This window comes from Athene noctua, chromosome 1 (genome assembly GCF_965140245.1).
Source record: "Athene noctua chromosome 1, bAthNoc1.hap1.1, whole genome shotgun sequence".
In the NCBI taxonomy this organism is placed as follows: Eukaryota; Metazoa; Chordata; class Aves; order Strigiformes; family Strigidae; genus Athene; species Athene noctua.
Genome location: NC_134037.1, coordinates 5,234,318 through 5,374,491, shown reverse-complemented (window position 1 = coordinate 5,374,491; position 140,174 = coordinate 5,234,318). Strand labels below are relative to the sequence as shown.

The following is a 140,174-nucleotide window of genomic DNA, read 5'->3' as shown; positions in this document are numbered from 1 at the left end:
AGGCAGGGTTGAACTGGTAGCCTGAAACTGGGGTCGGGTCCTCTCCTCTCCTCTCCTCTCCTCTCCTCTCCTCTCCTCTCCTCTCCTCTCCTCTCCTCTCCCTGCCGAGGGTGGTTTGTGGTGGGGATCAGGCAGATTTCCTCCTCGTGTTGGGGAACAGTGTGATGTGTCCCATGTGATGCTGAGATACCACAGCACATCACCCATCCCATATGCTCTCCTATGGTGGCCACCCATGGAGCACTAATGGCCTCAGATGCCACCCTGGTGTCCCAAGGGAAGAGCACGAGGCTGATTTCCAACCACAGAAGTTTAGTTGGGAAGGGGCTCCCTATTATGGCCTGGCTGCTTCACCTTGGTGGAGCCCATGGAGGGGTGAGGTGTGGAGGGCTGGTGCTAGGCAAGGCTCAGCCCCCTGGGACCCTCCTCCAGCTCTTGGACTTCTACATTGCCCTTTATCCACCACATGCCAAAGGGGTGTGGGGCAGGGACACTGCTGCTTTCTCTCCCTATGTCTCTCCCACCTTGTCCCTGCCTGTGATTTGTCTCTCTGCCTTCATCCTCACCAGCCAGGTCCTTCATGGTGAGGTCCCAGCTCCTCTGGCCAGACCTTCTCTCTCCCCTGGGGCACCGAGTTGCTCCTGCCAATGCAATATTTAGAAATATCTTGGTTAATGTCTGTTAACTCGCCCGCTTCCTCCATGCAGGATAGCTGTCTTTTCCAAACAGATGGCTAAATGTGAAATATAATCCTCTTTTTCCCATCTTCCCCATAGGACCCTTTTCCTCTTCCGTAAGACTATTTATTTCCCATATCCCCTTATAGTCATCTTAAGAGAAAGTCTTTCATCTTCCACCTTTCCCATCTTGTATCCTCAGAAGATGCTGTCCTGGCTCGGTCATCTGCCCAGCTCCTCAGAGGACATCTGGCTGATTCAGACCCTGTTCTGGAGGGGAGGTCTGGTCAACTCTCATTTGACCTCTATCGCGATACAACAAGGGCTGGAAACTGAAATCTGCGGGGATGTTCTGCTGCTCTCTTGCAGGCTCTGCAAAATATCTCAGCCTTCCAGTACTGAAGCGATCTGTGCTCTTTTCCTCTCCTCTAACACATATTCCCTGTGTCCAAAGAGACCGGTTCACAAACTATTTGAGTTGTGTAAATATCTAATAAAGCATGAGTAATATCACAACGCACTTAAAACAGTTCACTGGTGAGGATCCCTCCAGTTTACGAGCTGTAGGGCCTAGGTCCTGTGGATCTTATATCCAGCCACATCTCACCGACAGGCGTTTCCAAAACCTGAGAAGAGTTTTCTAGGTCATCTCCTACCCAAGCGTAAGTCAAGAGGAGGTTTGATTAACTCCACAGACAGGGAGCTCAGATTTGTTCAGCCCAGGAAGATGGCTTAAAGAATCTCATCAGGTATCTGTGCTGCTTTTGGTGCAGCAGCTTCTCCGGGCACAGCTGGTCCTGCAAGTGCACTGCAGCTGACATTTTATAGCTCATTGTCACCACCAAAGAAAAAAAACCAAACAACTTAATAATACTCAAGCTCTCCAAGCCCAAAGGTGCTATTCAAACCTTAATCACTCTTTCCATCTAGTGATTTGAAAGTGCTTTGTACTCGTGAACTGAGGCTTGCTCCACCCTTAGGAGTTAGCCAAGCAAATAGAAGGTACCTGCTGTTGTAATTAAGTCATGCTCTTCCACCTGGGATTAATTTTAACCCTTTTTAGTTCAGGAAAAAGAAATAATAATAGCAAAAAGCAGGTATTTGGGGGTACGCCAAAAAGTTGCAGTAGCTCTGTCACTGGGCTGGCTTTCAGGAATAGTAAGTGAGACTCCTCAGTGGTTGTGTAATCACTGCAATTAGGAAATCAAGTGCTTTACAGAGTATGCAAGAATTGCTACTCACATTGCACTGATGAAGAATCTGGGGCACAGAATGGGGAAGTGTCAGCAAGGTCCCTGTCTCCTGGTCACCCACAGCCAGGAAGAGGAGAAAAATCTTGGGAGTTGTGCTCTGACGTCCTAAATTGTTTATGCTCTTTGAAAATAAATGCAGGCATCGTTAACAAAATAGCATGCACAAACATTCTTAATTGTGACAAAAACTGGGGACAATCGATCCTTTGATGTAGAGCACGATTGCTGGCCACCACATCCCAGAAATCGGAATAGCCATGTCATGGCTATTGTGGGGCAGGCATGGAAAAATCACTTTTTCACAGAACTCAGGAAGATTCACTCCATGGGAAAGATGGATAATGTAAGAGTCACGGCTGTACTGAGCTGGAAATGCTTTCATCGTTTGAAGGGGGTTCAGAACCTGAGGCTCAGTGAAGCCCAACAAGACTTGGGGAGCTGGACAGTCCATGCTTTATTCATCCAACAGACAGGAACAACTGATTCGCGGAAAAAAAGACTCTACAACTCGAATAGAGTTACACAGCAGGGATGTTTACTCCGGCTGGGGTGCAGTGGGATTTCTCCACAAAGCTTGCAGACCCACCTCACATTTTTCAAAACTTACAGAGTGCGGATATCCATATTCCTTGGGTTACATAACACAAACATACATATGCATGAGTAGGGCGGGGTTAGTTCAAAAGGCTGATGTCAGCAGTTGATGTTCTCTTTGCACCTGCCCATTGCCTCCTGGTGGGCGTCTTCGGGGGTCTTTGGGAGGAAGGCTCGTAGTCTTTCTCACCCTGTTTTTTCCCCAGAGCACGCGCAGATTCTCTTGGCCAATTTCTTGAATGACAAAAGTGTTTTTCAGCCAGTTTACTCATTCTATCTTATCTAAGAGAACCAATAGAACTTCTACCATCCGTCTGTGACTATCTCTACTCACTAGCAAAATTCCAACTACTTAGAGCCATCCACCTGTTCCTCAAGGACAAAAGCATAATAATTTTGCTGAACATTGTAGTCCCTGGTAGATTTTCACAGTGAACTGCTTTGTTTTGATGATCACTGTAGTCCTTGGTAAAATTCCACAGAACAGTCTGAGCAAGCAGGATTCTGAGCGATATTTTAAAAACCACTATAAGTAAATAAATTGCTAAAGAGTTTTCTATAAGTAAATAAATCTTAAAACAAGTAATCGTTTCTCTGTGTCACAACGACGAGCATCAAAACCCCCTGCACTACTACATGCCGTGATTCGGACTGCCCCGTGGGTAGGAGAGGAGGTAGTGAAGGCAAAGGCAGGCTTGGTTTGCCTACAGATGATCTCACATGGACCCAGCTGGCCCTCACGTGTTGAGCCACCTGTGAGCACTTGTTTCAACCCGTGTTTTGCTACACACCCTAGCTGCAAATACTTTGCAACACCGTAGAGAAGGGTTTAAGCAATAGTCCCTCTCTGATGGACCCAGGTAGCCTGTCGCATCTTTTGCACGTCATTCCCCTGCTCCAGGTGATGCAGCAGAGCAGTTGTGAGGGGTGATTGTGGATGTTGTTAGAGGATGCAGAGATCAAATTTTTGTTGCAGTAAAAGGGTGATTCTTAGAACAACTAGTCCTGGCACCCACAAGAAGAGATGCCTTCCTGGATTTGGTGGTGAGCAGTGCAAAGGATCTAATTCAAAAGCTGTTTGTGAGAACTGCTCTGTAAAAGTGACCACAGTACAATCAGGCTTAACCACGTTGTCGGGACCAAACACATTCAATGTGATTATTTAATTTCCCAAAAGCAAAAATGAGGAAAGAAAAGCACCGAAAGGAGCAGTCCAGAGGAGCGAGAAGCCTGCAGGTGGCCTGAAAGCTGTTAAAAAGGCTGTGCTAGAAACCTCAGTAAAATATTTGCTTTGACTGGGAAAGAAAACAAAGAGGTCTAAGAAAAATCCCTGCGGGGCATGAAGGGCAAGTCAGGGAGGCTCTGGCAGGGGAGAGCTCAGTGGTGAGCAAACAGCTGACAGAGAAGGGTGGCAACTCCCATAAAACGTGACAGGTCAGATTCAAGTAGGAAAGAAGGCTGAAGAGGAAAGTGAAGATCCTTTTGCAATAAACACCTGAACTGATGGTAGAAATGTCCATAAATGCTTGGTAAGGAGGAAGCCACTGGGGGAGTCCTTGATGAGAAAGGAGTAGGAGGACACTTGGGGGTGGTACGCTGTAGTTCAGTACACTCTTCTGTCCATGGCAAGATAGTGAAGGCCATAATAAAAATAAAATTGCTGAACATGGGCTGTGAATTTCTGGATGTTGCTGGCACAGGAGGCTGTGGAAATGGGCAACACCAGCAGACCCAAAAAAGGTTAGACAAATTCAGGGACAGCAGGTCCTTAAGGACAAGAGGGAATGGCCTCGAGTTGCGCCAGGGAAGGTTTAGACTGTCTATTAGGAAGCATTTCTTTCCAGAAGGGGCTGTTGGGCGTTGGAATGGGCTGCCCAGGGCAGGGGGGAGTCCCCGGGATCCCTGGAGGGGTTGAAGAGTCGGGCTGAGCCAGCGCTGAGGGATCTGGGGGAGTTGGGAACGGTCAGGGTGAGGTTAATGGCTGGATTGGATGATCTTCAAGGTCTTTTCCAACCTAGATGATTAAAAAAAAGATTCAAAATTTTTTAAATGTGTATTGAAAGGATGGGCAAGGATGTCCTCTGCAACATTCCTGATTTTGCAGTTATGGATGCTGGAACAAAATGGGAGGACTGGTTCACAGATTGTGCCCAAGCTCACATGCTCTCCCTGAAGAGCAGGGAAGACATGGAAAGAGAAGTCAAAGAGAAGGCATGGAAAGGGGTGGCATAGAAGAAGCAAAAACATCATCCAGAGACAGGCAAGGGAGGACACTCAGTGTCTGGAGCAAGGCCTGTGGTGATATGCTGCTGGCTGTGTTGTTTAACTGCAAGCAATGAACCCATAAACCATTTTTCTGCTCGTTTGTGAGCTGTGAACAAAAATGTGCAGCCCTTGAAAGCAGCCTGTGGTCTGGCCTGCGTGGTGGCAGTGCCCATGTAAAGGTGACAGCAGGGACTTCAGATTCTGAGAGATTTCTCAGGAAGAAACCTCTGGAAAACACCCTGCTCACCCATCTCTCAGCTTTTCTGAGATGGCTGCCCATTGATGCAAGTCTTCATGGACTTTGACTTTTGTTGGGAAACTGAAATCTTTTCCACCCTCAATTCATTAACTATTTAATTTGGTTGCTCTCTGGAGCATCTCTTATTAGATGGCTTCGCTCTGCAGAGTTTTTAACCCAGTAAGTTCCTGTTTTGCCAGCTGTGACACCTGAGTGTTGACAGACTCATCACTCACAAGACCTAAGCTACTGCTTCATGCTCTTATAGGTGCAGAAATTCCAGTGAGCCCAGGGCATGCAATGAAGAAAGCTTTGACCACAACTAGGTTAGCCTCAAGGTCTATAAGAACCTCTGCATTTGAAGGGAAATCAGGAGTAAATATATTCAAGCTAAAAAGGCAAATATAACCAGAGCAATGTCTTCTGAAGTTTAAGACCATATTCTGCTCATCACTGTGCTGAGAGCTTTAAATCAGAAGAAACTGCTGAAATCGTTGCACCAACTTCTGGCATCGTGACGATCAGAATCCATCCATGGCTGAACAAAATGTACCAGTGCTGATCTTGTGGCCTTTCTCTTTTTGACAACCCACTGCCAAAAGTTCCCAGGGCCTAATCCTTCTGGGCACCAGAAACTTCAGGCAGAAGGAGGCTTGCCCCTCTTTTCTACCTGAGAATCACACTGGAAAATCGGCCACAGATTTTTTGAGGCAGAGATTGCTTTCTCCTCGACTCTGGCAATATCGCAGAGGTCCAGGAGGCTGTGCTGTAGGATGGACTTATCATCTCCTCTAACGAGGGACTGTGCAGCCTACATATCTGCCTCTGAACTGGTGGCCAAGCTCTGCCTATGGGCATTGCAGAACATGGAAGGTGCATTTGCACCACTGTGTCAGACACACACTTTGGGGTCCCACGAGACACCTAAAAACTGCCTTTTCTCTCTTTTGTCCTGCCGTGCTTCATCTGTGCAGGTGATAACCAGCGTTGTCTGACCCCTCAAATGAACTGAGGAAAGCTGGCATAGCCTTGCAGGTCCTTTCCAGGCGTACGGTGTTGGGGGCATCCAAGCACACGGCAGTCCTTATGCCTAGTCCTTGAAGTATGGAAGATAGCAACTCTTTCTCCAGTATCTCCTTGAGAAGGTAGGTCAACAGCAGCAGAAACTACACAACAATAGATGCAAACTCCTGCCCATGTCTGACAAGTTCACCCAGCATCAGTTTCTTGTTCAAGCTGACCAGGGCTCGTACTGAAGAAGAAGGTCCCTGGAAAACCAGCATGAGGGAAAACGAAAAAGGAGATTTAAAACACTATGTCACTGGCGGGGTTCGAGTAATAATTTCCATAAACAGATGTGGTTAAAATGTCTTACGTATGTTGAAGGTAATGAGTACTGAAAATGTTTTGGTGCAAAAGTTAAAAAAAACCCACACAAACAAACCATCTTTTTATTTTTTCATTTTTCATAACTGTTAGATTTCTGTTTTACTTTCTCATGTTTTTTCCTACCATTCCCTACTGCAGATCTTTTCCAAGTTCTTAATCAAAATAGAGAGAACTGTCCAAATTTTCCCTTCCAACAGCAGACATTATGTAATATCAATCACAGCTCATTAATTTTCTTTCTGAATTTCCAAAGAAGTACTGACATCCAATTTAATGCAGTCCTTTTTAACCTAATTCCAGGTGATGATTATTTTTCATTTCATGGTGAGGAGATATTTTTCACGTTTGTAAGGAATTGGTATGAAACCTCTGCAAAGAGACGGAGACAGTGCTCCTCCACTAGAGAGTTGTGGGCATTTAAGGAGAAATTCCTGCTGGGATTTATTTGGTAAATGAAATAACTAGCTAGTTCATTAATAACACTCAGGCACGCATGACTATCCTCCTCAAAACCTGAGGCACATTGCTGCAGAATGGCAATTAATACCTAGAGCTAGAAATCATTGTGTATCGCTGAAACGACTGTTTGATATTATATGAAAATCTACTTTTTTTTTTTTTCTCTTTTCTTTTCAAGTTACACAACCAAAGGCAAGGTTAAGCTCACACCTTTCCGTAATTTAGCCATAGGCTCTAAAATAACCCCTGTACATCTGTGCCAGTGAATCAAACAGGGCAGGATCTGGGCACTGGAGCACAAACCTTTCTATTGTGCAATTCTCAGAGCTGTACCTGGCACAATCTTGGCTCTTGAGCTCTCCCTGTAATTTCCAGATGCAGCCCAAAAGCTGGCAGAGACCAGGGACCGTTCCCAGCAGGCAATTTAGGTGAAGCCAATCCATACTAGAAGCTGAGTTTAATAGTATGGATGTAGTCAGACTGCTTTTTGGCCTGGAGATAAATCTGGTGCAGGTTAGCTCCCTAGCAGAGATACAACCATGAAGTAACAACTACATTTGTGCTCAAAGAGCAGTTAAGTTGAATAACAACTGGCACCGCTCGTGCTAACCACGAAGCCTACCTGAACTGTGCAGCTTCAGGTTTATGATTTTCTTCCATGACACAAGGACCAGAAGTTGTGAATGAGGGGCATGCCTTCAAAAAATACCTGCTTTGTGGACATCTGAGCAGACATCTGCTTGGTAAATCCCACCAGCATCATCAGTAACTTCATAGATGACACCAAGTTAAGCGGGAGTGTCGACCTGCATGAGGACAGGGAGGCTCTACAGAGGGACTTGGATAGATTGGATCGGTGGCCAATGTCAATGGGATGAGCTTCAACAAGGCCAAGAGCCAGGTCCTGCACTTGGGCCACAACAACCCCCTGTATGGCTGCAGGCTCGGGGAGGGGTGGCTGGAGCTGTCTGGAAGGATCTGGGGGTTCTCATTGACAAGCAGCTGAACAGGAGCCAGCAGTGTGCCCGGGTGGGCAAGAAAGCCAACGGCCTCCTGGCTTGGATCAGCACTAGTGTGAGCAGCAGGAGCAGGGAGGTGACAGTCCCCCTGTGCTCGGCACTGGTGAGGCCACACCTGGAGGTTGTGTCCAGGTTTGGGCACCTCAATCCCAGAGAGATCTGGAGGGGCTGGAGCGAGGGCAGAGGAGGGCAACGGGGCTGGGGAAGGGCTGGAGAATCAATCCTGTGAGGAGGCAGGGCAGGAGCTGGGAGTGTTCAGTGTGAGGAGGAGGAGGCTGAGGGGAGCCCTCATCCCTCTCTGCAGCTCCTGACAGGACATTGCAGAGAGGCTGGGGCTGGGCTCTGCTCCCAGGGGATCAGGGACAGGACAAGAGGGAACGGCTGGAAACTGCCACAGGGGAGGCTCAGGCTGGGCAGGAGGAGAAAATGTTTCCCAGCAAGAGTGGTCCGAGAGTGGAACAGGCTGCCCAGGGAGGGGGGAGTCCCCATCCCTGGGGGGGTTTCAGGGCCGTTGGGATGAGCTGTGGGGGGATGTGGGGTAGGGGAGAACTTTGTAGAGTCGGGCTGAGGGTTGGACTCGATGATCCCGAGGGGCTTTTCCAGCCTGAATGATTCTGGGATTCTGTGATTTGCCTGAGGGATCCCATCACACAGCATCAGCTTCCATGTGGGCTGTACAGAATGAGCAGCCAGGAGCACGGCAGCCTGTATAGATGTTTTTATCGTACCAGAGAGTAACTGCCACCAGGCATCAGCTGGCAAGCAGATGATATATGGCACAGAAACCTTGAGTGAGCTGCTATTGCCGAGCACATTGCACAAACGGAGGTGGCCCAAGGCGGTTTACATGCAGCTCAGCACATTTCCCGAGGTGATGCTGCAATATTTTGAAAGTGATACCTCAGTTCCTCATAGGAGGATTCGTTGGATGTCTCCGATGCCCTGCAAAGCTGTGAGGATTGTCTGATTGGCCACCAGAAAACTGTGAAGATCAAGCAACCTTCATCACCCTCCAGAAACAGCATAAAGCTGAACTCTGCTCCTTCATCTTAATGCATCTGGGTGGCTGACACTGACCCAAGGACTGTTCCAACCTAGAGCCTCTTACCTGGTAACAACCAAAATCTTCTCATTATTCAGCCTTTCTTAAAAACTTCTGTCCTTCTTAAATGGGCTGGAGACTCTATGTCTTTCATGTATAGCTGCATTTCACTGTTATAACCTTAACTGTGCAGTGACTCCAGTCTATCAAGAATCTGCTCCAGAGATTTCAATTATTGATAAGGGAAAAGAGTTATTTTTTGGCTGTAGGAAGAGGGCTGAGAGGAAATGCAAATAATCAGAAATTTAACCTGGAAATCATGTAATTCTTGTGGTGAACAAAAGGCAACAGCATCTGAACAAAGAACAGGAAGAAGCTGAATTTTAACTTAACTGTGAAGGACCTTTTTCTGCTTGCTTTTTTTTTTTTTTTTTTGATTAGAAAAGCTTCAGAACACACATCAGGTTGTTTTGTATAAATATAGCAAAATTGTCTTAATTTTCTTCCTGAATTAACAGCTTTAACTTTCATAAGGCAAATCAAATTCATTGCAATGTATTGCAAAATATCAAGCAATCTAGGAGAAATACCTGGTTAATTAATACGTTAATTAAAAGGAGATTTAAAATTGTATTTTTCCGCACGGAAGTTTCTTCCTGTTGCACATTCCTATGACTGCTCCAGAGAACCCTTAGGACAATAGATACTATTATAAAGGAAGTGTGTAATACCTCTTTTAGATAACTCTTGGTCTTGAAGAGCATTTCTGTATGTCACTTCTCAGCCCGCTATGATTGTGGATGGACAACCCTCTTACTAACACCTTGCTCTCCTTTCTCTGTAGTGACCGGAGTTCCCAGTCCACCCTCTGCCCTGAAAATCCTTTCCTTTCTCTTTGTCCTTCTCTTGGTGGTATTTCACGGAGCTGCAGGTAAGATGTAAATGAAGATGAGGATCTAAATAGAAGGAGATATTAGAAGGAGATATAGAAGGTCTTATAAAGGTCTTTTGTCCCCTTCGGGAAGTGGCCAAGCTGCCTCCTGCAAAGAATCTTCACACATTATCATCAAAACCCGTTGGCAGATTACAGATGATACATGAAATTCGTAGGCAAACACTCCGACCATCAGTTCAGTGCCTTTGCTACTCCTCTGAAAATCCAGTCTGAGTTGAAAGCATGAGGGGCAACCCCAGAATTACCATTCGGTGACAGCATTTTCCCTGTTAAAGCTTGCAGACTCTTAAATCGCTTTGTCTATGGGTCACCCTACAACAAACCACTCATTATCAAATATCCTTAAGCCACACAGGAAAAAAAAGGGATCTAGTCCCATGCTTTCCAAATATCGTTTGCCCCAGGACCTTGTACTTGGGGTGGGGAGGCAAAAGCATTGTGAATTAAGGTTGAAATGCTACCGGTAGCTTCTGCTCCGTGGAGAAACCTGTGCAACCATAAGAGATGGTGTCAGGCTATGCCTGTTGGGGGGATGTGAAGGAGTCTGGAAACCAAAACCCACCTTATTGTCCAGAAATAGAGACTGTGTTTAAATACCATCCCAGAAAACGGCACAATTGGCAGGGCACTGTGTGCACAAACAGGTGCCAGTGGAGGTTTGGGGTTGATCTCTGTGGGAACAGGATGGAAAGTGTCCTCTGCGTAAGGATGGGAAAAGACTGCGATGAATTGCAGAACACCAGGAATGTGGGAGAAGTATCATATATGCTTGTCTGATCTTATTCTTACCTGGGTCTCTGCTTATGGCAGTTCTCATAGGCAGGACACCGGGCAGAGTGTTCCTTTGGTCTGTTTTATGTCTTTATTCAACATACAGATACACACAGTGGACATTTAGGCTGCTTTCAGTAGTATCTTATTTTCTGAGTGTAATAGAACAAGAAATCTGTCTGGAAGAAAGTGTTTCTGAGAGCTGAGACTGCTCACAATCATCTCTGCAATGTCCCACGGACAGACAGTTTGGGATTTTGTTTGGGATTAGGGTTTTATTCAGCCTTCCCAGCCCTCCTGCATTTCTGCCTGGGATTTTCTGGCTGCTGCTGTGTGCGCATGCACCCCACCACTCACGCGCTGTGAATCTAACAAACCAGGGATGCGCTGGATCTCCTGTACATGTGTGATATTCATGGTCTGTTTGCTGGAACAAGCTCTCCGCTTCCTGAATATGACGGATTTAGCGCACTTGCATGGATGAGCTGTGAAACTGGAATTAGCTGGTACATGTGCCATCAATCAGGTGCATCCAGAACACATCAGCCTGCCAGGCTACATCTCTATTAATCAACCAAAGAGGGCCAGGTAACACACTGCCTAATTGATAGTCTGCTCCTTAGAGTAATTTTGACCCCTGACAACTAATATTCATGGTTAAAATCTGTTCTGGTAACAGCACAGGCTGGTGGCCGTTCCCAAAAGACAGGTTGAACATGGATATCCTATTTTAATGGGGAGGAAAGTTTAGCCATGTAGATAAGAGCAAAGCCACGCTGCTCAGCCTCAGACCCAGAGGGCAACGCCTGGCGTGCTGTGTTTGCTAGCATGGAAGTGGTGGTTCAGCATGTGTTGTTGAGTTTATCTTTGTATGGGGGCCATCTATATGAAGTGCTAGACACCAGGACCTGCTTTAAGACATGGGTGTAATTTATAGGGAGGGGAATAGGCCAGATCTATGGAACTCCAGATGCCCTAGAAGTGGCAGCCTCCCAGCTGAGGTGATGCATCGCTCCTTAATTGTGACCTACAAGCTGGTAGGTGTCCACTTACTGTTTTTTATCAGGTCTCTGGTGTCTGTCCCTGAAATCTGAGTTTCTAAGGGCGTCCAGGCCCTGGGGACACAGTTCTTCCATCTGAAGAAGGAATTAGAGCATTTCATGATTGTTCTGACCATAGACCTCCTCCCCAGAGGGTTGTATAAAGGCTGTCATGACTTTGGGCACTGGTGTGGCATGGTGTCAGCTCACAGGAATTTAGCAAAATGCAAAACCCTGCTTTTTTTTTTTTTTTTTTTTTTTTATGGTACAGGCTTTACAAAACCTCTAAGACCTTTTATGCGATGTGGATATCGTGGGACTTTCTGCTTCCCTGGGAGGTGCCCGCGTGGCAACACTTATCTGGGGTCATGTCGTTTGGGACATTCTTGCTGTAAATGGTAAGTTTAGGATTAACTGCGTCAAAGATGACTTTTCAAATTTTCAATTAGCGGCATTTTCCCCATCAACGTAAGCCTGAAAACCCTGAAATATTCTTTTCTTTGTATAGGCTGTAGTGTGGCTAATTGCAGAGGATCTCCAGGGATCTGGGGATGATTACTTTTTACATCATTGGATTCAGGGAACCATTGTACCAGTCATCGAGGATTTGTCATTCTTCTTTCAATAAAAGCAAGATCTGGGGAGGTTGTACGGCTTCTGTGTGTGGTGTTGTCATTCATTTCTCTAGAAATGGGATTTCCCTTTAGAAATTTGAACGAGAATTCCGAAATCAGGTTAAACCTACCAGGAAGACGTAGTTTACTGACGTATTTTTCCCCACTTGGGTTGCTGATCGAATAAGTGCTGGCATGTTTTCCACCCATGCCTGCTAGGCACCCTCTGCCATGACAAAAGCTGGGGTCAGTCACCATTTCTGTAGGGAGCACAAAAATCTTCTCCAGTCTGATGCTTCATAGCACCTTTGTTCTGAAAACGTGGAGTTCCTACCTCCTAGTCCAGAGCTTTCAGACCTGGGAACAGGATCCTGTTTCATTATAGGATCTAAAAAGGACACACTAAGCAGAACAAAAGGAGGCAGGTGGCCCCATTTTAAAATTTGAAGCCTGTTTTTACCTTTGGTTATTTTGCCTGATAAAAATTTGGAGTAAATCTGCAAAATTCATGTGAGCTGCAGCAACAAATCAGGAGATCAGAGTTAGACCTGTGACATTGCTTGAGACAATTAGACATGACATGCACAAAAGGCCAGTACCCCTGCTACTTCAATCACCCCTCTTGCAAGAGGCTTCTCCTGTCCTGCCCTGAACCCTAATATCTAGAAAACTCAGAAGGTGCAGGTTGCTCAGTGAGCTCCTGTCTCTCCAGCTGCTCCTGGTCAGGAGCATCCTTGTGCAGAAAAATCTCTCTTCGGACTAGCACTTGGTGCCTGCGGCTGATAAATTGTTTTCTGCCCTGAGACTAGCTGTCAGGGCAGAGCGCACACAGGTACAGCCAAACTCCATCTGCAAAGCAGGGCAACATCAGCCTGTTCCCAAATGACCTGTGCTCATGCTGTCTCCTGAGTCATGGAATCACAGAATCACAGACTGGTTTGGGTTGGAAGGGACCTTAAAGATCATCCAGTTCCAACCCCCTGCCCCGGGCAGGGCCACCTTCCACTAGCCCAGGTTGCCCAAAGCCCCGTCCAACCTGGCCTTGAACCCTTCCAGGGAGGGGGCAGCCACAGCTTCTCTGGGCAGCCTGTGCCAGGGCCTCACCCCCCTCACAGGGAACAATTTCTGCCTTAGATCTAATTTAAATCTCCCCTCTTTCAGTTTAAAGCTGGTACCACCCAACCTATCACTGCACTCCCTGGTAACAAGTCCCTCTCCATCTTTCCTGCAGCCCCTTTCAGCCCTGGGGGGCCGCTCTAAGGCCTCCCCGGAGCCTTCTCTTCTCCAGCTGAACCCCCCAACTCTCTCAGCCTGTCCTCACAGGGGGGGCTCCAGCCCCCTGAGCATCCTCGTGGCCTCCTCTGGCCCCACTCCAGCAGCTCCATGTCCCTCTGCTGTCGGTGCTCCCAGAGCTGGACCCAGCACTGCAGGGGGGTCTCACCAGAGCAGAGTAGGGGGGAAGAATCCCCCCCCTCACCCTGCTGCCCACCCTGCTCTGGGTGCAGCCCAGCACACGGGTGGCTCTCTGGGCTGTGAGTGCACATTGCTGGCTCACAGTCAGTTTTCCATCCACTGATACCCCCACGTCCTTCTCCTTGGGGCTGCTCTCAGGCCACGCATCCCCCAGCCTGTGTTTGTGCTTGGGATTGCCCCGACCCATGGGCAGGACCTTGCCCTTGGCCTTGTTGAACTTCACGGGGTTCACACAGTCCCACCTCTCCAGCCTGTCCAGGCCCCTCTGGGTAGCACATCCCTTCCCTCCAGCGTGTCCCTGCACCACACAGCTTGGGGTCACCCACAAACCTGCTGAGGGTGCCTCCATCCCACTGTCCATGTCGCTGACAAAGATGTTAAACAGCGCCGGTCCCAACACCCACCCCTGAGTCCTGCCCAGCTATTACCAGGGGCTGAGCCTAGGCCAGCGAGCACTGTAGCACTGGGGTTTAGCACAGGCCAAGGACCTTTCTGAAACATCAGTCTGGATGTAGCTACACTTTCCCACAAGCAGATGGAATTTAATAGCAAACATGGCCAGGCTGAGCTAGCTGCTCTTAGGACATATCTTTGGAGATAAGGAGAATACATGTATCTCTGATACATGTGGGAAATGACCTCAGGTCTCCCATGGCCTGTGTGAGGGGCAGCACTCATGGATGGTCAGCAAAAGTAAAACCAGTAATGGTTGTTTTTTCAAGGGAAAAAAACAACCCGAGTGCCTGCATGCAAAAGACTGACTCGAAACCCTGAGCTTGCCATTTGTTGCGGAGCATCTGGCCTCCTTTCAAAGCAGCTGTTTCTGCAAATGACTCTGCCACCATTGAAACCACAGCCTTGTGAAGGGCAGGAAACTGGGCCAACGGCCACCTCGCAGGGATTCCCCTGGATGGAGACCTGAGGAAGTTGCCAAGTGGAACCAAACTAGCAATTTACAGTTTATGTCCTAAGAAGTTTTGCACAATACAGGGTAGGTGAGTGTTTCTTTCACAAACTGGAATGGCACAAGACGTTTTGCTCAAGGGCCGAGGACTTTCAGAGAGGCTTCAGCCCTTGTAATTTTAGATTCATCTCTGGAGATGATCCAGTGTCTGTAGCCAGCATCACGCAGCATACTGTATCATCATGCTTTTAGCTCACTGACACAAATAGCTGCCCTTGCATTTATCGCTGGGGAATGGCTTCAAAAACCAGCTTAGAGTGAAACACAGGCTGAAACCTCACCCCCCTAGGATCCCCACTGCATGTCTCCTCCCTGCTTCTTACTCCAATTCCATTTCCCCAGCACTCTGTGCATGTTTGAATTCATCTCACAGCTCTTCCCAGGAGGTAGAGATGCTGCCAAGGATGGAATAGAAAATACAAGACAGATAGCACCAGAACTGTTGGGGTGGGACTGTCCAGGCCATAGCCAGGTGCAAGGGTGTGCAAGCAGCTAAAGCTTGTTTCAGATACACATCAAGCCCTCAGTGGAATAGAGGTGAACATCATAAAGATGATGCATGTGGATCAGGATGGGGAGTTGTGAGCTCAACCTGACTGCAGGGTGAGCACACACAGGTGTTCAGGGAGGGCTCGGGTGTGTACGGGGCAAGACCAGTCCCCATGAACAGCTTAGATGCAATTACCAAGGGGTAAAACTGAGATGCCTGGACTCAGGAACAAGCTGGTGTAGTGTTGATTTGCATGAGTCCAAAATATCATGGGAGGTGACCAACGTGCAGTGTCCTTCCTGTACACAGAAATAACATTTCCTTAGAATTGGGCTGGGGAATTAGCAGTTTTCTTGTTCCAAGAGGGACTGGCTAATAGATGGAAAGTCTGTATAGAGAAGCCACTGTGATCTGGGGCAGGTTAATCTGCAATCAACATTAGATAACAATGTTCTCTTTATAGACCATGGCACAGAAATAGGAATTTTTTAAGTGGGATTTTCCAGGTCTGTTTTGGACATCACCATGAGGATGATGTGACTTGTGCTCAGTCTGCTGTGGAAGGAGCAGGAGGTGAAGAGCTTAACCCAACTTAATCACGGCAAAAATCTGCATGTGGCCAGCTGAGTCCTTGCCCTGGTATGTACTGACAGGTGCTCTTGCTTCAGCTGTGTCACCTCAGTCCCCTTACACCCAGCAGCAGGTATGGGCTTTGCTAAGCAGGATGGTACCTTGGAAGAGCAATGGCCAGTGGCCTCCTCCTGGACTCTCCACAGCTCCCAACCTGTGTCACAGGTGAGTCCCTGCAAGAGAACATCCGTCTCCCAGCAAAGTCCTGGACCAACCTGCTGGGTCCATGGCTCCGCTGCTTCTTCCAAACATGCAGCTGCTATCTTCCACCTTTTCTGCAGTGGCTGGCTCACGCAGGCACCGGGCATCTTGACAAGGAGGAAGAAGGAAAGGACCAGCTGCCAACTCCCACTGCTGAAATCCCTAGCTGCTGGTAGCTGGGAGGATCATGAGTACTCTTCCAAACATTGGAAGAGGCAACCCAAAACTCAGGTGTGCAGCACAGTCCCCTCAGTACTGTCACTTGTCCTGGTGGCATGCTGATCTACAGCCAGAAAAAGAGGAAAGGCCTTGGCCCAATTTTTATTTTTTTTTTATGTCTGCTGAGCTGTCATGGCATCAGAGCTGCAGGAGGCGAGGCACTGGGAGCAGCTGCATCTTGTGGTCAGGCTTCGTTAAGGTGGCAGTTAACTACATCTCTGTGCTGCTACTCTTTGACACATGCACTACCTCAGTTTTGGAGTGGTGGAAGAAATAAGAAGGTGTCCTGAGTGCCCTGCTCCTGACCACCATGGCAGAGTAGCGTTGGCTGCCAAGTGCACCCTTGAGACAGACCTGCAAATATTTTGTATAATTTCCCTCACAGGGGAGAGAAATTGAGGCAGGAAAGAGCAATGAAATATGATGAGGCGTTGGTATAAAATGTATATTCGTGTAACCCCTCAGCTAATATACCTTGTGCGTGTGTTTTTAATATATATACACACAGACATATGCTTGATGAATCTGCAACAGGGCTGAATATATATGAAGATGACACCATCAATACATTGAGAAGCAATAAAGGGTTACGTGCAGCGAACTCTTAACACAACAAAGTCACAACTAAAGCTTGTCATTCATGGGATTGCCAGCTGGACGAAGATGTCATCCCATGTGGCGTCTTCCCAGTTATTTTCAAGTGAAGCACAGAGAGCACGCTTCACTTGGGGGGGGGAGGAATACAGAGCTCTTTTGTGTTGTGAAAGCGGATTGCTTGCCAAGGTCTAACGAACAGGGATGCAGTGTGTCCCAAGACGTGTCCAGCAAACCACGGCGCCGAACGGCCCTTACGCAAGGCGAGATGACACAAGACCCCGGGCTGGAGGCCTGGGAATCCTTCTCAGAGGTGCCAGGAGAGGAAAGCGATACCTTCTTTTCTCTGGTGGGGGGAGAAACAGGAAAATAAGCTTTTGGGCTGGACATTTTGAGGTGTCAGCCATCCCAAGGGACACGTGGAGAGACCAGCTGGCTGGGACCAAACTGCTGTTGCTGCCACCAGAGCCAAGAGGCTGAGGGAAGCTCCTACCCTCGGGTTGTCGAGCTCATCGTCCCACTGGTGACTGCTCACATCTCCTAGACGGGCTGTCCCCTCTCCTCAGCCCTGTCCTGGTGCTACATGGCAGCGACCCTCCTGTTCATCTCTACCTGCTTTCTCTTCTCCCTAGAGCTGTGACCCTGCCGGGGACTCCCAGCCATGCGGATCCTGCCTCTCCTCTGTGCTCTCCTCCTTCTGATGATCCAGGCAGCAGCAGGTAAGAAATGTGGGCTGGAATGTGGGGGATTCGTGCTTTGTCAATATTCTGTAGGGAGGATTTGCCAGGCGAGATGATGAGTCGTGTGACTTCTGTTTGCTTTGGCAGCCCCCCCTGGGGTCCCTCACAGCCCATATCTTTAGCAAAAGTCTTCTGCTGCAGGTTCTGCAGCTGAGACAAGAGCTGGGACCTTGTAACAAAGCTCTTGTGCTCCAGGGATGAGGATTTTCTACCTTCACTATACCTCCTGGCCCCTGTCTTTCTGTGTCAGCAGCGCTGGGCACAGCAGCCCTGCCGGAGAGGAGAAGGAGGGAGGAAGGCAGATCCTGCTTCCACCCTCATAGTCCTCCCTCGTGCCAGGAGGGAGCCAGCAGACCCGTTGGACAGCCTCTCCAGAGACCACTGAGGGATGGAAGTGAGCATCCCATCCAAGTGCCATAAATATCACCTTGATTTCTGCTGCAGATGCCTGCCTGAGCATTCTTGGCATGGGACAGGCAGGGGTGGGCTAATGCTGGCCACACAGGGACCAGGGGCCGTGCTCAGCATCTCAGCAGGGCCATGCCAAGGGTCTCCTCTTTCTGTGCTCTGCAGGGCTGTCCCTCGCTCGAGGATCACCCCAGGACTGTGAGCGCCGTGGGGGTTTCTGCTCTCACCGGTCGTGCCCTCCAGGGATCGGCCGCGTTGGCATTTGCTCTGAGCAAGACTTCTGCTGTCGGAGGTAGGTTCAGGGCTGCCCGAAGGGCTGAGGTTGCTGTCTGGTGGGGTTTAGAGGTGAGGCTGTTGGAGAAAGAGGGCGAAAATATGCAGCCCAAGGGCATGGGGACAGCCCAAGCCCTCAGTGCTGCCCTGGTTGGGACAGGCACTGCCAAACCTTTCCTCCTGCAGTCGCTGGTACCCCTGATGGGCTCCTGAGTCCCCAGCACCAATCTCCAAGCAGCCCTCTGAGACCAGCCAGTGCCCTCACAACGTGGTCAAGGCGATGCTGCGTGGAGGCACCAAGCACTGCTGGGAGCAGCAGCAACCCCGGACAACCGGACCGCGGTCCCGCGGGCATCTCTTACCCAGTGTCCCCAATACAAGGTGGTGGTTTGCATTCCTACTGCCAAGCAGGGTGTGTCTGTGTCCTCAGGGAGCGACCTGCGGGTGTGTGTCTCTTTTCTCTGTGTGCAGGGAAGGGCAGAGGCAGGGACCCACAAACACACACACACCCTTCATCCTCATCTACCCTGTCTCCAAGTTGGCCCCAAGTCACAGCAGCGTCCCCCTCAGTGTGAACCCCAGGGACCCCAGGACCAGACTTCTCTGTCAACAAGGGCATCCCTGTACCTCACATCCAGGGTCAGGGATTGGGGGTTGTTATGAACCCCTTAACTTCCATGGGTGCCTGCTGGTTGGCCACTGGGTCCCAAGCTGCGTCAGGAGTCGCCACGGGGATGTTTCACAGGACATGCTGCTCTGGTGGCCTTGGGTTCATCCCCAGGTGTGGGGCCTGGGTGCTTGGCACCAGGGGGTGTTTCGTCATCCAGGACTAGCTGGAGGAGGGGTGTGCGGGAAGTCATTCTGCCCCTGAAGAAAGAGGGATTGATGGCTATGCCAGGGGGCCACTCAGGAACTTCAAATTGAGTTGAGGGTCAGTGCTGGGGAAGGGGATAGGGTTCAAGACCTGGGGCTGGGTTGGTGAGGTCAGTTAGGAGTCCAGGGCCAGGCTGTGGGTCAGCGTCATGGGTAAGCCTTGGGGCAGATCGACAATGCTCAGCTCAAGGAGGGTCATGGGGGTGGTCCCTGCACTGCCGTGGGGCAGTCGCCATGGGGGCTGGTAGGGCAGGGGTCATCCCACTGCCCACAGCCAGGGAGCAGGGCAGGCCAGGGAGGCTGGGAGCAGTCTCAACCTGGGGCATTGGGCACCTCTATGGGGATGGGCCAAGGCCAGGCCAGGACGTCAGCTGTGGGCCAAAGTCCAGGTCTGGATCAACAGGGCCAAGCTTCAGCTCTGCTGGGGTTCAGCACAAGATCCCCAGCTCAAAGCAGCTCCCCTGAGCAGGGGTCAGCCCCAGCCATGGCCTCCCTGCGGTGTGGGCTGGAAGCTCTCTCCAAACCATAATCAGCAGCTCTTGGCTGTACTGGTCCTAGACTGGTCCTGAGCCTGGTACCAAACCTCCAGGAATGAGGATGCTCCCGGGACACTTACATCTGCAAAGACATCACCACGGACACCCAGTCCTGCTTCTGTGGATTGCTGCTGGGGGAAAATCCCCATTATATGTGTAGAAAAGTAGCCTTATGCCTGTCTCTGACAGATGGCACCAGACCTTTTGTCTCTGATGTATTCGACCTCGAGACCATTTGTTCTCTTCAGGATCCAACTCCCAGAGCGCCGGTCTCTCTGGGCAATGGACCAGCACCCTTGGTACTCTCTCCCATACCCAGTACTCTGGCTTGAAATTTGCTAGAGGGCTGCACAACCATGCAGACACACCTCAGACAGATTATTCGTACAAAAAAAATAAAGTTTACTAGAAATATAGGACAGATCATGGTGATCAGATGTAGGGTATGGCCAGAGAAGCGTATTAACCAGCAGCCTGCTTGCATGAGTTTAGGCCCTTTCATGTCTTGTTTATCTCTGTTTCTACTGAACCACATTTGTGGTTTTGTAACAGGAATGACAGTCTTAGGAGCAGTGAATTCAGACCGAATTAGGTGAGCTGTGGCTTCACCTGATCACTTTTCCTCTGTTCACTGCTTGTTTATGTGAGTAGCCATCAGAAAGGGAGCTTGACGATTCCTGCCATATCCAATGCAAATCACCTCGGCAGGCATGAAGCTGTTCTCATAATGTCAAAAGAGGACAAAATTAAAATATTTTGCATGATACTGCATGTCACACACTACCTGCTTACTAAGTAAATTGAAAGAAAAGGAAGAGACAAATATTTTACCCTTTTATGGCAGTGGTTGCTACTGGTGTCTACACCAACCAGTCTGCTTTGTCCATCCCAGGCAGTTCATGCCAAGCCACTGCAGCCCAGTTGCCCGCTGTGACACGGGGTGTCACAAGATGTATTGCATGAGGATAACAGTGAAGATTGCAAAACCCCCCAAGAGGTACCTCAGCCTCTCCCATTGCAGCAGGGAGGGATAAGGTGCAACCGCATCATCCCCACACAGATGGGTTGCTTTGTGATTAGCCAAGGGGAGCTGTGCAGCAGGAATAAGATCATGTCCCACCCACCAGCAATGGTATAAAACCAAGGTATTTTTGGCCAAAACAGTAGTCCCTGAACCCAAGGGCATCTGGACACAAGTGATTCCTGGCACGTTTATTACTGCCTGAACACCAAGACCTCCATCAGGTAGGTAATTTCCATGTATGTTTCTGGAAAACTGCGCATTCAGCTTCTCTGTTCGAGTAGCATCACTCTAGACCCAACTAAATGACAGACTGCTGGATAAAAATAGGCTGTCAGAGATGCATAGAAAAGAGAATAAAAACCTCCCTATGAGTCTAAGAGCCCAGACCATGAGGAGGATGGCACTAAGGCTTCCTGACTACAATGGGACTGGAAAGGTGCCTCGAGGCTGGAGGAGGGACACGAGATCTTCTGTTCTGGGGGAATGGGGACTGTCCTCAGCAAAGTAAGGAGAGATGTTTCCCACAGCAGCGTGGAGATTTCCCATCCTTTCAGGCTTTCAGTTAACTCCACAGGTTGATTTGTGTTTGTGTTTCTGGCCCCCAAGACACTTCCCTGTCCCCTTGCTCCTCCCTGGGTCGGCGCTGCACGGGGCAGGGGCAGTAAGTGTGGGGCCGGGGAGTGTCTTTCCTGGGAAGCCCTGGAATGTTCTTGAGTTGAGGATGGGCACTCCCAAGCCGAGCTGGGAGGGCTTTCCTGAGCCCAGGGAAGCAGAGGTGGTTGGGCAGGGTGTTTTGGGCAGCCAGCTTTGGAGTGTCTGAGGTGATGGAGGGCAGTGGCTAACCCTTCATATAGCGTGGCATCTCCAGGCACATGCATTTCCCTAAATTGCAGCACCTGGATCCCTTTTTTTCCTGCAGTCTGACTATTGGCATGGCACTGAGTGTTGGCACAAGCCTCTCCTGATGTACAGGCCTCCTCTGCTCTGGCCCTTGGTTAAGGAGAGGCAGAAATGAGAGAGGAAAGTCAAAAGCAGTAATTCTGATCTGCTTGAAATCAGATCATGCTTCATTCCCTGATTGGGAACAACCCTGGAGACAGACCATTGCAGGTGGCAGGAATTTAGCTCTTTCAGAGAACCCTGCAGATTTGGGTCACTGCAGCACTCAGGGAATCTATATGAATTTTGTTAATGAGGAAAGTGTTCGATACATGAAGAATGAGGGAGTAAAAATTCATTATCTCCGTAAGACCCAATGTCAATTTTATGTTTGCGAGTTCCAGATCTCAGTGTCCATTGTTTTGATTGAACTGGCAACAGTTGGCCCCGAGGTCTGCAGCTTGTGCTTTGGGGAAGGTCTGTGGAAGAGCTTTGAGAAAGTTAATGGAAAAGCATCAGGGCAGGTAATCAGTTTCCAAGAGAACGAGACATCATGAAACGGTTCCAAGATATGCAGGGTGGTACAGAGCTAACAGCTGTTCTTAAGAGAAAGGTAGAGGAGACGTCACTGGCTCTAGTTGCAGGTAGCCCCTTGCAGTTTGGTGTGCCACAGTGCCCAGGCTTGTGCCCCACCTGGGGTTCTCCATGTCCTCGTTGACTCGGTGTCCCCCTCTGCAGCCCCGTGAAGACCCGGGACAGGCATCAGCCATGAAGATCCTGTACCTGCTCTTGCCCTTCCTCCTGCTGTTGGTCCAGGGTGCTGCAGGTGAGAGGGAAAGAGGGGAGAGAGGGGAGGTGTGAGGCCCCATCAGGGGAGGCTTTCCATGTCCCCAAAATGACCACGTTATTGGAGTGATGTAAATATTAGAGGGGATTGATTAAAAGGCATTTTCTGAGTGCCCTTCAAGAAGACATGGACTCAGGGTGGAGAGAGCCCTTGAAAATCAAAGCCTGGCTTCTGTGAATCAGGAAGGGGTTTGGCATCAGGCTCCAACCCTCCATCCAGCTGTTCCTCTGGGTTCTCTGGATGATTTTTTTCCCTGTGCAGTAATGGGAGAGAGCCCCAGGGGTTTGTTGGCTCAATGGATTGCCTGGGGCATAAAACTGTCTCTTCTCATCTATGTGTCTCTGTTGAGTGTTCCAAAACCTCCTTACCCGAAGGCACGACCCCTGGCAGGGCTGGGCAAGGGCTTTCCATCAGAGGTCACACAAAGGCGCGGTACATCCATGGCAGGGATGAGGCATGCGAGGAGTGCCCCGCTTGCCAGCTCTGCTGGTCCAGGCAGCGGTGGATACACCAACATGGCTCATCCTTGACCTCAGGCTGGTCCTTCCCGCTGCCCTCCCTTGTGTGCAAACACTTTAGAGTGGAAGAGTCCTTCTAGGTGAGACATGTTGGTATTGATGATGTGGCTATGGTGAGGATGAAGCTGAGCACTTATATTGGCCTGAAATGCATGAGGATTGTCAGCCTTTTTGCAACCACACACTGCTCGCCCAGATTATCACTGTCATTGTTTTGTGTGTATCATTCCTCACACAAACAGGGAGTATGATTGGATGCAGACGAAATGGGGGATTCTGCAGTTCTCGGCACTGCCCTCTCCCTGCAAGACCTATTGGAAAATGTTCGACATTTAGTCAGTGCTGCAAAAGGTAAGGTCTAGATTCCTGGCTGAGGAAAGGGTTTCCTCCATTGTGCACAGAAATATCTGTTAAACATTCCTTTCTATCCAATGCCTGGTGAATACTCTCCTGCATTTATGCTTTGTGGGAGAGGCCCAAGAAGGAAGGTAAAATCCCGTGTGAGTCTGTACCTTCCCTGAGCGGGGCTGAAGGAGCCCGAGGTCAGCCAGCACCTCCCCACTCTCCTTCAGCCCCGTGAGGCTCATTCAGGCTTTGCCGAGGGCTCTCCCAAGCTGGCAGAGAGTGAAGCGTTCACTGTCCTTGGACAGCATCGAGGACATGATCCGGGATTTGCTGCACCTGCATAGACTTGGTGCCAGGGCAGGCAGCACTAAGATGACACGGGTCCAATCTGTCAGCAATAAGGACTGAACCTCACCTCCGCTGAGCCGGACTCTCCTGCAGCAGAGCGCTTGTCATCGCAGGGTGGAGAGGAGGGAGTGGGAGGGAGGGAAAAGTAAGTTCCAACTGGTGACCTGCTTGTCTGCTTTCTTCATACAGGTTCCGACATTGAGACCCTGAACTCTGCAAGCAGGATGCCCCCCTCGCTTCTGTCTCCTGGACCCATGTCCTGATGCCCTCTGCCCTCCCTGCCTCTGCCGTCCCCAGCAGGTGTGACAGCAGGAGTGGAAGTGCTGCTGCTGCTGGGTGCCGGGTGCTCGTGGGCTGGAGACATCCCGTGGTGGACCCGGTGTTGTTGAGGCAGAGGCTGCTTTTCCCGGCTTGAATAAAGACAAGCAGTTTGGCATTGCAGCGTGTGGGACGTGTGGCTGTTTCCTCGTTCTGGAGGGTGTGCTGTGCCTGCTGACTCTAGGAGTGGGGGTGGTTTGGTGTTAGGAGAAGCGCCTGGGGGATGCTGGGGGTCATCACTGGGTGTGTCCCCAGGGATGCTCCTGACTGGCAGCTGTGTGGGGACACCGAGCCTGTCAGTCCCCTGGGGGCCAGGGTGTTTGCTGTGGGGGTGATGGAGCTGCTCTGCTCACTCCAGGGGAGCAGGATCCGTGTCCTGGTTTTCATAGGCCCAGACTTCTTTCTATTTTCAGGACCCTGTTCCCATATCAGCCTGTTTCTGTGGTGGGCAGCTGTCCTTTGTCGTGATGAGCGCTCAGCCCAAGTGGTGATGAGATCAAGGGGAGCGTGATCCTGCTGCTGGGTGGGAAAGGCGTCTCCTTGGAAGCTGTGCTGAGATGTCTGTGCCCAAAGGTCTGGGACATAGCTCTGACTGGAAGGGTCAAGCTGCACATTTGTCTTTGCTCATCTGTGCACACACTGGACATTCTCTCTCCATTCTCTCTCCACCTCGTTATGGGCTGGGCAAGAACAGGAGCAGCCGGAGGACAGGAAGGGCCCCTGCCCCCTCTGCAGGTGGGGGCTGGGCTGCCAGCAGTGTTGGGGGAGGTGCTGGAGGATGCTGGGTGGCTGCAGCCCCAGCAACACCTCCCAGGCTGGACTGTGCAGTAATGTCAACCCAGGGGTGTCCCCATGTCCCTGGGCTGCCTATTCTCCCCTTTCTCCAAGAGCCAAGGGAAAGTTTCCAGTGGGAAGCAGGTGATGTTTATGGCACTTGGTGGGATGCTCACTCCCGTCCCGCAGCAGTTCGGGGAGCACAACTCTGGGAGCTCTTTGTGTGCGAGGCACAAAGCTGTCCCGTCTCGACTAGTGATGTCTCAGCTGAGTGTCCCAAACCCTCATTAACCCAGGGCATGAGCCCTGCCAGGGCTGGGCAAGGGTTTTCCATCAGAGGTCACACAAAGGTGGGGTGCAGCCAGGGCAGGGACGTGGGATGCGAGGAGTGCCCCGCTTGCAGCTCTGCTGGTCCAGGCAGCGGTGGGCTCGCAGCTGGGGAGCCAACATGGCTCGTCCTTGACCTCACGCTGGTCCTTCCCACTCTCTGCTCTTGTGTGCACCCACTTTAGAGTGAAAGTGTCCTTCTAGGTGAGACAGGTTGCTACTGAAGATGTGGCTATGGGGAAGATGAAGCTGAGCCTTTATAGTGGCCCAAAGAGCATGAGGATTGTCATTCTTTCTGCAAACATATGCCCTGCTAGACCAAATAATCACTTTCATTGATCTGTGTGTATCATTCTGCACGGAAACAGGAAGTAGTCCCACACAGCTGCCAGGTAAAAGCATCCCTTGGGACACACCCAGTGATGACCCCCAGCATCCCCAGGCAATTCTCCTAACACCAAACCCCCCCCGCTCCTAGAGTCAGCAGGCACAGCACACCCTCCAGAACGTGGAAACAGCCACACGTCCCACACGCTGCAATGCCAAACTGCTCGTCTTTATTCAAGCCGGGAAAAGCAGCCTCTGCCTCAACAACACCGGGTCCACCACGGGATGTCTCCAGCCCACGAGCACCCGGCACCCAGCAGCAGCAGCACTTCCACTCCTGCTGTCACACCTGCTGGGGACGGCAGAGGCAGGGAGGGCAGAGGGCATCAGGACATGGGTCCAGGAGACAGAAGCGAGGGGGACATCTGGCTTATAGTGTTCAGGGTCTCAACCCCACATACTGTATGAAGAAAGCAGACAAGCAGGTCACCAGTTGGAACTTACTTTTCCCTCCCTCCCACTCCCTCCTCTCCACCCTGTGATGACAAGTGCTCTGCTGCAGGAGAGTCCGGCTCAGCGGAGGTGAGGTTCAGTCCTTATTGCTGACAGATTGGACCCGTGTCATCTTAGTGCTGCCTGCCCTGGCACCAAGTCTATGCAGGTGCAGCAAATCCCGGATCATGTCCTCGATGCTGTCCAAGGACAGTGAACGCTTCACTCTCTGCCAGCTTGGGAGAGCCCTCGGCAAAGCCTGAATGAGCCTCACGGGGCTGAAGGAGAGTGGGGAGGTGCTGGCTGACCTCGGGCTCCTTCAGCCCCGCTCAGGGCAGGTACAAGCACCTTTCCTGTCCTCCCCTGGTCTCTGCCCTGCAGCATGTATAGCACCGAGCCATTAGCCAACATGGATGCTTAAACACAACAGCATCTCTTTCTGCAATAACAGTAGCATTTCTAATTCCAAAACTCACTTTTTGCAGCAAAAGAAAAACCTTGAACATTTCCCACTGATGACAAAGGGGAAAGAGCACTTCAGAAATCCACAGTAACCATTTTCTCGTTGACATTCTTCCTTATTTCCCGGAGCGAGGAAGGATCCTGCGCAGTGAAATAGGATAGTGAGGTCACAGAAGGTAAATATGGGATAAGTGCCAAAACTGAGAGTGGTTCCAGAGAGGCTGATGCTGCCCCTGGATCTCAGCCTCACACCTGCACCCAGCACCAAGTTTAACATCTTCACCTCTCCAGTAGGAGGTTAACTTTTCTGCAGCAGTTTGTGTGCCTGTGGCAATGTCAGAGGGAAGAGCAGTGTGAGGCCCAGGAATGGCTGTGTTGGCTCCTCACCTGCCCAGATGTTCGTCGGAGCCATTCCCTCCCAAACGTTGTCTATATCTGACACATCTGGTCACTTAGGATATGGAGGACCCCACCGATGGGGCCTCACACCTCACCCCATCTTCCCTCTTCCCCTCTCACCTGCAGCACCCTGGACCATCAGGAGGAAGAAGGGGAAGAGCAGGTACAGCATCCGCATGGCTGACGCCCGTCCCAGGTCTTCCCGGGGCTGCAGAGAGGACACATCACGACAACAAAGAAAGGACATGGACACGGCTGGGCACACATGGCGAGCCAACCAACAGAAGGTCAGTCTCCAACAAAAAGAGATAAGAACGGTTCTTAGCATTGCAACTTCACAGCTGTCCTGGGAGCATTCTGGGAAGCACCAGCCTGTTGTAGAATCTGAAGTTTACTTCATTGTCAACTTCACAGGACTTCCTGATGTTTTGCTCAAAACACAGACTAGACGAATCACGCTACTTGTTGGTGTTTTACTCAAAATAACATCCACTGAAACTCACATTGTAAGGAAGGAAAAATTATTTTTAGATGTTACAGTCCCTCAGCACTTTTGCAGGGCATGTGTTCCTGCCCTGAGCAGAATTTTCTGAGACAGGATCAAGGGGTGACACAAGAAACACTTCCCAGCACAGTCAGTAGACCGGGATTACCACTGGGGCATTTGCTCTCTCGCTTCTGCCTCCTCTTAACCAAATGCCAGAGCAGAGGAGGTTTCCACACATGAGGAGAAGGTTGTGCCAACACTCAGTGCCGTGCCCATTGGCAAACCAGGGTCAAGAATTCAGGGAAATGCATGTGCCTGGAGATGCCACGCTATATGAAGGGTTAGCCACTGCCCTCCATCACCTCAGACACTCCAAAGCTGGCTGCCCAAAACACCCTGCCCAACCACCTCTGCTTCCCTGGGCTCAGGAAAGCCCTCCCAGCTCGGCTTGGGAGTGCCCATCCTCAACTCAAGAACATTCCAGGGCTTCCCAGGAAAGACACTCCCCGGCCCCACACTTACTGCCCCTGCCCCGTGCAGCGCCGACCCAGGGAGGAGCAAGAGGGCAGGGAAGTGTCTTGGGGGCCAGAAACACAAACACAAATCAACCTGTGGAGTTAACTGAAAGCCTGAAAGGATGGGAAATCTCCACGCTGCTGTGGGAAACATCTCTCCTTACTTTGCTGAGGACAGTCCCCATTCCCCCAGAACAGAAGATCTCGTGTCCCTCCTCCAGCCTCGAGGCACCTTTCCAGTCCCATTGTAGTCAGGAAGCCTTAGTGCCATCCTCCTCATGGTCTGGGCTCTTAGACTCATAGGGAGGTTTTTATTCTCTTTCATAGGCATTTCTGATGGTTTAATTATATGCATGGATTCTTCCGGCAGTTTGTCATTTAGTCTAGTGCTTCTCAACCTGTGATTCATGGACCCCTGAATGGCCGCGATGTTGTCGCTGGGGGTCCACAAAGGCTTAAAGCTGGGGTGGGGAATGTCCAGCCCGGAAACATTTGGCCTGGCCTGTGGTGGGCCCTTTGCCTCCTTCTGCCACAGCCCCCTCCCCTCAATGCTCCTCTCATGTTCAAGCTCCCCACCACCCCCATATCTGCCCTGATGCACTATTATATTTGATGCTAGTATGGTTGTTGAGTCCCATATTCGCTCAGCATTTTTCCTATTAATGATATTTTCTTAACCCAATGGCCCTCTTGAAGACCACAAGTGGGTGGAGTCTGTTCCTCCCAGTGACAGCCCTGGACCCATCAACAAAAATATGTGGTGACTGAACACAGACAAACAAGCGGGGAGGTGGGACAAATTGTAAAAACTTTTCATCAAAGTCCTGTGCCTCCTTCTCCCACAGCCCCCTCAGTGTCCTCTGATACTATAGCGCCCCTCACCCCCATCACTGCCCTGATGCACTGTCATATTCGGTGCTAATATGGTCGGTGGGACCCACTTAAGCTTGGCATTTTTTCTCTTAAAGACATTTTCTTAACCCAAGGCCCTCTTTAAGGTCCTAATGGGGCTGGATTCTGCTCCTCCAAGTGACAGCCCTGGACCCATCAACAAAAATATATATGGTGACTCAACACAGACAAAAAAGGGGGGAGGTGGGAAGAACTGTAAACACTTTTGATCAAATTGTAATGTAAAAACTAAGTTCAGAATTAGCATGTTAGAATAGCACCAAATGGGCAATTTGATCAAGAAGACTGTTGATGCCATTATTTTAAATTCACATGGAATCATATCAAGAAAAATATTATGATAGGAGTGTGTGAATTAATAGATTAACATATTTCCCCTTCTCTCCAAATTTGAACATCCTTCATGAGAAAACGGAAATGAGTATTTGATGCAGTCTAGTGCTTTAAATCCTGAATTAAGTCTTGGCAGTCCACAGCCAGAAAAGGTCTTTAAAGGGGGTCCGTGGAGAAGGAAAGGTTCAGAGCCCCGGATTTCGATGGCTGCAGGAAGAAGGATTTGCACAGAGCGGCTGAATGGGTGGGCAGCCCCGAAGGGACTCGGCAGTCACCTACCTGGTGAAGGTCTGGGCTCAGAGTGCACCGAGGCAGCAAGAGGCTGCAACAATCCAACCCAACAGGAATCACTTGCAGGCACAGGCGTTAGGACCGGGGAGTGACACTTTGCCCCAGACACCCTGGTTTATGCCACTGCCCGTGGGTGGGACATGCTCATTCCCATGGCCACAGCTCCCCTGGGCCAATCAGAGAGTGCCCCATCTGCGTGGGGTGGTGGGGTTGCACCTCATCCCTCCCCGCCGCAGTGGCAGAGGCTGAGGGGCCTCCTGGGGGCTGTTGCAATCTTCACCGTTACCCTCATGCAACACGTGTTGTGACACCCCCTGCAGAGCGGGCACCCGGGTCGTGGTGTCTTGCTGAGAAATCTTTGGGATGGACAAAGTGTTTCGCTGGTGCAGACACCGGCACCAGCCCAGTCCCAGAAGGACGGAGTCCTTCTTCATCTCTTCTCATCTGACTGAACAATCAGTTAGCATGTGATGTGCAAGAACACACAGAAGACTGAAAACCCACCCACCTCTAGACACCAAAAGAACATCTTCTTTTGGTCCCAAAGGGCTGTGCACTGGACATGTCCAAGGTGATAAGCATGACACTCTCCCCCAAGTGACTATTCAGATCATATGGCAGTAACGCCAGGATGCACGTTAAGTTCTGTAAACCACCTGATCCAACGAATCTGCATCTCCTCCTACAGACATCCAAGGTGAAGAAAGAGAAGATGGATGTACCCACTGCTTGTGAATCCAATAGATTTGATACCGTGCATGAAATTGGGAGAAGAGTCAGTCCTTGCTGGGCAGGAGTTGTGCCTCATGCCCAAATTGGCAACTGCCTCTTCAGGAATTTGGGAGAGAAATCTGGTCCCCCAGTTCCAAGGGGTCCCCTGCTGGGGACTGTGGTACTGGAGCCTGGACTCTCGGACGCTTCTCCTGATGTCAAGTCACAGTGGTGAGATAACAATCGTGGAAAAGCTGGAAGACAGCTCCTGCATGCAGAGCAGAAGCAGAGCGCTCACCTGCCCAGTAGACTAATCTTGGGCTTTACTGGGAGAGCTTCTTGAAGAGAAACCAAAAAAGTTCCCTGTTGTGGTACAGCAACAGTTTGGTGCTGATTTGTGATGGGCAGCAATGCGTGTGTGTGTGTGTGTGTGTGTGTGTGTCCCAAGAGGTGCCCAGCAAACCCCAGCACCAAACGGCCCTTACTCAAGGCAAGATGACACAAGACCCTGGGGATCCTCCCCAGAGGTGTCAGAAGAGGAAAGCGATGCTGCTGTTCTCTGGTGGAAGCAGAAACAGGAAAGGGATCTTTTCAGCTGAACATTTTCTGACACCAGCACTAAGTGCAGCCTGTCCTCTCTGCTCTCTCCTCCTGATTCTCCAGGGAGCAGCAATTAAGATAGGAATGACTGAAGTGTATGGAACGATGGAGGATTTATCTGATACTACAGTGAAGCTGCCCAGTAAAGGATGAGATTTCCTATAGACAAAATAAAAGAAGACAGAAAGCCAAACCGTTTGGTACAGATAATATTTTCCCTCCAGTGAGACCATGGGGCACGTGTGATTATTCCTGGTTGCTGTGGCATCGTCCCTAGGGTCCCTCACAGCCCATGTCTTTAAGGAGAGGCTCCTGCTGCAGGCAGGTTCTGCAGCTGCGACAAGAGTTGGGACCTTGTAAGGGTCCATGATGGGATGTCTCCAGCCCATGAGCACCCGGCACCCAGCAGCAGCAGCACTTCCACTCCTGCTGGGGACGGCAGAGGCAGGGAGGGGAGAGGACATCAGGAGGTGGTTCCAGGATCAGAAGTGAGGTGTAAGTCCTGCTTACATAGATCAGGGTCTCAACCCCACATCCTGCACAAAGAAATCAGAAAAGCACGTCATTAGTTGTAACTTACTTGTCCCTTCCTCCCACTCTCTCCCTCCTCCTCTCCTATTGACACGCAGGTGCAGGGAGAGGAGTCTCAGCCCCGCAGGGGTAAATTCCCATCCTTTCAGTTGGCTTGCACCTGCGCTCTCCTTAGTGGTGGCAGCCTTGGCCCCAAGGCCCCTTAGAGACATCAGGAGGAGGATCCTGTGCGTCAGACCCCCCATGGCACAGCCTTCTCATTTGGACACGACAGCTGAGCTGTGTGTATGGACAGTGGGCCAGCCTCGGGCGGCTGAAGGAGAGTGGGGCACTGGCTGACCTTGGGCTCCTTCAGTCCCACAGCAGGCCGGTCCAAACCCACAGGGTCTTTTCCCTTCTTTCCCTGGCTTCTGCCTCTGAGCATGAAAGCACGAACCTGTGAGCCAGGAGCTGGCTTGAAAGGCAGTAGTAACTCTATCAGCAGGAGCAAACAGTCTCCAGGACTTACTTTCTGCAGCAGTGCCTGAATATTGAAAAAATTCCCCACAAATTTTTGTGGGAAACAGAAGCTCCCAGAAATGCAGAATCTCCCTTGTTGTCTGCATCAGTCTGTATTTCCTGTATCCATGGAACATCAGGCATAGAGAAACAGTTAAAATGATAATCGGGGAGAGCAGTGTATGTGGTTGCATAAAGCAAGACACATCCCTTGCATTTCAGGATAATATATGGGTTCAGCTTCATCCTCCCCATAGCCACATCTTCAGTAGCAACCTGTCTCACCTAGAAGGACACTTTCACTCTAAAGTGGGTGCACACAAGAGCAGAGAGTGGGAAGGACCAGCGTGAGGTCAAGGACGAGCCATGTTGGCTCCCCAGCTGCGAGCCCACCGCTGCCTGGACCAGCAGAGCTGCAAGCGGGGCACTCCTCGCATCCCACGTCCCTGCCCTGGCTGCACCCCACCTTTGTGTGACCTCTGATGGAAAACCCTTGCCCAGCCCTGGCAGGGCTCATGCCCTGGGTTAATGAGGGTTTGGGACCCTCAGCTGAGACATCACTAGTCGAGACGGGACAGCTTTGTGCCTCGCACACAAAGAGCTCCCAGAGTTGTGCTCCCCGAACTGCTGCGGGACGGGAGTGAGCATCCCACCAAGTGCCATAAACATCACCTGCTTCCCACTGGAAACTTTCCCTTGGCTCTTGGAGAAAGGGGAGAATAGGCAGCCCAGGGACATGGGGACACCCCTGGGTTGATATTTCCCCAGTCTTCTGGGACTGGGCTGGTGCTGGTGTCTGCACCAGCGAGACGCTTTGTCCATCCCAAAGATTTCTCAGCAAGACACCACGACCCGGGTGCCCGCTCTGCAGAGGCTGTCACAACACGTGTTGCATGAGGGTAACGGTGAAGATTGCAACAGCCCCCAGGAGGCCCCTCAGCCTCTGCCACTGCGGCGGGGAGGGATGAGGTGCAACCCCACCACCCCATGCAGATGGGGCACTCTCTGATTGGCCCAGGGGAGCTGTGGCCATGGGAATGAGCATGTCCCACCCACGGGCAGTGGCATAAACCAGGGTGTCTGGGGCAAAGTGTCACTCCCTGGTCCTAACGCCTGTGCCTGCAAGTGATTCCTGTTGGGTTGGATTGTTGCAGCCTCTTGCTGCCTCGGTGCACTCTGAGCCCAGACCTTCACCAGGTAGGTGACTGCCGAGTCCCTTCGGGGCTGCCCACCCATTCAGCCGCTCTGTGCAAATCCTTCTTCCTGCAGCCATCGAAATCCAGGGCTCTGAACCTTTCCTTCTCCACGGACCCCCTTTAAAGACCTTTTCTGGCTGTGGACTGCCAAGACTTAATTCAGGATTTAAAGCACTAGACTGCGTCAAATACTCATTTCCGTTTTCTCATGAAGGATGTTCAAATTTGGAGAGAAGGGGAAATATGTTAATCTATTAATTCACACACTCCTATCATAATATTTTTCTTGATATGATTCCATGTGAATTTAAAATAATGGCATCAACAGTCTTCTTGATCAAATTGCCCATTTGGTGCTATTCTAACATGCTAATTCTGAACTTAGTTTTTACATTACAATTTGATCAAAAGTGTTTACAGTTCTTCCCACCTCCCCCCTTTTTTGTCTGTGTTGAGCCACCATATATATATTTGTTGATGGTTCTAGGACTGCCACTTGAATGAGCAGACTACATGCCTTTTTGACCTTAAAGAGGGCCCTTGAGTTAAGAAAATGTCTTTAAGAGGAAAACCTCTGAGCTAAATTGGGTCCTACCAACCATAATAGCACGTAATATAATAGGGTAGCCTTGGGGTGGGGTGTGGGCTTGAGTATGAGAAGAGCATTAAGGGAAGGAGACAGTGGGAAAAGGATGCACAGTGCTTGCTGTGGGCCAGGCCAAGGTTTCAGGGCTGGATGTTCTGCACCCCTGCTATAAGCCTTTGTGGACCCCCTATGATGACACTGCAGCCCCCCAGGGGTCCATGAACCACAGGTTGAGAAGCACCAGTCTCAATGACAAACTGCTGGAAGTATCCATGCTTAGAATTAAACCATCAGAAATGCCTATGAAAGAGAATAAAAACCTCCCTATGAGTCTAAGAGCCCAGACCATGAGGAGGATGGCACTAAGGCTTCCTGACTACAATGGGACTGGAAAGGTGCCTCGAGGCTGGAGGAGGGACACGAGATCTTCTGTTCTGGGGGAATGGGGACTGTCCTCAGCAAAGTAAGGAGAGATGTTTCCCACAGCAGCGTGGAGATTTCCCATCCTTTCAGGCTTTCAGTTAACTCCACAGGTTGATTTGTGTTTGTGTTTCTGGCCCCCAAGACACTTCCCTGCCCTCTTGCTCCTCCCTGGGTCGGCGCTGCACGGGGCAGGGGCAGTAAGTGTGGGGCCGGGGAGTGTCTTTCCTGGGAAGCCCCGGAATGTTCTTGAGTTGAGGATGGGCACTCCCAAGCCGAGCTGGGAGGGCTTTCCTGAGCCCAGGGAAGCAGAGGTGGTTGGGCAGGGTGTTTTGGGCAGCCAGCTTTGGAGTGTCTGAGGTGATGGAGGGCAGTGGCTAACCCTTCATATAGCGTGGCATCTCCAGGCACATGCATTTCCCTGAATTCTTGACCCTGGTTTGCCAATGGGCATGGCACTGAGTGTTGGCACAACCTTCTCCTCATGTGTGGAAACCTCCTCTGCTCTGGCATTTGGTTAAGAGGAGGCAGAAGCGAGAGAGCAAATGCCCCAGTGGTAATCCCGGTCTACTGACTGTGCTGGGAAGTGTTTCTTGTGTCACCCCTTGATCCTGTCTCAGAAAATTCTGCTCAGGGCAGGAACACATGCCCTGCAAAAGTGCTGAGGGACTGTAACATCTAAAAATAATTTTTCCTTCCTTACAATGTGAGTTTCAGTGGATGTTATTTTGAGTAAAACACCAACAAGTAGCGTGATTCGTCTAGTCTGTGTTTTGAGCAAAACATCAGGAAGTCCTGTGAAGTTGACAATGAAGTAAACTTCAGATTCTACAACAGGCTGGTGCTTCCCAGAATGCTCCCAGGACAGCTGTGAAGTTGCAATGCTAAGAACCGTTCTTATCTCTTTTTGTTGGAGACTGACCTTCTGTTGGTTGGCTCGCCATGTGTGCCCAGCCGTGTCCATGTCCTTTCTTTGTTGTCGTGATGTGTCCTCTCTGCAGCCCCGGGAAGACCTGGGACAGGCGTCAGCCATGCGGATGCTGTACCTGCTCTTCCCCTTCTTCCTCCTGATGGTCCAGGGTGCTGCAGGTGAGAGGGGAAGAGGGAAGATGGGGTGAGGTGTGAGGCCCCATCGGTGGGGTCCTCCATATCCTAAGTGACCAGATGTGTCAGATACAGACAACGTTTGGGAGGGAATGGCTCCGACGAACATCTGGGCAGGTGAGGAGCCAACACAGCCATTCCTGGGCCTCACACTGCTCTTCCCTCTGACATTGCCACAGGCACACAAACTGCTGCAGAAAAGTTAACCTCCTACTGGAGAGGTGAAGATGTTAAACTTGGTGCTGGGTGCAGGTGTGAGGCTGAGATCCAGGGGCAGCATCAGCCTCTCTGGAACCACTCTCAGTTTTGGCACTTATCCCATATTTACCTTCTGTGACCTCTTTCACTGCACAGGATCCTTCCTCGCTCCGGGAAGTAAGAAACAATGTCAACGAGAAAATGGCTTCTGTGGATTTCTGAAGTGCTCTTTCCCCTTTGTCATCAGTGGGAAATGTTCAAGGTTTTTCTTTTGCTGCAAAAAGTGAGTTTTGGAATTAGAAATGCTACTGTTATTGCAGAAAGAGATGCTGTTGTGTTTAAGCATCCATGTTGGCTAATGGCTCGGCGCTATACATGCTGCAGGGCAGAGACCAGGGGAGGACAGGAAAGGTGCTTGTACCTGCCCTGAGTGGGGCTGAAGGAGCCCGAGGTCAGCCAGCACCTCCCCACTCTCCTTCAGCCCCGTGAGGCTCATTCAGGCTTTGCCGAGGGCTCTCCCAAGCTGGCAGAGAGTGAAGCGTTCACTGTCCTTGGACAGCATCGAGGCCATGATCCGGGATTTGCTGCACCTGCATAGACTTGGTGCCAGGGCAGGCAGCACTAAGATGACACGGGTCCAATCTGTCAGCAATAAGGACTGAACCTCACCTCCGCTGAGCCGGACTCTCCTGCAGCAGAGCGCTTGTCATCGCAGGGTGGAGAGGAGAGAGTGGGAGGGATGAAACATGAGTTACAACTGGTGACGTGCTTGTCTGCTTTCTTCATACAGGATATGGGGTTGAGACCCTGAACACTATAAGCCAGATGTCCCCCTCGCTTCTGTCTCCTGGACCCATGTCCTGATGCCCTCTGCCCTCCCTGCCTCTGCCGTCCCCAGCAGGTGTGACAGCAGGAGTGGAAGTGCTGCTGCTGCTGGGTGCCGGGTGCTCGTGGGCTGGAGACATCCCGTGGTGGACCCGGTGTTGTTGAGGCAGAGGCTGCTTTTCCCGGCTTGAATAAAGACGAGCAGTTTGGCATTGCAGCGTGTGGGACGTGTGGCTGTTTCCTCGTTCTGGAGGGTGTGCTGTGCCTGCTGACTCTAGGAGTGGGGGTGGTTTGGTGTTAGGAGAAGTGCCTGGGGATGCTGGGGGTCATCACTCTGTCTGTCCCTGGGGATGCTTTTTCCTTTTATCTGTGTGGGGACACCGAGCCTGTCAGTCCCCTGGGGACCAGGGTGTTTGCTGTGGGGGTGATGGAGCTGCTCTGAGGATTGCCCCTCCTGAGGAGCGGCACCCCTGTCCTGGTCCTGTTGGTCATGAGTGTCCTTTGTCCCTGGCTTCTGAGGCTTCATGGCCAAGGCTGTGCTGGTTGGTGTGTCCCTTTTGTGGCCATGGACAGGGCTGCCCACCTAACGCATCCCAGAGTCCTTAGAGGTCCCACCACACAGTGGGATGGGACCTCCATCTCCCTCATCTGAAGCAGGCCTGAGCTCAGCTCCCTCCCTGCTGTCCGACCACAGCACCCACCTCTCTACCTGTCCCACACTGTTCTTCCCTTCCACATGTCTCCTGGAGGAGCTTGATCTCAGAGAAATCCCCCAAGGAGATCTTTCCAGACCTTGGAGAAAAATAGGTCTACCAGGTTGGATGTCCACGTCCTCCTCAGGGTCATTCCTCCAACGGGTCCCATGGTCCACAACCTGGAAATGCCCAGAAATATTGCCCAGCAGGGAGAAAGGGCAGAAAGCAGGGTGTCTTCTCTGTGCCTGCCTCACACAAGCTGGGATTGCAACACAGTTCTCCATCAACACCCCGTGACCTCGACCTTTCTGGAAGCGCAGACCTCTGCCCTGTATAGTTAAATACACATGTGTGTCCATGTACACGTGACCATGTCAGCAGCTAGTGGCCCTGGCTGTTTTCTTGAATCCTTTCCATTCCAAAGGGTCAGATCACCCTCAGCAGTCCATCCCTGACTTTTCCACCTTCCGCTTTCCTGCTGGGTGTGCAGCTCTTCCCAGAGCCACAGGGCTGACACCTGCATTTTCTTCCAGAGCGTCTCTGCCCTGGTCCTGACGCTGAAGGTTCCTGCTGGACTCAGAGAAGCCTAGTCCTCTGTGACACAAATTCCTGTGGGAGGGTTGTAGGAGTGAGTGGGGATCCGTACCACCCCAAGCTAGGGGTCCACATCAACTAAGGTCTTTCCTCACATCCACCAGCAGCTCCCACCCCGCTGCCCAGGTCCTGCACCCAGAACAGCAGGTTCTCAGTGACTTTGCAGGATTGTTTCATTCATGTTCACTCACGTACCATTTAAATGAACGTTTAGCAGTCACCATGAACACCCTTTATCTGAGCAGCACAAAGCTGTTCCACTGTCCCATGAGCCCTTTGCCCAGAACATCTTGAATAAAACCCATGGGTTTTGTTGTGGAAAGTCATCCCATGAATTTAATATGGTAAATATAGAGCAGAAACAGCAAGAAAAGGAGAAAAAACAATGGATAGATTATATTTTCTGTTACCCATGATATGACATGACTTCCATGGAAGCAGAGAACTAGAGATGTGGATATACACGTGCATTTGAACATCAGCTCATAAATGCATGCAGGAATCAATTATTTCCAAAACATAGAATCACAGAATGGTTTGGGTTGGAAGGGACCTTAAAGATCATCCAGTTCCAACCCCCCTGCCATGGGCAGGGACACCTTCCGCTAGCCCAGGTTGCCCAAAGCCCCGTCCAACCTGGCCTTGAACCCTTCCAGGGAGGGGGCAGCCACAGCTTCTCTGGGCAGCCTGTGCCAGGGCCTCACCCCCCTCACAGGGAAGAATTTCTTCCTTATGTGATGAAGCTTCAAATAAAATACAGACTTTCTTATCATTTTGAAAGGGAAGAAGGTTTATAATACTCCCCATGTTCTTGCACACCCCATGCTAGATGATTATTTTGTCAGACTGGAGGAGACAAGGAGGGAAACACATCAAGACAGCAGCTCACACATCATCCACCAAGTTCCTGGAATGCGTAGAGGACTGATTCCCGAGACAAATGCTGGATGTGCCAACCAGGAATGAGGCACTGCTGGACTTGCTATTCACAAACCAAGAAAAGCTGCTTTGTAATATCTTGGTTAGTGATAGCCTTGGCTGCTATCTCGGTTAGAGATCACAGTATTGTGGGGTTTGGGATCTTGGTGAGCACACTGAAGGTTAGTACTAAGACCTAGGTTGTATATTTTAGAAGAGCAAACTTGAGCTTGCACAGAGCTCATTTGAAAGGTATTCGGTGGAAAGCTTCCATGGAGGATAAAGTAGTGAGTGCTAGGAATTTTTCAAGAATGCTCTCCTGGAAGCACAAAACCTGTTCATCCCCTTTAAAGGTAAGAGAAGTAAGTGGAGCAAGAGACCTGTTTGGCTTAACTATGAGCTTCTGAGTCTGCTCAAAACCAAAACCAGAAACAGAAAAACAGAGGAATAACTGTTGAGAATTATAAGGTCATTGCCAGGGCGTGCAGAGATGTAGTTAGAAAAACAAAAGCTCAGCTTGAATTGAAATTGGCCAGAGATGTCAAAAACGATGAGAAAGGGTTCTTCAGGTACGTAAACAGTATGCAGAAACAGAAGGAAAATATTGGCCCGCTGTGAAACAGGAGAGGTGAATTAGTCACCAACAACGCTGAAAAGGCAGAGTTTTTCACCTCTGTCTTTACCAGCACTGTTGGGCCTCAGGCCTTGGGAACAAAAATCCAGGTCAATGCAAACACAGACCCATCATCAGTGAAGGAAGAGTTGGTATGTGAACTATTACAGGAGCTTGGCCCCTACGAATCGATGGCCCCTGATGTTATCCACCTGAGGGTGTTAAGAGAGCTGCGTGATGTCATTGCAAGACCGCTTGCCATAATCTTTGAGAAGCTGTGGAGATTGGGGATGTCCCAGAAGAGTGGAAGAAGGCTAATGTCACCCCATCTACAGGAAGGGCTTGAAGGAGAATCCAGGAAATTGTAGGCCTATCAGTTTTACTCCAGTCCCTGAGAAAGTTATGGAACACATTCTCCTGGGGCTTATCACAAGTCAAATGAAGCACAGGATTGGGAAAAGCCAGCACGGATTCACCAAGGGCAAATTGTGCTGACAAACCTGATCGTCTTCTACGACAAAGTAACCTGCAAGTGGTGGACACTCTCTACCTGGATTTCTCCAAGGTTTTTGATATGGTTTCCCACAGCCTCCTCCTGGAAAACTGATGTGTAACGGTCTAGACAAGGGATCTGTGCGGTGGGTGGGGAATGGGCTGACAGACCAACCCAGAGTGATGGGAAACAGCTCCTTTTCAAATTGGCAACCTGTCACAAGTGGGGTCCCCAGGAATCAATGTTGGGCCCAACACAGTTTAATACCTTCATAAGTGATCTGGGGGATGGGATCAAGTGCACCCTGATGAGGTTTGCTGATGATACCAAACTGAGTGGGGAGTGGACACTCTGGGAGGGAGAGTCACCCTGCAGGGAGACCTGGATAGGCTGGAAGAGTGGGCTAACAAGGACCTTATGAAGTTCAACAAGGACGAGTGTCAGGTCTTGCACCTGGGAAAACATAATCCAGGGGTGCAGCACAGGCTGGGGTCTACCCGGCTGGGGAACAGCTCTGTGGAAAGGGACCTGGGGATCCTGGTGGACAAGCAGCTCAGTATGAGTGAACAGTTTGCTGCTACAGCAAAGAAAGATAACAGTTACATCAACAAGGGCATCACCAGCAGAGATAAAGAAGTCATTATCCCTCTTTACTCAGCGCTTGTCAGGCCACGCCTGGAATCCCGTGTCCAGTTTTGGTTCCTGCTGTACAAAAAAGATGTGGACAGTCTGGAGAGGGGCCAGAGAAGGGCCACAAAGATGATCAAAGGACTGGGAAGCCTGCCATGTGAGGAAAGGCTGAGAAGAGAGTTTGTTCAGCCTTGAGAAGCGAAGGCTTAGGGGAGATCTTATCACTGTGGTCCGGTATTTAAAGTGTGGCTACAAAGCAGATGGAGACTCCCATTCTACAAAGAGTCAAATAGAGAAGACGAGGGGTAATGGGTGCAAGTTATTCCTGGGGGGATTCTGACTGGACACAAGAAGAAAGTTTTTGACAGTGAGAACAATCAGCCACTGGAATAATCTCCCCAGGGAAGTGATGGATTCCCCAATATTGGACATTTTTAAGATTCAGCTGGACAGTGCCGGGCTGTCTTGTCTGGACCGTGCTTTTGCCGAGAAAGGTTGGACCAGATGATCCTTGAGGTCCCTTCCAACTTGGTATTCTGTGATTCTATGAAACCTTACCTACTTTTTTGAGACTGGATGCTGCTGTCTGTACCAGCCAAAGTCCAGGATGTTCCTGCCAAGCCACCGCAGCCTGTGCGGGTGCCCGCTCTGCAGGGGGTGTCACAACACGTGTTGCATGAGGGTAACGGTGAAGATTGCAACAGCCCCCAGGAGGCCCCTCAGCCTCTGCCACTGCGGCGGGGAGGGATGAGGTGCAACCCCACCACCCCACGCAGATGGGGCACTCTCTGATTGGCCCAGGGGAGCTGTGGCCATGGGAATGAGCATGTCCCACCCACGGGCAGTGGCATAAACCAGGGTGTTTTGGACAAAGTGGTATTCTCTGACCCCAAGGCCTTCTGGATGTAAGTGATTCCTTGCACACTTGTTGCCTCCTGAAGACCAAGACCTTCCCTCGTCAGGCAAGTACCTATGGGGTCTCTTTCAGGTTGGCCACCCAGTCAGTCTCTCTGTTGAAGTCCCATCACAGTGGAACTGTCTAAATAACAAACTGTCGGATATATCTGTTCATGTAATGACATCATCTGAGCTTTCTAGGGAAAAAAGTAAATTGAAAATATTAATTCCTTCCCGTTAGAGCCTGGAATCTGCTGAAGCTGGATCCAGGGTTTCCCTAGTGCTAGAGAGATTGGGAAGTTTCTGTGGCATTTGAAGAGAGACGCCATGATCTTGTATTCTGGGGAAATGGGAACTCTATGACTTAAAGAGAAGCCACTACATGCAGCAGTACAGAGAATTTCCATTCTTTCAGCCTTCAGTTAACTTGACTAGTTGTGTCTTCCTGATATCTTTGGCCACTGAGACACTTCTCCCCGCTTTCTCCTAACTGGGGAGTTGTTTCACAAAGTAATCACCTAACTGTAGCTTTACTGTTGTTCTTGCATTCAGCATTGGCACAAGCTTCTCCAAAGTGTGCAAACCTTCTCTACTTTGGCCTTTGGTAGGGAGATGCAGAAGCAAGAGAGCACGGGCACTAGGCATAACCCTTATCTGATGAGCATACTCGAAAATGTACCTAGTCTATTGCTTTGATTCTGTCTCCCTAGAAACGTATTTAGGTCTGTTTTAGAGACAAGTGTTCCATGTGTAAGGCCCAAGGTACTTCCAAACTGAAGTTTTCTGAGCGAATTCTGTAAATGGCATCAGCTGCTTTTTAACTTGAAGCAGCACAAATCACCAGACATAAGATCTACAGTCTGTGCTTGGGAGAAAGCATAAGGAAGATAACTGAAAAATATGTTCTTAGGTACTGCCTTGCCTGAAACTTCCTGAACTATTTGCAGGCTATTCATGAAGTTGCATAAGTAGCCCTGTTCTTGTGAACAGATGAAATGCTGGGGTTTAACCCCAACCCCAAGTTAAGGCTGACATCTGGGTGATTCCCACAGCCCTTCCCAAAGGGGGGTGAGTTTCCCTTTAGGCTCCCCCCCAGGGTGGGCCGGCCTGGCAGACAGAGCCATTGGGTCAGTGAGCCCCAGGGGTCCCGCAGTGAGTAACCCAAGGTCAGGTGTCCCACTGAGGGATAACAGCTGGGACCCCTGGCAGGAGGGGCAGTGTCTGTGTGTGAGGTGGGTGCCCTGTGCAGAGTTCCCTGTTGGGGAAGGACCTCCCGCCTCCCTGGGACTGGGCTCCACTCAGGTCTGGCTTTTGTAAACGTGGGCTGTGTAGAGATTCAGTGTGTGGCTTCCTTGGTCTCATGTGTTTGGCTTGTTGACCTGGTTGTCTCCCGTCCCTTCTATGGGAGACTGCATTTCACTGGTTATCCCACCCATTGCTGGTCGTGCGGTGTCGTTGTTGGGGTCAGTGGGATTGATGTTGATCATGTATAATCTGACTTGTTTGTACCCCCAGCGCTCGCCCATGTACTGACCCTTTTGTGTAAAATACAATTTGGTCATTGGTTCATCTTTATGCTGGCTGTGTCCTTTATGCTAGGCCTGATAATTATCAGAACAACAGACTACAATCAACACAATCTTCTTTTGTTCAGGATAACACATCTGCAGTTTCTACACCGCCTGACGTCCCCCATGTCCTCGTTGCCTTGGCATCTCCCCTCTGCTACCCTGTGAAGGCTTGGGCTGGGTGTCAGCCATGAAGATCTTGTACCTGCTCTTCCCCTTCTTCCTGCTGTTGGTGCAGGCTGCTGCAGGTGAGAGGGGAAGAGGGAATACAAATGAGGTATGAACCCCCATCAGTGGGGCCTTCCATGTCCCGGGAAGTGACCGTATTTGTTAGAGATACTCAAAAGAGGGAATGGCTTTGTGGCTTTGCTCCAGTGTGAAAAAACATGCAATGGGATATACCAAAGGATGCTCTCACAATGACCCTTCCCCTGAGAGTAGAGGGGCTGGTGTGGAGACACCCATCCAGGAATTGGCTCCTTCCGTGGGTTAGGGGGGGACTGAGCTCTGGTCTCCACCCTGGGTATTTAGCTCCTGCTCTGGGGGAATGTCTCTGGATGAATTCCCATTTCAGTTGCTGAAGTCTCAGCCTATGCAGCCTACCCTCCTCACCCCCCAAAAAATGCATGGGGAAGTCTTAGATACTTAGCATCTTTTGAGGAACCCTAGATATGTGTGATACTGGGATGTTAAAGCACTCTACCCCAGGCCAGATAAGTTAGTCAAGGCTTTATGGAAGAGCTGCTCCTGCAGGGACAGTGGCAGGACAGAAAATATCCTTTTGTACCACAAATAGCCAGCGATACCTGTGCCTCAGGGCTTTAGCTGATAGTTCTTCTAGGTAGTAAATTTGCTACTGAAGATGCAGTTATGGTCATTTTAATACTCGGCCCATGAAGGGGGTTGAAATCCTAGTGGAGTACCTGCCCTTATGGAATTACAGAATATTCTCCCAAATTATCTTTTCCTTACAATTGTTTCTCTGTACAGATGCATCTCTAACTCCAGGAAATGAAGATCAGTGTGAGCAAGAAGGGGGATTCTGTAGTTTCTTGACATGCTATCACCCTCATCACATCTTTGGGAGATGTTCAACATTTATAGTTTGCTGCAAAAGGTAAGTTCTAAAGTCAAACATTCCGGAATAGGCCTTCTGCTTTCTTGGCTGAAATTGATCTGTTGTTCTCTTTACATCGACACTGCTGGATAACACCCTCATGCATTTGTGTGCAGAGGTGAATGCTAGGGAAGAAGGGTTAGTGTACACTGGTAAGGCTGCTTGAACCTGCCCTGTGTGGGGCTGAAGAAGTCTGAATTCAGCCAGCACCTTCCAAGTTCCCCTCAGCCCCATGAGACCAGACTGGGGGCTTTCATGAAGACTTTCTCATGTTATTGGAATGTGAAGCTTGATCTTTGTGTAGTGTGGGGCACAGGACCACCTCCTTGAGGTTTCTGAAGACCATTGGGTTCAAGGTTGCAACCACTAAGGAAAGGACAGGTCTAAGTCATCGCTAATGACTGGAGTTTATCTGTCCAGTAATTCCCTACAGGACCTTATAACAGAAGAAGTGACAGAGAGACTGGAGGAAAGCAAAGAAGGAACATAAGAAATAAATATCAGTGACCACATATTGTGCTTTATTTATGCAGGAAATGGTGATGAATCCCTGGACTTTCTGAGTAGGATGTCCTCCTGGCTTCTGGCTCCTGGAACCAGCTCCTGCTGTCCTCTTCCCTCCCTGCCTCTCCTGCCCCCAGGTGGTGGGACAGTGGGAGTGGAAGTGCTGCTCCTGCTGGGTGCTCATGGGCTGGAGAAATCCCATCATGGTCCTGGTGTCATTTGGGTAGAGACTGCTTTTCCTAGCTTCAATAAAGACATGTAGTTTGACAGGATCACAGACTGGTTGAGTCTGGAAAGGACGTTCGAAGGACATTTGGTCCCACCACCCTGCTCAAGCAGGGCCACCCAGAGGTGGTTGCTGAGGACTGTGTCCACATTGCTTTTAAATATCTCCAAGAGTGGAGACTCCATAATTTCCCTGGGCAACCTGTGCAAGTGCTTTGTTGTCATTACAGTAAAAAAGTGTTTCTTGATGTTCAGAGGGACCCTACTGTGTCTCGTTGTGTGCCCGTGGCCTTTGGTCCTGGCACTGGACACCACTGAAAAGAGCCTGGCTCTGCCCTCTTTGCACCCTCCCTTCAGGTCACACATTAATAAGATCTCTGCAGAGCCTCCTCTTCTCCAGGCTGAGCAGTCCCAGCAATCTCAGCCTTTCATCATAGCAGAGATGCTCCAGTCCCTTCATCATGTTGGGGGCCCTTTGTTGAACTCTTTCCAGTATGTCCATGTCTCTCTTGGACTGGGGTGCCCAGATTTTGACACAGTACTGCAGGTGTGGCCTCATGAGCACTGAGTAGAGGGGAAGGATCACCTCCCTCATCCTGCTGGCTGGATGTCTGTGCTGGGCAGTGTGTCCCTTGGGTGGGCACTACCCATCCTGGAGGCCCCGGGCTGCTCCTCATCTTGGTCCAGCACACTGTAGCCCTCCTTGTTAGAGGCCCTGCTGGGAGCTGTGCTGCTCCACGCCCCATGCTACCATGCAGCAGGGAGGAACCTATCTAATACAGCCCAGGACACCTCCAGGATAGCCACCTTTGCCTCAAAGGCCCATTGCTGGCTTACCTTCAGACTGGTGTTCACCAGGACCCCCAGGTCCACTCCTGCAAAGCTGCTTTTCTCCTGGGTGACCTCCAGCATGTATTGGTGTGTGAGGTTGTTCCTCCCCAGGTGCAGAATGTTGGACTTCTCCATGTAGAACTTCAAGAAGTTCTTGTCCGCCTATTTTCCCAGGCTGTCAAGGTCCCTCTGGGTGGCAACACAACCCCCTGGTATATGAGCCACTCCTCCCAGTTTGGTCTCATCTGCAAGCTTGCTGAGGGTAACCTATATCTTAAAGTTTCCCAATTTCCAGGGAAGAAATAGGATACTTTCTCCTTTTTTTCCCATCTGGAGACCATACAGGACCAGCCCTGCTACTCTCTGCTATCAGGTACTGACCTCAGCCCTTCTACAAGCCAACACACAAAGCTTTGCTGCAGGTGAACATGTCTATGCGGGTCTGCATGCGACCAAAACACTTACCAGGGAGCAGCAAGGCCAGGCTGTTCCACCAGACAAGTCTGGCTTCACAGCAGTGAGGCAGCTCCAGGTTTAAACCAGGAAGGCAGGTCAGCAAGGTGGGCAGCCAGGATCACAGCTGGAAAATAGTTCAAGTAAGGACCAAGGAAAGCATATTGAGCTTAAAAGGAGCTCTGAAGTGATGTTTGGGAGAGTCGTGCTTATCACAGCTCTTTCTGATGCAGCACTGTTACTCTAGGCCATGTAGCAGCTCCATGTGCATCCTTGGCCTTGAAAACAGGCAGCTAAACCTTTGAAAGGTCTCCTGTATGTCTCCTGAGAGATGACACCTGGACTCGGGGGTCCCACAGTTTGGGGCTTTCCCTAGGAGGGATGTTCAGCTTTGTCCAGATAGGAAGCTTATCTCTGTGCTGTATTTCTTGATAATATGTACGAGTCTGCTTTTTGAGTAAGGCAGAAAATACAGATCTCTTCTGAGACTTCTGCTCCATAACTCCATCACTATGTAGTTTTGCTGCCACGCAATCTCTCTGAAGACTACATTGCAAACACTTTTTTAATGTGTTGTGTTTTGGATAAATAAAGAGTCAGCATAAAGCCATCTTCATAGCAAGTGAGAGCTGAAGGAAGTTGCCCAGTGAAACATGATGGAAGCAAATGCCAACACACAGAAGCCTAGCATCACTGCCAAGTGCTGCATACCCAGCTGGAAAGTTGGTGATGTCTGAGGGTGGCCTCCTCAGAAAGAGAAGTCTTCACCAGAATTACCAGAGTCACTTCTTATGAAGAGATGTGCATGGATACACACACATATTTACCCACAGGAGGATCAGAATCATGGAGGTATTCTGTAGGAAGGGTGAGGTCAGCCCGTTGACAGCAGCCAGTCTAGCTTCAGGTTGTCTCCAGATGGGTGGAGAGGAGGACACCCTGCTCACTCCCTGTAGGACTACCCATCAGATCCATGGGGCCCCTTCAAGATGTCACCTTGAGGGGAAGCTGGACAGCCACCCTGGGAGATCTGCTTCCCTCTAAGGGCTACAAAGGTCTCCTTGGGAGTTGCCCATGGGATCAGCCCAAGTGCTGATGAGGTCAAGGGACATCCCTCCCTGCTGCATGGTAGAACGGGGCATGGAGCAGCACAGCTCCCAGCAGGGCCTCTAGCAAGGAGAGTTGCAGTGTGCTGGACCAAGATGAGGAGCAGCCCGGGGCCTCCAGGATGGGTTAGTGCCCACCCATGGGGCACACTGCCCAGCACAGACCTCCATAAGCATTTGCTGCTGCTGGAGACTCTGGCTGCAGGGACAAGGACCAGAACGGGAGTGACGTGGCCATTCATAGCAAGCAATAGCCTATATAGTGAAGTCAGAATTTTTGTCAACATAAAGGTCAAGGCTTGAAAAGCATCAATTAAAAAATTCCAGCTTTTCAGCTGTAGACAAACCTCAAGAGTTGGTGGCCACTTACCCACTAACTCCTGCCGAGTTGAGGAATAACCATATTTCCTGTCCTTCACTTCCACGGCGTGTGCTTCATACCCAGACATAACTGGAAAAGGTTAATTGCCAAACGGTGCCACTTGAGGGATTATTAAACATTTGGACAAGTTCAGAGGGTAGGAGAGGGGCTGAGACAAGAAGAAATATTTCAGTACCAAATATTATGTGACCTGTGAAGTACATATGCCATATCTTCCACAATATATACTGCATGCAACACATATGGGGGGATTCAGTTCCTCTGACTTAATGGGGTGACTGCAGATGCAGTGGTGACTGGATGTCCACCGCAGTCAATAAAGTCAGGAGAAACAACAAACTGGTGAGGATGGCTTCAGTTGCTTAAACATCGGCAGTAGTGCCATTCCTAGCGTTGTGTGATATTCTGCCTGGTCTCCACATGCTGCTGCAAAAAATTCAAGACCTCTTGCAAGCCTTGTCTACTACAGGATTGTAAAAATTAAAATCTGTCATTTCAAATGTCATAAATGAGATCTTGTAAGGACTTTGTATAGTTTTATAGTACTTTATAGTATTTTATTTATAGTTATTTATTTATAGTATTTTATTTATAGTATTTTATAATACTATAATAATATAGTATTAACACCATTGAACACTATCGAGTGTAGGAAATCCTACAAGGAACAGCAGGTTAGATTTTCATCATGTATTTGGGCTAAAAGCGAATATAATATAATTATCCTTCATATCTGCTGTTAAGGAATAGTCAACAGTTGTGTTCTTCGTAAAGTAATCGCTTTGTACACTTGCATTTCTCAGCAAAACTTCTGTCATGATGACAATTAAAAACACCCTGATATTTCCTAGGCATACATTTTCACTGTTTTGTCTCTGTCCTGGTGTCTTTTTTCCCCTCTTAACACAGAGTGGTGGACTTGCATTCAACCGTAAAGCTCCTACGCATTCTTTTTGCTTTTCTCTTAGCAGTGTCAGATAGAAAACAAGACTAGAGTCTACATCAAAGAGAAAAAAAAAAAAGAAAGATAAATAAACACTCAGAGGCATTTTTCTAAAATCTGCCTTATCAGTTTTGAATAGCTTTTTGAGAGTGAAAATAATCTAGCTGCTGTAAATGCACTAAGAAGAGGGGTGAAGAGTGAGATTTTGCCTGAATGCATGGCCATGGTGCACGTTGGATGCCTCCTCTAGATACATTCCCTCTGAGGGACAGCAGTACCTTCCCAGCCCCCTTTAACCTGTGAGCAAGCTCTGACAACTGTCTCACCACATGACAAGGCCAGATTGTCAGCTAGCACCAGGCAGAGCGTCTACAGCTTGTCCAGGTGTGCATTCCTCCAAGCACCCATTTTCCAAAGACTTTGAGTTACGTTAACTATCGCCATGACTTGAGTATATGAAATTGTGCCACAGAGGATTAGAAGTTGTGTCAGACGTGTGAAGATAAGTTTCCTCCCTGCTAAGAAGTGCAAAGTATTTCTTTCTGTCACAGAACATATAAATGATGCAATTTTAGCAGGTAAATAAAATCCCCTCCTGAACAATATTTCAGGAACGTGAAGAACTGAGTGTGCCATATGGTGGAGGGAGTGGGAGAGGAGCTAATGAAGAGAGACCAGTATAAGCTGTTCTTCATTTGTTATCTTTTAGGCATCCTCTCAGAGGGACAGGTGGGGAAAAAAATCAAAACTTACATCCATTGCTGTGAGATTACAGGACAAAAAGCTTCTGGAGAGAAATGAACTGACATAAATTGTTGCACCATTTAAAAAAAAAAAAAAAAAAAAGAAAGAAAATAGGTCTACACCTTTCCCAGGATGCCCATGGGTATCATCTATAAGACAGAACATTGAGTCTAACATGCTGACATATTAATGGATGGTGGGTGTCTAGGGTTTTAGCTATTTCTGTTTCTCTTTCACCAATAAAAAGTTTCTACATAACAAGATAAAAATGATTTTGGCATCTGAACACATTCCTGCAAACGGAAGCTGCGTTCTTCCAGCCAGCCTATCTCTTGATACTGGAGGGTAAGGTCTTCAGTCGATGTCTGTCTAGCCCTGCATAGCTGTATGTCTCAGAAAAGCTCAAATTAAGGAGCAGTTGGCACTGTAAATTGTTGCTCTCTCGAGTACGTGTGTCAAAACCCAGGTAGGATCTTCACCCTCAGCCCATGAAAAAGATACCCCTGCTTAAGTGGCGTGAATGCTATGCAACAGGAGTTTATTCATAAGGAGGGAAAGCAATGCAGAATACGTTTGGATTTACTTTACATCATAAAGTTTTGCAATAAAAATGAAAGGGGTGTGAGGCTTTATAGCAGGATCCAGTGATTTTAGTGGTAAGGGGGATTCAAAGCAAATTCCTGGATTTAGAAGAAATATTCATCGCTCCTGAATGGACAATCCATGAAGTTTTTATACATCCCATGGCCTGCACAAAGTAAAAAAACAAACAAACAAAACATTCAGGTTCTCTTTCTGTTTGTATTCCCTCCCCATTTACTCTCAATTCATGCATATTTTCCTCCTGGGTATAAATACTTTCTAAAATATCTAATGTCATATGTAGTCATGCTGGGACAGCCCTGTGCACTCATACCTGTGAGTACAAGGAGCGTTTTCCTATTGCTTCAGGAAAAGCAGGGAATTAAATTGCTATTTCTTGATATTAGGGTGAATGCATTCACCCCTGAGTGAAAAGAGAAGGCTACCTTTCATGTGATAATTTTTTTTTTGCGACACTGTCGCACTTTTTGCACACATTTGATGGCACTCGGAGATCTGTGTTCACCCTGCAGCATAACTGAACTCCCCTCTGCTCCCCACGCAGCACAGCAGCCCAGTTCTGCAAATACCAAACCCTGATATTTTGCTCTGGCACAGGAGCTGTAAAAGGGTCAGACAGAGCTGGGCCAGCACAAGGCTGACATCTCCAACCGTACTTTATCCTTCTCGCTGGGACAGATCATGGTGCACATCTCAGCAACCTACTTCAACACTTGACTGTCCTCATGGCATAATATAGTTTTTTTCCTTATATCCAGGTTGAACATTCAATATAGCACCTTGGGGTTAAGGACATAAGCAAAATAGATTCGTCCGCTCATACTACAGATTAGCCTTGATGAATGCCGAACTCACCATTTGCAGCAGGAGCGGAACCCAAAGCAATTTCCAACCTTAATCTTACTGATGGGACAACTTCCAAAGTGACAAGTGCCTTTTCTACAAAATAACATGTCCCGCCGGGGTGAAGACAAACCTACAACAATAAGAAAACATTTCCTTCCTCTCATTCTGCAGGGCAACGCAACACAGGTTTCACCATTTGTTGAGCTGCCTTCACCACCAACTTGCCAGGAGGACTCTTGCCTAGATTGGCCGTGTTGAAAGGCCATGGAAGAGTTGAGATTAGAAAACAGGTCTACACCTTGCAGAGGTGGGATGCTTAGCTCGCAGTGAACCTAAATGCATGGCCTTAAAGTCTAGGTGGAGAATGATAGAGATCTCCTGACTCATCGTCCTTTACCTTATGGGAAAGGATCATGGGTCCAGAGGCTTAAATATCAGGTCCTACCCAAAAAGAGTTGACCAGGATTCATTTTCATCTGCATATGCACTGCTGAGTGTGCTGTTATCCAGAGATCATGGACACCACAGGTGCCATCTTCGCTGTCTAACACCAGAACGTTCAGCACAATCTTTTTAGGAAGATACCAAAAGTGTAAAATCACATTTCTTCCGAAGCCATCATTTCTCCACCTTTGAAAGAGTCTTCACAGGGAAGCACAGGAAATAAGCGATTTGATTACCTCCTGCTCTGTTTCTAGCAGTTTTAACAAGTAGTGGTTAAAATGTGTTGGGAAGTTTATTCCAGGTGCACAAAAATCCCCTTCTAGCATCTATTTTCCATCTTACCTGGAGAAACCTGGAGTGTCAAGAAGAGGAGAGAAAAGAGCAGGTAAAGGATCTTCATGACTGTGGATTTGCTGTGTCACTGTAGGGAAAAGGACCAAGAAAAATGTATGACAGGCAGTGCCTGGGACCTACAGTCTTCTGAACCGTATAAATACTGTGTTAAACAAACTGGCGTTTATATTGGCTTTTTCTTCAATCTTTCAAAAATAACCAGTAAGACCCACATGACATCATGACTGCTGTGTGAGCATTTCTAGGAAAAGTAAACATGTATGGGGCAACATGCTTTCAGGATATGTGATCATGAAGTTATGTTAATAGCTTGAATGCTCAGGTTTCTTCCACATTTTGCAAACGGTCCTTAGCCAAAATGCAATCCTGACTTGATTTTTACTTAATTTTTTTACCTAATAAACAATTTGAGGTGATTCTGCAGTCAAACTCAGAAACTTCAGGGGAAAAAAAAAAAAAAAAAAAGTTCATTTTGCAGTGTTAAAATTTATCAAGAAATAGCAGCAAAAATCAACTTGCTCAGAATCTTCAGTCTCAGTCTACAGGCAGCAATTCTGGAATAGACACTTAGAACCAAATCAATTCTCATTTGAGAAATTAAATTTGAAAAGCAAACATGTAACGCTGTAATTGAAAGTGTTTAGTCCTTAAACTAATATTGTCAGAATAGGATAAAATAGCCTAGAAGGGAGGCTTATTGATAAAGAACAGGTAGTTAATATCATATATCAGCATTAGAGAATCTTCTGATCTGTCACAGATTATGTTCTCTTAAGCAAGGAAGGGAAATGATGTGCTGAAATGTCGTATTTCTGCAGATGGAATGGTAGAGAGTAGCTCGAAACAGCTTTGAAATTAGTATTAGAAATTTACACACATTTCTCTATATTTGAAAATATCAGAAGAAACAAGTAGACAAAGTTAACAATTCCCAAAATGAAACAAAGTTCTTAACATAGAGACACAAATAAAAAATATATACTGGTTTCCATTGGAGACCACCAAATTCCCTGGACCGCAGAGCTCTCAGAAGCAACCTGACCCAGGCAGATTTTTTCCTACGAGTTAGTAAGCAGAGTATTTTGATCAAAGTATTCTAGGTATTAGCACATATTTGAACCGCTTATTCAACCTGTGAAATTTCTGGAAATATTACTTTAAAAAATAACCTTTCTCTTAGCGATCTACGAATTTAGGTTAATAATGCGAGAGGTGTTGTGGGGTTTTTGAGGAAAAGGCAACAGCAGATATTGAAAGAAAGACTGAAAAGAACTGAGAAGTTACCAGGTATTAGACGAGCCCAGAAGCCAAACAAGACCTGCCTTTGGTCCCTTCCCTCTGGAGGGTTTTGGCTGTGGGGCTGAGACCCTCATTTATAGGGTCTCAAGGGGTGTGACAACTGCTTTCTCTTCTCAGCAAACAAACATTCGGCCAATCAAAAAATTACCTCTTTTTTTTATTTTTTTTTTTTTTTTGTGACTTCTAATCCAACCAGAAGGGAGCTGCTTTTTATTTCCTAGTGAAAAAGCAGGGTTTCTCTCCAAACTTACTGAAACTTTTCTTCTGGCAAATCTCAGGTTTTTCATGCAATACCTGTTGTGACACTCCAGTTTGTGTAAGATACGTTAAGCCACCGTGGTATGTGTCAAACGTCTTGGGACATGCACTGAACTGTTCCTGCTTAGGAGCGACATAATCCATTGCAATACCAAGCATCTGTGCACCTCTCTGCACTCCCAGTTAGTTTATTTTCTCTTCTCTAAATATAGAATATGAGAACACAGAACGGACATGTGAAACTAAAATAAATGTCCATTGGTTTAGTGGCCAGTGGCCACTACAGATGCCTAAGGAAGGAACATAAACCATACAGAAACAGGGTGAGTGCATTGTGGTTATGTCTCTGTACGTCCTTCCAACTGGTGGAAAATACATCAGTTTAGGGAAATCCAGTGCCAGAAGCTGTCTCTGGACCCTCAGTCTCAGAGCTCCAGACTGAGCATTTGTCCATGACTCCAGCTTCTCCTTCTGACCTCCACACGACCTTCAGCTGGTAATTCCACAAACACATTCTGCCTTGGGTGAGCATTCTTTTGTTGCTTATCTGCTCTCAGTCTGCCAGCTGATCATCTGCTTTTTCCCTCATGGGAAGTAGCAAATACATATTCCATTTTCACCTCTCTACATTATTACTGATGCTGTGGTCATCTCCTACACTCTCCCTTCCCTGTCTATCTTCCCACAGTGAAAAGAGGGTTTCTGTCAATCACATCTGCCAGATAAGTCTTCAAATTGATCCGGCTACTTCAGTGGATCATTCCTGTTGTACATTTATCTTATTGTTTTAGTTCTATTACACTCTTTTGGGAATGGGCTGGCTAGAATGGCATGCAATGCCCAAAAAGCATTTGGATTTCTATAGTGCCTGATCATATTTATTCGTTTGTTTTCAGCTCCCTTTCCCCTCAGTTCCTAACATTTGCCTTGCCTTTCTGTCCACAGGTGAACACTAACATTTCTAAAGCACTATCCACGGTGAAGTCTACAGCGGCGTCACTACAGTTCTGAAGTGACCTCCTGATTGTCCCCTGTGACTTCATGTTAGTTCAGGTTGAAGAGGACTTTTCATGTGTGCAAACTAGATTCCTTAGGAGGAAAGTGAACCAGATATTTTGCTTTGAAGGTACTCCGAAGATACTCCGAAGGTACTCTGAAGGTACTCCAATGCCTAGTGGGGCATGAACCAATGTGTGGACTACACCACCTCAAGGTCCTGTAGAGTGTACATAGCATTTCTATTTTTTTGGAAACCTGGAGAATTTGGACTGGAGGATCAGCCATTTAAGGAAAAGCTGAAGGATCCATCTTTGTTCAGCTTGGAGAAGACATGGCTAAGGGTCATCTAAATGCTGTTCACCACTACCTAATGGTAGCTCTGGTGAAGATGGAGCCACACTCTTCTCAGAAATGTACAGTGGAAGGATGAGAGATAGCAGACACAAATTACAATGAGAGAAATTCCAGGTAGCTATAAGGAAAAAAAACCCTCTCACAGTGAGGGTCTTCAAACACTGGAATGGGGGCCCAGAGAGTTGATAGAATGTCTGTCCCCATATAGATATTCAACTCAACGGGAAAAAAGCTCTAAGCAACCTGGTCAATCTTTGAAACTCTCTGTCTGGAGGGCTGAATGGACCAGATGGTCTCCAAACACCCATTCCAACTTTCATTGTCTTATGATTTATTCAACAACAAAATCCAGGCCAAACTGAAATCAGAAATCAATATAATGAAGATTTGAGGAGCTTCAGCACAACCTATAAGGTCTAGTGATCTTTTCCTGTCTACTGGTCTTCCATTAGACCAAATCACTTGCTGACATACCCAATAACTATCCAAAGATAATCAATATTAAACACTTTTTCAGTTCATATTTTACTCTAGTCCTCACTTCAGTCAACAAAAATTGTTTGTACAATATTTTAATGACACCTGAAGCACATCATAATAGTTATATATAAATAAAATATATATATATATACAATAATTATGATACATTTGTTATTTTGGATGACTAGGGTTTCTAATTAACCAAGATCTCTGCAAATGACACTCTGTCTTACAGATCATTTCGTGTCAAAACTAACCTGAAATACTTTAATTGCTTATTGGTTCCTCAGTGTAGTTTCTAATGATGTGATTTGTTTCAATATTTTGATATTAATTTCTTAAGTATACAGAAGTGTACACATGTGCATACATGCACAGACATATAGATATATATGTCACCTAGATATATATGCATGTGAAAATATGCCAAATCACTTCTCTCAAATGCATACACTGATAATTGAGATAGCTTTTTATTTTCTACATATTTTTATAAGTGGACTGAAGTAGAAAAAACGATAATTGAACTTCTGCTGTGTCTATGAACTTCTGTCCGTAAAGCAGAAAATGTAGGGAATAAAATTGCAAAAGTTGCAGTTGCTTCACAACTTGCCAGGAGTTTGTGGTTAACTTACCTACCAACCGTTACTGTTACTCAACCTGATTCCTCATGTCTAAGGTCCTATGTGCAAGTAATGTCAACGACTTGGCTTTAGTGCTGAGCATTCTCGACTCTGTTAATTATAAATTCTACATGGTCACTCCCATCGTTGCCATCAAAATACCTCTGCCTGGACATGGGGAAGGGAGAAGCAGAGGAGGGATGGAGCACCTTTGGTTGTCCAAAGCTCACAGTGGTGAGGCAGCCTTATCAAGATTTTGGTTTGTGGCTCTTAGGGCGGATAACCTTTCCATCCCCACCTGCAGCTCCTGCTTTTCTGAGCAGGACACTGTCAGCCAGTTTCACACATCATGAAGGACATATCCATGTTTTACCCTTCACAATCTCAGTGTTTTTCTCCAATGCCTTTTGCTGGTAGACCTGACTTACACCAGGATCACAGTAGCACCAACTACACGCTCCTTCACCTAGGGTAACTGGGTAGGAAAGTGCATGGAATGTGGCTCAGCTAAGCTGGGCAGCACCTCACAATCATTTGCTTCTGACTTTAGTTAATTAATCCTTTCTATCCAAAACACCATCTACTTCCTCACTATTTTCAACTGTAACTGTGACAGACTACACTGTGACTGGCAGGCTGCAGCGTGTGTTCAAACCTCCTTGGCACGGGCCATGTAGCCTAAAGTTTCTAAAACCCAATGAATCTCTGTAAGCTGATTCATATTTCCTAGAGGCAAAGGGTGGGAGTGACCTCCCCAAACTTTAGATGTCCTAAAGGTAAAAATCAAAGTCCAAGCTATTTTCACTGCTCTTCCTTTATAGTTAATGGAGAGAAATTTTTCTAAATATTTTTGACTGAAGTACAAACATATACAATAAGGCTGTTAGAATAAATGTAAAATAACAATAAGGATGCAAGAAACCCGGAAAGGTTGCATTAGGAGATGTTGTTCTACAGCATCTCCTGCAAGCTGAAGAGTCGTAAGTATTCATTCTGCAGAACAGTATCAATGAGACCTGTGTCTCTAACAAAGCCAGCATTACCCCCTCTGAGACCTTTTTACATATGTGGTCACCTCTGCCCCACCCAGCAAGCCATTTTGAGTCAAAACCATCTCAGTTTGGTAATGTATTTGTCTGGGCACTGTTCTGTGCACATTCAGCAACTGCTTCTGAGAAGATAATGGCCAAATCACTGTGTTGCACATCCATAACTTTTTGGAAATGTGTTTGCTAGTCTCTGTCTCTTTCCTACTTTGTATTTTTTTTCTGGTTTGTGTCACTGTCAAGGGTCTGATGTTATCCAAAATGTTCCTGGTTTTCCCTTGCGTGAGGTCCTCTCAGAAACAAAATTTCTCTTGGACACTCTGAAGGGAGGATCTGAAGATAACTTGGCATTTTCTACACTGCTAGACCATAATGACATGGAAAAAGAGACAGAAAGCACAGTTTCCATCTCTGACATCTTAGTCAAAAATACCATAATACCATCAAAAATACCATAATACCATCAAAAATCAGCCTGGAAACTACTAGAATGTACACCTGCTGGACAGAGTCACCCTTGAAATCATCACATAGAGAAGGCAGGGTTCATCCCTGGCAAAGATACCATGGTCACTGGAGGAGTGTTCCAGGAATATGGCCATTGGGAAGTGGGGGATGAAATTACCCCCCTTTTCCCTGGGGGTGCAGTGGGGTGCAAGTGGAGTAATGTTTAGCTGCAAAAGCCACCAGCCCACCTGTGTGTTACTGCCCCTAGTGTGAGCAGTCCTACAAAATATCCCCTCCTTCCCTACAAAAATACCCAAGGTTCAGCCATATGAATGCCATCATAACTGACTTTATTAAAGCAGGGGGGAAAGAATTCATTTCTATGGTGTTGCCAGATTCATATTTATCTTTTTGCAGACACAGATGCTTGCTTCACGGCAAAGGAAGAGTTTGAGCGCTTTTTGTTCCAGCAAGAACCAGTGCCATCAGGAGAAATGGTATCAGGGTGATTCAGAGGCCGTTCGGTAGAAGCAGAAAGGATTTCCAAGGAGAATCCAGTGAGTCTTCATCTATACCACCCTCTGCAAGATGAAGAAGAGAGAGTCTCAGGTTACCCACCAGTAGGTTTTCTGCAGTGACATCCTCTTTATTTCATGGCATGAGAGCAGAGGCTGCCATGGGATGTGAACGCCCCACTGAGGACGCTCTATGCCAGCAGGTTTGGCATTGAAGAAGTGAAACAGGGTGATATCAGGAGCTATGCCTCTAAGATGTTGCTCTGAAGAAAAGATAAGGAAGATATCAGTCATTACCACAGTGATCCCCATAGTTCTACATACTTTTTGCAGCAAGAATATCCATTACGGCATGTTCCCACCCAGTAATACGGCCGACGACATATCCCTGGGAAGCAGCGTCCGTTTTGGGCTATACAAGGATCAAACGCCCCGGGAATGAAGGGCTGACCTGCACAGTGGAAAGACAATAGTCATTTACCGTGGAGGTGAGCAAAAGGGGATGTAGTCTCTTTCTCTCCTCTAATTCCTCCCTCCAGTCCCCTCACACCTTACCTGCAGCCCCTTGGAGCACCATGAAGAGGACAACCAGGAGCTGGTAAAGGATCCTCATGGTCACAGCTGGGATGTGAAGTCCTTACCAGTAATGAGCAGAGGGCCACAAGACTGAAAGACACTGAATAGAGGGTGCTCTCCTTACTGGGAGACTGCTTAAAACATGCCCTGAGCAAACACAACCAAAGTCTTATAAAACACAATGGACTTGAACAAAATAAAGTGAAAACTACATCCTTGGATATATTCAAAATTTCAACCTGACCTAATCAGCCATGCTTTGAGCATGGATTCAGACTAAAAACTCCTGGACTCCCTTCGAACTAAAATGATCCTGGGTTTCAATGGTGTTTTGGTGGCTGGATTTTTTTTTTTTTTTTTTTTAAGATTGGTCTTTTTGTATTGAAAAATTATATTCCAGATCTGTTCAACACCAGGCAAGTTACCCTGGTACCAGCACAGATCCATGAGTTATTCACCTTCAACCTACTGTCATTCAAAGTGTTCAGAGACAGAACCCACCATCATCCTTAGGGAAGTCTAAAAGAGACATCTGTATCTCTTGAACATCAATTAAGGTGAAAACTCACTCAAAATTCCGCTGGAATTCAGGCAGGATATGGAGCTAAAAATGCAATTCTGAACTGCTGTGCTGGCTAGATGCCTGTTTCTGTAGGAAGATAGACATTTCTTAACCAACAGGCCCTTTGTCTCTGATGCCTTGAGTGAAGGTTTCTGGGTCTCTGTTCACTCCTCTTGGAGGTCAGCAAACAAAATTTCCTCCTGCAAGCCCTGCAAGCAACCTACCCATGGTTCTGTAAAGCATGAACAGACTGGACGCATTCATTGGAGCAATGAGAAGGAAGGGTTTAATTAAAGCAGAATGCTTATTAGTCTTGAGATTAACGAAAGGAAAAGAAGTGTATAAAGATGAAGAGGTAAGGGTGCCTGTCCAGAACCAGGCAGAGAGTTACCAGTGGAAGAGGTGGAGGATCACTGCTGCTCTCTGTCTCTCCTCCAGTGGGTGCCCCAGACCCAAACCCTCTTTATATAAAGGTTTAGGGATGCTGGCAGTGCAGTCATGAGCCAATGAAAAAAGCCTTTTCCAGGCAAATTTGTCCTGTACTTGGGTTTCTTCCAATGAGAAAGGAGGGTCTGCTTTGAGTCTCTTTGCACTGCAAAGCCCCTGATCTTTGTGCAATCCATCTTAAAACATCTGAGTTTGTGTAAGATACGTTAGGCCACAGGGTTATGTAAAATACCTGGGAACATGCAATGACTGCTCCTTTTGGTCTTGCAGGCCCCTTATTCTGCCTTTGGTACACAGTTAATTTATCTAATTGGCAGCCGTAGCACAGTCATTGTTTCCCTTCATAATATTTTGTCCTTTACATCTAACCTTCTGGTTGTCTTTTCTCCACATCAGTAAAATAATAAGCACTGCTTAATTTTCATCTTATTAACTACAAAGTCAAGAGTTTAGTGCATAATGAAATATGAGGTATGAAATTACAACATGAATACAATCTTTCATATATCATTTTATAATAGATCACATTTTCATTTCTACTACTTCCTTTCTGGATGATTATTGGTGTTTCTTTTTTTTTTTATTTTTTATTTTTTTTTCCCCTGATGTTTCCGTGTCCTTTCTGATATTAACTTTTACTAAATCTTTCTCAGGTTGTCAAGACTCTGGCAGGATAACCAGCACACCTGCCAAACTCATAAATATTTCTCAAATTATCTATAAATGGTAAGCAGTTTATTAAGAAGAAATTTAATTTCTAATCTTTCCAGTTTTGAATGTCAGTCAGAAGTCATTCATACTATCTATATACATGTATATTTATATATGTGGATTATATATGGATCAGTATACACACAGGTATTCAAACACCAAATATTTCCTTCAAAGGTTGCCAAGATTTTACATTTTCTGAGCCATGAGCACATTTGCTGTTACTCAGCCCAAGTCCTTTCTGGGACACAGAAGCAGCAATTTCTATTTCTGAAGCACTTTTGCTCTAAGTCTCAACTGTATCATTAACTCCAGCCTCTTTACTGGAGATCCAGGACATCTTTATTGACAGTTTATTCCATATAATCCAGCAAATGTCACTGGCCAGGACTGGCAGGATGAGTAGCACAAGTGAGAAGCCTGGTTAGGAAGCACTGCTGAGGGTCTGTCTCCTCTTCCACGGCAGTGATGGATCTAGCTGGCCACATGTTTTTAAACCACTGACAGTCCACCAAGTCAACCATGGCATGAAGGAGGTATTCTCTGCATTTTTTTTTTCACAGGCAACACATAAAAAAAAAAAATTCTCTGTATCTCCAGCACTGATTTTATTGGAGCAGAGAGTCAAATGAGATTTTTGACATGGATAAATTGCAGATCTTGCTGTCGCCTGTGTCTACTGGGGAGCCAACCTTTCCTCCAGGTTTACCTTTAGTCTGGGAACTTTATGTGGTTTTCTGGTTATTATAAACCTCACACAGTCCCTTTCTGTGGCAGCAAGAAGTGTTCTTTCTTGCCACCTTTCCTTATCCCCATACTAACAAAATGTCTGGTCCCTGTTCCTTTGGGACCTTCTCAACCACGTTCCCCCATCACCTCTGGGTGTGTTCCCACCTATTCCACTCTCTGCTCCGGAAGTTTAACACACCCCTCCTGCAAAATGTCAACAAATAATTGTCCATGAGCCAACAACTTAAACTCAAGCCATGCCTTGCAGCGGCAGATTTGTTAACCCATGCCACAGGGAGTTCATTTCCACAGTTGGAGGACAGTGAGTGCCCGCAGCTGCTGTCAGCTCGGCCATCAGACACTTCTCTGCGCCATGTCCCACCAAGCAGGAGGTCTGGATCTGTGGTGCCCTTGTCCAGAGGTTGCAGCCTTGAAGCTGGGCTGTGCAATGTTTGTGTTCTAAAGGGGAGAGGTGGGAGGAAGATGTGGGTGCGCAGCTGTAACCAGAGGTTTGACCGGGGACGGATCATCAGCGGCTTCCTGACTGTGTGGTGCCTCATGTTTGCATAAATCTCCATTTGTCTTTTTATTTTTTCCCCCTCCCCGGGCATCTTTAGCTATGCAAAGAGAGGATTAACAGAGAGCTTAATTTATTATAGCTCTTAAACCCAGCTTGCTCAGTTCCTCAGCATCCCAGGCCCCATTGTGCAGCTGGGCTGGGCACTGGGTCACGAAAAGCTGAAACCTGGGTTGCAGTAGAAAGTTGCAGAGGGGTTTACGGAGAGACAGAAATAAAAGCTGTAGGAAAATAACACTGAATGGTTTCCTTCTTTCTTCTCTGTACCACAGTGCTTAGTTTTACACCACATATATAGCTATTCTTTTTTCGAATTACAAACCAGAGCCTTTGACAGATGCTCCCTGCTGAGTTTTGCAGCATGACCAGAAGGAGCAGCACTCCTCATCTCTCTCTGGGAGACTTTATTCTTTTTTATTCCATTTTTTTTCCCTATTGACAGTTGCGCTGCTGTGCCTGTCTACCCCGTTCCCCTTGGAAGAGCATATGGCTTCAAAAAAGCAACAGGGAAATTACACAGGGTGGAATGATAATATCTCTTGTGCTGGAGATGGGAGCTGAGTGGCACCAGGTTTCATGGACATTAATTGCACTGGTGATGTCAGGCTGAAGCAGCAGTGCCCAGGGACTGCCTGCTTATTGTTTCTTTATGTGAAAGAAGAAACTAGATTTGCCTTAAAAGATGCTGGGACTATTCTTGATTCAGGCAACCTGCAATACTGCAGCAGCCCAAAACTTGCGTGCGCCACTGCTTCTCTTAAATTGGGCCATATGTGTAAAAATGCTTTAAATTGTCTTGGATGAAAGCAAGAGGAGGAACCTAAAACTTGTCTTGGAGTCCTGAATTTTCCCTTTACAACAACGGTGTCTATGAGACAATGTCCTGTTGGGATAAAAATAAATGTGTAACAGAATGGGTGTCACTGGTGGTGTCACCGACTTCCCGTGGTGACTGCTGAGGTGCTTTAGACCTTCTGGATCATGTAACCAGGAGGAGCATAAACCTTGCTGCCCAGGAGGAATGCCGCACTTGGGTGAAGAAGAGGACTGGAACAGGCTGTTTCTTTCTGCATGACTCTGTGTGGATGATTTTAAGAAATCTCAGTGCTGGAAAATATCCTCCTCAAGACCAGCTATCAGCTTGAGTTCCCTGAACAGAAAGGAAGCTCAGAAATCCACCTTCAGGTTATATAAATATATGTTTTGGTCCTAGTTGGGTAAACTCTCCATGTGGCATAAAGCCTGGCTTTGCGATACAGTTGGTGAAGCGCAGACAACTATTACTGCTGCTCTGTCGACGTAAAGCTGAACTTCTGCTCTCTAGTTCCCCAAGCAGCACATTCACCTCGCACTGGAAGCAGCTGGCGAGCCCTCTGTTTGTGTCTCCTCTGAGCTCGGGGGTCTCTGTGGTGGGAGAGGTGGAGCCCTGCTCCGTGCTCGGAGGGACCAGGGGCAGCTCACTCTGCACAGCTGCACAAACAGCGGGCAGCAGTGGTGACTTCCAGGCAGGTTTTGGGCACGTCAGGTCTGGGCAGGTTTCCACAAGGCTGGCCAAGGCCACCAAATAACAGCAGGGCTGTTCCCCAATTGGATTTCATGCTTTTTTTTCTTTTTTTTTTTTTTTTTTTAAACTGTGGACATGCTGCGAGGACAAGCGTTGGGCAATCTTACCAAAGGTCTGTCATCCCTTCCTGTCACTTGCACAGAGGACACTGGAGGAAGAGGATGGCAAAGAGAAGGTGAAGGGTCCTATGGCTTCAAGTTGGCTGAGGACATCCCACCGTCAGAGGTAAGCTGCAGCAAGACATAGGTGATATATAGGCACAGAGGGTTTAATTTAGTTGCCTTTTCACCAGCATTTAGAGCAATTCGTGGTGCTCTGGACTGTCTCAGAGCTCCACCTGAGGCTGGTGGACAAGGTCAGGAGAGAAGAGACCAAGCCAGGGAGGCCGGGGGAGACACAAGGGCATCTCAGGTGGTACTTGTCTAAGTGTGTGCAAAAGAATTCTGGATATTCACAGAAGACAGGAGGCTGTGGCACGCTGAGTGATAAAAAGTCTGCTGGGATTTAGAAGATTGCTTCCACAAGCTCACATTAATAATATTATAAATATATATAGTTAGTTAGTGTGGATTTTCTAGGAGAACTGTAGAGAAATGTGAGGGTAAGAAATGCCATCGATCTAGAATAGGTGTAACTTTAAATAATTAGTGAAATTAATAGCCTGACTATTCCTGATTAAACCACAAATTAGAATATCTGGATTATTCTTTTCACATATTCTTAAGCTAAGATAAAATCTAAAGCAGTTTAGAAAATTCAGCTTTTATTTCTCTTAGAACACTTTTATATTATGAATATACAAGTACACAGGCATGCAAACGCATATATATGTGTGTTTGTGTGTGCCTGCACGTGTTCTCTGTCTAAAAGCAGAACGTGATATTTAGGGCTCCACACAGTATCCTTTGCAGTACTGCAGAGAAAGGAAACAACACACACCTGTCAAAATGCTTTCAGTATACAATATTAATTGATACGCAATATTCATTCTTTCATTACACACGTTTAATTGCCAAGAAACAGCTTAAGGAAATGTATCACTCTGGAGAGCTTGAGCAGCCAAAACAATATATAGAGCCAATAATAGTATACTGTAGTTAAAATAACAGATAGTTTTATTACCATCTTTAAGAAATTTAAAGTAAGTTTACCATCAAGTACAGCAACACATATAAAGAATTAGTTGAAGATCTTATCCCAGTCTTGATTCATATTTGAGCTTTGATCTGTTTTGCACCACTTCGGACAGGCACAAAGTGGGAAACAGGGAGAAAGAGTAATTTTATCCTATTTCAAGGTCCTTTTCAGGAGGTAACTGATTGTCAGACCCCAAACGCTCAGTTCAGAGCTCTGTGCCTCTAGGAACACTGTTATGGATTTAATATTCACAGTGTTTATTTCTGCCTCTTTACATTTCATCATTTGATTGCTTAAGTAATTATTTAAAAAACAAGAAAAAAAATCAACCCAAACAATAGAAACGAATGCTCCTCCCTACTGTAAAGCACATAGGCAAGTTCCATCAATTAAATTATACACGAATGGGATTTAAGATAGCTGTTCGTTTCTGGGTGGTTAAAGCACATGTTTGGATTTTTCTTATCATATCACTTGGGCCTAAGTAAACAGGATTTCAGGCTCCTGTGACACAGAGACTTATGATTTCTAAAAGGAAGCAAATGTGTCCCACCTCCCCAGGTGCTCGTTGTTGGCTGTCTCCAGCTGCTGAAGCCAAAAAAACCCCACACTCCTCCCTGGACCTGCTTCTGTCAGCTATTAGGTTCAATATGATTTTCAGAGCAGGGACTGGCTTCTGGACCATTGCAGGAGTCCACAGCAGATTGCCAAACATTGAGGGCGTTGAGGCTGGACTGTCAGAAAACATAATTCACTAACGTGTCGGTGCTGGGAATCAGAGGACATCGGTATAATTAAGAGGAAAATCCATAAGCCCCTGCTGTCAGAATAATTTCTGTACTTGTCTGAAGAGGGCTGCTGGAGTGATATTTCAGTATCAGCTCTTCATTGCCCTCTTCTGGGAGGCAGGTGACCTGGGTAGATGGATGCTGTTTGGATGGAGTACAAGGCTATTGGGTCGTTTTCTAGACTTAGTAGCCTGAGAGACAAAACACAACATCTTTTTCTGGGCTCCCCTGGATGTGTCCAGGGTCCAGGAGATACCAGTGCTGCCGTCAGCCTCTCTGGTGTAAATCCTCTGGGGGTACAAGCTTGATCAAAACATATTTTGTGGAGGTTGGTTCCTTTGGCCACCCAGCAAGCGGATGCGTGGAAGTGAGTCTCTCCCTCAAACTTTAATTATTCAAACAACAGTTATTTCCTCTGCAATGGGTAGAATCCAGATGTGGTACATACATGAAAATGAAAATATTCTTGGTACACAGATAAAAGTGCTCTTTGCTGTAAAAGGACTGCCCAAACCACTCTGCGCACTCAACTCCTCTTTGCTCTCAAGACGTTATCTACAGCCCCCAAGACCTATCAAGAGCTTTTTAATTTTTTTTTTAAAGTCTTGTGCAAAAACCGAGCTTCCCGAGTGCAGCTGTTTAGGTGCTGTGGTGGGTATCTCCAGGTTTCAGAGAGGACCTTTCTGCAGCCATCAGCAGGCACCGTGGCCATGGGACAGCCCTCTAGAATTAGGTCCCCGCTGGAGCCAAACCAGCCGTTTTCAGTGCATGTCCTAGGATGGTTTTTTCACAGCCCACGATGGATCAATGTGTTGTACACAAACCAGGGTGGTGTAAGGTGCTTTTTGGAAAAGGCAGCTCATTTGCCAGAGGAGGGGGAGGGAGTTTGTGAGCGGTCACAATTTCTCATCAGCTGCTGGGAAGTGACATTTCAGCTGCTGGGAATCGATGTGAGAAGTCCATGTCCTTGGCCAGCCGGTCTGTGGCAGCTCTGATCAACAGGAATATATAAAGATGGTTGTTTTGGGTAAAGACATCGCTCCGTGAAGCTCCCCACTGAGAGGAACCGGGTAGGACAGACTAGGCACTCTGCTGCCCCTCCTGAAGTCCTCTAGGGTAAGCTGAAGGTGTAGAGTTTCCACACCATTCTCAACTGATAAGGAGAAAAATACATAACTTTGTGATAATATTCTTTTCTTCTCTAAAACAGAAATCCATCGTTCCAGGAAATATAATTTTGCAGCTTAATTAAATTCTTGTAAACAACAGAAATGTACAATGCTTGGTATTTCAGTAATGCACTTGGCTGATTATTAGAGTCAATAATTGTGATTCTGAACGATTATAATGGTCTTATTTTCAAAAGTTGATTGGAATCTGCAGCGAGAAATGACGGTGGGGAGATACTTTGAGGCTTTCAGCTGGCACACATTACAGAGGTAGATGCGCCCTTGGATTTTTCTGTAAAGGAATTACTGCTGGCTTGTAAGCCACAAAAATGACTATTATTCAAATAATTGAACTTGCTGAGTGTTTATTATCCATTCAAATATAGGAGTCTCCGCTGGAGCTGGTGTAGACTATCTTTGCAGGTGGTGGAAGGACAATCACAATATTAATAGGCATAAATACATTTTCTTGATTTCATGCAATATTCTTCCAAATACGTCTTTCCTCTGAAAGCGGTATTTCAATGGATTTAATCTACAACATTTATTTCATTGCATAAATGACAATTTTTATTAACAAAATGCAGTTTATATGTCGCAGTGTTTGATCGGGTAACGGCAAATGCAGGACAACTGCATGATCTCTCTCTGTTGGGTTTGTTGTTTGTGGTTTGGGTTTTTTGTTTGTTTGTTTTTTGTTTGTTTGTTTGTTTTTTCCAGTAGCTGTTGTATTTGGTGGCACTGAATTCAGACATGAAGACCTTTTCCCTTTTCTTTGCTGTTCTTCTTTTGGTGCTCCAAGGCACTTTAGGTAAGAGCTACACAAAATCAAAGGAAATGCAGAGGGAAGATTGTGAGTATGAAGAACCTAAAATAGAAATGGAAAGAAAATGGGTTTTAGTCCCTCTCATCCCAGGCCAGCTGGTACTGCCAGCGCATCGGGCACACTTTAGCAGTGAACAGATTCCAGCTGTGTCCACTGGATGCACCGAACACTCCTGCTTCGGAAAATAAGGGAATTTAATGGTACAGGTTGGGGCAGCCTGCAGGCAGACTAGACTATTGCTGTCACACTATAACCTTACCTTGTTCTTAGGAAAATCAAGACTCTGGGTTGTTTTGGGGTTTTGTTTGTGCAGGTTTCATGCGTGCACCTAGTAACGATGTGCAATGCAAACAAGCCGGGGGTACCTGTTCCGCCAACCACTGTCCTCTACCCAACATGAGGCCCTTTGGACATTGCCAGCAAGGGGTCCCTTGCTGTCGGACTGTGGTGAGTTACAGATTTGATGAAGATCAGGTGTTGCTGGGGGGGAATGGGGTTTAGTGTTCACTTTCACACATCCAGTCTGCCCTTTAGATGCAAAACTCCTCTAGTGCAGGCTGGCAAGGGAGCAGGGACTCTGTGCACTCAGATATAGGATTTCCTCGCCAGCTCCCTCTGTACCATCAACGATGTAACTCGAGTGCCTCCTGGGAAAGATCACAGTCAAATCTCTTTGGCAGAGATAAATAACTAGCTCGAAATGAACTCTTTTTTAAATCCCATTCCCATTAGCTGGTTCAAACTGTTCATGATGAGTAACACTGGCTTCAGAGGACGCGTCTCTCAATGGGAGCTCTGTCTGGAGACTGGGGACGCTTAGTTCACAGGAAACATGTCCGTTCCACACTGCAAAGCCTGACAGGTCTCACAGTTAGAAGAACAACCTGAAAGTCATGTTGTTCTGCTAGATGTTTTCTCCAGTTCCATAATTCTTCCCTTTTAGTCAAAACCAAATCATTAAATCATTTTGTTTTCTTGAATTCCTCACAGGAATCCTTAGTTTCAGCCTGTGTCTTTACTCCAATATGAAACTGCAGAAACAAACAGCTATGAAAATTTACACTCTGCCTCCATTGATTCTAATATTTCATTTTCTGCTTCTTTTTGCTGTAAGATACTGTAGCTAGTTTTATTTCTGGGGGATCTTATTTAAACCTTGTTCAATATTAATAACAGAGATGTTAAAAACATAGCATGAGCATCAGAAATTCCTCTCCATACCAGAGATTTCAAGATGAATAGGAAGCTTCAGGTACAAAGACTGAGAAATTCATTATTAAGGAAAATAGAAAGGCAATTTGTGGTTAAAATTCAGCAGCAGCAGGACTATGAATATCCTACTAAGCACTGATGACTTATCCAGGAGTATCAGCTCTTGGTGCTGATTTAATCCTTTCTCTGCTTTTTATTCCAATCCTTTCCTGGTTATAAGTACAAAATATGAAAGTTTCTTTCCTTTTTTTGCAGTATGATTAGTGACTGTTGGCATCTCAGATGGGCTAAGCAGAGCTTCTGGAATTTAAGAGATGCATCATCCTATTGGAAAATCTGGAATTTTGAGTTGAATATATGCCTTTAACACACACAGGCACACACCAAAACATGAACAAGAATCGAAAGGGAAAAAAACCTCCTTCACAAACAAAAATAATGACCTGAAGAAACTCCAAAGCAATTCTTGAACCACCTAGAAAAGACCAATATTTCTAACTTTTCTAAAATGTTTTTTGTTAAAACTATACTGTGGCCACCGACAGCTATCTGAGAGAGATCATCAACATTCAGAAGTCTGTCCCCATGAGAGGATGCAGAGCTGTTCCTTTGGCCTTCAGAACAGATATTAATTAATTTCTTTTCCTTTTGAAGTTAGCAATAATGTGAATAACACTAAAAAACAATGTCTCCAAGAGACACTGACTGCTCAGATGATGTTAGTATTTCATAGTCTACGTATCTCAATAAATTTTAATAAACACAGACCTGTGTTTGATCCTTACACCTGTGAGGAATTGTCTTAGTGTGTGTTTTTCTGTAGGATCTAGCTCCCATCTCACTTGGTGTCAGCTTGAGATGTGCCTTGTGGTAAATTTATCCAAGAAGAAGAGAAGAAACCGAACTCACATATGGACACAAATATGGCCTGGTCCTGTTCAGTATTATGTTGTCCAGTAACAGTCAAGAATAACTTCTCCAAATCCATTGTGATTAGCCTAGTAGAAATCTGGCACAAATTGACCATGTTCAGGGCCCACGGCAGTCCTAAACCCATCCATAGCAGCTCGTGGCATGGAGAGCATGGATGTTCTTAGTCATCCCTTATCTCAAATCCTTTTGGCCTTTGCATTAGCACTCTGGGGTGTTAGGGGGAGGGCAAGGAGGCAGGGGAGTGCTACAGGCTTGGGGAGTTGTGGCTGGAGAGCTGCCAGTCAGAGAGGGACCTGGAGGGGGTGATTGACAGCTGGCTGGACAGGAGCCAGCAGTGTGCCCAGGGGGCCAAGGAGGCCAATGGCATCCTGGCTTGTGTCAGCACTGGCGTGGCCAGCAGGGACAGGGAAGGGATCTGAGCCCTGGGCTCGGCACTGGGGAGGCCGCCCCTCGATTCCTGGGTTCAGTTTTGGGCCCCTCACCCCAAAAAGGCCATTGAATGACTCGAGCGTGGCCAGAGAAGGGCAACGGAGCTGGGGCAGGGTCTGGAGCACAGGTCTGCTGGGGAGCGGCTGGGGGAACTGGGGGGGTTCAGTCTGGAGAAGAGGAGGCTGAGGGGAGACCTCCTGGCCCTCTGCAGCTCCCTGACAGGAGGGTGCAGAGAGGGGGGATGAGTCTCTTGAACCAAGTAGTAAACAACAGGACAAGAAGGAATGGCCTCAAATTGCACCAAGGAAGGTTTAGACTGGATATTAGGAAGCATTTCTTTGCAGAAGGGGCTGTTGGGTGTTGGAATGGGCTGCCCAAGGCAGGGGGGGAGTCCCCATCCCTGGAGGGGTTTAAGAGTAGAGGCGGCATGGCACTGAGAGATATGGTCTAGCTGGGAACTGTCAATGTTAGGTTAACGGTTGGACTGGATGATCTTCAAGGCCTTTTCCAACCGAGATGATCCTGTGAATTCTGTGAATGCAATTCAGGGATGCATCTATACGTGGCAACAGCAGCTGCTGAGACTCCAGGCTGATGGACATGCAAACAGACAGCTTAGTGTAGTAATAAACAGTCTGATTAGTTTAGAATCCAGAGAAGCAAAACTTCGTTATCATGATGCTAGTCTGGACTAAATAGAGGCAGCAGGAGCAGAATGACATGAATATGGTGAGGATGTTTCAAGACCTAAAGATGTTGGCCTTCTGCCACCCTGGGGTTTCTTTCTCTGCGTTGCCATTCCCAGCCCTCCAGGTTGGGATAGCAAAAGCAGCCCTGTAGAGGAGCGGAGGACTGAGCCTGTCTCCTGAACCCCAGCCTGGTGCCCTGGACTGGGATGGCAGAGGGAATGGCCTCTACTGCTTTTTGATTTATCATCATTTATGTTGCCACACAAATCGCCGCAACACAGACACTCTGCAGGACAATTTAACATGACTCAATGACACGTGCACTTAAATTAACTTAATTTAGTTAAATAAACTTCATTTACAGGTTGATTTTTTATAGAAAATAAGAACAGCAATAACCATCCTGACATTCATGAGCAAATATCAGCAATGTGGTTTCACAGTGACTTGCTTTTATTAGAAGCTGCAAATCTCTTTATCAGGGTACAAGAACTCCTCCTCAGATCTTCTTGTGCTTCTAAGGGTCTTCACCCCCATGGGAAAGGCTTCCCAGGCTTTCACTGGGGCTGGGATCCATTGTTGTCAAAGGATGAGAAATGTCTCAGGTGCCCAGAGTTCTTGTCTGCGTGGTCAGGGAGGTGTCAGTTTTAGGAACTGGGTGTCCTGCAAAGAAAATTCAGGTGCTTAGCTAGTCCATCAAACAAGTAAATTATACCTTGCCATCTCAGACTTCTGTAGATATAAGGTAACACATGGGGTTAGAGATTAGCAGAGATCCTTGTGATCTGGGCTGCTGACCTGTGGTTTTGGCCATAAGACGACCCAGATAAAATGGAGGATGTGGATGTCTCCACTCAGTACACACCACAGCTATTTGGCTGCAGCTGCTGATGACCCAGAATACTGCCAGGGTATCTTCTGAGAATAAAACTAGTTTAGGAATAAAGAGCTACACTGGACAAAGTGGTTGCTCTCTCTTTCGTCCATGCCCTCCATGCCCTTTTTCTATGAAAAAGAGTGACAAGGCTTCTCCTTTTTTTTTTTTTTTGCATCTTTCTGCATGGTGTTTCACAGAAACCCAATTAGATTAAATAAAAATGCAAATTTAAAAAAAAAAAACAAACAAAACAACCCAACATGTATGGTATGAAATGTCACCAACTGCAGAACTGGACCATGGCATCTTACAGCATCACTCTGCATGGGATATCTCCTACAAATGCAGATGCTTTTTTGCTGATGCTGATGAAAACATGTTGGAGTGTTCCTACCTAGAGGGTAGAAAATGCCCTGTGGCACTTTGATCTAATATCTGGCACTTGGCGCTAGATTAAGTAACTGAGATGGAAAACTGCACCCTGCTATGAATCCTGACTTATTTAATGGTTGTTCTGTGCTGATAAATTGGGGGTTTTTGGTAGTGTGAAACTCCATGCTGCTGCCTGTGTGGATCGACGGAGGGTCCTCAGAGCTGTCTCAAGTCATTTGCGTCCACTCTGCTTAGCAGAGGCAGAGTTTGAGCATGAGCTAGTTCTGCCCTGGTAGCAGACTCACGCTGGGAGAAGTTATTAGTGCTATATGATAATTCATTAACGATATTAGATGTGCAAACTCCAGGTTCCTCTCTGCTCATCATCAACTTCTCCCTGTGGTTTTTCAGAGAAAGCAGACTGGTGGTTTTGACACCACAAGGCTCTGCCTTTTTTGTTACCAGCCACAAACCCCAGCAATTAGAGGGGTTTTTTGGAGGATGTAGACAGCTGGAGAAGGTGGCCTGTTGTATGCCAAAAGGGGAAAAGCCCAGTAAGTCTATTTCCTCTTGGTGAAGTGGCGTTTCTCTGGAGGAATTCATCTTACCATTTGCAGCATTTCAGCTTCCCACCACGGCAGGTCCCAATGTCAACCAGAGGAGCCGAGCATGGAACAAATGAGCAGGACCCCCGGTTTTGACGGCATGCTAAGGTGTCAGCAGCTTCCTGGCTGTAAGCTGCGAAAAAACCCAAGGGAAAATTCGTGTTTATTTGTCAAGGCAGAGCACTGGAGAGTTGTGGCATTAGATTTATCTGGCATGGTTTTTGGTTTCCTGCCACCTGATTGGTGACTGGGGTAACCTGATCACATCTTCTTAAGGCCTTTACATCCCTATGAAATACAAACTAACCAGAAGAGCAAGCTGTAATGCTAGCATCTCTCCATTACAGCCTGGAGAAACAGTCTACCTGATTCATAGTGACCCGAAGATAACAGTCTGCTTCCCTAGCATCTCTCCTGGAGACATGTGCTTGTCATTCCAGTGACACACAGAAATACTGTGTTATATGAAAAAGCCATAGGAAACACAGAAAAAATGCATTTTTAATATTAATCTCACATTACTCTCAGAAAAAAAAAAAAAAGTGATGATATTCAAATAAAAATGTTCTGATTTTCTTCAAATTTTCCATTCAAGTTTCAGCAAATGTAAAGCGTATTTACGACTCATAATCTTTATCTCGTACTTTAAATAGCTTCTTCACAGGAAGCACTGAGCGTTGTGAGTGTGAGCAGTGTGCTCACGGGAAACCTGCGCACTGTGTTACCGTGTAAAATACGGTATGGCTAATATAGATGGCATAAAACTTCAGAAAAGATAAACCTTCATCACAGCCAAACCAATGGGACTAGCATTTTCCCAATTAAAATGTTTTGTACACTTAAATATACACCATAAAATAAAGTCAGTGACTGCTGTCACTAGTACTGTATATTGTTTAGCTAGATGCTATGATGATTTTAGCGTGCCAGTATGCTCAGAACTGAAGGGCCAAATGTTCGGGTGGTGGCAAAGACTGCAGCTCCCTCATCATCATCACGGGATCCGCCTGGGCTTATCCCAGGTAAAAGTCTGGCCCCAAGTTCAGGTTCAGAGTATTTCCAAGCTAAACATTATTTATTTCCACTGAGATGCTCAGCTTCCGATTCAAATTGTGTTATTTTTGTATGATTTAAGTGGATCTCTTATATCACCTGTACATCTGTGCACTTAAAAGGCAGAAGAGCCCTCATCAGCTGCCCCAACTTCTTGCTAAGCACAAACGCAATCATCTCACCCAGTACTTTCTGTGCCTGTCTCAATCCACACCTGTCATCAAACTGGACTCTCTCCTTAACTTGAAAGGTGTGCAAGCTTTATTCTATATTAGATCTACCACATTTCAACAAATTTCTCCTAGTGGTTCTCAAGTCTTTTCCCTTAATCACATATTATTCCAGGATTGTACGTTGCTAATTTCACTCAGCTGATTTTAAAGACATCATTAGACCTTTTTTTCCCTTGTCTCCTAAATTAAAAAGCCCTGTAATATTATGGGTCTTCTCTGTATGTAAGTCTTTATGGAAAGATATAAGGTAACTTGTCTTTTCACAGAGACTCACAGTTTGTTTTGAAATAGAGAATACTTTTCACGACTCATAAAATAGGAAATGTCCAAGAAAACAATCCAGAAGCCTGTAGTACAGGCTTTATCTAAAGCTCCTCACAAGTCCCTGATTTTGACTAAGAGGTTCTACATTTCTTCTTTGAGTAGACGTTTGCTGGTTTAGCAAAATAGGTACAAATTTGAGTCTACTGCAAAGCAAAGCAAGGATGGAGACAGCTTAAACTTCTCTGAAGTCCCCCAAACACCCTGGAATGATGCATGTGCTCTAAACTCACTTAATGCACATGGACAATAGACACTTCAGGCAAAAAACCCAGTCACAACTCCTTTTTTTTTTTTTCCAAAAACATAGGTGTTTTCCTCTAGAATACCCAGTCAGGAGGTGTAGGTGCAAACGTGACAAGAGAAAGCTCTCCCATTGCAGAGTTGCATCTTAATTATGAGCCTAAGAATTACCTCAGGAATACACAGGAGCATTTTTTTTCCCATCACGTCACCATGTGACTGGAACACAAGATGCTAGAAAGAGAAGCATCAGGAAGCCTATCAAGGACCTCAACTCAATAGCTTTAAGATTAAGACTATGACTAAGGAAGGGGGCTTCTAATATGGAAGTCATGGAGTCCAAGAGCACAGAGGGAATCTGAACCTCAGCACCGGTCTCTAACAGACTTCTCTGCACATGCACCCTTCACCTCCTCTGTTTTCAATCTTACCTGGAGCAGCCTGGAAGAGGAAGAAGAGAACAGCAACGAGAAAGAAAAGGATTCTCATGACTGCCAGCTGGTAGTAAGATAGCCTTTGCAGGTGTGAAGATACTTGAAGACAGACAGAAGCTGATGATCAAGGCAGAAGATGGTTCGTCCCTCTGCTTATAAAGGCTCTGGGAGAGAGAGAACCAGGGGGGCGGAGAAGTGGTGAGTTCATTGCCCTGTTACTATAGAGAGTGGTGATGTGTGAGGATGTTGCAACGTAACCCATTTGAAGATGCCTGACCTGAGCGGTGACCAAATCACACTGTGCTTGCATGCCCTGTGCCAGCTGGTGGGCTGCACCCGGGGAGGACACAGGATTGGAGGAGGAGGGAGGTGGGTTCCTGTGATCTGCAGTACTGTAAATGATGAGGATCTGCTGATGCTTCATGGCTCTTGGCCATGGTCTTGTGACAGTCTATCCTCCCCCCAGGCATGGTGAGCATAGCAAAAGCCTGCAAGGTTGCACGAAACAAGGAGGCAACAGACCCTCCTCCTTGAATGCAGCAAAGGATCAGAGTTTCAGACCTTGCTTGGATCAGAGTTGCAGGGCTGCAACTGAAGAAGGCAGGGCAGGAGTGAAAGGGTTGCAGATATTACCCCTCCTGGCTATGAAATCAGCGGATATTATAATAGCTCCAGTCTCCCAATTGTTCTCCACGGTTACTCTCTGCATCTTATATTTGTGACTTTAGGCATGGATTTGTTCCAAACCTTGAAGAAGCAGCCATTAGACAGCAAGGAGTGAAAGGGACACCACTGTGCGTGGTGCCACGCTGTCACAGGACTTAGCATCCCAGTTCCTTTTCAGCAGTCACCTAAGCTCTGTCCTGAAAACAGTGAGGTCATGTTACTTGCTGCTGTTACAGGCACTGCACTCCCATACCCTACTCTGCTGTTTTGAACCTTCTTCCAAAGTCTAGCCTTTGTGGAGAGTCTAAACCTACTCATTCTTTGCCCAAAATGATGTGGGTTTAACATTTTCCCTTGCAGCTAGTCACCTTCCTGATGAAAAGACTCACATCTCTCTCTCTGATTTTATACATTCCACATAACAAGCCTACTTTCATGTGGTGTTTCCACACCTCTTATCTCCAGGTAACCTTTCTCTGTATGTGAAAAAAAAAAACAAAACTGATTTTTTTTTTTTTAATGCATGTGTAGGACTTGCCATATATAAGATGGACCAGAGGAAGTGTCACCAGAGCTTTGTACAGCAGTTAGTACTTGTGCTTGTCTCCAAGAAGTGCCACTCCTGAGACATATGTGTCTTGGCAAACACAAGTGCAGGTGATTTTTTTTTTTCAGAGAATCAGTATAAGCCAAGAATCATTAATGAAATCAAGTCATGAGAGTGCTTAATTTTTTACTGCTTCAGTGAGAGCAGCAAACTGAAGCGATGGAGAGTAACAGCAGGAGGTGAGCTATGTCTGCACACAGAGGGCAGAGAGGTCTGTGGTAAACTGGCTGCTACAAATTGGGTCTAGGGCATGAAACGGGTGCCTCAGTTTGGGAAAAAAAAAACCCGCAACATATTAGCTTGCTATGTCAGGACTGGGATTTTAGAAACAAGCAAAAATCTTCTTTACAGTGGAGGGCAGATGAGGAGGTTGAGGAGGAGCAAGAGGATGCAGGTGGCAAAGTGGGCAAATTCCCCTCCATGGTTCATGAACATTTGTCCCTGCTCAACAGGTTGTGGAGGACAGATAGAAGTGGCAGCATTGCCGTGGCCCCTGAGGTCCAAGGGCAGGAGGGGAAGCCTCATGTCTGTCTGTCTCACGTGATGGGCACAACCCCCAGAAGATGCCTGGGGGTGTCATGCCCACAGCTCCCTCTCTTTGCACCTCCCAGGCTGCCAGTGGTGGGTTGCTGTGATGAAGTTCTTAGGGAAGGTGATGTAAAAATGGAGCTTCAGTCCTTTTCCAGGGAGCCACGAGAACTGGGGTGAGCAGTGGTGGTCTAAGGAAAAGCCATGCGTTTTTGCACACGTTGTTGAGACACAGGTTCTTAAATGGCCTCTTGCCTTGATAGTTGGTGTCTTCACCAACCTCATCTGTGGGGATGAGGGTACAGGAGGTGAAATCATTTGCACCTCGTTGTGTTGTGTACTGTGTTGCCACCTTCTTTTGCTTCAGGCAAAGGATGAGGAAGGAATCCTCCTTCATCTGTCCTCTATTTTCCCCCTGAACATGGGAAATGAAGTTTTGAGGAGCCAATCTTTTATATTAAAACACTCTGTGTCCGTGTGTGCGCGCTGAAATTTTATTTGAAGCAAACCATAGGGAATATTGACCAGCTGTCTGATTTCTGATCTGTGAGCTAGAACATAGATGCAACCCCACAACCTAAACCTCTCCGTGCACCCGCTCAATGTTTCAGACAGGCACCTCATCCACACGCACCCTCAGTTTCTTTTCTGAAAACAGAGCATGGCCAAAAAGAGGGAAAGAAAGGGACAGGCCATGATCTTAAAACATGGCGAGCCATAAGAAAACCATCAAGAGGGAGATGATTGAAAAAATAACAGGAGTTAATGGAGAAGGAAAATGTGCTTGTCTGCTCCTTGCATAATTCTCCTCCTGCCTGTCCCAGGTGGCGCGAGGGGCAGGGATGTTTGTTTTGGGGAGCGAGGCTGCTGAGCAAACCCTGCTGGGGTCAGCCCCCACTGTCACACGTTGTTCAATGCTCTTTGGAACCAAACAACGTCGGGGAGAGAGAAGGAACGAGGGAATGGCTCCATCCTCCTCACCTCCCTCCCCCAGCTCCAGCTGGAGAGTGGAAGCAATACTTGTGCCAGGTTCAGGCTCCCTCCATGGAAAGGTAAATGCACCTGGAGCAAAATCTGCCCCCTTGAAGACTGACACTGGGGAAAGGGAGCCCGAGCAAGGTGTCCCGCTTCTTCCTTCTCCTTGAGCACCAGGAGAAGATGCTGGCAAACAGTCACCAGCATGCAGAGAAAGCAGAAGGTCTGTTACAGATGGGAAGCTGCTGATCCCAAGGTGTCTGTTAGAGTTAATATTTGACCTGGTCTCAAAGGACTGAGTGGGGGATTTTGTATGGGACCTGTCCCTGTGAAGAAACGCAATTCACCATCCAGAAAGAGTAAATTCACCTCTCTGGCTCACTGTTCTTCAGGGGGGTTGTTAGTTTGTTGTTTGCCTTTTCAGCTTGAGAAATTGCCACTTGTGCTCTGTTTTCTGGGCTGCAGGGCAAGGAGTGCAAATGTCTTTGGACCTGAAGAAGAGTCCCTGCTTTGAATTACAACTGACAGACAACCAATCTGCCAGGACAGAAGGGGAGAATGAATTTAGTGGAAATCTCCTATGGTCTAGGAGTTAAAAAACAGGTGGCAGCAAGCAGTGTTGTTAAGTTCCCCGGTCCCAAAGTTAAGTACAAGAAAAAAAATGATGGTGGGAGGCACAGATGTTTGCAGACGCGGTGAAGATGGCTGTGGGTGGCAGGTACACAAAGTTCGTTACCCTTGAGGGAGCACTGGATAGAGACTGCTCATGCATGAAACTAGATTTCAGTGCAGGATCTCTAGTCCTAGTGACTGAAGTGTTTGTCCAAGACCAGCCATGGGACTGTCTCCAATCTGGCTCCCTGCTGTGAAAGAAGAGCTGTGAGGGCAAGAAGTCACTGATGAGTAAATTTTTTGAAAGCACCTATGTCAATCATTTTGAAAACTGTTTCATTCATCAGATGATCAAGGAGAAGATTTTCTGAGGTCCTGCATTAGCTTTGGGATGTGTGCATCAAGCAAGAGAGCTCTTTTCTATGATCTGGCTTCTACCACAGCTTGAACTGCGCTAGCAGGGAGTTTAGGTGCAGCTTCCTTCCTGCCAGCTCTCCAAGGGAAAAAACAAAGGTTTCCTAGTAGGGAAGTTCTCAACAGACGTGGGATGAGGAATTTCCTGGGAAGAATTCTTTGTTGTCAATGCATGAGAGAGAAAAGCCAGCACACTGGTGTGGGAGAAGCAGATCACTGCCGAGCAAGCGACACAGGAGAGCTGTGAGCTGTCTGACATGAGGGCAAACCCAGGCTCCATTCAGGGGACAAGGGGAGTGCAGAGGTGAGACGGAGACTCGGGGAGCTCCATAGAAATTGGGCAAAAATGGCCCAATGAGCCTGAAGTTACCCACATATGGCAGTGAGGGTGGCTGCTGGGGTGAAACAAAAGACCTTGATGGATGTGAGGTCCAGCATCTAGAGACAGACCACTCTGTTTGGAGTAACAACACTGGAGATGTGTTTTGTTGGGACAAGAAGGTAATCTGAGGCACAGTCTGTCCTGAATTTATCTGGATCTAATGCCAGAGATTTTCTTGCAGGAGAAACTCGAGGGATGGAGAACAGATCATCGATGTCTGTAGTAGTGAGCCGAACAGGACCAGTTTATGGGCAGTGAGACATGTTTGCTAAATGATTAGCCTGATGTCTACATTTTATCAGGATCTTCATTGTAGCTTAGGAGTGGGTCAGTCAGTCAGCTCCTGAACAAATCTTGGGCATGGTTCAGGGGTTAGCACAGACCAGGGACAGCTCTTGGTACACATCTCGAACGCAACAATCTTATTTTGGGGGCAAGGACATGTGGTGAGTAGTCTTCCACCTCACCAGAAAACTGCCCCTGGACATTTTAGTTGCTAATATAAATATAAGATTACTCCAGTCAGGCAGATTAGTCAAGGTAGCCTCAAACATGAGTTACTGCTATACCCTCAGGGCTTTTCTGTCTAAGCCAAGAAGCCACAGAAGTACATGGAATATGCAGCTCTTCACTGTCATTTAACAGTCCTGTTGTAGATGTTGATTCGGAAGAAAGGGATCTAGCCTCATTTGACAGACCCAAAGCTGAAGAAGTCAAGAGATCTTTTGTTTGTTTGTTTGTTTTGGTTTTTTTTTTGTTTTGTTTTTTTTTTTTTTCTTGCACAAATACAGCTTATAGAAACCTTGTGCAGGATATTTGCTAAATAACAGAGAAAAATGGGACACCTCCTCTTCAGACTAACAAGCCCTGTCAAGGTTTTAATGGGGAAGTTAAAACAGCAAAAAGGAACTAAATGCTTCAGAACCTCTGTGTTAATTTGACCTTTTTGAATCCTGCATTTCCTTTGTGGCTTTGATTGGGGTTCTTTTTAGACTCTTTCGATACCAAAAAACAAACAAACAAATAAAAAAACCCCTACAGTTGTGGGTTGTGGGGAAGGAGTATCTCTTTCTTTGGTTGATACAGCTCCAAATTCAGAGACATGAGGATCAATTAAATTGCTTAAAAATAGGTTCCAGTGCCGTGGGGGAACTCCTAAGGGTTTTTTAATGCACTTGGATGAAATCATCCCTGTGTTGCCTTACATCTTTTCAAGATAGATGTATGAAACAGACTCCAGAAAATGGACTTCTTGCCTCCATGACTAATTGTGATGAGAGAAAAGAAATTGATAGTACATCTGTAACTATTGGAGGAAACAATGACAAACACCTTGGGTTCGCATTTTTAGCACTATAGGGCTCATGGCTCTATCTGTACTACTGAATAATACAGGACATTTAATTGACTTTTCTGACTGCTGTTGAACACAGGTCTGATGTTTTCAGAACAAGTGTATATATCACCCCAAATCTTGTTTCTGAGTAGAGATAGTTCAGATCCCATCCCTGTGTTTATGAAGTCAGGTGTATATATATATATATATATATATATATTTATGTAAAGTTTGCAATACTGAAGGTGTTTATCGATTGACATTTTGTCATCCAATCACTATCAAGAGTTGCTTGTACAGTTCTTCACTCTCAATTTTCAGTCTTGTTATCCTGAATACTTTAATATCGTCCTCCAAACGTGTCGCTGTTTTAGCTATCCCCTTTTCCAAATCACATGGGAATATGAGTCTGCACAGACTTGTTTAAAAAAATTGCACGGCTCATGAGCCTTGAGTCAAAACCACTGAGAAAATTACTGTTAGTAACAATAAAAGATCACAGTTATTTGTTTAAGAAGACATTTATTTTTGTGTGTGAATAAAATAATAATATATATATTGCTTCACATCCTCCAAAAGCCGCATGAACCTGAACTGATTGAACATCCAAACATCCCGGTGAGGTAGGCTGGAATAGGTGGCCAAGGTGTCAAAGTGGCTTGTGTATTAAAAGCAAAAAAGGGAGTGACTTCAGCAAGGAAAAACCTGGATTTCCAGAAGCAGCGTGCTAACAGGATGTACCCTCTGGAAGCTTCTTTTAATGCTCATTTGCAGGAGGGTTTAGACAGAGGAGGAATCCATCAAAATCACCTCCTCAAGGCAGTGGAAATGTTGCTGGTACGAGGGCACTGACCCAGGAAAGCCTTCTCTTCTTACTCTGCCAAAATCCTGTAAGGATGCAAAGGGTCTTGTTATTTTGCTGAAGTGTAATCTAAACTCAGTCTCTAAAAGCTTTAATACCTGCTAATTACCTCTCAGAATAAAGGTACAGGATGGGTTCAGCCTTCAGGTTTAGATATGTACATTTAGATGCCTTCACGGAAGGGTGCCCATGTGTGCTGGGTGTCTAGGTCTGCAGACACCCAGTTCACAAGAACAATGATCACTGGCAAACTAGTTACATTATTACTAGCAATAAGATTTAGATTCAGCTCACCCCAGAATAAAGATTGGGGATTTGAATTAGTTACTGAATCACACAGGTCCATTGCCATTTGAAGAGCTGTGGGGTATCTGTTTGGCCTCCAGTCATCTTTTCTGAAAAATAATGTTTTCCCACAGGTCATGAGCTACCTCAGCCTAACATGTATATGTGGTTTAAATACTCCGAGGCACTTCAGATGCCACGAAACATCTCCATGTGGTTTACTGAATCAAACTCATTGTGTCCAGTTTTAAAGATTTGTTTTCAAGCAACTGAGCTGGGAAAAAATTATATTGTACTTCAGAATACCCTGTTGGTTTCAACTTCTACAGATGTATTGACCAACCCAGATGAAAATTTAACCCCTCAATAGGAAGAGTTTTAATCCTGAAGATGAGCATCTATCATTATCACATATGGGTATGTTCTTTTGAGAAGTATTTCTGTAGAAAAATTACACCAGGAACCAAACTCAAGAACAAAGAATTCTTGTTCTTTTCCCAGACCAATTCTTCTTTGATCAAGCCTAACATGTTCTTACAGAAATCTGAGTTTTGAGATCTGCCTTCCGCTCCTCGCAGTCTATTTGCTACCAGTAGAAACTGCTTCCTAAAGAGAATGATTGTTCACAGAGACTGAGGGATCACATAACTCCTTCGTAAAATCATCTAGTAACAGGTTGCTTCTGTACCATTAGCTTTCTTGAATTCCTAAGTGGGTGCTTCCTGAGCAACTTAATCTCCTGACAACAAACACGTCCTATTATTGATATGACTTGGGTTTCCTGAAACCACTGTCTGAGTGAGGACCCTCATGTGCTAAACAAATGCTGTGAAACCTCTTCCCTAGAGCCATCTCATCACATTTCTTCAGTTTCTGGGAACTTTTAAACCCTGGTAATGCTATAAATAACAGAATAAGTAGTTCTTCGAAATTCAGAAAATACAGATCTGAGCTCTTCCTTTATTTTGAACGAGGCTCTGTCCAGCCGCATCACTGGCTGAGGATCTGCTTGAACATCTCTTGCTGGGATGAGTTATGTCATCACGTCTATCCTTTTTGTCAAAAGATACGGAAATGCTCCTAATTTGTCACTGAATTCAGTGTACGTGATAGTCACTGCAGCTAGCAATGATCACCACGTGGCCATCAGTGGAACAAAACTATTGTAATAATTAAATGCCTGAGGAATTCGTTTTATCCTAAGCTAAAGTGTATTCCCCAAATGCATGTTCAAAACCTTAAGGAAAGAAAAAAACCTTGTCATTGGGGAACCACAGACATTATTAGAAATTGTTCTCCAAAGTCAAAAGCGAAACGCACACTCAGTTGTCTTCAGTCATTAACAAATTCACACTTCACCTTTCTAAGATCTGCACAGTGGTGGGAAGAGAGAGATGGGAAGAGAATGAGAGGAAGAGTTCTGTGAACATCTTTTGCCTTTTAAAATTCCAATTTCTAGGTTATTTTGGAAATAAAAAGAACAGAGGGAGGATACATTGTTTCACCTGAAGGGTGAAAATACTGTGAAATAATTTATTGGAAAAACTTCTATTTTTTTCCCCCATCAAAGTTTTAAATAAAGTGAAAAATGCCAAATTCTGGGAAATTTTGACCTTCCTGAACTTTCGCTCTCATACACAACTTTCATTAAAATGAATTGTCCCCTTAAACACACACTACAAAGTATAAATGTTCATCCTCCATCTGGACTTTCTCACAAATGGCTGCCGTGCCAGCCCCATGGAGTTGTGCATATTATCCAAAGAAACAGTTGATAAAATGGCAGGACAAAAACGCCCCCCTGATGCCCTCCAGTCCTGCAGCACTTACTTGGAACAGCATTTCAGCAGCCCGTTGTGGCATGACCCTGACGCAGTGAAGGTGGGTGGGCATGCCCCAACACGGCAGAAATTTCTCTGGCTCCTGCACTCCATAGTGTCAGGAAAAGTAGGATCTGCAGAACCTGTGGGAAGGGGAAGACATAAAAAATCTCAGTTTTTAGTCTAAAATTACAAAGGATAAATATGCAATAAATCATGTGTTGCTTTTTAAGGAAGAGAGTCATCCTGAGCACAGATGTTCTCGGTTCCATCCACTGCATAACACCATCCCAACAGCATCGGATTTTTTCCTGACAGTTGATAGTTTCTTTTTTTCCTCCTGTGCACACACTTCTGCTTACAAGCCCTTTCGTTCTTTGTAGGATTTATTTTGCTTCTCACCTGGAGCAGCCTGGAAGAGGAGGAAGACAACAGCGAAGAGCAGGTAGAGGATCCTCATGGCTGCCAGTCGTTTGTGGACTCTGTGCTCCTGCAAAGTGCCTGAAAGACCAACGGAGGATGAAATTTGTTTGAGGAAGAGTCTAGGAAAGGCGTCTGGTATTTATAGGGCCTGTGGGATTGTGCAAGTTTGACAGCTGAGTGCTTTGTCAATAAGTAACTGCAACCAATCTTCTGGAAAGCAGACTGGTCATCCCCCTTATCGCAGGCTGCAATGAAATGTGCAGTGAACATGTTGCAATCCCCAAGGGTGAAATTTCCACTGACCTTGTCAAGTTATATAATGTGACCGTCAGCCAAGCCCCGCCGAGCTTGCATGGCTTCTGCCAGGCCTGATTCCAACACAGTCAGGGGGATGCGTCAGGCAGAGTGCTGGGGAGTCAGCCACAGTTGGACTCTGGTCCTGACAAGTCACATAACGTTTCGACTTTGTCTCCCCATCCCTGTCATCAGGCAGATGATGTCAAAGGCAGAGAAAAGCATTGGGAAAGATTTGAGATGATGCAACTTTGCTTTGTCACTTGTTTAACAGATTCCAGGACATCCTCACCCACCCCAGATGCAAAGCTCTCTCCCTTCTTTAATTCTCATTTATATGCCACCTTGAGTGTTTTGCATTTTTACTAACTTTTGATGTCCCCTTTTGTTTACCCTCATATTGTCCCAAAAGTTTGGGAGTATAGGCAGGTTCCATGACAACCTCAGCAAACATATCGTCTTGAAGTGCAACATCTTCTGGGGCTTCAGAGCGTCATCCCTGTGGCTGTAAATTTTCTGAGAAGCGTTGGTTAGAGGATCAAAGCCCTGAAGGTCCTGCTTCATGAAACCCTGGGCTTGTAGATCTCAAACGACTGCAACAGCTTTTCACCCACGGGAATCCTCTCTTTGCCCAAATACCGTCACACACAATAAGCAGGTTAATCTCTATCAAAGCCCAGGCTTTTCTGCAGTTCCTAGCTCTGGCATTCTGGTCCAGCAGTTTGCTTCCTTATTACCTCGTTTATTATATTTAACTCAGGGTTAATGGTATTTTTGTTCTAAGAATTATTTGTAGAATGAAAACATTGCCAGTGTTTATGTTTAATCTACATAATAACAGTCAAGCTTAAACAGCCGAGAAAGTAGCAACAAGGTGAGTTACTTGTTTCTGCAGCGAATAACAGTAAGATAAACAGTGATTTGCCTCTTCCACCCATAAAATCTAGTTAATCAGGAAATGTCAAGCTCTCCAGAATGTCCTTTTTTGTACCCTTGCCTTGTACATTATCTCTTCTTTTGCCAGCAACTCTCCAGCTTTCCCCATTTCTAATGGAGAGGAGAGCTGATTTGCCACTCCTCTCTTTTCTCTTTCAGAAAGGTGTCATTGGGACACCCCAACAGAGACAGATGCCTGACCTGCAACACGAACATGAAGAAACCAGGAAAGAAAACCCTTTTGCTTTTATGAAGACCTATTGAAATGTGATTTCCGCCACCCGTCTTTCACATAGACAGGACAATGGTGGTGTGATGTCTTGTAAATAGAAGTGTGCTTTTTTTAGCACTCATTGCTCCCTCAAAAAGTTATGTTAGGGAGGAGTCATGTTTCCTCAAATAAAATCAGAATGTAATCTGATCAGAATGTGATTTTAGTCTGGAGAAGAGGAGGCTGAGGGGAGACCTCATGGCCCTCCGCAGCTCCCTGAAAGGAGGATGCAGAGAGGGGGGATGAGTCTCTTGAACCTATTAGTAAGCGACAGGACAAGAGGGAATGGCCTCAAGTTGCACCAGGAAAGGTTTAGACTGGCTATTAGGAAGCATTTCTTTGCAGAAGGGGTTGTTGGGCATTGGAATGGGCTGCCCAGGGAGGTGGTGGAGTCCCCATCCCTGGAGGGGTTTAAGAGGCGGGTCGATTCAGGGATCTGGTGGAGTTGGGAACTGTCAGTGTGAGGTTAACGGTTGGACTGGAGGAGCTTCAAGGTCCTTTCCAGCCGAGATAATTCTGTGATTCCGTGGCACTGTTGAAGGTAGAGACGACTTTTGCTATCTCATGCAATATTTGAACAAGCTCTGCTTCCTTTCAGCGTTGTACTGTTTCCCACCTGTGGAAGAGAATAAATCTATTGTCAAAGTGTTTAAATTTCAGTGATGCGAGTTGCCATAGCATTCATAGATTTTGATGAATAACCTTATTTGCTGCAGAAGTAAACCAGCCTTCTAGGAAAGTGAACAACATTTTAAGCACTGCTAGCACAGGCAGCCTGAAAAGGTAATCCAGAGCAATAGGAAAATTCCATGACTTTGGCTTCTAGTGAAAAACAAAGACAGGTTTGAGCTGGTTGTTTAAAACCAGGCCAAACTTGTACAAAACACCTGAGGAACAGAGCAATTTGTGCAGCACAGCTTTGACCTGGGGTTGGAACATGACAGCGCGTACATGGAGCTGTGTCCCGTGGTAGTCAGAGCAGGAAGGAGTCCTGGAGAACTCTGTTCAATGTCATCTTCCAGACAAGAGCTGGGAACTCAAGGAGTTGTAGGTACCTACCCCAGAGAAATTTGGCTTTCTAAGCAAATAGGTGTGGGGGGACTTCACTTAAAGCCTTAGGTAAGAATACCACAGTGCAAATAAGACATAAAAGATTCCATGAGAATATTGGTAGCATATGAGAGAAAGTGAGGTAGCATATGAGAGTGGCAAATGTGACACTCAAAAGACATTTCATTTTGCCTTTGAGATGAGGAAAAGATGGGCAACTTATAATAGTAGAAGCTCCCTTACTTGTGCTCCTACAGCTGAGTGCAAAAGAAGAACTTGGTACATCAGCAGATCTCTGGATGATCATCAAGGACACAGCATCTCAGAACGGTGCTCCCTTTATTTCTCCCCATTTACTAATAGGCAGTTTTGTAAAGCTGTAAGGTATGAATAGATATTTATGTTTTTGTTGTTCGCAATCAAGTTTTTCTGAATTTTGCCCTAGCAGCACAGCATTCCAAAATGTTGAGTGGGGCCAGCCCTTGTAAGCATCTCCTCATCCTGCTAAAGGATCACACATCAACCGAGTAAATTTCTCCATCTTCTGCAAGGCGAGTGTTTTTTTTCTCTTCTTCCCTTCTTGACTGACAAACTGTCTCCCATAATAATTCATAATGAGCACCATATCTGGTGTTGATTGCTTTTTGCCTCAACATTTTCTCAAAGACATTCTCTTACGCACAGCTTAACGGTTAATGAATGATAAAATGTCTTTTTAGAATCCATTACACTTTCGATAATGGTTATTTATAATGGTGTGCATGTATTTGGACACTGGTAGGACTTGATTTTGCCATTTTAACTACAAGTATGCCTTTAAAACCACCTAGGCACATGGTTATTTATGTTTATGTCCCACTAAAACCAAGTTCACGTTAGCACGTAATTCAGTATTCTCCTGGGTTTCCTAATTATGTCATAAATCCTTACAATATATGCAGAGTAATTTATATTTTCAGTGCTTCATGTACCATTAATCACTAATAAGTTTATAAATCATAGTAATATGTTCTTCAATTGTGCCCTTTGTCTGATGCTTCCAAGTTTTAGCACACCAGATAAAAGAACATAGACTGAAATCTTACATTCATTTCATCAACGTCATCGTGTACACACAGGTCAATTTTAACAAAAACATTTGGGTTTTCCTACTTTTTTAGCTGGCTGGTCTGCTTTTACAGTTTGCTATGTGAGAAATTGGTGTCAATGAAATTTAAAGCTCTTTCCTTTGCGGTGTAAGTAACGGTGTGGCTCTCTCCCACAGCTGACTGCAGATACCGGTGGTAAGAGATATGCACTCTGCACCTCTGCCCGGATAGCTACAGGTGAAACTCTCATCCATTGCATCTTACATCTGAGCGGAAGAGTGGCTCAGACCAATCAGTCTGCAAATCCGTGTGTAAAATCTTGACCACTGCCATGTCCATTTATTCACTTGCCACCCCGCCAGGTATCCTTTGGCATCGTCTTGCTAAGGGCACAATGAGAATGGGAACATGAGGGATGACGTTGCTTCATCCACGGAGCCATATTAGTGGAAATCCTCTGATAGAAACACTTTGCTCTTCTACAAAATACTTCCTCATGTGACTTGTCAGTAGAACGTTTTATGCCATTTCCCATGGGCTAAATGGGTGCAGAGGGCTTAATGCAGAAAACATCAGGCACGTTTCACCTCCGTTCTTCCACCAGCCCTCACCGTGCTTGTGATAGCTAGAATGGTCCTTTATTAGAAAAACACCTTAAATCTGTTAGAGTTAAAGAAACCTGATGGGTAAGAAACTTGCCAGCATCACTGAAAAGGCACAAATCTGAGGTGGGCAGAAGAGGAGGCTGCAGTGCCTCTGTGCACGTAAGGTTCAGGGGTGCTGCCGTGCTCTGATCTCAATTTCTTGTATCCTCGTGTCGCAATCCCTGCGGTGAGTCAACGTTAGACAGTTACGTCAGAACGCTGAAAATCGGCACAGAGAACGCAATGTCCTCTAAAGCCCGTGTAAAAGGAAGATTCCTCAGTAGAGATGAGAGTGAGAAGGAATAATAATTAGTGTTTGAGAGGAAGGCTGGGAGGCAGGGTCTCCTGTATAGTATGGAGAAAAGACTAACACTTCTCTGGTCCTGCATGATGAGTTTCCTGATCTGTCACACAGCGCTAACACTGCTGGAGCGATGCTTTTCCTGGAAGGGGCTGAGGCTTCTGTGTGGTATCATATGAAACAGCACAGAAACCTTCACTTTTAAGAATTATTGTGCAGTTGATGACAAACTAAAACACCAGAAGTGTTTTCACTAGGCAGTGAGCAGTGTCTAAACGCTTCCCTCTGTGCAGCGCCGAAATGTCTACTCCTGTGGTGTAACGGGTAGATTTCTGCTGACTATGGTAACATCATCATCAAAAATAAAATCACTAGAGCTCACTTGGCTCTCGTTAGGTAGGAAGCTGCTAATGCTGCAACCACAAGAATTGGAGTCGTACAATACATATATGACAGGTCAGCATGGCATTGACCTTCACCTGCGTATGCGTGCTTGTTTTCATGTGTAATAGACAAGCCCATTGTGTCTGCTACATCCAAAACCTCATTACAACCAGTCGAGCTGTAGCTAATACAGTTAGTAGAGTCTGAGCAGTAATTCAGCTGACCTCTCCATGCCTGTACAAACAGATTAAAAAGTGCCAGGACACAATCACTGAAACTTGATCATCCATAACATTAAATTATTAGAACAGCCCTGGCAGTTTTGACCTCTGTTATCTTTCTGCCAAAAATTCCTGGGCTGTTTCAACAATTAGTCCTGGGTAGGAAGTAATCCAGTAGGCAGCCTGATGTGTAACCTTGTTTTGGAGGCTGAGAGGGTTGCACAATATGGGTATGGTCACACCATGCCATAGGATCTCAGGACCTAGGGAGAGGCACTTTTACTAGTACAGAAGTATAGCTTTCCAGTCTGTATTTGCAACTAAGCCTATTATAGATATTAATATTTGTCTGATTTTGCACCAATTACCAATGAGCCTTTAACAAGGTGCTCCAGCAACTGCCCCTCTTCCCCCTACCCACAGCTCAGCTGTTTTGAATGCCTCTTTGTCTTGCTGCTAGCAGTTTTTCCTGTGTTAAAAATGATTTGGACTTAAGACAACAATCTTCTATATGGATCAGTGTCCTGATTAAAATTTGGAGTTGCACGGGGTTTCCTCACAGTGCCTCTCTCTGCTTGGATGTCACTGTCCCCAAAGGAAATCACAGTGATCTGGTGCTTGTGAGTCACATCTAAATCCCACATTGGAAGTCAACCATTGCAGATCTCTACTTGGACAGATGACACACAGTCAGGGACAATGATAAAAGAAAATATATATGAAAAAAATATCACCAAAGTAACAAAGAAAATATATCCATGGAGTTATAAAAGAAGGACTTGAAATATAATCCTTTAAAGAAGACAAGTCACCTGGAGGACTCCCTTGTAATAAATACCTAGTTACTGCATATTGCTTAGTTACTTCATTTCTAGCCCTCTGGAAAGCAGCTCACATCTTCTGAAGTCAGTATCACTAGCAAAAACCTGGTTGTGTAAACCATGACGTGATGAAGTACATAATCAGTTTCCAATGAACTAACCAGTGCATAGCGTAATGCACGCAGGGACCAGAGATGTGTGGTATTTGCTTTCTACCACACGGTGGGTTACATCTGCTGGGGATGGGAAGAGAAGGGGCAGTGCCTGGCTGGGGAGTAAGAGCTCTTTCCTTGCGCCTTCATCACAAAAATATTTGCTTCCCAATTTTTAGTTTAAGACAACATTCAATTAATTTTCTTGCTGGAACAGCACCCCTTGTGGGTGGAAAATGCCTCAATGTATGACCATACTATTTCTTAGGGGTCAAAGACAGGACTCTAAGCATCTCTTTGACATCTCCTGCCTCTGTCCCTTAAATAGCTCTTTGAGATAAGCATCCATCAGGTGAGACTCTGGGAGCACCATAAAAACCTGCTTTCTGCCTCTCTCCTTATTTCATCTCCCCACCCGTGGATGGTGTTTTCCCACCACTCTGGTCCCCGTGCTGGGGGATGAGGCTTCATCCAGCCTTACCTGGGAGCAGGACTCATACTGCAGCACCTTCAGAGGCCAGCCTGAAAGAGTCCCTCAAAAGGAAAGGGAAGCCACTGAGTTGTTAATTTTTGAACTCCCTTGTTCACAGACACACTGCCAGGGCATAAGCCAATCTTATTTTCCTCTGCTGAAGTTGGCAAAACGCTCAAGGCCGTTTGCAGGGACCCAACCCCACAACAGCTAAGAGGGTCACTTCCAGCTTCCTGCGTAAAGGTCTCCACAGAGCCACCCCCGGGTAATAGCTCCCGCTCCCCGGTGCATGACTTTGCTGGGAAACCATGCCTCTAACGGCAGCACCTCAACCCCTCTCCCGAGGATGGGATTCCTCCTGGGTAATGAGCCAGGCACTGCCAGGAAAATGACCTTTGGAAAGGCCAAGACTTGCTAGCAGCACGAAGAGTTGCATTTTTCAGGAGTCCTCCGTACACTTCACATGCCCACGTCTTTGCTGAGGGTGTAAAACACAGTTTCACCCACCCTTCACCCCCATCTCCAGCCCTTCAGAGGGGCAGCATGTATGGCTTTGTGGGTGTTGGTGCAAAGAACATATCTAAAGTTTTGGCCTTGGTAAGGAATTATACAAATAAAGTAAAAATCCTGGCTCCTTACCAGCGCAAAATTGTGCCAGCTCTTCCCATTCAAGGCCCACGGATCAATGCTCTTTAGGTAGGACCTGCAAGGCAGAGTCCTCTGGGCTGCCTAGTCATATCAGCTGAAGATGATTGTGGTACATGTTTAGCCTTAAAATCTGGGTTTTCTCTTCTGTCTATCTCCTTCCATTGGGTTGGGGAAGAAGGCTAGATGATGAAATTTTTGTATGCCAGAACTTATTCTGATGTTCCTTCCTGTGTGCTGATGGAGTCTGGTGATGGGTGGCAGTGGAGCCAGTCCAACAGTGGGTGGAAGGAGGTTGTCATAGGAAGGACAGGAGGGAGAATTGTGTCAACCGTGAAACTAAACATGATGGGGACCGTTCTTAAGGCAGCTAGGACGGCTGACCACATCCATACTGTTAAAAACTTTCACCCTCCAGAACAAGGTGGCTGAATTAAAACTGTACTGGGAATGGTCCCTGGCCCATACCAACCCCCAGCTGTGCCCAGGGATAGTTTGGGTCAGTGCTAGTTGGCCTGGGCCCAAACAGCACCCAGGTTAGCTAATATTATAGAGCCATGGTCCTATGCCTCTGTCCCTACACTGGTTTGCTTGTCAACATGGACATGATACTGCCCCAGGGAATTTTGCTATGGATGTTCTCACAGGAGAGGGTAGACAGAGCCTTTCCCTCTCTCCTTCCCCTCCACTCACTCCTCCTGCCCCAAAACACTCATCAGGTGTGCTGGTGTACTATTTGAACCAAAGCCGCTGCAATCACACCACAAATAAGTGAAATCTCTGGCTTTTCCCTTAAAAACTAATTGGTCCTTCTGATTACAACCGTTCTTTATTTGATCAGCCATTTCTCCAGTGTAAAGGACATAGGTCTTGTGTCGAGATTTAGTTGTAAGAACAGTTTTCAGTGCAGAAATGTTTTAAAATCTCAGAAGCATAAAGGAAGGAAGGAAGGGAGGGAGGGAGGGAGGGAGGAAGGAAGGAAGGAAGGAAGGAAGGAAGGAAGGAAGGAAGGAAGGAAGGAAGGAAGGAAGGAAGGAAGGAAGGAAGGAAGCAGTGGGATCAAATCCCATTTGGCAGAGAGCTCCTGTTCTTACATAACTGTCAAAATCCCAGGGAAAAGATCATATAAATTTGGTTGATTTTCCATGCACGAAAGACTAAGAAGCAGTTGTTCATCTTCTACTGGCACAAACCTTGTGAAAAAGGTGTGCTGAGAGAGCACCGTGGCCATGAGATCAGGCACCCATGAAAAGCGTACTGATAATATCAAGGAGAGAAGGTCTGACAAGTCTCGCAGCTCTTTCAGATGGGGAATTAATGTTACCCAGATACGCTGCATCTGCACGGTTTTTCCTCTGCCTTTCTTCAGCTGTATAAAAATAGGGACTTATTCTGCTGGGGAAATGGATAAACTGTGGATTTTGCCTTTTTTCCTGATGTAAACAGGTAAATAAATGTACTGTAGGCTGGAACAGTGAGATTTTTATAGAGAGCTCTCCATGCCTTGTTAATCATCATCTCCTTTGTACTGGAATTCGGTAGTCTCTGGTACCCCATCCAATACCTGGACAAGCCCTTCCCTGGTGGGAAGTCACCAACTGGAAAGGGAAATAGAGGCACAGAGAGAAGCAAGGAGGAGGAGAGAGCAGCCAGGAATCGCTGAGTCTTGTTAGAGTACTGCATGTGATCCAGTGGCAGCTGAGCTTGCCTTGCTGAGTAATTGTGCAACTAATTGATGCTCACAGCAAATCTCAATTATTTGTGACAGTGATAGAAGGGGTATCTGAACTACTCTGGCACCATCACCTGTGTGACCTTTTCTCTCCTGATTAATGAGAAGAATTGCTCACAATCCTCTCTCTGGAATTTTGTATATTTGAAAATGATCAATCAAATTCCCAAGGAAAACCCTGGAGAGGTGGTAAACACACAAACCCATCCCATTTCTGGAAGTAAGTGTCAGTGGGAAGCTCAGCGAGTGTATCAAGGAAAATATGAGGCTCTGCCTGTCTTTTTCTTAATTTTTTCTGTGGATGTCTGGACTGCTGTAAGAGAAAGGACCCTGAAGTAGATGTGGAATGGCTCTGCACAACCTTTCCAAACTTTCATATGCGCTGACTTGCCTAAGATCTCACAGAAGGTTGGTCAGAGCAGATCCTTTCAGGGACGGCATGGTGAGACATGTGTGGATCCTCCAAAGGCACAGGTTTGACTCCTTGCTTCAACAACTTGTTCCCAAGAAACTCTTTCGATCCCCATGTTGGTAAAACCAGGAGAAGGTTTTGTCTTCCCTGCTTCCCAGGGGTACTGTAAGAATTAATGTACAAATGGTGACAATGCTCTGTTGCCCCAGGGGATGCCAGTACATCTGAGATGCTATAAGGAAGAGCACTCTTTGGTATTATCCCTCTAACAGCCTTGGGAGAAGGGAAATGATGTGCTGAGCAGGGCCATAATGCTCCAGCTCCATCTTGACACTTTTTTCTTGGGAGAAATCCACATCATGACTTCTACACTGCAAACATAAGACATAAGAAGTGTCTAGCACAATTCTGGGGCTTTGAAAACTTAATGGATTGTGATAGAGCAGGCAATACTATTGGAACAATTATGTGAAAACTGATGGACTCTTACTTGTATACCTCTCACTTAGGTATTTATCCATTTTAAAAATTTACTCTTTATTTCGTCTCACTATCAGCATTGGTGTCTGCTCACAAGGGTGGTCATTGTGCTTTGTCTAGGTCTCCCTGGACTTTGTTCTGATATCCATCCAGTTCCTAAAGAGACAACTTGACATTCACTCAGGAGTATATCCTGGGTCCGCACCTGGGAAAACAAGGGGAAATAAAGAAAAAAGAGGTTAAAAAAATCATTATGAATGCAGGTCTTGAACCCGGTGCCACAAAGAGATTTGAAGATTTGGTTGAAACAGTGGAATGAAAAAAAAATTAGACAGTTTTGGTTCGAAAAACCTTGTCTAAGAGAAAGGTGCAACCACGAGTGTATGTGTGTGTGTATGTGTGTGTGTTCTCAAGTTTGGGGATTGCAACAGAGGTAGATATAAAACACTGATTTGAGTCCTTTTTATTGTTTCGCCCTGAAATAATTTCAAAGAAATACTTCTTGTAGATGTCTTAGTTAATGATCCATCTCGTATCACATCTGGTTTATGGTCTGATTTTAAAGATATCAGTGTACTATCTGAAAGCCCTTCTGCCTCCTGATACCAGCCGTATGCTATCACCAAAATATATATTGGGAAAGAAATAATCCCCAACAACTCTCTTCTGGGGCAATCTTGACCTCATGTTATAACACAAGAAGAGAGCAATGCCCTGTTGGACCATCTATATCTAGATCTTTTCGACCTTGCTGGTACTGTCTGCCTTCACAGCCTCCCATGGCAGCAAGGTCAACATGTTGCTGTCTGCAGGTGTCTTTCCTGGGCTGTAACTCCAGTTCAGTGTGACAGTTTGGGTTATTTTCCCCTAGATGTAGTACACTGAAGTGCTTCTATCATTTATTTCCCCCCTCATTCCATTTTATGAAGTTCCTTGCATCTGGCACGGCTTTTAAATATCTGAAATAAAAATTGCAGACCTGGAGATTTCACTCTTTGCTTCTTTTTTTCCATATTGTTGCTGAAGGTATTTGTATTAATCCATCCACACATTGAAGATTGGGGCACCCCTTGTATGACCCGGCAGTCACAACCCTGTGACCTCCATCCTGCTCTGCAGTAAGGCATGGGCGAGCCATAGACGCAAATAGGGATAGGGATGAGAGCCTCCAGGGACAGGCCTGACCAGCAAAAATAAAAGACACAAAGCTTGGGATTTAGATCTTAATAGAGACCATCACTTCTCCAACAGCTGCTCTGTCAGTGATTCAGATACTGAGGAAAAAAGAGGCTAAAGACCTTGTTATTGGCACCGATGCCTAGGAGTTAGCCTCCCTCCATAAACAGGAGGATCTTTAGCCTTAAAAAAGGTCCAGCAAAACAAAAATGACCTGACCTTGGTCACTAACAGGGAGATGTGATTTTGTCCTCAGCTTAGACACTGAGTCTTGAATCAAGAGTGTGAAGGGAAATTAAAATGAAACTTCGGCTTCCAGTGCAGTTGTGGGATCGTGCTAGAAGTGAGCATAGCCCAATGACACAAGAGTGGCACAAATGCTTATACAGCCAAAAAAAATTCTCACTGCCTGACAATATATTTAAAGTATCTGTAATTATTTACACCAGACACAGAAAATCCAGAGCTGGACCCAAGCTAGTGCCATGAGGAGGGTTCCCAACTCAAGAAAATTGAGCTTGTGCTCACAGGCTTCACGTCCTCTTCTAGTCAAGCTCATTGTATGTCAATATTTAGAGTAAACTGTTTTGTGTAATGGGCCTCAATAGGACTGATCACAATTTTCTGAGAAGTGGATTTTCATTGGAAAATAAAGATATATCTGAAACAACATTTGTTACAAGGACTTACGATTTTATGGATTATTTTTAAGCTTTTCTCCTCACACTTCCCTATCTGATATGGCCTCAGAAATGTCCTTGTTTATGCAAGGTGGAGTGTTTCAACTAGAAAAGTTCAAAGACCCTCAAAATTATTCAATAATTTGGTTATTATTAACCTGTGACAACTTTCTTTGCGTGGGAGACATCAAGTTCTACTGCATGATAAATTGTCCCTTTGACTAAACCTCATCGCCAGCCAGATTTTGCCTATATTGTGACTCGAGTCACTCCTGCTTTAAAAAAAAAAAAAAAATCTTTAAAAAGTCTTAAAAGTCCAGCCTGCTGAAGAGTGACAATAATTGTAAATCTCAGCATTTTTTATGAAGTTTGAAAACCGTTCACATCACTTACAGGGAAAATACTACTTCTAACAAGAAGTATACCAGAATAATACTCCCTACCATTCTTTCAGGAGTAGAAAGAATTTTTGCTGTTTCTACAGCAAAAGAATCTAACAGTCTGTACTGTATTGTTTTTGTTTTTCATCTGTGGAAGATCTGTAAAAGGAAATACCTGAGTTTCTTTCCATTCAGAGAAGTCAAAGGGACAGAAAATCACATTACAGAGACAGGGCGGTGCTATAAATGGTGCCCCTGGTTCAGCAGCTGAGTGAATGCACTCAGCACATACAGGATTTGGCACGTACGGATGCCACCTGCAAGGTTTCCCCCATGTCACAGCTATGTGCATTTGGTCCACAGCCAGGAGGCCTCTCCCCTGCCTTTTGGGTGATCCCCTTGTTCATTTTTTGGAAGAGCCAAGGACTCTAAACTGCAGTGAGGTGGCGACATCTGGAGGAGAGGCACCCATGAAATCCCCCCCTCAACACCCCATCGGTTTATTCATTTATTATCAGTTTATTCATTCACTTATTCATTTACTTATTCATCAGATAAATGAGAACAGGAGTCATGGAAGGACCTGCACTTAGTTTTTTGGTACAGAGTTAGGAACAGTGCTAGCACCCTAAAGGACCTTGCACTCCTTGGTTCATCAGATTCTTCTGCCTTCTGTCTGTGGCTCTGATTCCCAGGCAATGTCAGGCTTAGGGCATCCCCAGGGCTCTTTAGGGCTGCGATGACCAGCTGTGGGATGGTCTGAGCCCAGGAGCTGTCTATTTTCCCCTCTGTCCCCATCCCCTGAGACACTTGTGGATGCTGCCATGCAAGCTGTGGGCAGAAAGGGGATCTTCCAGAGCTGGGTGGTCAGACCAAACAGCCTGTGTCAGGTAGATTAAGTTCCTAGCACTTTCAGGCCAGCAACATTGCAGAAGATCACGTGCAATCCCATCACCCACGAATCCATGGAAATTACCTTTTTGAGACATTTAATATACCAGATACCCTTAGGTGATCTTCCTCACTGTCTAAATATCTACCTGAGCCTCTGAAGATGCTAGCCCAGCACTGTGTTCAGATATCACCTCTCAGCTGATGTCCAAAGCATCAGGAACACCTGAGTTCATTGCAGGTGTGAGCTCAAGGCTGCCTTGTTAGGTGAGTCTCTCGCACTTGTGTTCTCACAGACTTTTTTGGTCAGCGCCCTCCTCTGTGTGCAAGAGGCAGAACCATGGGGCTTTGCTTCCTGCTAAATGCCTGATCCTGGCACAGGAGTAGCAGCCTGGACCTGCTGTGGGACAGTGCACCCCTGGTGTGGATATAACTGGAGAAATTACTTTTTTTCACCCCCCTCCTTTTTCCTTGCCTTGCTTCATTGTCTCTTTTCATTATGCGCTCTATTTATGTCTTTTAAAATTCACCTTCAAAAATCCCTTAGAAGAGTTCAACTACTTTTAATCAACTATAACTCATATAAGGTCATTCCCATAACTTCGAATATCCTTTTTTTCCAGCCCTCCATCCCCTCTGCCCCCCTGACCAACAAATGGATGGGGAAAGGAAGAGAGTAAGTAGAGAGTTAAAGATCCTGATGACTAGTCCTGACAGCTTGGTTTTGTTTCCCTACAGCCAGGTGTTTCAACAGAATCAATAAAAAACATTAAAATAATGAAGCAAGTCCAGTGAGACCCACCAAGGCCGTGGGGGATTTGGGTACTTGAGATGCAAGGAGAGGTGGAAGAATTGGGTTTATTCAACCTGAGGAAGAATATGCAAAGACGTCTTACCCCAGCCTTCAACCACCTGTCAGCAGGATATAGATTAGATGGACCTAGACTTTTCTCAGAGTGCACAGTGATAAGATGGGAGGTAAAACCCACAAATACCAACAAGAGAACGTGTTGCCATAGGGTGCCAGGCTTGTAGAAGTCCTCATCTAGAGTCAGATGCACTTGCCCTTCTGGAGGAGGATTAGGACCAGGACAAGTGGTACCCAGACATAAAACCACAGCTGGGATGTCCACTAATCCTGTCTCCTATGTAAACCTAGGATGAGGAAAGGCTAAAGCTGTCCAGATACTTCCCAACACTGGCCCATCAAGGAGAGACCACTCTGCCCTGGCACATTTACTGCCCTTCGCCAGGGCTGTGGGGTAGGGAGTGGGAGGGCAAAAACAATCGCCCAGGAGATGCTCACCTCACAGAGGTGGGACATCCTGACCCCGGTGTGATTTGAACACACAGCCTTCTGATCTGGAGTCAGACGCGCTACCATTGCGCCACGAGGTCGGGGCTAGGAGATATTCCAACCATGTGTCATCCTGGACTTTATGGCCATGGGCCATTCTTTGAGAGAAGGGGGCTTTTGGTCAACCTGATAGAGTGGGACTATCTTTGCCAGTAGCCTTGCTAAGCCTGCAAAGTGGGCTCTAAATGAGGTTACTTCAGAGGAGGAAGGCCAAAACACAACCATTATCCAGAACAGCCCTGCAGGGCCTCTCCCAGGAGTAACAGGCTCCTGAGCGTGGTGTCTCCAGAGGAGCAGGAGGGATGGTGGCCCACCACCTCCCTGGGGAGAGAGAACCCATTCACCTGGCAGATGCACAAGCACCCACCTCAAGCCCTGTGGCAGGAGGGACCCTCATGCCTTTTGCACAGCATGGCTGGGGTCACCTTCCCCACAGCAGGAGGATGGAGTGTGCTTTGAGCTCAGCTGTCACCATGTCGTGGTTTGAACTCAGCTATCAGCCAAACACCACGCGGGTGCTCGCTCACCCTCCCCTCACCCAGGGGATGGAGGAGAGAATTGGAGAGAGAATTGGAGGGTTAAAGGGACACTCATAGGTTGAGATAAAAATAGTTTTGTAATAAAATAAAACAATAATAGAAAGTACAAACGGATAATGTACAATGTGATTGCTCACCACACCCTGACTGATACCCAGCCTATTCCCAGGTAGATCTTGCAGTCGCAGTCCTGGAAGCAAGAAAGAACCCACCTCCTTTCCAACTGCCCCTCCCTTATGTACTGAGCATGATGTTACATGATATGGAATATTCCATCGGCTAATTTTGAACTGGTTCTCTGTTTATGCCCCCTCGCAGCTTCTTGTACACCTACAAATGGACAGGACATGGGGAGACCTTGATCTCTTAGCAACAACCATAAACATCAGTGTACTATCAGCATCCTTCTCATACCAGATCCCATACTGAACCCAAAACATAGCACCATTCTAGCTACTAAGAAAAATTAACTCTATGCCAGACGAAACCAGGACACTCCACATAACCTAGACCGAATGTTGTTCACTCTACACCTCTGACCCGACCCTCCCGGGGCTTTCACCCTCCAGATGGGTCACTGCGCTGTGGGCACAACTTGGCTGGTGTCTCCTCAAGGGGTGGCCCTGTCTTCTCTGCATCCCGTAGCCCTTCCCTTGGGGTGGCTCAGATGCCCTGGGGTGCTCCCCACAGGGAGGACATCCCCACCGGCCACCTGCATCCTTCCACCCTGACCTCGTGGCGCAAGGGCAGCGCGTCTGACTCCAGATCAGAAGGTTGTGTGTTCAAATCACACCGGGGTCAGCCTTGGGGCAACCCCTGGCCACCCTCTGTATTGTCTCTGGTTTTCTGGGGGCTGCCTCTGAAAGGCATTGGCCAACTAGGGTGGGGTACCTCAGGAAGAGCTGAGGGGGGAAATGTGATGTCCAGAGCTTTCCTTTCAGGCAGGCTGTGCTTGTTGAAGGTTATGGAGGATAATATGGGGGTGTGTTGTGGTTGTTTTCTACAGGTGGCCTCCTGGGGGACGGTCGGACTTGCCTGCAGGCAATAGTTGCCTGGGAGGGTAACATGGGGTGGTACACTCAGTCGGTCCAGGGGGTTTCTGGACGGGGCCAAGGACAATCCTTTGGTGAAGGATTTTGGAAATACAGACAAGTTTTTGATTAACAACAGGAGAAGCTTTTTAAAAAATACTAAGAAGGAATATCTGGGGAGCTCTAATCTGGTCACTCTCGCCTCAGAGCTCAGATGAAGGCTGTGGAATAAACACTCCTGAAAGCCATGCCCAAATGAAGGAAGGGTGGTGACGACTGGAAACGGTGACCATGGATTTATGCAGGGCAGAACACTCTTGGCCAGCGTGATAGGTTTCTTTGAAGAGATGACTTCCTCAGGGGTCAAAAAGACACCAAGGAACATCATTTATCTTGATTGTGATTCGACCTCTGATGGGGTCTCCCAGACTGGGCACAGGACACAGACAGAGCGCCTGAGCTGAATCCCAGGGCAGAGTGAAGTGTCTGGACCGGGGGCTGAGGGGTTGTGGCCAACGGCCGGCAGTCCAGCCGGCGTCCCGCACCCCCTGGTGTGGCGCTGGGTGTTGCCTGGTGTCTCTGTGACGGGCGCAGAGGATGTTCTGCAGGACAAGGGACACGGTCAGCCTTCCGGGGCTACGGGGCCGTGAGGGGCTGGGGCCAGTGGCGCAATGGACAACGCGCCTGACTACGGATCAGGAGATTGCAGGTTCGACTCCTGCCTGGCTCGACGCTTTTAGCCTGGAGGCTGCTTCTCCTGCCCTCTGCAAGGGCCTTCCTTCTCCTGCCCCTCATCTGTCCTCAGGGCCTTCTGCAGGGCAAAAGTGCTGGGCTGTGTCCTCTTGCCCTTCGGTAAGAAATAAAGAGTTCCTGCAGATATTATGGTGGAGCTGGTGCAGGTCGGGAAACCGTTTCTTCAGACCTTATGGTGGAGCTGGGCAGGCCAAAGGGGGCAGAGCTGGGGGCCACACCACAGCAAATCCCACAGCAAAATGAAGATGCCTTCTGGGCTGCCACCCTGTAGGCTGGAGAAACCAGCACTCAGTCTCTTTTAGCACATCATGTTCTCTGGTCCCCAACAACTTTTCAGGCTCACATGGGTCTTGCTGCTGTTTGTCAGTGCCTTACATCGATGAGCCCCATGGAAAGCACGGACAGGCCGCCTGCCTGCAGGACTGTCCCAAGCCCAGCCTCAGTGTGATTCAGACACCCAGCTTTGTGATCCAGATGCAGACCTTGTGCCACAGGGTCAGGGTGGAGGGACATTACACCCAGGCAACTCAGACCCCTCACTTCTATGACGTTACAACCTTATTTTAGAAATTAGGATTGCTCAGGTGAATACATGGTATATCAGACAGGCATTCACAAAAGTATGTCTGACAGCAGGCTTTAAAAAGCATTAACTAAGGGAAAAGCTGAAAGAGGTGTCAAAAAGTATAGAAAAGGACAATTCTATACTTGCTCCATGTTGTCAGTGTCTTGTTTGTACTGAGGAGCTCAGTCTTGGACACAGCGCCCCAGTGATGGTCTCAGAACTGCTGGATGATGGCCAGTAATCCCTCCTCTTGAGCTGGTGGCTATGTCCTTACTAGGACAACCCAGCATGCAGTTGGTAGGGTGTTGTTTGCTGTTGCTGAACTTCCTTCACCCTGTCCAGGTGACTCTGAATGACAGCCATCCCTGCCAGCATCAGCTGCTCTCCCCCCGCACTGGCATCATCCATGAACTCACATGGGATTCATCCAGTCCCATTACTGAGCATGACAACGAAGATATTCAACAGTATCGGTGTCAGCACTGTCCCCTGAGGAACACTAGGAGTAATTAACCACCATTTGCACATCTAGCTCCTGACCACAACCCTTGAAGCCCAATTCCCAGATCCTTTTCCACCCATCCCTCACCCACAGTTACAAGTGAGGGTTCAGGTAGCTTTCCACCCATGGTGCTCAGGAGAACAGACTGCAGATCTGCACAGGGCTTATGAAGAAAACGCACACTGAGAGACCTCAGGAGCAGTCTTGCTGCCCAGCAATCTACAAAGTCAGCAGCCCAGGCCAAAAAGGACTTGAGCGGTGGTGGCTCTCGAAGCAGCCTTGATGCACTGTGTTGCAAAATGATGTTCCTGTTATGCCGATGCCAGAGAGACGGACAAAAAGCTTAGACAGGGAAGGACCTAGCTGTCCCTTGTCACCTCCACAACAGCCAGGCAGTTTCAGGGTAAGCCAGGCAGGAGTTGAACCTGCAGTCTCCTGATCCATAGTCAGGCACGTTGTCCATTGCGCCACTGGCCCCAGCCTCTAGTCCCACCTGGTGCCCCCACCGTGCTTTCTGTACCACCCACATCTGTTGGTGGTCAAAGAGAGGTGGCAAGACCTCACCCAGCTTCCTCCTGCCCCATCCATGACAGCCTTTCCCTACTTACCTATTGGGGAGAGGTCAGTATTGGTCCCACTGGTCCCACCTCCCAGAAGAAGTGGTGCCCGTGTTGTGTCCCCCCTCAAGGAGACCAGGCAGCAAGGGCTGATGGTGGCCTCCAGCCCCTCAGCTGCTCTGGTGGGTTGGAGGACACATCTTGCCTGCCCCATGGGATGTGGAGATACAGTTCCCAGCCAATGCAGGGCTTGAAGCAGCCCAGGGCTCTCTGGAGCCGTGGTGAACAGTCATGGGTGGACCTCAGCCCAAGGCCAACTGTATTGTCCTCCACTGACTGATGGCAGAGGGCAGAGCAGGTGAATTGTGGGTAGTGAGATCTTTTCTTGATGGCCGTTTGGTCTGGGCTAGCCTGTGCATGGTTATCTTTGACTTTCCTCGTCCAAGCTGCATGCAGGATGAAGGTACCGCAAAGGTGGTGACAAGTCCATGAGCCTGCCAACATGGGATGGAGCAACAAAAGAACAAACAAGCAGGAATTTCCCATGGAATAACAGAGTGATTCAGGTTGGAAACGAGATGTGAAGGGCTCTAGTCCAAATTTCTTATCAATTTATGGCATTCAGATCAGTGCCTTGCCTGCTTGAACTCTGAGTAACGCCAAAACGGAGAGTCTACAGCCTCTCTGGGCCCCTCTCTCAGTAATTTACCACCCTCACAGTGATTTTTTTTTTTTTTTTTTCCAGTACATTCAGTCAGATCTTCTCCTGATGTGAGGGAAGATTTTACCGTTCAGGAAACCCAGCAAGAAGGGAGAAACTCTAGGCAAAGGCAGGCCACCATGGAGAAAGGGGTCTCCCCTGTCCCCATCAGTACTACGGCCAGGATGTGGGCAGGAAAATGTCGAGCCAGGCAGGAGTCGAACCTGCAGTCTCCTGATCCGTAGTCAGGCGCGTTGATCCATTGCGCCACTGGCCCCATCTCTCCTGGAGCTCTGGGGGCTTCCCATCGCTGGGTGGGATTCGTGAGGGGAGCGGAGGAGGCTGCCAGAGGTCCTAGTTAAGTAGAGGAAAAAATTAGATTTTATGAGATCCCTGGAAGCCAAGTAATCAGAGCACAAAAGTCTTTGACATTAGGTCATTTTGTTGGTCGAGCTTTGAATGTCTCCAAGGATGGGAAGTCCAAAACCTCTCTGGGACCAATGTGTGACCTCTGATGTGTGAAATTTTTTTCCTATCATCTTAATAGAGTTTTTCCTTGCTGTAATCTGTTGTTGAGCTCTATCCTTTATGTCCACAAGAAAAGCCTGGCTCCACTTTCTCTGTAGCACACATAGCATAAAACAATATTATAATACTTCCTTGACCTCTTCTTCTCCATATTATAGAAACCTAGTTCTCTAGGCCACTCCTCATTGGCCACTCCATCACTTGCTCCTCTGGATGACCATCTCTGAGACTTAACACAGCCTGTAATTGTCTTTCTCGTCCAGGAGATTCCAGAACTAGATACACACTCCAGATGTGGTCCCACAAGTGTCAAACGGGGTGGTAACGACTCCCCCAATCTGATGGCTAGAATTAGTTGCTGACACAAGAAAACCAGACCTCAGATGGAGCTGAGATTGGTAGGGATGTGAAAGGTCAACAAAATGGCTTTTAGAATCACATTGGCCGAAAAAGAAAATTAAAAGTAAGTGTGGGAACACTTCTGAGTGGGGGAAATAGCAACGGACATGAAGCAGGCTGAGGTACTCACAATGCCTTCTCTGCCTCTGCCCTTATTGATGAGCTCTGCTCTCAGCTTTACATCCTTCTGCCTTCTGACAGAGCCAATGGCAGCGGATTATTCATGGCAGAGGATGATCAAGCCAGGAATCACTTGAGCAAAATGGACACATGAAGGACACAAAAGTAGTTGCAGACTGCCAGCATAGATTTACTTACCTGACCTACCCAACTGCCTGACTTGCTGGAACCTGGGAAAGAAACATTTGTTTATCTTGACTTTTAAACAGGCTCTCTGAGTCTTCTTGTGTCCAGAATGAAAAGATATGGACTGAATGAGCGGCTAAGAAGTTGGGTGAAATCCCAGCTGGACCACCAGGCCCAGTTTTGGAATCAGCTTTTGGAAATGTAGCAGCTGTCCTGTTACTAATGGAGTTTGCAGGTGTTGATACTGGTACTGATACTCATAAATGTCTTCATTAACAACCCGCATGATGGGGTGAGGTGCACACTCGGCAAGTTTCTGGACAACATCAAATTAGGAGCAGAGGCTGATATGCTGGAGGGAAGGTTTGCTTTCAGAAGGGTCTTGTGAGGCAGAAGAAATGGGCTGAGTGTAACCTCATGAACCTTAGAGAGGACAAAAGGAAAGTCCTGCCACGTGTGGAGGAAATGGGGAACCTTTACCCTGGTGTGATTCAACCATACAACCCCTTGATCTGGAGTCAGACATGCTGCCCTTGCGCTACCAGGTCGATACGGAGGGATGCAGGCCCTGGGCATGGACCCAGCCTGGGGGGCGGGGATGCGCTCCCATGGGGACCACTCCAGAGCTGACCACTCCACCTCCCAGGAGACGCAGGGCTGACCCAGGCCCTGATAAGCTGGGCACTGCAGCTGAGCCTCCTGCAAGGCACATGAGATGTGTCCCCCTCCTCTGTTATTAACCCTGGCAGCCACTGGGCACCTTTTGCACCAACTGAAAACTTACCTGCTGAGCCCCCATTCCCATGCCTTGGTTGCAGCTCCCTACCTTTTGCACTGTCCCTCTCTATCCTTCTCTCCTGCCCATCTTCATCGATGACAGAAAATTCAGGAAAATACTTTTTCCTCATATTTGACAGAACCTCCCGTTTCAATTTATACTTTTCGTCTGTCATCCTTTCGGTCATGAAAAGCTGTGACGAACCTGGCTGGATGACCTCATAGGTACTGGAAGTTGGTTATCAGGTTCTCATTGAAACCTCCTCTTCCCCAGGCCAAATAAACCCAGTTCCCATGGCTTCTCCTCATGCGGTGAGTATGAGGAGAAGCCATAGGACCAACATCAGATCATTTTGGTGGCCCTCCACTGGGCTTATTCCAGTTTACCAATGTCCTTATGCTGCGGGCCCCAAAGCTCTGTGCAGTATTCCCGGTGTGGAACATGAGGAAATATTGGGAATAAAGGGATGTCAGTACTGAATAAAGAGTGAAGAAAGGTGCCCAGCTCCACCATAAGATCTGTAGGAACTCTTTATTTCTTACTGAAGGGCAAGAGGACACAGCCCAGCTCTTTTGCCCTGCAGAAGGCCCTGAGGACGGATGAGGGGCAGGAGAAGGAAGGCCCTCGCAGAGGGCAGGAGAAGCAGCCTCCAGGCTAAAAGCGTCGAGCCAGGCAGGAGTCGAACCTGCAATCTCCTGATCCGTAGTCAGGCGCGTTGTCCATTGCGCCACTGGCCCCAGCCCCTCACGGCCCCGTAGCCCCGGAAGGCTGACCGTGTCCCTTGTCCTGCAGAACATCCTCTGCGCCCGTCACAGAGACACCAGGCAACACCCAGCGCCACACCAGGGGGTGCGGGACGCCGGCTGGACTGCCGGCCGTTGGCCACAACCCCTCAGCCCCCGGTCCAGACACTTCACTCTGCCCTGGGATTCAGCTCAGGCGCTCTGTCTGTGTCCTGTGCCCAGTCTGGGAGACCCCGTCAGAGGTCGAATCACAATCAAGATAAATGATGTTCCTTGGTGTCTTTTTGACCCCTGAGGAAGTCATCTCTTCAAAGAAACCTATCACGCTGGCCAAGAGTGTTCTGCCCTGCATAAATCCATGGTCACCGTTTCCAGCCGTCACCACCCTTCCTTCATTTGGGCATGGCTTTCAGGAGTGTTTATTCCACAGCCTTCATCTGAGCTCTGAGGCGAGAGTGACCAGATTAGAGCTCCCCAGATATTCCTTCTTAGTATTTTTTAAAAAGCTTCTCCTGTTGTTAATCAAAAACTTGTCTGTATTTCCAAAATCCTTCACCAAAGGATTGTCCTTGGCCCCGTCCAGAAACCCCCTGGACCGACTGAGTGTACCACCCCATGTTACCCTCCCAGGCAACTATTGCCTGCAGGCAAGTCCGACCGTCCCCCAGGAGGCCACCTGTAGAAAACAACCACAACACACCCCCATATTGGCCTCCATAACCTTCAACAAGCACAGCCTGCCTGAAAGGAAAGCTCTGGACATCACATTTCCCCCCTCAGCTCTTCCTGAGGTACCCCACCCTAGTTGGCCAATGCCTTTCAGAGGCAGCCCCCAGAAAACCAGAGACAATACAGAGGGTGGCCAGGGGTTGCCCCAAGGCTGACCCCGGTGTGATTTGAACACACAACCTTCTGATCTGGAGTCAGACGCGCTGCCCTTGCGCCACGAGGTCAGGGTGGAAGGATGCAGGTGGCCGGTGGGGATGTCCTCCCTGTGGGGAGCACCCCAGGGGTGGCCAGGAGCCCCCCAGCTGCAGTATAGAGGGGAAGGGTGGCCAAGGCCTGGCTGCAGAGAGGAGTCCAGGCTGGAGGGTGAACATGCAGGGTGGGATGGGGTGGTCTGTGAGGTCAGTGTGGGCAGAAGCCCGGCTCAGGGATGCTGTGAGGGAGGATGATGGCCCAGGGCAGAGCACAGAGAAGGGACCACGTCCCCTCCTGCAGCACAGCCTGAGGTGGGCTTTGAGTTCAGACACAGAAATGGTGGTGGACAGTGTTAAAAGCAGACAGCCCATGGGCTCAGCCTGGTCAGAGATGGCCACTAGAGCTCCTGACGTAGGTAACCAAACACAGTTTTGCCTGGGAATGGCAGCTGGACCTTCTGCAGGGAAGACAAGACATCTCATGAGTACAGGCAAGGTCCACCAACAGTGCAGGCAGGATTCACTGCCAGCTCTGGCTGCCCAGTCCTTTCCCCGCAGTTGGTTAGTACAAGGTTGTTATGGAAAAAAGGTCTCAGAGAGGAGATGAAATTTTCTTTCTTCTTCAACTCCATGCCACCCCAGCGTGCTGGAGGATGTCTGCTGGGTACAGGGGCAGGGACACGGTGGGGGCACCCTATGGGCAGGGGCTGGTGCCCGTGGGGCAATGGACAATGCACCCGGAGTCCGCAGGGCTCAGTTCTGCCTGACCTGACCTAATCCTGCCCACAGCCTGGTCATGGTGGAGGCGATGGGAATCGGGCTGCTCTGGTGTCCTTCTGGGAAGTGGTGCGCAACCAGCTTTGGGTATTGCCCTGGCTCTGGCTTATCCCCTTGTTTTGTCATGTATTCTGCCAGCAATAAGACATTTTTCTATCAGAAATCCATCAGGCATTTTTGTCACAAACAGGTGTTTTAACACCTTGTTCACAAATGTCCCATTTCATCTGGACCTCCTGCAGGGCTGGATAGAGGCAGGGTGGCTGTGCCTCCACCTGTCCTATTCCCTTTCTCTTTCAGAGCATGATTTTTACCGTTCAATCCATCCTTGCTTTGTTCCACCTCCATTTCATCCTACATTTCTCCTCACTCTTCTACCTTCTGCCTAGTGTCGCAATTTCTGACATCTTTGCACTTTGTTCTTGCTTGCCCTAGAGCTCATGTTAAAAATCTTAGAGCTCTGACACCATTACTAATATGTCTTTTTCCTCTCAGAGAAAACAAACTAAATATAATACGTTTGTGATGTATAACAGAACTTATTGCTGTTATTAAGAATTATGCTTTTTAGAAAATCCTTGAGAAATGAGGATTTAAAAAAAAAAAATTATTAATAAATAGAAATAAAAACTACAGCATCCAAATGAAGAATGGTATAAATGATAGTTTAACAAATGGTTTTTTTTTTTTTCAGTAGATATAGTTATCTAGCTACACTTAAGGCAGTTTGCTTGAATTGCATAGCCAATGAGCTACTTGTCCAATGTACACAAATACGTGAGACACACAATATTCATTTGGAGAGAAAGACGGTTGCTGAACTTTATTAGATTTCTATTTGTGGATATTTGTTTGGGAGTAAGTAACAACAGTCTTACCTGGGCTAGTGGTAGGGTATTTTTCTACATGGAAACATTCTACACTTGTGAAAAAAAGAAATCTCAGACTTTCTGAAATCCTGCCTTTTCAAGCTTTTGAAGATTAGTTTTATTTTTAAAAGAAATAACTGGCATTACGTGGTTGCTGCTGACTACAACGTCACACTGATTAGCAAGGCATGAAGCACTAGGAGAAAGTCTCCAGGGCTGGGATGTTGCTTTAAACACCTGAATGTGTCTACAAAGATGATGCCTACTTGTGCCCTCTAGGCAGCAGAGCTCCCATTATTAGTATAGTTACAAAATTTTATAAAGTTATATAAAATTATATGACATTAGAAAAAGTTTAACTTTATAAACATACAGTTATCCCGAATGAGGGCAACTCACTCCAATCCCTGAAATTTGGTGTCTGAAACCAGTTCCTGCTCTCCAGAGATACTACTAATAGTCACAGATTTACTCTGTGAATTATCGATGCTGAAGATGGAGCAAAGAGGCAGGCACCTACCTTTCCCTCTGAGCAAATGCCCCACAAGACGGGCCTTGCTGTCCCTTCCTCCTCCATCATGTCTTCCCACAAGAGGGAGCCATGAACCAGCTCATGAGCTCCACAAGCCTCAGAGACAGGATGGAGTTGCTTTTTGCTCAGTGAAAGACCCTCCATCCCTGGTCCAGGCTGGAAATTCAGCTTGTTTCCTTCATGAAGTACAGCTCTTTCTCCATATCTCTTCTTTTTTTCTTTTTTTTTTTTTTTTTTTTTTTTTCTGTCTATTCAGCCCCACTGGTCTCTGTTAGACTTTCCACCTATCAGCCCACAGTTTTCTAGAAATGCAGCCTCAGATGTGGTCATGGGGAGCTTCACCTGCTCCCTGCTCACTACCTCACAGTGGCACCTCTCCTCATCTATCCCACCCTGGTACTTGCTTAGTTTCCAACTGCATGACATAATGGGAGAGATTTCAGCTGCCTAAAATCGAGCATCTACTGTTGTATTATGGGATATGCTGCCTGGTCTATATTTGCTTCTCCAGAAGCATCTGAGTATCTCATAGACCTCCACCATGTGCAGATATCTTAGATGATCCAGGACATCTATGGTGATACCATGTTCAGGCAAGTGAATCCTCCCTGAGGGTGGGAGTCAGCTCAAGGATTTGTACAATTAAAGTAGGTGTCTCCACTTATATTTGTGTGTTAGAGAACTGATACACTACTGGGGCCATAAAATATCTTGAAGAGATGCATGAGGTATTTCCGGACAGTGGGCTTTTCTGTGTTCGTTTTTATTTTTAAGCTGAATATATTGATGTCTGTATGATATCAGTTTGACAGAATACTGAAATTTTCAAATTTATCAGCATAACTCCCCATTTTCCCCCCAGTGCCTTTCCAACTCCTTACAATGTTATAAATAAGGTCTGGTTTTCAGCTAGTTTGAGGAGCACTGCACCCCAACTGCAATCAAATTCTGCTGATTTACACTGCCATAACACAAGTCTGTGTAAGTTCTTGGGGGAAGCAGAGGTTTCCCAACATTTTAGCACCCCAGGTTACTCAGAGCTATTCCAGGTCCATTGGCTGAAGGTTTCAAAATTAAAGAGAAGTCCTCTCTTCTCATGCATCCTCCCTTCCTTAACCTATCAAAGGGATGCGAGTCCCACAGAAAAAAAAAAAAAAAAAAAAAAAAAAAAAAAAAAAAAAAAAAGATCCATAGTTTTCTGAATCTAGTGAAAGGAGAGAATACACATTTCACACGCTGGTAGAAGCTTCTCCATCACTGCTGTGTGCCCTTAGATCTACATCTTCCTCAGCATATCCCTCCTCCAGGGCATGGAGCTACGATGATTTCACATGGCAGACAGTTTTCAGGTGCCATCATGGTGATTTCAAGGTAAGAAGTGCCTAGTGGCACAACCTTGTGGCTGCCAGGCCCATGACTAAGGACCTTGCTGCAACACTGGAAGGATCTTCTACAGCCAGAGCCTCTGCAACTTTAGAAGTCAATCTATTGGGTCACCCAGTTCTCATCCCATGTTGATGACTGCTGTGTGCTTCCACACCAGTTGCAGCAGGGATGCAGTTATCCTATGGAAATACATGTAAATACCCACTCAACACTTCCCATGCATCCATGTCACCACAAGAGGTAATCTTTCTGGTGGGACTGATAGCCATGAAATATATTTTTCAGGCTATGACTTTTGTTACATTAGCAAATGTCACTGAATGAGGTGGGTAGAGACACTACTATACAGGCAGCCTATATTGGCATGGAAGGCTGGATTAGCAAGATCCACTCCACAGCAGAAAGATCACTAAAGGGTTTATCTCTGTTGACCAGAAGAAACAGCCATATTCCAAAGGGTGTCTAGCCCAGCTGCCTCAGACACGTATCTCAGACAGGGCTGAAAGTCTTCTCTCAAAGTCTTTGAGTCTCCATTGACTCCAAGGTGAAAACCAGAAGATGATGTTAGATTAACGAGCTGGGACGGGTTTTATCCCACCTTTTTTTGGAGGTTGACAGTACAGATCCCTCCACCTGAAGTAGTCTTCTGCATTCCCTTCGTAGTCACTAGAGAGAAGCAAGCGCTGGATGAGTCTGACAGAGTATCACACTGTAGATAGGACACTGGCTACGTGAGCGGTTCCAGTGCAGACCCTAAACTGCAGATATCTCAGGTGGGGTGAGGGGAATCCCACTTGTAATTTGCATACATCTAATATGAGACATGCTCCACCAAATGCCACAAAACAGAAGATCCCAAATCACGTGGGATTCATTTTAATAATGCTAATAGCTAAAATAGTGATTAAAACAACCCTGCTCAGAATGCCACAGTTTGCATTTTCACACCCTGTGTGGAAACGCATGAAAAACTCTCCAGCAGTCCTGTCTGCTGGTAAACTGGGTGAACTGGGAACAGGCCTTTCCTGTGACCATTGCAACAATGAGCATGACCTATTGACTGCGTGGAGGGTTGGCGACTTTCTGCAGCCCCAGCTGCAGAACTGATCATTAGGCAAGGGCAGAGCTTTCCCCATCTGTGAGTATTTCTTCTGTGATCCGTATAAAACATGTCTCTTACCTGGAATAACCTGGGAGAGGAGGAGGAGAACAAACAAGAGCAAAGGAAGCACAGAGGCATGAAGATAGAACAAGATGGCACTCCAAATCCAAAGATTTTTTTTCTGGGATAACATTTCTGATCATAATTTGAAGGGGATTGTGATTATCTAACCACCTACAGAGTGATAGTAAGGACGTACATGTGCAGTGACTGGAAATGATAGGGAAGGATTTTGAATGTAAGATTATTAGACAAGCAGTCCTCCTCTACCAGGTTATTAACACACCTGAGGTTTTGCATTTGTTCTTCACTTCCCATGGAAAAAAAAAAAAAAATAAATAAATTACAGTCCATCATTAAACAGAATAGGACCATTTTTTGCAATTTAAAAGATAACTTTAAAATAATAAACTACAATGTCAGATCCTGTCTGAGAGCTGAGATATTCCCCTTGGCTTCAGCAGGAACATGAGCCAACTAAAGTTTTCTTGTCAAGGTCTTTTTTCATCCATTTCCCTGGAATGCCTGAAAATGCACATAAACAGCTCTCCTGCCACATGGGTTGCCTGTGAGGCTCAATGGTGCCCACAAATTTGCAATGAGAAGCTAACAAAGCAAGCAGAAAGGCAGAGAACAATGTACACTGACTAAGGGGAAGGTTTCTATTGTTGATATCAAGGCCACTGGGTCAGAACAACATGAATAAATACCACGTATAGAGACAGGCTCAAGTTACTGCTCTGAAGGAGAACCTGAGCTGTCAGCTACCATTTCAATATGACTGCTGGTAGCACAATTCAAACACTGTGCAGACAGATCCGTATGAAGGCTGCATCATAAATCTCACTTAACCTCTGCTCTTTGTACACCTGCAAAACTGAGTGTGCTGCAAACTGATGATCTGCACCTCATGTATCCCTCTGCGGCATCTCCTGTGATGCAACGCTGGCTCCTGAGAGATTTTTTTCCTACCAAATGACACAACTGTGTCAGTTGTCAGACCAGAACAGAACAGAAGTTCACAACTGAGAAGAACATTTAGGAATCGACGCGGTTGTCCCCACACAGAGATCAGAGTCATTGGAGAGGCCCTGTGACATTAGAAATGTGGATGACTGCCTGGGGCTGGCAGGTGTCATGCAGGAGCTGTGGGGGATCTGCACCCTCAGGGAGCAGCAGCTGGAGGCCAGACGGGATCCCCGAGGCACCTTTAATGACAATAGATGCTCTTAGTTCTGGACTTGGCCAGCTAAGTACAATTATCTACAGTGGAGGTTTCTGCATGTGTGTTGGCTCCTAAGGTCCTACTATAGCCAAACAAGTGATGTGAGCCCTAGAACCACTAATTAAACATCTCATTTCCATGCAGCCACATCCATTGTGGATGCTTACATCTCGGTATCTGAGCGTCACACTAACCACGGCCGTTAAGCTTCAGTCAGCTGACCACACATGAGTGTCTAGTGCCATTTTAAATAAGTTAGGCTATACATATGGCCCTCCATTTGCCCCTCTAATCACGTGCAGATTGTCCCAGAGGTCCTGTGTTTTACCAGATAGTCTCATGAGATTACAGAATCACAGAACTTGGAATGGGCTCCCCAGGGAGGTGGTGGAGTCCCCATCCCTGGAGGGGTTTAAGAATAGGGTAGACATAGTGCTTAAGGATGTGGTGGAGTTGAGAATGGTCAGTGTGAGGTTAATGGTTGGACTGGATGATCTTCAAGGTCTTTTCCAATCTAGACGATTCTGTGATTCTGTCCCAGAGGTCCTGTGTCTTTCCAAACAGTCTCATGAGATTCTTTGGATATCCTAGAGTAGCCCACATGACTTAAGCCTATATATTTAGGCAACTGAATTGACTCCATGATATCAACCAGCTAATATTTTCAGAAAGAAAAACGGTTGCTTAGTTGGTTCAAATTTTATTTTTCAGTTAGGGAAATGATGCAAAAAGCGTATTTTATTTTGCATCGATGAATGGAGACTGCAAACATTGCAGCAGAACCTTGGGCCTTCTGCTATACTGACCATCATCAAGAGTCTTCTGGCACTCCCAGGTGCCTCCTCTCCCACCAAAACGATGGCTAATTTTCTCTGGGTAGTCCATTACCCACCACCTTGATCTTTGAAAATAACAAGCAATGAAGCACTCTGGGTGAGTTGGTATTGAGAAGCAGCCTTCCCAGTGGCTGCATAGGGAGGTATAGTTTCCTCTCTGCCTGTTTTTGTGACCCTCTGCCATTGTTCAGGTTTAGCCATGTGCAGCGGTCAAGCTGTGCTCATTGCCTTCCCCGCTCACCACTGCCAAGGTCCCCCGGACCGCCAGGGCTGTTCCCACAGCCCTATAAATGCAAAACTGCTCCCTCTTCCCCTGCTCAAACGTTCTGGCACTGTGGCCCTGTCTCCACACTGCAGCTGAGACTTTCCACTATGAAGCTCTTCTCCTGCCTCATGGCTCTTCTCCTCTTCCTCCTCCAGGCTGTTCCAGGTAAGGGGCAAGACCCACGCTGGGGTTTGCCTGTGTAGGAGGTACAACTAGCTTGAGTGCTGGTGCAGAATGTACTCTGTGCTCTTCAGCTCCTTTCATTAGAGCCGTTCCCTATTTCTCAGTCTAGAAGCAGTGAAAAATGAACCTATGGTGATCAAATGTCAAACCAGAACCTCTCCACAGAAGCCACTACTGTGTGTTGGCTCCTTATGACTCTCTGAAGGAGCTTTATGCCAAGTGTGGCACTATTGGAAGATGGTACCATGGAAATCACCTGCCTCTTCTTACCTCAGGGTCATAAATTGTCCCCTCTGTGTACGGTAGGAGAGGGGCAGAGGTGTTCCCTTGTGTTACTCAGGTTGAGCTACACCGGTGAAGTTTCCTTTAGCCCTCTGAAGATGCTGGGTCCCTTTTCCTCAGCCCTTCTACCGCACTGACTCATTTACCGATTGTGATTTTAGCTTAGCTTTTCTTCATGCCTAATGAAATTCCCCGTCTTGGAGTAAGGCTTTCAGAGAAGGAAGGAACTGGGCAAACCTCTTGTCCCAGTTAACTAGGTCAGATCCCAGCTTTTGATTTGCTTTTTAAGACATATTGTCTCAGGACATACTAGCTCCATGTTGACACTTGCATGACCAGCCTGCAGCTTTGCAGTCCTAGAATTCAGAAGCATCCAAAGGCTGGGCTGTCCCTACCCACTAGAACGTGCATGCCCGGGATATGTTCAGAAACTTGCCATCAACAGCCCCATTTTTTTCTCTAGTTGTAAGAGATCTTCCTTGGAGTCCTGTGAGGTTCCATGAGGCTTCTCAAAACTTTTGGCAAAGCTGCTTTGGGGGTATTTGTATCAGACCTATAACTGGGCTCTTGGGCTACAGCAGAAGGGGGGCCATGAGAAATGGAACTGATCCTGCAACACAACTGGGAATCCAATTCTTCTGTAGGTCTCAGCTTGCCCAAAGACACTTTACGTTGTGTTGGATACCACGGTTTCTGCTTCCATTCGAAATCCTGCCCAGAGCCATTTGCTGCGTTTGGAACTTGCTCTTGGAGGCAGAAAACCTGCTGCATAGGTATGTGTGGAAACCCTGCCCAGGCAGGCAATGTTTGGAGAGGAGATTACTAAAGTCACTGAAACACATTCTTACTCTGTCTCCAAATGGCCTAAGTCATGTGCTCCCACCTACAAAAATGGACTTGTCTTTTCCTCCACTAATGTCAGCACGGAGCACGGGAACAAAATTGCCATTTTGGGATGGTCAGATACCACATAGCCCAATGTTCTATCTCCAACAGAACAAATTCCCCGGGGAAATAAAATAAAAACTGTGGCCCCACACAGAGTTCTCCTTCCTTGATACATCTCCCTATAATCGTATGTCGGGAGACTGTCGACTCTATCCACACTGCTATGTGTAATAGGTGCCAGATGACCTCTTCCCTGAAAATTTATCTAATCCTTTCTGGACCTGCTTAGTTTTGGAGCTTCTCAATAGTCAACACCATATATCATTAAGTCAATACATACTTTATAGACAACTGAGCTAATGAGACCTAAGGTTCATCCTGCATCTGTCTGCAGAAGTGAATATTTCCATACAGCTACTCTATGTGTGTAAAATGACTATTAATGAACACCAAAACCATATAATTACACTTACTTATATATTCTACTGGCTTTCATGAGTTTGCAGCTCAGGATTTTTAGATATAAACATATGTGTGTTTAAAATTCCTTACTGGATTTTTTCCCCCTTAGATTAGGAATTCCTGTTGGGGTTTTTTTTGTTTGCTTGTTTTTTTAAAAAACCTCTTCCCTCATAATTTTATTCACTATCACTTCTAATACAACTTATTTCTGTACTGAAAATTAAATGTAGTCATTCTACATCCACCTTCCTCATGCCTCATACCTTTATGATATCCCTCCTTCAGCTGTTTCTCTTCCAAGCTGATGGGTCACAAATTCCTCTTTTAACAAAAGTGCTCTGATAAGCCCCGTAGTCCATCTTTGGAGACACAGTAGCCGGAACTTTATGACACTTTTCATGTATGAGTTGGTTCAGATGGTGGTGTAATGTTTTCTCTTTTGACTTAAATCCTTTTCATTGCAGACACGACATCAAACTTCCACACTTGTCAGGATGAGGGGGGTCATTGTGTTCCTCCAGAAATTAGATGTCTGCAAGAACAAGTGGGACTTTGCCCTGACAGAGAATGGAAGTGCTGCACAGAAGTGGAATAAAGACTTCAAGCAATTGCAAAAAAATCATAGAAATGCATGGCCGAGAAAACAAACAAGTTTTCTTCCTAGTGTTGTAGAGAAGTTGTCTGGTGTTCTCAACATGTATGTGTGCAATTAATGAGAGGTGACATGCTTCTTTATATAACAAAGGCAATAAATACTAAATAAACAGGTCTAACAGTCATATATATATATATATGGAAAGAGGCAGAATGTCTCTCTGTTATGCCCACACACACAAATGCACAAAAACTTTGTTTTAATGAGCTTGGAAACCATATCCCCTCATAATAAAACCTTCACCTCCCTTGCTTTTCTATCTTCCTTTCTTCCTTCCTTCCTTTCCTTCCTAATAGAAGGAAAGAAAATATCTTTTCCTTCTATTAAAGTTTCCAGGGCTGTCCAACTGGCATGGTCAGGCCACGTCTCCACTATCCAATTCACATTCTCTAAAGCAGGATGCCAGTCAACTCCTTTTCTCTGCCTCCCTGTTTCTACCAATAAACTGCACCCACTTAAGCACAGGTACAACCCGGGTGACTGGTCAAATCTATCTAAAACTCTCTAGCAAAAATATTTTATGCAGTCTGTGCTTCCCTCTGTGGTAAGGTTAAATTTATTAACTGCAAAAGTGTCCTTCAAAATGAAGATGGAAAAACGTTTGCTCCTGAGCATCACCTCCATGTGCTCAGCAGCTCCCAGTCATGACTGCTGGCTTTCTAATTTCTGAAAGGCTGAGTAGCTGGACACCTTTGCAGAGGAGCATGAGGAGGGGTGGCATTCATCTCCCAGCCTTCTAAAAATGACCTTTGAAGAACAAGCTGTGGAACCTTCTTTGGATGGGAGGATTTCAAACCCTTCCCAGACAGGACAGAGCCCCTTGCAACAGCAAACTTCCATCATCCTGTATCTCAGCAGCTGAGACATCCTTCCCTCTAGCCTGAACTAATGCAAATATTTTGTTCACATCCCCACCACACTTCAGAAAGGTCGTTCTCCAAGCCAGCGTTTTAACCGATCTCAGCCAGTTGTCCTAGGCTGCTCTTCTGACTACAGAGAGGAAGAGATCCACTGGGAAGGTCATTACACTCATCCCTCACTGACCAAAGAGTGACCCCACTCTTACCCAAACAGCATTTAGACAGGTGAGATGACCTTGGCCTAACACTTTCATCCTCCGTTCTTACGATGTGTAAATTGATATTAGCTTCTACCTTTATTTCAACAAGAAGAATCACCTCTCCCTGTGACCCTCTAGGTAACCAACCAAGAGCTCAGCAGGGATTCTTAGTTGGACATGAACACTCTTCAGGAGGGCTCTCCAATCAATTGTTCTGTTCAAACTAATTAAATTCATTTTCTCCTAGGAATATCCATTCTACAAGAAATTTTTTTTTTTTGCACTTTTTTAATATCTCTGAGAGTGTTTTCTGCTGCGTCTATTGCTGGCAGTTCAAGGAGTATTTTATGTAGGTGTTCCCTGAGTTTGTGTCACAAATCAGGCATGTGTGTGTGGCTTGCAGCTAGAAATGGTAGAACCCTTCTTGAGGCCACATTTTTTACCTAGGATGGAGTGCTAAGTGGGAAGAATGGTTCAGAAATTATTTTAGGGGGGCTTTTAAGACTGTTTTCTGCCCTTCATGTTTTTTCCTAGAGAAGATGGAGGACAATTTCTGTAATGACACACAGAGAAAAAAAACTCCCAAGGGAGGAAAAAACCCACAAATATGTAAGCATTATGTAGTAAATGCCAGCCCAGGCTTATGGTCTGCCTACACCAGTTGATCTGTGTTATTTTAGGAGTTTTTAATGTCAGCAACTCTTCCTGGAGGAGTTTTGGAAGGACAAGTGAGAGCAGGTGGAAAGAGAAGCAATACTGCAGATGGCTTGTCTCCTTCAGGAGTGGGTAGGAGAAGCTGATTTTTCTTTAAGTTCATAAGAAACTGAGATTTTTGAGAAAACTCTGGCAGTGTCTGTAGGAAGCTGCTGTCTCTGGCTCTCTGCCTTACCCTAATGCCAGACATCGTGCTGTGGGGGAGTCATCAGAGGGAAACATCTGCTTGCAGAGCTACCTCTCTATTACAGTCTTCTTGATTAACCTGATCTTGCTTACCAGCCTCACGTTGTTGATGTGCTTGGATGTTTTACAAGACTGAGGACGATTAAGCTTTTTTTGTTTTGTTTTGTTGTGTTTTGTTTTTGAGGAAACAGCTATCAAAGAAGTGAAGCACAGAGGGAGTTTGTAGGCGAGTAGGCGAGTGGCTGCTCTCAGGTCCCTCCACCATTTCAGTGTGGCTCTGATGGTTGAATGACAGGAGCAGAGCACGTTCTGTACACAAGAGAGAGCCAACTGGCACAGCTGGAAAAGTTGGACAGGTTTGAGCACACAAGCCTTTATCCAGAACTGAAACAAAAGCGGCTCTTTCAAAGTTTGATGCAAGTTGAAAAAAATACGTTGTTGACACACTCATGATGGTTTGTGGAAAGCAGAGAGTTTAAAGAGCCAGGAATCACCTCTCTACTGACTCAGGCTTTCAGCTATCCACATGTCCCTCATCACCATACCAGGCACAAACACTACCTACTCCTCCCTGTGAGTTATGTGGCTTTTCCAGGGTAGGAGGATTTAAGTGATGTTTAATTAATCAATAGTGGTGGCTCTGAGTACCCTGCTGAGCTGTTTACAGGTCATGCACCAACCAGAGAAGATGAGATTGCGACGCATTATCAGCAGGCACTAAAATGTTGCAGAGAGAGAATGAAATTTGTAGTTGGCAAAGGAATCAGCTGTTGGAGAGTCATCCTGAGACTTTAGATTTGGCTTGAAAAACATACTAGTTCTTCTTTCATTAAAAGAATTTCCTGCTAGAAGGATTTTGGGGCACACCTCTTCCGCTTCTTTGACACCACTCCATCCAATGTCATCGCAAGTTATGATCCAGGAAGAATTTATTTTAAAATCTTAATAACCTAGGTGTTTCTGTCTGGCCACCTGCTGCCCAACATCTGCACATCTCACCAGCTTTCAAACAGAAAGACTCTTCAGTGTGCCATGAGTAACAGCAATGCTGACTCCCCCTTGTGACCCTCCACGTCCGCACCCACAGTGGTCTTTACCCAGCACAAATCCAATTCAGAATCTAGAGGCGCAAAAATCTAGGGCATCAGACAAGCCTCTGGGATACATCAAGGATGAAGTCCTGGCGTGCATTGCACCACTTTATTGAATTGTGGATGCAAAGCAAATGTTGGGCTTGCTCCAGCTGTCTCTGAGGCTATGTCATGTTTGTAACATAACCAGAGCCAGGCCAAGGCGCTGGAGCTGGATGGTCTACACTCATAAATTGTTATTGTGGTCTTTGGCATGGGTTTGGCTGTCTTTTTTTTTTTTTTTTTTGAGTGGTGGAGGGTGTTTTGGAGCGATGGGGATCAATGGACATGTTTAGATCAAACAAAGATGTGAGGGGAAATATCAGGGAAATCGTTTGCAAATCAAACCCAGATGCACAAATAATCAGATGAGTGACGTACCCTTGGTCAAACAATTGTGCTTTGCTTCCACAAATCGTTTGGGTACATGTGTATCCCTAAGCTCCTGAATGTTCACAATGACTTCAAAGCCCAAGATCGTACTGCCAGTCATTTCAAGCTGGAGACAGAGCTCAGGTCTTCCCTGACCCTTTTATCTTCCAAAATGACAACTCGCTCACAGAAAACTGGGTAAATTTTCATGTCAATTCAGTATCTGGATTGCTACAACTCTTCTAGTAAACCAAGCAGCCTCCAGGCCTCTTCTCTAGCCCTTAAGCCAAAAATCATAACCTGGTCATGCCCATCCTCTCTCCTCCTCCAGATACAGGTGTCTATATCCAGACTGCCTGGTGAACACAATCCCTGATCCCAGACACATTTGGGAGTAGTTTGGGAGAGAAATAACGTGGACCAAAACCTCTTCAGGGATATGCTAAGCCTTTCACAACTTAGACTCTATCAAGTGCATCTGAACTACATTTTTTGAGGAGGAAGGGAATTTTTAACTTTGATCTTTCAACCATCCAATTTAGGATGTATTATAACTGTGATATGAACATAGCTGAAGGGACAGCGAACAGCAGGACCAGGCAGGGGCAGCAGCCAGGCAAGGGAAGCTGGAATATCACAGGCTGATTTTACAGCAAGAGCTGTATATCTATCACATTATTACCACCAAGGGATGCGCTGCTGAGCTAAGCGGCTACCTCCTCCACCAGCGCTGCGTGCTCATCACGCTCAGGAATGAAGCCTCCCAAATTCCTCAGAAGCCAAAGCTGGAATGACATTTTTGGCAGGAAAAAATCACACCCAGGTTTCAGCTGGAGAAAATATTCACACGAGCTCAGAATAAAAATGAACCACTCCTAGCCTGCACTATTCTCCTCCTTGCAGCTCCTCAGGAGTCTTTCCTTGCAGGTTGCCATCCTCCTACCCATCAACTCCCTGTGGACTTTGCTGGCTGCAGGAGAAGAGCAGAGGATCCCCCTGAGCCTCTTTTTTCCAACAAGCTGCCTCCATCTGGCAGTCTACCAGTCCAAAATGCCAACAGCTGAGGAGAGGAATCGGGAAAGCCGATAACCAGCAAAGGTGAAGCAAGTCAACATTGTTTGGAGCCGCACACTAGGTCAGAACGACACGGAGGGTTTCTCAGCAGTAAATGTGACTCCCAAGACTGGAATATAATTAACTCCTGCCTACTCCCTTCCTCTTCCCGGATGCCATCCAGGATGCCAGCAGCACACAGAGGCTTCTGTAAAATCTCATGCTCAGCCCTGCGATTTTCCAGAAGAACAAAAGCAATGGCGATCCTTTGGTTCATTTTAATCTTCATCTCCCTGACCAGTCACGGTAAGACCAGGCCGAGGGTGGTAAACATAGCTATTTGGGAACAGGACTAGACTTTCTTCACTGTGTAATCAAAGCAAAATAGGGGGAAAGGTGCCCTCAGGTTTCTGGATGAGATAGTTGGCAAAATGCATGATTTAATCCCTTGCATAATGTAAAAATGATCAGGGAAGAAGCTGTGAAAATGGGGCACCTCACTGCCTTTCTAGGAGCAGACTGGTTGGAGAATCCCTACAGATGTCCTGTGCTCTGGGAAAATGTTTCTGCCTTTTCTCAGAGTGCAGTTGCCTCCTTGGTAGGGCGAGGACAACCGCTCTGACCTCCCGTGCGTGGCCTTTGGCAAAGTCCTGAAAAAACAACAGCGTGATAAAATGTTCCTTGAGTGAGTTTGGCTCCGCAACTTGGGGTTTTTAATGCAGATGTCTGAAGCTGTCCTTTGGGACAGGGACCCCAGCTGTGCTCTTTGCAGCCCTGTGTTACCAGGCTCCATGCACGCTCGCAGTGCTGACTTGGTTGGCCGGGTACATGGTGCCAGAGGAAGCCCCATACATTTTACCCACCAACTTGCCTCTTCTTTATACAGGAGACGCTCATGGACCAGACAGCTGTAATCATGAAGGGGGCTTGTGCCGAGTTGGCAACTGCATTTCTGGTGAATATCTGGCTAGGTACTGCTTTGAACCCATCATTCTCTGTTGTAAAAGTTTATCAACCACTACTGCAAAGAGATGAAGATTTCCAAAGGAAGCAAAATGCAGCACGTAGAGAGCTGCAGGCTCCACTAACAAGGAACGAGCTGCTGTTGGGAAGATGCTGTGCCTTTCTGTTGCTCCCTTGGGAGAACATGGCTGTGGATACACTCATGGACTTCTGAACACGTTGCTTTTTGCTTTCACCGTGACATTCTAGGAAACACTGTGACGAGAAGAAATTGGAGCCACCCAGACTACTTATTGCCCCTTTTGGCATCTGGTTCGTACCTGTCACGCACAAGTGAGAAATTGCCTTTCTCCTTACCTGAAAGCAATAAATCTGAAGTTTAACAGAACAGCAAGTGCCTGTCTGTGACTCCCGCTGACACTCGACAAAGCCGCTAGTGGTGGGGTGCACTCTCTCCCGCTGACCAGGAGTGAACGCAGCAGCCCACACCCTTCCAGCAGAGCAGTGTGGCTCTGTCTCTTTATTTCCCTTCCCAGAGAAAACAGCTGCAATAGGGGCAGCCTTTTTTTCCCATCACTTTTGGTGCAATAGCTTCCCGGTTTGACATAAAAGCGAGCGTGCTCTGCCTTTCTCAGTCAAGGTCCCCCATACCTACCCTTCCTTTCCAGGCTGTGGCAGGTTCTTACAGGCAATGGGAAGGTCTGGACAGATAAATCAGTCTCAGAAAAGGAGCAGGGATTCACTACGTGTATAAAGACCCCTTTGCCCATGGGGTTCATAGCAGGAATGTGCTGTCCATCAGCCATGCTTCCTCCACCAGAAAATGCAAAGGATTGTCCCAGATTCATCCCCCTTCCACAATGCAGCAAGACCAAGGGAGAGACCGGACTTGCTTGTTTTAAACATGGTGGGGAAGGGATCAGAAAGTTGTGAACCCTTGGCCTTCACAGGCTGCTTTCCTCACCCATGGTCTGCGTTCCTGGTGCTCCTCCTTTCACCCAGCAATAATCCCAAAGCAATGAGCCTGTTTGCACCTAACAGCTTTCTGCCTATGAGCTGCATCAGCATAAATCCATTAGCTGTCCAAAAATCCACTCTCAGCCCTTCTGTGTTTTTTTCAGTATGAAATTTTGACACCTACCTGCCTTTTCAGTTAGCTCTCAATCTCCCTTTCCAGGTAAAATATTTCTCTCTGGGTCAATCATTTCTGTGAAAGCAAGAAAACAATGATGTAATGAGAGAGCTATGCCAATTAGCCAAGGCATTGGTCAGAGCCAGGGAAAAGTCCTCGCTGAGAGATGAAATTCTTGCTGTGATGAATCAAACAGGAAAATTCCCATTGACCTCACCAGGGTCAGGACACATTACCAGAGGTCCAACAATTAATTCATCTGAGCAATTCCATTCTCCTGCAAGAGCAGCCCTGCTATTCCTTTCGGGTCATCATAACACCACCCAGGACACCAAGGCATGCAGGGAGACGCCAGCGCTCCCCTGGAGATCCCCTGCAGTTGGATGAAGAGGGCTGGATTACCCAGAGCCAGCTGTCAGCTTGGGAACCGACAGTGAAAACAGAGATGGGGCTGAGCCCAGAGTCAAATTCCTCCCCAGATCCAGCCTGTCTCTCCGACACACGCTGATATACGGGTACAGCACAAGCAGGCTTTTAAATCAAGGCACCTTTCCAAAGCAAACAGTTTATTTCTCACATTTGACCACAAAGTTCATGATTCGTGCCTCTTGTCTGGGGGACACTTAGCTACCATGTTTATTGACTAGTTTCCTAAGAAAGTTAAACATATGGGCTCACGCTGCTCATCTTGTAAACCTCCCTGATACTTGCTGTCCCCTCTGTATTTTGGACCTGCTAGCCAGATTTCAATCAGGGAAGGTGGAAATGTTCAGCCAGTTTATAGGCAGAATTGTCCCCCTGGCAGTAGTGTGACCATAAGTGCAAGCTGCTACTAAACCACATGGTCCTACTCTCCCTGGTCTGTGTGTTTCCTTTCTCACTGATCCAGCTGGAAATAATCCTAACACCACCACCCCCCCCAAAAAAAAAACAACAAACCAAACCAAACTCCACCCAAGAACCCAATCCAATAACAAAAATCCATCATCAGTTCTGCCTGATGAATGAGAGGAGAGAGGAGAAAGGAGGAGAGAGAAAGCACCAAGGACATGATGGAGGGTGGAGAACAGCACCCTCCAGTCTATCAACCCTACACAACCGTTTCCCTTGGTTTCTTGACCCATTAACTGGCCTGGGGCAGAGCACCCAGTCACCAGCACAGCTCCTGAGGAGCTGCTTAAACAGCAGCGGGAGGTGCTTTGGTGTAAGCAATAGGGAGTACTGCTCCGATTAATTACCCACAGGCTGACGTATCCCACAACCCTGGAGAGAAGGAAGCACTGAACTCCTCTGGCTGAGTGACAACACAGAGCTGTTCACCTGCGTGTTTTCATTCACCATGAGACCGCAGTCCTACAGGCATTCAAACACCATTTTCCATCCCTTTCTATCCAAAAGCTAAAAAAAGTATTCCTTTTTTGAGGCACTCAGTAAAAATCATCCCCAGTGTGACCCTTTGCCAGAGGACTTCCACCCGTGACCAGCAGTTCTGCTCAACCAGGACCATTTCCCAGAGTGTAAAAGCAAGTGAAGTCACTCGAGTTCATCTGAATCCATCCTGTTACCTGCAGGGCTGCACGTAGGGGGGACAATCAGTCCACAGGGAAACCAGAATAGCAGAAGAAATGAGAAGGTGAAGTCTACCATCCCTTAAGAGATGCAGACTGGTGAGAATTTAAATCAGATTAGCTGCCCACTCTGAAAAGACATTAAGTTTTCATCCTTGTGGGAGAAAGCCAAATGAGGAAGAGGATTTTTGTGGGAAAGTCTTGGCTGAGCCTTTAACATCAGCTACCTGTACCTGTCAAAGCTCAGGTGGCTACAAAAATAGGGATTCTTCAGTACTGCCCTAGCAGAACTCAACCAGCTCCTAAGAGAGACTCAGAAATCATCCAGACCTCTTGGGAGGTATATTTTGGGCCTTTGCAGCCATATGAACAGGCAAGGTAGAGCCCTACCCTCATGCCTGGTCTGTCAACCAGCACAAGCCTCATGAATAGCTGGAGACGTTAGTTCATCAAAGTACAGCATGAATATCCCCCTTGCTGGAATTTGTTTGCTGTTCCCAGGCAACAGGCCGGTGTTTGTTTGGCAGAGCATGCCAGACAGAGACAAAATCCTCTGATTCTGCCCTAAAAATGCCACTGTAAAAGGAGCTGCGTAATCAGGAGCAGGACAGCAGTCAGATGGGCTTCTGTTCAGGCAAGCTGAGCTCTCATAATTTTGGGCAAGCCCCTTATGTCTAAGTTGTCCCTCATATCCCCAGCAATGCCATGAAAACCAACACAACCACCTGCACGCGTGGCTCTTCCTTCAGCCCTGTGCAGGAGAAAAGGGGTCACATTCAGCCAGCTCTCCTTTACCTCCTGTGGAGTGAAAGACATCATCACCCCCGCCCCAGCCCAGCTCCAGGGTCACACTAGGAAGATACAGTGGGTCTGGATGAGTAAATCAAATCACGTGAGGCTCAGGCTCAGACATACCCATCCATGCTATCAGCAAACTAGCACTTTGCCAAACTGCTCTTTGAACCAGTCTGGTGGGCACGTGCCAGGGACCATCAGGAATAGAAGTCTGGATGCGGCCATGCAGCTGCGGGGTGGGGCCTAGCTCTGCAGACAGAAGGTTTGCTGTATCCGCTTGCCGTGGGGCAAAGAACAGCATTTAAACAAAAAATAAAACTAAAAATAAGAAAGGAGGGTTTTGCAGATTCAGACCAGATAAAATGAAATCCTTTTTTCACTCCGACTGCAAATAAGCCACAGCTGTCTGTGAGACCAGGAGCACAGCGGATTTCATGGGTGGAGTGGAGCATGGTGCAGCACAAGATCAGCATGAAGTCTACCTACCAATGTAACCAGTGTGATGTGGTTCACACAGCAGGTACCAGATGTGTTTGGGATGTCCAGGGTATCGGCCCTGACTGCCAGCTCCTACAGCACAAGGACACACAGATCTGTTGTCATGCCTACCAGCCCAGTGTGGGTGTCCTGGGTACCCCAGAGCATCCCAAATGCGAACAGACGCCTGTTCAGGTGACTGACAGGAGTGCTAGATCCCCACAAACTTTTGTGAGCGTTTAGACATCTCATGAGCCTGAAGTGTTTTGTGTGATACGTATGGTGGAGCAGATGCCTGTAGGCCTGAACACACATAGTGTTTTGGGATTATCCCCAAACATCTCCCCTGGGCTCGTGGGGGACGTGGGGAGCAGGCAGGAGGCAGACAGAGCCTGCTGGGCAGAGGTTGAGTCCAGAAGCATCTCTTCAATACAGGACAGGCATCCAGTGGTTTAAGAGGGATATGGCAGAAGTCTGGAGGATCAGAAAAGTCTGATAAAACATGCTGAGTCTGAACGAAGTCTGACTTTTCACAATCTTGTCGTGCACAAGAACTACTGGGAAACCGGTGGGAGACACATTTAAAACAAACAAACAAACTGGTTCCTTTATGCAACCAGTTGCAGACCTATGAAAAACCCTGTTGGAGGATATTACCATGTAATACTTCACTCCTCAGACCAGAAAATAGTCTGAGCGGAGGAGAAAAGCTGAGATGAATACCACAGACATATTGTGCTTACTCCAATTCAGACCTCCCTGCATGGCCACTGGCGTAGGCAGGAGGTGGATGGTTCCACAGACTGGGTGAAGACAGTTCTGTTGCAGTCTGTAAGGAAAGCTTGCCCACGGCCATGGGGGTTTCTGGGCCAGAGCTGAGTCCAGAGCTGAGCCCACAGTCACTTCTTCATGGGCTGAACTGCAGGGTTGTATCAGTGTTTGCCTGGCTTGGGGTTTGGTAAAAAGCCACCGATGGGATGGGGAGGTGGAGGTGGCATTGCAAGCTGGCAAGTGTTCAATTGCCGAAGGATTTGCTCCTGCTGACATAAAATTATCCCAGGCTGCATTTAAAAATCAGGCTGCTTAGGTCCTGACCTGAAGGCAGATGAAGTCAGTGGAGACATCCCTCCTGTGTGAGGCCATGGGGCGGATGAGGATTGAGTTGACTCCTCGCCCAACCTCAAAACCTCTAAGGCACCCAGGAGCTAATTACTGCGCTGGGTGTTGCTGAACACAGATCAGCCTTTGTGCGTGGTGGGGTCTGAATAAAAACATCTGGTGGCAGGTTGGGGAGCGGGGAAGGGTGGGAGGCTGCTGGACCAGCACTAGTAGGCTCACCAGAGGTTGAGGTCAACACAGCATAGGGTCCACACTGGAGGGAGCGAGCCCAGCTGCTGTTGGAGCAGTTGCCCAGGGGACAGAGACTTCCTGCCCCTGATTTCTGGGGGAAATCTGGTTTCCATTGGTACTGTCTGCCCAAGGCACTTTCTGCAACCCAACCCATGCACCACAGCTGCTTGTGGTGGTATGGAGGATGTTTCGTGGCCGCCTTTGTGCCTGCCCCTGTGGAGCCTGCAGCATTCAAACAGCTCCAGATACAGCTCATCCTCTGAGATGCTGCTGCTCCCGCCAAGGGAGAGCAGCTGAGCTAGAGATAAAACGTGGCGCTTTGCCATCCATCCTCGGGAACACCATGGACACACGACACTCTGGCTCTGCGCTAAACCTCCTCTCTAGAGCACATCAAGCTGCCTGCGCACACATGTTCAGACACACCAGGTCCCATAGAGCAGGACACACACTCATGAGCATCCACACGCTCCTCCCTGCTTGGGCTGTAGCTCTGGAGCTGCAATTTCATTTCTTCTGGATAAACTCTTCCCCAGTCCCATCGCATCTCTCACATTGGAGATGCCGACCCTCAGAGTTACACGGTTGGTCTTCCACCCACTGCACCGAGCAGTGCCATCAGATACACCAACACCTGTAGAGAGGCTCTACAACACATCCTTGCAAACAACTCTCCCGCAGATGGGGTTACAGACCCATTTTCTTTCCCCGGGTTGTGTGTGTGTGTGGCCAGTTTGCACGACACGCTGTTTAAATGCTCAGTGTCCTCTGATCCAAAGTCCAGCTGGTGAAGGGCCCCTTATCTGCTCTGTTTGATGAAGGTGATCCTTGTTCTATTCAAGCAGCCTGAAGGCCATCGGTTTTACATTTTCCAGCACTCCCTGGCATGCAGCCTGTAAATAAAAAGCCATCAAGGTGACTTATTAAGGGATAACGGAAGACGTGGTGATGCCCTTTGCGGTGTTATTGCTGCAAAAATAAATCTTTATAAAGTTTTTATTTCCTATTCCACTATTTGGTTTTGGCTGAGGGCGATTTCTGCTTCTTGTTTGCTTTGTGTTGTTTTCCAAAGTTGAAACTTGGGTCCTATCTCTACTGATCTCCTAGAACTGACCTGGAGAACTAGTACAAACCAGAGAACCTGACAGTTTGCTTGGAAGAGCCGTAACTCACAAGCTTTCCTAATTCTCCTGCTCGTCGTAATTATGGGGAGGTACCTCAGCTTTTCCATTTAATAATACATAAATAAGATGCTAAATTGCCATTTTTCTTGACAGCTGCAAACAAAACTTTGGCAAACAGTCCCGTGCAGCCTAGAAATTGGGAAATACAAACAGACCTTTGATTTTTAAGTATCCCACCATTTTCAAGCCAACTTTGTGTGTTGGGGAGTGCTGAGGAGGAGACTGGATTTTTTCATGCTTTGACTGTGTCAGTGCTGAAGCACTGGGAGCTGGAAATTAAAAAAAATCCTTTTGATACTGCAAACACTTGGACAGGGTTTTAACATCACATGCTTGAGCCTACAAATACAAGAAGAGCCAGACTGGGTCAGCCCCAATATCCTGTCTCCAGCAGCAAGCAGTAGCAGACTCCCCTGTGCTCGGTGTAATTTGTTGACAAAACCCTGCTTTTTTTTTTTTTTTCTTTCTTTTTTTCTGTTTTTTTTTCCCTTCTTTTTTGTTTTTTTCCTGTAACATGGTGTGTCCAAGAGTGCGCACATCCCAGTGCAACTGTTTGCTGTCATGTTGAAATGCATCTGAGATTGACAAAGTTCCCTCCGCTCCAGGAGCATTACACAACTCCCCCCCCCCCAGGCACTATAAATCCAGGATTTCCCTCTTCTCCATCTCTTCACAGCCCTTCACTCCTCCTCGTGGTGGAACCCCCACCCACGTTCAGCCATGCGGATCCTTCAGCTGCTCTTTGCAGTCATTGTCATTCTCCTCCTCCAGGACGTTCCCGGTAAGGACAAAATACTGACAGGGGTTTCTGCAGGATTGTGGAGAGAGAAAAGACAGGTTCCAACCCCAAGGTAGAAAAGGACAAGACAGGGCCCTCAAGTCAAACCAAGTCAAGTCAAGGCTGACCTGACTCTTGTTTCCAAGGGACAAATTTCTTCTGAAATGGTCTCCGTGAAGTTCCTGGATGCAGGTGTCCCAAGTTCATAGACTGTATGTCCCCTCTTCTCCATCCCCTCAAAACTCACCCAGAAATGCTGAGCCTAAACCAGGAGCCTGAGCTCTGCTCCTGGCCAGAGTACAGGCCTCATCCTTCACAAAACAAGGAGAACCCCATGAAATCAAAGGCATCTTTCGGGGGAAAAAAAAAATGGGGGGAAAGATGGCAATTTTATTTTTTTGTCTGTCTCTTATCTTTTGGGATTTTGTTTTAATGGAAAAATCTTCCTTGGCTCGGCTTTTTCACTGGTTGTTTTTATATATGTGTTAGGAATTCAGGTTTCATTCAGTTGTAAAGTTACTATGATGTTACTAGGACCATGGTGGTATAACTTTCACAGAAAACAAACCTGATAACCAAAAAGAGAAGATTTGCTTGCTCGGCCTGTTTATGCTCTCATTTAATTACCTTAAGTTCTAGGGATAAAAGGGGAGAGGGAAGGGTTTGCCCACTCCACTGACAGTGGATACCCATCGATGTATCCCTTCAGAACCCCCAAACTTGGTGTTCCTGCTGTGTGTAAAGATAAGCAGGATACACCCTTTTTTGTCAGAACAGGGAGATCATTTTAAAAAACCAAACCAAAACAAAAAACTGAAACACCAAGAAACCAACAGTCACAACCCCCCCCCCCCCAACAAACCAATAGATAAAACACCTGCTCCAAAAAGACACTTCTATGACTTTTGATGTTGCCCAAGGGATCTACTTCATCTAACTCATCTAAGATAACTTAGCCAGCCCAAAGCTGGCCATCTCACCTAGGCCTAGGTTAAGAGATTCCCAGTGCTTGCTGGAGGGACCAAGCACATCTGACCTTCCCCATGAAGGTCAGCTGAATTTCCCAGCTGCCAACGGCAAGCAGCTCATTGATCAGCCACCAACATCAGCAGGGCTCCGAGTGGGTTTGCAGGTCCCTTAAGCAGGTTTTCCGTCACCTTTCCCCCTGCAGCACGGGGCCTTTCGGACAGCCAGCAGTGCAGAAGCAACCACGGCCACTGCCGGAGGCTTTGCTTCCACATGGAGCGCTGGGACGGGAGCTGCAGCAACGGCCGCCTGCGCTGCTGCCGGTGACAGCGGCCACGCAGGGACGGACCCCGGCACACCAGGGGGACCAGCCCAGTCACCCTGCAACCACAGCTGGACGTAGGATCTGCTCTTACACCGCTGCGCCTACACCCGCAGTTCGCTTTGTCCCTCGCGAATAAACCTGTTGGTTCTCCATGTCCTTCTGGGTTCAGTACGCAGCCGTGTTTCCCTCTGAGGTGGGCCATCCTGCTCAACACTTGGGGTTTGATGCTGCTTGAGATGTACCGGGGTGTCCAAAACATCTGCAAAGGCTTGGCAGATGTGGCACTGGATCAAGGGGACACCTGTGGCCTTCCAGGGTGGCAGCAAGTGGGATCTGCTGGGCTTGTCCCAGAGGTTATGAAGCTTTTCTTCTAGCCCGTACCTCTCTGTCACATCAACCTCTATCTCTTGCTCTGTCTGCAGACGAGACCACAGCAGGATCCATCCTCTTCAAGGAGATGGATCCAGGACAGAGATATGATCTGCCCTCCAGAAGTGCTTCTTCCTGCCCCATACAACAACAAAGTGAACCTGGGTGGATGGCCCAGGTTATCCACCTCTGAGATGAGGCAAAAGTGGGTGAGATGGAGAAATCCCACTCCCATGGGCAAAACAATTCATGCAGTGGTCACACAGTGAGCGTGGTGGGCTCTGAATGGAGCAATTTTCATGTGAAATCTTACTTGCATAGTGCAAGTTTAAAAAAAAAAAAAAAAAACAACAAAAAACTGCTCGTAATGCTGATGATAAAAGCAAAATGAGCTTTTCTGGTCTCACCAATATATTCTGGTGAGGGAAACCCCAGACTGAGTGTGGTTGTGGGTCTGGGGGCAGGAGAAGAGGACTGAAGCAGCCAACCTGACTTTGGACGGGCCCTGAACACCAACACGTACAAAGCACTTGCTTTTGGAGTGGGTGTAAAACAGCTGAAAAAATGCTGTTTTCTTAGTGGGCAAAAAAGGAAGAAAACTCTTGTCAGAGAGGAAATGATGAACACGCATGTGGAGGAGGAGGAGGAGGACATCCCTGAGCCAGCAAACCACCACCCTGGGTGGGGAGCATCCCTCCAAACCCCGCTACCCTGGGCATCCCCTCCAAAAGGGAGGGTTGGGAAACAGGGAAAGAGAGGAGAGGAGAGGAGAGGAGAGGAGAGGAGAGGAGAGGAGAGGAGAGGAGAGGAGAGGAGAGGAGAGGAGAGGAGAGGAGAGGAGAGGAGAGGGGAGGGGAGGGGAGGGGAGGGGAGGGGAGGGGAGGGGAGGGACGGGAAGGGAAGGGAAGGGAAGGGAAGGGAAGGGAAGGGAAGGGAAGGGAAGGGAAGGGAAGGGAAAAAGGTTTCCATCCCTACACTTGATGCCTATATGGAAACTGCCTGGTAGGAAGACCATCTAGTCTGTGCTGTATCCTGAGAGATGCCAGGGTCATATCTGGACCATGTGGCAAAGCCTCATCCCTGCAAAGTGTTCTGGGAAATGAAAAAGAATAAACCCTTACATTTCAGATCATATTGCAGCATCTCACGAGGGCCATCACTGCCTCATTTCCTGCATATGCTGATCTGTTGGGTGGAAATATGAGTGGGAATGGACCAAGGCCAAGTTCATTTTCACCAGCTACTCAACAGGGAGTAAATGTCGACTGTGGTGCTAAGAAGGAAGGGGAATTGCCCACCACGATGTGCTCTGGAGCAGGACTCCAGGAGAAGATACTCACCTAGGAAAGGAAGTGATGTGAGGTGAGCAAGAATAGAGATGTCCTGTAGGCACACGGAGAGAGAAGGCATGACGGGGTATGAGTCTCCTTGAGAAAAGCTGGAAGGTTCATCTCTGGAAAACACCCAGCGTGGTATCTGGGACATGCAAGCAAGGAGGTAGCCAAAATTTGCACCCAAAAGCTTCCTTGAACTGCAAAACACCCAGCTACACACCTGGCTTTAACCTAAACCCACCCCATTATCTACCCCAGAGGGACCAGTCTCATCCTGGAGGAAACAGAGGGAAACCAGTAAAACCAGTGACTCAGCTGTGCCAGCTGACAGCCAGTGGAGATCTGTCTCATCTCTATCTGGACTCTGAACAGGGTGAGATTCCCCTGTTCTTCCTACCACCATGAATTAACCCAGCGAGGGACTGGGATCCCAGGCTGGGATTACCCCCGTCCTCTGCGGGCAGCAGAGAGCAGCAGGGCCTTCACGCAGTCCCCTCTCCTGGAGGCTTCTCCTCTCCCTTGAGTGACAGCCCGGCTCCTCAGGAGTCTCGGAAAGCTCAGCCAGAGGTTAGCAGCCACTCCGGCTCACTCCAGCCATCAGTCCCATCGAGCAGATAAGGCTCCCCTTGATAACAAGGCCTGCCAGAAACGAGCCTCCAGTTTTTCCACCTTTTTGAAGTCTGGCCGGTGAAGTTTTGCAGAACTTTGTCTTTTTGCCAAAGTAACCAACTTCCAGCTCCAACCTTCGTCTTCCCTCCTTTTCCCCAGCCTCCTCCCCCCTCCTTCCCTCTTCCTCCTCCCTCCTCCATGCACACGCCTCTCCATGGGGCTGATAGGGGTGCTGGGGAGGGACGATGAGGGGCTGATGTCATCTGGTTTTGGCCCCGCAGAAGAGCAGGCGCTGCCAGAGGAGCCAAGGGTTGGACATGTCTGCCTCTACCCAGCCTGGCGCCAGGAGCAACTGGGAGCTTTCCTTTCGCAGCCGCCTCTGCGCCTTATCAGGGGCAGGATGACATCTTGGGGACGGCTGCCGGGGTTGCAAGGGAAAGGAGGTGGGGAGCCCCTGAATGTGGGCCTTGTGAGAAGCATGCACTCCTGGGTGTGCACACGGATATGTGTGTGTGTGTGTGTGTGTGTGTGCGCGCTCGCTGGCAGGAGCTGCAGAGGGAAATTGCTCCCAGCAGGATGGAGCCAGCTATCAGCCGCCGAAGAGAAGAAAGTGCCTCTGTGCCGAAGTCCAACCAAGTTAAGTGTGATGCCATAGCCCAGCTCCGCTCCTGCTAAGGACTAGGAGAGTTTAACCTCTCACATCCCAGACAGGCAACCTGGAAAATCCTGTGTGACTGTCTGCAAAGGGTTAAAATATCCCCCTTGCCATCAAGGGCAGAGGGAGGGAGGTGAATCCATTTGCTTCATAACCAAAGATTGGGGTCGGGAGTGCTTTCAAGCAGACCTGGGTAAAAATTTACCATGGAAATGGTTTTGAGATGGAGCATCGGGTCCTCCTTTAAACGTTTTTGGCTATTTTTTTTTCCAATTTGGAATAGAAAACTTTCATTCCCCATAAAACAGCAATAAGCCCTAACATCACCCCCTCTTTTCTTCTCTCCCCACAGAAATGTGGTTTGATCAGAAAGGTATGAAATATTTTTGGCTAGCCCCGGAACAAACTGTGCTTCCTATCTCCTACAACACAGCCCTCAGGAGGGAAAAGCCTTGTGGGACACAGGAGCTACAGCTCAAGGAGAGAGACAGTTCCCTACAGCTGTGTTTTTTTAATATATTTTATATTATTTATTAATGTTGCAAATAATATTTTTTTTCCCCCACTCTGATGAATTATCTTGCTCACACCCCACTTTGGAGAGTAGTGCTCTTGAGGAAAATGGAGACTTTGGGGAGAAGAGGATCTACAGCCCATAAGGCATGGGGCAGAAATGTAAACAAGAGGTTCTCTTTCCAGCTGGAAAATTTATAAAATTGATTAATTTTTCTTCTTAAAAAAAAAAAAAATTCTCTAAAAGTCATTCTCTCTTGTAATTGCAGTGAGAAAATAGATACTAAAAAACGAGGAGTGCTATAAAATCAGGGTCACCTTCAGGGACTCTTTCCCACCTAAGTCCTGTTTCAGAAGAGCCCCTCTCATCTCAGGCAGAGCCAAGCCCTTGCATCGTGTAAGCGATTTGAACATTATGAAGCAAAGGTCTCCATCTCCTTGGCCTCCACAGTCCCTTGAGAGACAGAGGAACAGGCTCTGTGCATCAAGAAATTATGTCTTACAAGGGTTTTCTTATCTCTATAGATGGTGAAGGGGGCCCAGGGTGACCCATCACTGTGGAGACACTTCTGTCGGTCAAATGAACGTCTGCCAGCAAAACCTTGGCACTATTTTTGCGTGAATAAATTGATGCTCTGTTTGGACGTCCCTACAAGGGGACTAAGATACAGCCACTGGGACTGCCCTGTGCTGACCTCGGCTGTCCACGTCAGAGCAAAAGCCTGGCAGGCTGTCAGCCCTAACGTCTCAGAGGCTGTGTCATAAAGTACATTTTTTTCTAGGAGTAAATAAATGACTTCACCCTTCTGGCGAGGTGCTCTGGGCTCTTTCGGCAGCCTCACGCGGAAGAACAGCAAGGCTGGAGCAACACAGCCCCCCTCTCCCCAGGGAGGGAGTGCTGGTCGGTGGGGATGCTCCAAAACAAACACTGCAGCGAGCAGCTGCCAGGCTGCTCCCCAGCACGCCGCCAAAGCCACCTGCAGCCAGAACCTTGGAGTTTTTGTTTTGGAGATGCCCCAGGGATGAGAGGAAATGCTGATTTTTGGGGAAAGTGCAGGGGAAAGGCTTTGCATCCCAGATAAAGGAGGGTAACGGATCCCTTTCCCCTCTCCATCCTCCTCTCCAGGGTCACTGCTTGCAGGACCCTTCCTCAAGCTCTGTGGATGCTCAGCCCTTCCTCCAGGACCAGGTCCCCATGCCTGGGACAGACATGAAGACTGTCAGGAGGCTTTATTGTCCAGATTTTCACGCTACTATCAGCGACTCCCACACACTGGAAGTGAGATATGTGTGACAATATTTTTTCCATCGGTGAGTCTATCATTGCCAAGGGGAAGGGGCTGGGGAGGGTAATGGGGAGGACAGGGGAAGAAAGGGCACAAACGCCCACCTACCCCATCCTTCACCCAGCCCACGCTCCCCCAAATCTATGAAAGAAGGAGAAGAAAACTGGGTTTTTGGAGGAATGTGTTGGCAAAGCAGTTGTGTCAGACCTACAGCCTCCTGGCCCAGTAGAGAAAGTCCTAAATTCCTTGGGTAAGATCCGAAAACACTCTTCCTGAAAACATATCTCTGAATTCATATGGGTGTACATACAAATGGAGAAACCTTCTGCAAGGATGTTGGCTGGGCCAGCAAGACCCCAAGAGGTATGACCCCTCCTTGGTGTCAGATCGATCCTTCCCAGGACTGGGGGAAGCTCCAGCCAGTAGGGAAGATATTAACAGAGCAAAAAGCTCAGATGTATCAGACACGGACAGAGCAATTGAGACCCCATCACTGAGGCTGCAGTTGTGAACTATGCATTGCATCTCACTGGATTTCTACCGTGGTCACTTTTATCAAGCCCTGGAAAGGCAGAGTCTTGGCTCACAACCCTCTTCCGTAGAGCAGAACCTGAAACCTGGCTTTCTTGGTCTTAATCTGGAGAAGACAGGTGGAGCAGAAGTAAGCCGTGGTTCTTCAAGCTTGGCAATGCATCCCCAGCTTGGAGGACATGATGTCACGGTTCTGGGACACTGGGAAACAACAAGGTTTGTGCAGATGCAGGAGCTGTGGGGACAAAATCAAACCTGCAGCTGGATGATGGGAAGGCTTTAGGGAACTACCAGACTTGGTGAGTCGTCTGACAGAGGTCTGGAGTTGGCAGCGTTTGCAATGGCGACACGTCAGTGAGGTCTGCAGGGCAAGGAGCTGAGGATACGGGTGTGATTTCAAGGGGTATGGTTGCTTGGGAAACCACTAGATTTATTCCAGGATGGGCAAGTTCAAGCATACCCCAAGTTTGCCATTAGCCCCTTTCCTCCCAAGCCCTGGGTTTCTGCTTGGCCCATTGCAGACCTTTGAAGCAGCCATCTCAAATAAAACGTATTTCCTGGGATGAAAAAATAATAAATAACCAATCCCACCAAGCTGCTGCTTGCAATGAAAGCCCAAGGCAACGCTGCCCTGATTTTCCTTCAAGGCAACAAGTTTGGCAATGCTATGTCAGGACCGAGGGGAGGTAATTGTCCAAAGGAGCCACCTCTGAAAGCAGAGGTGAAGCTGAGGTCCCTCTTGCTGGCACATGAATAGGTTTATGTCCCTAAAGAGGACAGTTAAAGATTTGCCCATTAAGTGTATTATGGGCTCTCCAGGCTGGGTTTCCAAGGATGGGGCTGGATGACAATACAATCTTTTAACGTATGGTCCACAGTCAAGGAGAAGTCCTACCTGAGCGCCAGACGTCTCCTGACACTGAGCACATGGGAGAGAGAACACATGGGAGCACGTGGCAGGGATCAAATATGCATGTTTTTTCTGCCCAGTGATGGGATTACTTTTGGTAGCTGGTGTGGCGAGATGGCGGCGGTGCTTCTGTGATTAACGGGAGGTTTCACCATCGGCATCGTCACTTCAGGCTGCCTGTTCCTTGAGGAGCTGCTATCTGCTGAGAGATGATGGTCTTCAAGCACAGTTCATTAGCAGAGTCCTCTGGGGGGGGGTGTGACTGACTGTGGTGGGTTAAGAACAGGCTGGAAAAGGGTCCCTTGCATTTTCTAAGCTGACACAGTGGGGGATGAACCAAGGTCCTGCTGAGTGTAGGCAGAAGCAATTTTGGCTGAAGCTAATCCAGTTATCAGCCCCTATAACAGCCCTGTCATGAGAGTCACGTGGTGAAAGTCTTCAAAATGCCTTCAGAGACAGGCAGAATCATCCACCAGCCATTACCAGCCCCCAAGTCACCAGCTGGACCATCCTGAGATAAAACTGAATTTCAAAATATGTGTGGAGACCTCCTGTGACTTGAGCATGAGGCGGAGATGAATGAGTTTCTCGTGGATAAGTCTGCAGCAGTAATGCTCTCATGGGGGCAGTGGTCATCTTTAGACCAATTAATGAGGTTTGTGAAGGAAGGTGATGTTATAAGACCAACAAATATCCTCCAGTAGAGTGGGGAAGGAGAAGGTGCCTTTGTGTTGTTGTGTTGTTTTTTTTTTTAAATTCTCTCTTCTCTGTCCATAAGCGCAATGCATCCATGTCAATGTTGTGTTGCTCTTGAGAACAGAAGACTTTTGCCAGATTGCCCTTTCACCACCCACACAACTGAAGGGGTGAAGAGTTTTCCCTAGACCTCCAGAAAGTCTTCCAAACCTGATCATCCAGCAGATAAGCAGTCCACCAGCCTGGCAGAGGTCAGAGACACCTCCAGTTCTTCTTTGCCCAGGTGCTCCCTGCCCATCTCTTTGCTATTCTCTGTCTTCACAGCTTGTAGGTCGCCAAAGTGGGGAGAACCTGCTCTGGAGGGGTGGTATCTGCACCGGGGAAAGAAGGTGAGCTAATAGTACTAGAAGTAAGGGCCCCACTGCTGGGGTCATGGGCTAGATAACACACGTGAGGCATGGACCAATGTGCATGGAACAAGACACGGCAGCACAAGAACTAGGAACCAGACAGGAATATATTGGGCAAGTGCCAGAGGGCAAGCCACGACACACCATCAGAAAGAAGCCAGTTCTCATGTACAGTAAAAGAGAAATCCTGTTTCCTTGAAAATATTATATTTTTCAGCCTGCCATGCTCACGTGTCTATGTGAGCTGTCCCCAGGGGTCACATCACCTGAGCTGGCAGCTCTGCTCCCTGTGCCTGGGACTGTCCTTTGAGCTCAAGAGGTGTCAGTGGACATCTGGAGGGCACTGAAAGTGATGGAGGGGGGATTTAGCTGACCTTTCCTTTCTCCTTTCCTCTCTATTTCCCCACAGGGCAGTGAATACACAGATGTGCTTGGTCTGAGGGATGTGGGGAAGGTCCTCCATCAGCTGGGAAAACCTCAAGTAACAGACGGTAAAGCCAAGGCACCCATGCACCACAAAGTGGGAACCTGTCCCTGGGGGCCCATCCTGGGATGGGGCAACCACCCAGCAGGAGGTTAGGAGGCTGCAATGTGCAAAACAACCATGAGCAAAACCAGGGTTCCCTCTTCTCTCCATAAGCAGTGGTGATACAGAGAGTTGGGAGTGTCTATGTCATTGGCCGACCCCAGTGATGCGTTTCTGGAAGGAGACAGCTTCCAAATTAGCAGTCAAGCATGCACTGATGAGCTAGTGAAATCATTTGCATGAGCCATGGAAGGAACAGAAAAGAGGCTTCTCCTGATGGCTTGTCCTCCTTGAGAAATCCTGGGACTAAACCAGATCTTTATAACTCGTTTCACCTCACTCACAACAGACACACAGCAAACCAGCTACCAATAATGTCTAATTTCAAGGAAGTGTTGCCTGTCCGGATGAGTGCATGCACTGGTCTGGAATCGTCCTTTGTGCCAGATGCTCCTCCCAGACAGTGACAGAAATGCTGAATCAAAAAATCAGGTTTGTTGTTTTTTTTTTTTTTCTGGGCTGAGCCTGCCCGAGCCAGCATCCCAACAAACAGGAGGTCAGTAAAGGCTTGCTGTGGGAAACAACACTATTTAAGGTTTGGAACTTGTTCAGTTTAAGGATAAAATTTTTCCTACAGCGTGTGATCAGGCATGTGAAGAGCTGCTCTCCATTCCTGCATCTGAACCACTTTACAAGCTGTCCTGCCTCAGTTTACCCATCTGTAAGATGGGGGCAAAGATAACTCTCTCTCCCAAAAGTGAATGCTGGACAACTGCTCATGAAAACATGGAGTAACTGAGTCTGGGTGGGACCTCGGGACATCTCTGATCCACTCCCTGCTCCAGCCAGGGCAACCTAGACCAGCTGCTTTTGGTGAAAGACGAAGGAGGTGTCCCAGGGTGTCAAAAACCATTTAGCAGATTTTCAAGAAATATCTTAGAAGATTATCCTTAAAATATCTTACAATAGTAAAGGCTATCTTAGGCCATGGACTCTAACGAGACATCTAGACTGAAGAAAGTGTTTTTTGACAGCATTAAACCGCCCACAGAAACATCCTGTGACCTTGTGCTTTTTTTTTTTTTTTTTAACTTGTGCAAATTGAGAAGCAGAAGTATTTAGCAAGAAAATTCCTCCATATACCATCCAAAAAAAAAAAAAAAAAGGTCTAAAAAAGCGATTTTCACTTCTTACCATGAAAATTTCCTTCTTGGGGGTGGTGGAGGGGGTGAACTTGTTTCCTTCCCTGCCCGCCATCCCTGGAGAAGGCGTATCCGTGGGGTGTCCTGCAGCCCCAAGGAGTGGGGCAGCCCAGACCCGTCTGCAGGGCCAAGCTCCCCAGGCTGCTGCCAGTCCCCAGGGTGCCCAGCGGTGCCTGAAGAGACCGTGGGAGTTTGGCTTCCCGGCTCTTATCAGCACTCATGTGCAGCTTGTCACCGATCCCACTCAGCTCAGCCACCACACGCCCACCCTGGGGCCAGTCACATCACCGGGGGACCCCCGCTATCACCGGCACCAGCTGAGACCTTTGGCGGGTGCTCCTGGTTTTCTTATGGCAAAGGAACCACCCCGGCTCCCCACCCTCTCCTGTCGCCCAACTCCCCTCCAGCCCCTGACACCACCACGTCTGGCATGGGCTCGGCTGTTTCTTGCCAACTGAAATAGCAGCAGAGATAACCGACCCAGACAGGGACCCAGGGACAAATTCCCATTCAGAAAAACACCCTTTCCACTCCCTCAAGGAGGACAGTCCAGCCACCACCACCTGGTGCGGACCCCTCTTTTTCTTCCTCTTCATCTCCAGCCTTGCAGGCAGGGGAGAGGGGATGCAGTGATGTGACCGAGGTCGCACAGCCTGCCAGTGGCAGAGCTGGAAGCGGATGCGTTACAGAGTGATCTCCCAAACCCAGTGCCATTCCTAACAGTGCTGTTGCTGGAATTTGGCTGTGTATGGAGGAAACAAAGATGCTGCAAGGAGCATGCCTCAGGGGCTGCCTTCTGGTCCCACTTGTTTCATCCTCCCTTCCGGTGATGCTGCCCTTTGGGTGGCTCAGCAAAGGAGACAAACCCAGTCCTGGGCCCAGCAATTCCCAGTGAGCGGTCCTGGAGCTGAGCCAGCTTTGGGCATTGCCACTTTCCTGTGCAGAGTTACCCAGACTTTCTTATTGTTGGCATCTTACCACCCAACAAGCCATGAGGGAGCTGGACCTTCTCTACAAAGCCTTTCTGATCAGGCCTAGAGAAGCTGGTCTGGTCTCCTTGGCCAAGAGACCACAATGCTAGTGTGACAGGATGTTGTATGTCACTCATTTTCTTCTTTTTATGTTGGAAAGGAAAAGAGGTACCGCTCCTTCATGCAGCCCATCAACAAACGACTCACTGAGCCCACAGTCTTTCACTAACTAGATGCGGTTTTGTATCATGTTATCCCTTGTAGTGGCCCATCCCAGGCACCACCTTCTCATATCCCACGCTCCATGTCATGCCCATGATGTGATCACACGTCTACCTCCAGACTCATCCGACAAGGACAAATTGTATCCATCTTTAGAGCGTGCTTGGAGACACCTAGGTCAACAATAGGAGGCCAAGGAACAGATCACCCTCATTACTTTCTCCACATGACCTGTCTGGGCTTCACCACCAAGTGTCTGTGGTCCAACCCTGTCCTGCTGATGCCAGCTGGAGACCTGTCAGTGGCACCACGAGCACAGGCTCAGCTTCAGCATATTGCTGACGTTAGAGGAGGGATGAGGTGGGTTGTCTTTAGAGAAGGCTTGTGGCCAAGACCTTCCTTTGTCCCCTCTTCTCAAGGCTTCCCAAGCCATGCCTGGAAATGCCAGGGGAGTTTGGCTGTCATTACCAAGCTATCACCACATGATGTCCCATCCTTCACTAGAGAGGTGAGTAGACCAGGTGAAACACGCAGAGAGAAATGGAAGATGACCTTGTGGCATGGAGGGATTCGGCCCACAGATATTTCACCTCCTTTCTTTTTGTCCCATGTCTCACTTCCGACGTGTAAGAGGAACTGGTTCTGGCCTCAGTGGACACCAGCCATGTCCTGGCCAGGTCAGCCAGTTCCCTGTGCACTTGTGGTTGTCACTCTCAGGCTGGAATTTTGGTTTTCATCCCCAGTACCATCAGAGGTGACTCCTGGGTTTGGTAACTGAGATGATTGTGCTTGGGCTCATCTGCCCACACCCCTTGTCTGGCAGTGCAGGCAGGTGTGGTGCACCCCATCTCACCACAGGGGATGCAGTCACCCTGTAGGTCTCTTCAGCCTCTGGTGTATCTGAAGGATTGACCTCTTCCCTTCTGGGGTTATCATCTATCAGACACTCACTGTTGGCAGGGTAACTTGGCAGGACACGGATAATCCCTCTTATAAAGGATGGAATTAAATAAGTCCTTTGTCTACACTTTGAAATTACTGCTTTTAACACTGACCAGCAAGCACTGAGCTAAACAAGCCCTGGGCACAGTTTGGCCATCACCCAACAAGCTCTCCAGCAGTGGTCTCAGACCTGGCACGCTCCCCGGAGCCTGCAGGTAGAGAAATGATCCTGAAGGGCCACCAGGTTAGATGTCCCTCCATTGCACCCATGTGTGCTTTGGGGAGGGTTACACCAAAGGTTACAGCCATAATCAGGATGGAAGATGGTAAGCACCTGGATTGAGGTTTTATCC

At 47.2% G+C, this 140,174-nt stretch overlaps 7 protein-coding genes and 7 non-coding genes across 14 annotated transcripts; 6 read left to right on the top strand and 8 right to left on the bottom strand.

Annotated features, from left to right (window-relative positions):
* The first annotated feature begins 32,723 nt into the window (after positions 1-32,723).
* On the top strand, positions 32,724-36,079 carry LOC141967545 (ostricacin-2-like). The gene is made up of 4 exons (XM_074921459.1): positions 32,724-32,852; positions 34,859-34,946; positions 35,316-35,442; positions 35,950-36,079. The coding sequence occupies exons 2-4, from the start codon at positions 34,889-34,891 to the stop codon at positions 35,960-35,962; spliced, it is 198 nt and encodes a 65-aa protein (XP_074777560.1). The 5' UTR covers positions 32,724-32,852; positions 34,859-34,888; the 3' UTR covers positions 35,963-36,079.
* Positions 36,080-49,224: 13,145 nt separating this feature from the next.
* On the bottom strand, positions 49,225-52,283 carry LOC141967541 (antimicrobial peptide THP2). The gene is made up of 4 exons (XM_074921444.1): positions 52,229-52,283; positions 50,933-51,011; positions 50,156-50,276; positions 49,225-49,445 (listed from the first exon to the last, which is right to left on the bottom strand). Exons 2-4 carry the CDS (start codon positions 50,988-50,990, stop codon positions 49,430-49,432), a joined length of 195 nt encoding a protein of 64 aa, XP_074777545.1. The 5' UTR covers positions 50,991-51,011; positions 52,229-52,283; the 3' UTR covers positions 49,225-49,429.
* A 9,845-nt stretch (positions 52,284-62,128) lies between these two features.
* Positions 62,129-68,005, top strand: LOC141967536 (gallinacin-8-like). The gene is made up of 4 exons (XM_074921430.1): positions 62,129-62,356; positions 65,949-66,036; positions 66,365-66,498; positions 67,519-68,005. Exons 1-4 carry the CDS (start codon positions 62,207-62,209, stop codon positions 67,525-67,527), a joined length of 381 nt encoding a protein of 126 aa, XP_074777531.1. The 5' UTR covers positions 62,129-62,206; the 3' UTR covers positions 67,528-68,005.
* A 1,633-nt stretch (positions 68,006-69,638) lies between these two features.
* On the bottom strand, positions 69,639-73,568 carry LOC141967531 (gallinacin-9). The gene is made up of 3 exons (XM_074921416.1): positions 73,450-73,568; positions 71,172-71,301; positions 69,639-69,977 (listed from the first exon to the last, which is right to left on the bottom strand). Exons 1-3 carry the CDS (start codon positions 73,505-73,507, stop codon positions 69,962-69,964), a joined length of 204 nt encoding a protein of 67 aa, XP_074777517.1. The 5' UTR covers positions 73,508-73,568; the 3' UTR covers positions 69,639-69,961.
* An 8,377-nt stretch (positions 73,569-81,945) lies between these two features.
* On the bottom strand, positions 81,946-82,459 carry LOC141967526 (gallinacin-10-like). The gene is made up of 2 exons (XM_074921403.1): positions 82,342-82,459; positions 81,946-82,082 (listed from the first exon to the last, which is right to left on the bottom strand). The coding sequence occupies exons 1-2, from the start codon at positions 82,397-82,399 to the stop codon at positions 81,946-81,948; spliced, it is 195 nt and encodes a 64-aa protein (XP_074777504.1). The 5' UTR covers positions 82,400-82,459.
* Positions 82,460-96,718: 14,259 nt separating this feature from the next.
* TRNAW-CCA (transfer RNA tryptophan (anticodon CCA)) lies at positions 96,719-96,790 on the bottom strand. Its single transcript has one exon. It is a non-coding gene; the product is annotated as a tRNA-Trp (tRNA).
* Positions 96,791-98,017: 1,227 nt separating this feature from the next.
* TRNAW-CCA (transfer RNA tryptophan (anticodon CCA)) lies at positions 98,018-98,089 on the top strand. Its single transcript has one exon. It is a non-coding gene; the product is annotated as a tRNA-Trp (tRNA).
* Positions 98,090-98,976: 887 nt separating this feature from the next.
* On the top strand, positions 98,977-99,049 carry TRNAR-ACG (transfer RNA arginine (anticodon ACG)). Its single transcript has one exon. It is a non-coding gene; the product is annotated as a tRNA-Arg (tRNA).
* Positions 99,050-100,543: 1,494 nt separating this feature from the next.
* On the bottom strand, positions 100,544-100,616 carry TRNAH-AUG (transfer RNA histidin (anticodon AUG)). The gene has a single exon. It is a non-coding gene; the product is annotated as a tRNA-His (tRNA).
* Positions 100,617-101,599: 983 nt separating this feature from the next.
* TRNAR-ACG (transfer RNA arginine (anticodon ACG)) lies at positions 101,600-101,673 on the bottom strand. The gene has a single exon. It is a non-coding gene; the product is annotated as a tRNA-Arg (tRNA).
* A 2,398-nt stretch (positions 101,674-104,071) lies between these two features.
* On the bottom strand, positions 104,072-104,144 carry TRNAR-ACG (transfer RNA arginine (anticodon ACG)). Its single transcript has one exon. It is a non-coding gene; the product is annotated as a tRNA-Arg (tRNA).
* Positions 104,145-105,031: 887 nt separating this feature from the next.
* Positions 105,032-105,103, bottom strand: TRNAW-CCA (transfer RNA tryptophan (anticodon CCA)). Its single transcript has one exon. It is a non-coding gene; the product is annotated as a tRNA-Trp (tRNA).
* A 14,177-nt stretch (positions 105,104-119,280) lies between these two features.
* Positions 119,281-120,142, top strand: LOC141974125 (gallinacin-12-like). Its single transcript, XM_074933438.1, has 2 exons — positions 119,281-119,413; positions 119,994-120,142. Exons 1-2 carry the CDS (start codon positions 119,281-119,283, stop codon positions 120,140-120,142), a joined length of 282 nt encoding a protein of 93 aa, XP_074789539.1.
* Positions 120,143-127,260: 7,118 nt separating this feature from the next.
* DEFB125 (defensin beta 125) lies at positions 127,261-128,764 on the top strand. Its single transcript, XM_074921394.1, has 2 exons — positions 127,261-127,357; positions 128,526-128,764. Exons 1-2 carry the CDS (start codon positions 127,297-127,299, stop codon positions 128,645-128,647), a joined length of 183 nt encoding a protein of 60 aa, XP_074777495.1. The 5' UTR covers positions 127,261-127,296; the 3' UTR covers positions 128,648-128,764.
* The last annotated feature ends 11,410 nt before the right edge of the window (positions 128,765-140,174 follow it).

Bases quoted from the DNA above. Each gene is read 5' to 3' on its own strand.
- LOC141967526 (XM_074921403.1), bottom strand. From the start codon at position 82,399: ATGAGGATCCTCTACCTGCTCTTCGCTGTTGTCTTCCTCCTCTTCCAG. The intron at 82,083-82,341 runs GTGAGAAGCAAA...CCCTTCCCACAG, and splicing joins CCTCTTCCAGGCTGCTCCAG to GTTCTGCAGATCCTACTTTT.
- LOC141967541 (XM_074921444.1), bottom strand. From the start codon at position 50,990: ATGAAGATCCTTTACCTGCTCTTTTCTCTCCTCTTCTTGACACTCCAG. The intron at 50,277-50,932 runs GTAAGATGGAAA...TTATTGTTGTAG, and splicing joins GACACTCCAGGTTTCTCCAG to GTTTGTCTTCACCCCGGCGG.
- LOC141967545 (XM_074921459.1), top strand. From the start codon at position 34,889: ATGCGGATGCTGTACCTGCTCTTCCCCTTCTTCCTCCTGATGGTCCAG. The intron at 34,947-35,315 runs GTGAGAGGGGAA...TTCACTGCACAG, and splicing joins GATGGTCCAGGGTGCTGCAG to GATCCTTCCTCGCTCCGGGA.
- DEFB125 (XM_074921394.1), top strand. From the start codon at position 127,297: ATGCGGATCCTTCAGCTGCTCTTTGCAGTCATTGTCATTCTCCTCCTC. The intron at 127,358-128,525 runs GTAAGGACAAAA...TTCCCCCTGCAG, and splicing joins CCTCCTCCAGGACGTTCCCG to CACGGGGCCTTTCGGACAGC.
- LOC141967536 (XM_074921430.1), top strand. From the start codon at position 62,207: ATGCTGCGAGGACAAGCGTTGGGCAATCTTACCAAAGGTCTGTCATCC. The intron at 62,357-65,948 runs GTAAGCTGCAGC...TTTTTCCAGTAG, and splicing joins AGGACATCCCACCGTCAGAG to CTGTTGTATTTGGTGGCACT. The intron at 66,037-66,364 runs GTAAGAGCTACA...TTGTTTGTGCAG, and splicing joins GGTGCTCCAAGGCACTTTAG to GTTTCATGCGTGCACCTAGT.
- LOC141967531 (XM_074921416.1), bottom strand. From the start codon at position 73,507: ATGAGAATCCTTTTCTTTCTCGTTGCTGTTCTCTTCTTCCTCTTCCAG. The intron at 71,302-73,449 runs GTAAGATTGAAA...GTTTTTTCGCAG, and splicing joins CCTCTTCCAGGCTGCTCCAG to CTTACAGCCAGGAAGCTGCT.
- LOC141974125 (XM_074933438.1), top strand. From the start codon at position 119,281: ATGCCATCCAGGATGCCAGCAGCACACAGAGGCTTCTGTAAAATCTCA. The intron at 119,414-119,993 runs GTAAGACCAGGC...TTCTTTATACAG, and splicing joins CATCTCCCTGACCAGTCACG to GAGACGCTCATGGACCAGAC.